The sequence below is a fragment of the Mobula hypostoma genome, chromosome 2, assembly GCF_963921235.1.
Source record: "Mobula hypostoma chromosome 2, sMobHyp1.1, whole genome shotgun sequence".
Taxonomy (NCBI): domain Eukaryota; kingdom Metazoa; phylum Chordata; class Chondrichthyes; order Myliobatiformes; family Myliobatidae; genus Mobula; species Mobula hypostoma.
In genome coordinates this window covers 109,599,667-109,719,164 of record NC_086098.1, presented here as the reverse complement: position 1 = coordinate 109,719,164, position 119,498 = coordinate 109,599,667, and the positions used below count along the sequence as shown (strand labels likewise).

Below are 119,498 nucleotides of genomic sequence, written 5' to 3'. Positions count from 1 at the left end.
GTCATTCAGGCCCGTGGCAGTGGAATGCTTCGGCACTGGCACTCCGGATCTCACTATGAACCTGTGTTGTTGGAGAGCAGCAATGGTTGGTTTATGGAGGATGTTTGTCTCATGTGTGTCGAGTGTTAGGCCCTTGCATGGTTTGGTGAAAGCATTCATGTTGGCTTGGAGCCCAGCCTTTGAACATGCATATGAAGGCACTGATCGATTCCCTTTCCATCACCCACCTAGATAGTGAATGACAGATTATAATAGCTCTTTGAATGTAAAACAGTTCTTTACATCCCCTTTATATTTTTGCCCCAAGTTTTAATTCTGTGTCCTCTTGTTCTTGAACCATCTACAGTTCATCTCCATTTACTCAGCTCAGGTTTACTCTGGCACTGTCTGTAAAGAATGTGCACATTCTCCCCGTAACTTTCTGGGTTTTCTCCCACAGTCTAAAGACTGTCCAAAGTTAGTAGGTTAATTGGTCATTGTAAATGATCCTGTGATTGGGCTACTGCTTAGTAGCTGGGTTGCTGGATGGTGTGGCTCGTTGGACCGGAAGGGCCTGTACTGCACTGTATCTCTACATAACCACAATGAATACTGTACTCTAAATCAGATCTACATAACGACAATGAATACTGTACTCTAAATCAGATCTACATCACTACAATGAATACTGTACTCTAAATCAGATCTACATCACAATGAATACTGTACTCTAAATAAGATCTACATCACTACAATGAATACTGTACTCTAAATCAGATCTACATCACTACAATGAATACTGTACTCTAAATCAGATCTACATCACTACAATGAATACTCTACTCTAAATCAGATCTACATCACTACAATGAATACTCTACACTAAATCAGATCTACATCACTACAATGAATACTCTACACTAAATCAGATCTCTACAATTCTCCTCTCAGCATTCATAGCTCTGAGAAGAATAACATCCAATAATCATTTATTTCATAACCAAGACAAAAGTCCTGGATTTTTTATACCCAATATCATTGTGGGGTCTGCAACATTTTGAGAGTAGCATCTTTCCCCATGACTGAAAGGAGATTTTGTGGTGTGAATACATCACCCCACCTGTCAGCTTCAGCCTGGGTATTGCCTGAGCATTTAGCAACTCTGAGGTCAGAAAGGCAGCAACCAATTCTCAAAAAGCCTAAATGCACCAGGAAATAATACTCTATTAGTTAGTTCCTGTAACAGTAGCAATATGTGAACTGGCGTGTAACAGTAGCACAGGACGGTGAAGATCTGGAATTGTCCATCCCAGAGGTGTGTAGAGGCCGATTATTGGGGATATGTAAAAAAGTTTTTTTTTTGGAAAGATCTGGGAGTTGAAGGCTATGGAGTCATGGCACAGGACAGAAGGCCTGGGGTCTGAACCAGCCAGCTCCTTCACACCCCGTACCACGTTCCTGTAGTCTTAACTTTACCTTGCTTATTTATTTCGCTAACGTTACTTCAGCGTTTCTTTTTGCACTACTTCGGGTTGTGCTACAATCTTTGCACCACTCATTTATTATTGCCATCGTTAGTTTACTCTGTGTGTTTCATGCGATCGAGGATTTCATTGCACCCTGGTGTATGTCAACAAACTAACTTCATCAGCCGCGATCATATTTGAAGACGGGGCAAACTTGAAGGGCAGAATGGCCTCCGCCTGCCCCTATTTTCTTATCTACTTAACCGTCCTAAAAATAAGTACATTATAGGTCAGCGTCGCTCACCTCAACAGCACAAAAATAAAACAAAACTAGCCCCAGTCACTCAAAAACCCCAAACAACAGCAATATCAATAATGCAAAAGATAGCGCACGTTCATCAGCACAAAGAAAAGTTTGTGGGAAAAAGCGTGTCGGTGTTCTCTGAAGTTGTGCAATTCGCCTTTAACATGGAATGAATTGCAAAGTAGTTACTCCAAGCAGTGTAAAAGACTGGATTTTAAATCTAGTAGCCGCACTACAAGCTATCAGCGCGCCCGCAATTATCCGCTCTGAAGTTACTCTCCGTCTCCTCGTCTGTCACCGGATGTTTTCTGGGGGCGAGTTGAAAGTTCGTCATGGTTTCTCACTATCAGGTGACGGTGAAAACCGTTGAGGCAGTCTGCTGATCGAGCCGCTGCTGCCAGAGCTGCGGTAAGATGAGCGAGTGTGCCGGGGAGGCGGAGGACAGCGAATGCGGCTCCATCGGACTCGAGTTCGCCTACGGAGGAGACGCCGAGTGCGGTGGCGAGGAAGGAGCTCTGGAGAACGGAACCTCGCCCGATGAAGGTACGAAGAAAGCAACCGCCCGGCTGACCGGCTGTGTGGAATCCATGCGGGACAGTTACGCATTTAATACACTAGCTCACTTCTTCATCGTTGTCACATGAGTACATTTTGTGACTTTGTGTCTGTCTCGCTGAAGCATTTTTCCCTCTCATTCTATAAACTGCTTTCCAGTCACTGAATCCTTTTCTCTCGAGCTACCTTTGTTTATGCCTGAGCCAGGGTATGGTGTGGTTCGATTTGACTGATCATGACGGTAGATATGATATGGATTCACACTCCCATCTACTTTTAAGCAGGGTGCGAATGACAACTTCCCCTCCCCAAATAAAAATATTCTCGACTATGGAAATTTGGATCCAATTGTAGAGTTTGTAGCTAAAATTAAATGAACTCACAGGGACTTGAGACAAAGTTTATACGCTGTTGGTTTCTCCTTTTGAAACAAGGAATATTAAAGCTGTAGGAGCAGCAGTAGGACAATTGACCTCTTTCCTCTGCCGTTCAATTAGATTATGACTGCTCTAATCTTAGCCTCAAAACACATTCCCGCTCTCTCCCCTACCCTTTGACACCTCTGTAGTTTAAATGTTTGTCAGTTAATGCCTTGAACATGACTCCATCTCCACTACTCACCAGGTTAGAGAATTCCAAAGATTCATACTTCTCTGAGAGAAATTTCTCTTCATCTTTGTCTTAACTGGGCTATGCCTTGTTCTGAATCTGCAATCCCTTGTTCAGATTTCCCCCCCCCCAATTAGGGGAAACTCCCCTCATCACCCCTTTCAACCTGTAACCCTTTGTTCAGATCCCCCATTCGGGGAAACTCCCCTCATCGCCCCTTTCAATCTGTAACCCCTCATTCAGATCCCTCCATTAGGAGAATCTTCTCCTCATTGCCCCTTTCAACCTGTAACCCCTCATTCAGATCCCCCATTCGGGGAAACTCCCCTCATCGCCTCTTTCAATCTGTAACCCCTCATTCAGATCCCTCCATTAGGAGAAACTTCTCATCGTCTCTTTCAATCTGCAACCTCTCGTTCAGATCCCTCCATTAGGAGAAACTTCTCCTCATCGCCCCTTTCAATCTGCAACCCCTCGTTCTGATCCCCCTATTAGTGGAAACTTCCCCTCATCGCCCCTTTCAATCTCCCTCAAAATATTATGTTTCAACAAGATCCCCTCCCTTCTCATTTTTCTAAACTTCAAAGACTATAGACCCTGCCAGCTTAATCTTTCTTCATATGTCAACTCCTTCATCAGCCCAGAGAACTTGTCTGCACTGACTGTAATGAAAGCAAATCTCATATTAAGATGTTATTATGGCAAGACAAAGTTATAAGGAGGTCTCAAAGTGCTCCTTCTTGCAGTATTGACTTCTTTGTTCTTGATACATTCACATCCTCTTTTGGATCTCATTGTAGCAGGGTCTTGGATGTTGTGTGATTGTTGGTGAGCCATAGTTACTCCATGTTAAGAGAAAGATATACTAGGTCATCTCAGAGGTACAGTAATAGTGACCGTTATCAAGAATGAAAACTCCATTTCTGGCAGCTACAGAGGGATCTCTAATGTCTGCCATGGGGAAAGTCATCATCACAGGGTCTTTCTGAACAGCTTCCTCTCAATACCTGAACAGATTTTCTACAATTTGCTGTTTCGATTCCATCCATTTAGAAGAACTATTGATATGGTCTTACTTCATGACCGCTCCTAGAAAATTATAGAGAACAGCACCAGCCACTCTCTGTTGCTTCTTCAACATCACCTGGGAGGAACATTTGGAGAACTCTCCTCAAGTTTGGCAGCCCACAGAGATTTATTCCCATTTTACATTTGCTTCCAAATGCCATGATCCTAATGAAGATCAATGTCCAAAATATTGCTTGTTTTCAATCTTTATCAACGTAGTGCTATATCTTACCTTGAACAAACTTCCTGTAGGATCAGCTAATCTGCAGAACTAATGGGAAATGGTCCATGCTAGTTAGAGCCTAGTGAACCTAAACCCAAAAGGTGAGGCACGGGTTAAGCTCAAAGCTACTGAAGCAAACTAGAGGATGAGCCTTGCCCTCAATGCAAAGCAAAAATCTTCCACCAATTTACCTTTGTTACCCGACGCTGCTTGCTGATGATAAAGGTTCATAGTGAGACGCTGGAAAATGTGAAGCATTTCCTTTATCTTGGGAGCCTTTGTTCAGTCAAGATCTTCAACATTACCAGCATGAGCTTCTGGTTAATTGAGAAAAAGGATGCCTGAAGACCAAGAGTACAGATTTGACAGGAATCTCCTTGTGTATCAAACAGCAGTGATCCCTTTCGTAGAACATTATAGTACATGATGTTGTGCCAGCCTTATAACGTATTATCAATCTAACCATAGAACATTACAGCACAGAAACAGGCCTTTTGGCCCTTCTTGGCTGTGCCGAACCATTTTCTGCCTAGTCCCACTGACCTGCACACAGACTATATCCCTCCATACACCTCCCATCCATGTATCTGTCCAATTTATTCTTAAATGTTGAAAAAGAACCCGCATTTACCACCTCGTCTGGCAGCTCATTCCATACTCCCACCACTCTCTGTGTGAAGAAGCCCCCACTAATGTTCCCTTTAAACTTTTCCCCCTTCACCCTTAACCCATGTCCTCTGGTTTTTTTCTCCCCTTGCCTCAGTGGAAAAAGCCTGCTTGCATTCACTCTATCTATACCCATCATAATTTTATATACCTCTATCAAATCTCCCCTCATTCTTCTACGCTCCAGGGAATAAAGTCCTAACCTCTTCAACCTTTCTCTGTAACTCAGTTTCTCAAGTCCCGGCAACATCCTTGTAAACCTTCTCTGCACTCTTTCAACCTTATTTATATCCTTCCTGTAATTTGGTGACCAAAACTGTACACAATACTCCAAATTCAGCCTCACCAATGCCTTATACAACCTTGCCATAATATTCCAACTCTTACACTCAATACTTTGATTTATAAAGGCCAATGTACCAAAAGCTCTCTTTATGACCCTATCTACCTGTGACGCCACTTTTAGGGAATTTTGTATCTGTATTCCCAGATCCCTCTGTGCCTTACCATTTACCTTGTATGTTCTACCTTCCAAAGTGCAATACCTCACGCTTGTCTGTATTAAACTCCATCTGCCATTTTTCAGCCCATTTTTCCAGCTGGTCCAAATCCCTCTGCAAGCTTTGAAAATCTTCCTCACTGTCCACTACACCTCCAATCTTTGTATCATCAGCAAATTTGCTTATCCATTTTACCACATTATCATCTACATCATTGATATAGATGACAAATAACAATGGACCCAGCACTGATCCCTGTGGCACACCACTAGTCACAGGCCTCCACTCAGAGAAGCAATCCTCCACTACCACTCTCTGGTTTCTTCCATTGAGCCAATGTCTAAACCAATTTACTACCTCTCCATGTATACCTAGGGACTGAATCTTCCTAACTAACCTCCCATGCGGGACCTTATCAAAGGCCTTAATGAAGTCCATGTAGACAACATCCACTGCCTTCCCGTCATCCACTTCCCTGGTAACATCTTCGAAAAACTCTAATAGATTTGTTAAACATGACCTGCCACGCACAAAGCCATGTTGACTCTCCCTAATAAGTCCCTGTCTATCCAAATACTTGTAGATCCTATCTCTTAGTACTCCTTCCAATAATTTACCTACTACCGACGTCAAATTTACCGGCCTATAATTTCCCGGATTACTTCTAGAGCCTTTTTTAAACAACGAAACAACATGAGCTATCCTCCAATCCTCCGGCACCTCACCCGTACATATGACATTTTAAATATATCTGCCAGGGCCCCTGCAATTTCAACACTAGTCTCCTTCAAGGTCCGAGGGGTTCTGGGGATTTATCTACTCTGATTTGTCTCAAGATAACCCTTCCCTCTTACATAGCCCTCCATTTTTCTATCATCCATCTGCTTACCTAAGAGTTTTTAAAGTGGCCCTAATATATTTGCCTGTACCATTGACCTCTGCTGCTATTGTGAACCTTGTAGCCATGCATCAAGAACACACAGAAACAGTAGAAGGAAGGTACACCTCAGAAACAACACACTCACAACCCCTTTCTGCCCTATCCCTGAATGAGTCAGTATTTTCCACTTTGACTGCATTGGTCATCTGAGAAACAACAAACGAAGGGGAAGCATGTTGTCCTTAATTCCAACAGACTGTATAAGAAAGAAGGTTCCTTCATTAAATGCTTAGACCAAAAATGAACATCATACTTTAGTTGTGATCTCATTAGTGGCACGTGAAGCTGGAACAATGTTTTTGTGTTCTATACTTCCAATAAAGGCCACCATTCCATTAGTGCCCTAAACACTCAATATTGTTGTATTCTAACCTTTTATATTTTATGTGCTAGGAACTTTGTAATGTGACATTAACTTGTGGGTTGATTGGGGCACCTCTTTCAAGTCATTAATGTAGATGGTAAATAGTTAAGAAGAGTAAATAGTCAATATTGAATTGAATTGACTTTATTTATTACATCCTTCACATACATGAGGAGTAAAAATCTTTATGTTATGTCTCTGAATGTGCAAAGTGCAATTTTTAGTAATTTGTAATAAATAGTATGTACAACAGGACAGTCAATATAGCATAGAAATACAATTGTGTCAGCATGAATTATTCATTCTGATGGTCTGGTGGAAGAAGCTGTCCCAGAGCCTGTTGGTCCTGGCTTTTATGCTGTGGTACCGTTTCCCAGATGGTAGCAGCTGGAACAGTTTGTGGTTGGGGTGACTCAGGTCCCCAATGATCCTTTGGGCCCTTTTTACACACCTGTCTTTGTAAATGTCCTGAATAGTGGGAAGTTCACATCTACAGATGTGCTGGCTGTCCGCACCACTCTCTACAGAGTCCTGCGATTGAGGGGAGTAAGGGAGGGAGGGACTTTGTGTCATGCCATTTTTTTGTGTAAGAGCACTGACAGCAAACATTTCAGGACCAGTAAAATAAGCGTTTTTCTACTTGGCTAACTGGTCATTGCCTAGATGAACATTGAAAATTAGAATCAGGCCCAGTAATGTTAAGCTGTGGAAAGTTTTGGATTAGTTATGTTGCTTTAAGGCTGTTACCTACTTCAGTATTGTATTATGTGATTAACTGCTCTATGACTTTAGAAAGTTCCAGAAAGGTAGTCCATGGGTCCATTGAATAAAGAAGGAACCCTTTGTTTGCACTGCTGTGTCTTGTGTATATTTCTCTACACAGTTGGACAGTAGAAATCAACAGGTTATCACATACTCCTAGTAGAGAAACCTCAACTAGTTTATGGAATTTTGCAAATTCTGACAGAGAGCCAGATGTCTTACAACCACATGGCCATGGGAAGTAGAGGAGTGGCTACAGGCTTGCTTTGAGGACTGGGCTATGTTCAATGACTCACCAGAGGATCTGAATGAATATGTTACAGTCGTCACAGACTGTCTTTATAAAGACATTCGTAGACAAGTGTGTCCCCACAAAAATCATTCAGAGTCTTCCCTGGATGAACCAAGAGATTCGCAGTCTGCTAAGGGCCAGGTCAGTGGCGTTCAGGTCGGGGGCGATCAAGTAAAATCCAGGTACGGTCTCTGGAAAGCTATCTCACATGTGAAGTGGCAGTTCGGAACCAAACGTGAATCACTGAAGGATACTTGAATGCTGTCAACTCCTACAGAGTGAAACCAAGTGACGTATATGACAACACGTTTTCGCACCCAGATGACAACACGTATATGACAACACGTTTTCGCACCCAGATGAGTTCAATGCCTTTTTTGCTCACTTTGACTGTCAAAACATGGAGGCACCTTCATGAACTCCCAAGCTGCTGATAATCTGGTGATTTCAGTCTCTGAGGGTGACTTCAGAGCATCCTTCAGGAGGGTGAATCCACGGAAAGCATCTGGGGCATCTGGCGGAGTACTGAAGACCTGTGCTACTCAACTGGCTGGTGTGTTCACTGATATCTTTAATCCGAGAGACCCACCTGCTTCAAGCAGGCTGCAATTACACCAGTGCCCAAGAAGAACATGGTAATCTGTTTCGACTATTGCAACACACACAAGATGCTGGAGGAACTCTGCAGGGCGGGCAAAATCTATGGAGATAAATAAATAGTTGATGTTTTGGGCTGAGACCCTTCTTCAGGACTGAGAATGAAGGGGGAAGACACCAGAATAAAAAGGTAGGGGGAGGGAAAGGATGGCTGGAAGGTGATAGGTGAAACCAGATGGGTGGGAAAGATAACGGGCTGGAGAAGAAGGATTCTGCTAGGTTAGGAGAGTGGACCATGGGAGAAAAGGAAGGAGGAAGGGACTCGGGGAAGTCATAAGCAGGTGAGAAGAGGTAAAAGGCTAGAGTGCAGAGTAGATGTCTAGTAACGCCTAGATCCAGTGTGATGAAGTGCTATGAGAGGTTGGTGATGAAACATATCAATTCCTGTCTGAGGAGCACATTGGATCTGCTGAACTTTCCCACATCACAACAGATTAACATCAGATGCCAGTTTATTGGCTCTCCACTCAGCTCTGGAACATCTAGGCAGTGAAGATGCACATATCAGGATACTCCTTATCGACTACAGCTCTGTATTCAATACTATCATCCTCTCAAAGGTAATCAAAAAGCTCAGAGATCTAGACCTCAGTACCTCCTTGTCAACTTAATTCTTGATTTCCTCATTTACAGACTCCATTCAGTACAGATCTGCAACAACGTCTCCTTCACAATCACCATCAACACAGGTGCACCACTGGACTGTCTATTTAGCTCCCTGTTCTACCATAGCTCCCTATGGTTGTGAGGGAGAACAATGCTATATTGAAGTTTGCTGAGGACACCACTGTTATAGGCTGATTCAGAGGTGGTGCCTTATCAACATATAGGAGGGGGATTGAGAATCTGGCTGAGTGGTACCACAACAACAACCTCTCACTCCATGTCAGTAACACCAGGGAGCTGATTATTGACTACAGGAGGAAGAAACAAGAGGTCTATGAGACAGCAACTTTAAATTCCTTGGTGTTATCATTTCCAAGGATCTGTCCCAGGTCCAGCATGTTACTGCCATTACAGAGAAGGCACTGCTGCACTTTTACATTCTTAGAAGTTTGCGCAGATTCAGCATGTCATCTAAAACTTTGGACAAACATCTATAGACGCACTGTGGAGAGTATACTAACTGGTTGCACCACTGCCTGGTATGGGAACACTAATGCTCTTGAACAGAAAAAAAACTATAAAAAGTAGTGCAAACAGCCCAGTCCAGCACAGGTAAAGCCCTTCACATCACGGAGCACATTTACAGGGAGCACTGTCGAAGGAAATCGGCATCCATCATCAAATCATCAAGGACCCCCACCATCCGGGCCATGATCTCTTCTCACTCATTCCATCTGGGAGAAGGTACTGGAGTTGTCAAGTCCCACACTACCAGGTTCACAAACAGTTATTACCACTCAATCATCAGGCTCTTGAACCACAAGGATAATTTCACTTAAGTCCATTTGCCCTAGCACCTAACTGTTCCCACAATCTCTGGTCTCATTTTTAAGGACTTTACAACTCATGTTCTTGATATTTATTGCTTATTTATTTATTTTCTCTTTCTTTTCTTTTTGTATTTGCACAGTCTGGTCTCTCTGTCATGTGGAATTTTTCACTGATCTTGTTTAGTTTCTTTCTATTTACTATGAATGCCCACAAGAAAATGAATTTCAGGGTAGTATATGTATTTTGATAATAAATGTACTTTGAATTTGAACTTTGCTACGTGACTGGATTTCCTCTGTGCTCTGGTTTCCTCCCATATTCCAAAGGCATCCGATTAGGGTTAGTAAGTTGTGGGCATGCTATGTTGGCGCCAGAAATATGGCTACACTTGTGGGCTGACCCCAACACAATCCTCAGTCTGCGTTGGCATACGAAACAAGTCATTTCACTGTATGCTTCTATGTACACATGACAAATAAAGCTATAAAGCTAATCTTTATCTTTTCACATATTAATTTCACACAAGCACTTAGCAGCATTAGTCATAGTTATTAATTAGGAGCAGAAACCCAGGCTAATCTTTCCCTCCCTAGCTCAGACACATAAAGCTCCATCTCCACCCCAACTGAGATCAGCTAACTGAGCATTGACCATGAATCAAGCCTCAGCCATTCCTTATCTATGCAACAAAACCAAAGTGCATTTACCAAAAGAATATCAGGACAAACCAATACTGTACTGTGTACACCGGGTCCTTGGTCTGTGTAGGCTCAGTTTACGTTGACTGCAGAATCTGGTGCATTCTACAATTGACTCCATGCTTCCAATACAGGTAATCAGAATTCATACAAGTTATTGCCCTTGCAGAAATGAAAAAATATCTGCGAATGTGGGCTAAGGATGGAGTTGGCCATGATTACCTTCACTCAGTGCCTCACTCATGAGCTGGGATGTCCACACTGACGTTTAGAATGTTTTGCCAAGTCCAGCCCGAGGTTAAATGTGCATTTCAGAGAAAGAATCTTAAGAACTGGAAGGAATGTTTGGAGCATGCAAGACAAACTAATGGAAAATCAAGATGGGGAAGTTTTAATGGGGGGTGGGGAATTTCCAGAGCTTTGGGGAATTGGTGCTGCCTACAGATAAACACTGAGCTTAACTGAATAGGCCTGGACTCTTTCCATTTTGTGTTTTATATTCCGTGCTTTTCGCTTTTTTTTTGTTGCCAGTTGCGCGATTTGTTTTTCTTATACGTGGAGTGGGTTGATGTTTTTCTTTGAACAGGTTCCATGGTTTTCCTTGTTTCATGGCTATTGATGGGGAAGATCTCAGGGTTGTATACCACATACGTACTTTGATACTAAATGTACTTTGAATCTTTGAGCCTAGGACCTAGTTAGCTGAAAGTGCAATTGTTAATGGAGTAATTAAACGTAGAAACACACAAAGCCAGAAGTTTGATGACTTCGGTTGTTATAGGGCCAAAGCAGGTTCCAGTGATGTAGAAAACTGAAGCAGTGAAGGAATTTTAAAGAAAAAAAACATTTTATATTGGGGCTACCAAGCCTATATGCAATGCAACTATGAGTGAAGGAGGACGCTCCAGTTTAGGATTAAAGTAGCAGAATCTTAGATGATTTCAGGTTTATACAGGTTGTAGACTGGCCAAGAAAGCTTTGAAATATGTATACAGGTTCAGTTCTTAGTAAACAAGAGAAAATCTGCAGATGCTGGAAATCCAATCCATACACGCACAGACCCTTTAGAAGGGTCTCGGCTTGAAACGTTGATTGTACTCTTTTCCATAGACACTGCCTGGCCTGCTGAGTTCCTCCAGCATTTTGTGCGTACTGCTCAGTTCTTGGTCAAATTATTTAGCCATGCAGAAGATAAATGGGTGCCTAAGTGAAGTAGAAGAAGTCAAGCCCTTCAGCAGTATTAAATAGAAAAGAAATTGAATTTGAGTTTATTACTTACATTCTTCATACACATGAGAAGTAAAAATCTTTATGTTACATCTCTGTCTGAATGTGCAATGTGCAATTTATAGTAATTTATAATAAATAGTATGTACAAAGGACAGTCAATATAACATGCAGTAGGATAAAGGAGTTCTGTTGAACTGGAATTTGTAAAGAAAAATCCCTTCTAATTTTAAAACCATCATCAATATCATTCATGTCAGAACAGAAGCTCCCGACATATCTCCCATTTCTAACTGAATAAATCTCTAGGTCCAACTGAAGTCTCCTTTCAGGAGAAAAATACAGCTTTCAAGACAAGCCACTCATTATTATCATTTCAGCTCGTAATAACCAACTTGGGTGTCTTTCACACACATTGGTTGAATACCCAAGTTGGTGCGGTCTTTCATTGATTCTATTATGGTTAATATTCTATTATGGAGTTATTGAGTATGCCCACAAGAAAAATGAATTGCAAGGGTATATATTGTGACATATATGTACTCTGATAATAATTTTACTTTGAACTTTGAGATGTATAGTAGCTAGAAACAAACCCAGTTATTGATTGGAATCTTTAAGTACATTTATTCTGCCCTTCATGTCTAAGATTTGGAAGTGGTCTGATTACTAAACAAATTTTTGATCCATTGGTAATAATTCATGAAAAAATTTGTTTCACCCCCCCCGCCAAATATTTCACCTTTCATCTTTAAAAGGTGCTAAAAATAACCTGCTGCATGATTACACAAGCAATAGATGCTTTCTTAAAACTTCCCCAAGTGGCCATATTGAATGGTTGAGCCTAAATAATATGTATGAGCAGAATACTTTAACATGGGGCCATGGTAGAACCCATTCAATGGCCTCACATGACCACGTATTTTCATTGAGAAATACTGGGGGTTAGAACTGAGCAGCGTGCTCTACGTTACTGGTTCTTGGAGATAATAGCAAAGAGGAGGTTGAAATCCAATTTGCTGTGTTCTTCCAGAATCTCTGTAGGACAGAAACCTTGTGAGAAAGTACATGTTCCTGTGAATGGAAATGCATCAAGCTACAGCACTTAACCATGAGATACACTAAACATGCTGAGCACCTTTACCTGATTTTCATGTTCAAAGTTTCAGATTATTTGTAGAAAGTGGAGGAAGTTCAGAAGGAAGTGTGAGTACAGGGATAAGAATGCTATTGTTTGCTTACTCTCCCCTGCCTCTATGGATGACTTCTTCCCCTTTCTATTCTCAGTTTTGCACTTCAATGATGACTGCTGTATGGAGGTCAAACCCAGGATTCTCCTTATGGGATTAAGAAGAAGTGGCAAATCCTCCATTCAGAAAGTGGTCTTTCACAAAATGTCACCGAACGAGACACTCTTCTTAGAAAGTACCAACAAAATCTGCCGTGACGATATCTCCAATAGCTCTTTTGTCAGTTTTCAAATCTGGGATTTCCCTGGGCAGATCGACTTCTTCGACCCAACTTTTGATTATGAGATGATTTTCCGAGGAACAGGGGCCTTGATATTTGTGATTGACTCACAGGTAAGATACCCTGATCTTCACGCCAATATCAAATCTGATTTTGTTCTAATTTACACATTCCTGCTGAGAATTGTTGGGGTCAGGAAACAGGTACATTAAATACTTTCAGTGCAACAGTGCAGCAAATCTCAAATAGTGTATCAGATGCTGGGAAATTCCAATGAGCTTTTCTTTGTGGTTCTGCCTGAGATGTCTGGAATTGGGGAGGTCACGGGAAAGGGATGGCCTGTGATGAAGATCAGCTGCTAGAATTGCAGGAGGGAGGTAACAGACAGTTAGTAGTGCTTTTGGTTGGGTTGTAAGTTGCATCAACAATCAAAGTGGGTGCTGCATTTGGTGTTTGGGAGGTGGAACATCAATGGCCAGAATTGGTTTGGGGTATTAGGATTGCAGAGTTTGGGATTTGATAGTTTGATTTGCAGATTGGGGGATTGTTTTGGAGCGGATAAAGTAACTGGTTAATACAGGAAATTAAGGGGTGGAAGGAATTGAGAGTCAAAACCTTGGAAATAGTGATGTATTTTTTTTTTCTACTATTGGTGGGGGAAATGCAAGGGGATGTGCAGACAGTAAGTAATGTACAGACCTGAGTCATTTTCTCAGTCCTAGCCTGGGATTTTTTTGGTGAGTTTCCTTTTAAGTTATTCAGAAACACACTTCACAGGCACGTTGGCAAATTGCTTTTGCATGAATGGCTTGTGAACTGCACGGACCATTCACACACATTGGAACTCCTGGGAGAGGTGTCATCTGCAAGCAATGACAGTGAAACATAATGGAGCAATCACATGTAAGATGCAGAACATAAATTGAAGTCTGTGGTCCAAATATTCATTAAGACTGTGTTTTTCATTGCAAATGAATCAACAAGATGTGTAAATACATCATATTAGCTCATCGAATTTTTGGACATTCCAATATCTTAACTATTAAAGTTCAAAGTAAATTTATCATCACAGTACCAATACAGTATGTCACCATATACTACCCTGTGACCCATTTTTTTGCAGGTATTCACAGTAAATACAAAGACACACAATGGAATCCTTGAGACGCCGCACTTGACAGAAACAGATAAACAACCCATATGTAAGATAACAAACTGTGCAAGTACAAAAAGAAAAGGGTGGAGAAAAAGCAATAAATATCGAGAACACTAGTCTTTAAAATTGAGTTCATATATTGTTAAATCACTTCGGTGTTGGAGTGATTGAAGTTATCCCCTCTGGTTCAAGAGCCTGATGGTTGAGGGATAATTACTGTTCCTGAACCTGGTGGTGTGGGACTTGAGAGAGGTCCTTGATGATTGATGCTGCTTTCCTGCAATAGCACCCCTTGTAAATGTGCTTAATGGTGGGGAAGGCTTTAGCTGTGATAGACTGGGCTGCACCACTATGTTTTGCTTCTTTTGGTTCAAGGGTACTGATGTTCCTATACTAGACTGTGATGCAACCGATCAGTATATTCTCCACCATGCATCTGTAGAGGTTTGTCAAGTTTTACATGACGTGCCAAATCTGTGCAAACTTCTAAGAAAGTAGAGGTGCTGCTGTGCTTTCTTTGTAATGGTGGTTACATACTAGATCCAGGACAGATCCTCTGAATAACACCAAGGAAGTTAAAGTTGCTGACTCTCTCCACCACTGATTCCCTGATGAGGACTGGCTCCTGGACCTCCAGTTTCCTCCTCTTGTAGTCAATAATCAGCTGTTTGGTTTTGCTGACATTGAGTGAGAGGTTGTCGCTATGGCACCATTCAGCCAGAATCTCAATCTCCCTCTGTATGCTGATTAGTCACCACTATTGAATCGGCCTACAACAGTGGTGTCATCGGCATTGGAGCTGTGCTTAGCCTCAAAGTCATAAGTATAAAGCGAGCGGAGAGAGTCTCAAAGGAATTTCAGCAGATTTAGTCATAGTTACTAGTTTCTAAATCAGATTAGATTCTTGGGGGATGATTTTGAGCTTAGATGAGGGGATTTCTATGGAACAATGATAGAGTATACCTCACATGAGATTCCTTTTGACTATCTGTGATCAATTGACAAATATGTTCCTTTCTGTGTTTTCCACTTGTAGTCACAATTCGTTAATTTTTTTCACTTTTGATATCTACTAATCTTGTTGCTAATCGCTTAGGATATTAGGTTTTATATCTTTCTAATAAATTATCGACTTGCTTTACATTCCATAAAATATTCCTCCACTGAAAATTTTTTCTTTGTAATTAAACACCCAAATCATCATCACAGCTAAAGTCTTTCACGGAGTCATAGGGTCAAAGAACATTACAGCACAGAAACAGACCCTTTGGCCCATCTAGCCTGGGCAGAACCATTAATCTGCCTAGTCCCATTGACCTGCACACAGACCATGGCCCTCCATACCTATGGTATCCATGTACCTATCCAAATTTCTCTTTAAATGTTGAAATTGACCCTGTATCCAACACTTGTGTTGACAGTTCACCACCCTTAGAGTGAAAAGGTTCCCTCTCATGTTCCCCTTAAACATTTCACCTTTCATCCTTAACCCATGACCTCTAGTTGCAGTCTCACCCAAACTCAGTGGAAAAAGCCTGCTTGCATTTACCCTATCCATACCCCTCATAATTTTGTATACCTCTTTCAAATCTCCCCTCAATCTTCCACACTCTAGGAAATAAAGTCCTAACCTATTCAACCTTTCCGATAACTCAGGTTGTCTTGACTTGGCAACATTCTTGTAAAATTTCTCTGCATTCTTTCAATCTTATTTACATCTTTCCTGTAGGTAGGTGACCAAAATTGGATACAATACTCCAAATTAGGCCTCACCGTACAACTTGAACATAACATATCAACTTCATTGATTTATGAAGGCCAATGTGCCAACAGCTTTCTGTATGACTCTACCTATTGTGCCTCTTTCAAGGAATTATGGATCTGTATTTCCAGATCACTTTATTCTACCGCACTCCTCAGTGCCTTAACATACACTGGATAAGACCTACCCTGGTTGGTCCTGCTGAAGTGCAATACCTCACATTTGTCTGCATTAAATTCCATCTGATATTTTTCAGACCAGTTTTCCAGGCGGTCCACATCCCGCTGCAAGCTTTGATAGTCTTCCTCACTGTTCATTACACTCCCAATCTTGGCGTCATCCGTAAATTTGCTGATCCGGTTTTCCGCATCATCATGCAGATCATTGATATATTTGACAAACAGGTGTAAAACTGAATTAGCCACTTTGTCACGTATGTTCTGGTCATGTTCTTTGTTAAAATCTTTTTGGAAATCTTTATTTTCTACAATTTCTAAAGCTCTGAAAATTAATTTACAACCTAATACACTGACTGTTCTGTTTGGAATAGTTCCACATCATATTGAGGGTATTTTATCTTCAGACCAACATGTAATTGCATTTGTTACATTGTTGGCAAGAAGGGCTATTTTATTGAAATGGAAAGATACCTCTGTCCCTACATTAATTCAATGGTTTTCCCAAGTAATGTTATGTCTTAGTTTGGAAAAAATTAGAAGTAGAACTTTTGATCCTTGATTCGATTTTGAGAGAAGATGGGGCTCTTTTGCCAAATATTATCATTTAATTTGAATTAATTTATATGGTTTTTTTCCATTATCATTATTCTTTTTTGATAAGTTTTTTTTCAGCTTTATTAACTGTATATACAGGTATATCAATTTGTTGAAATCTTGTATCATTTTATAGCTGTAGAAGATTATGCATCAATTAAAAGATTTCAAAAAGGACATATTTGACAAACAACAATAGACCCAGCGCCGACCCCTGTGGCACACCACTAGTCACAGGCCTCCAGTCAGAAGGGCAACCATCTAATACCATTCTCTGGCTTGTGCTGCAAAGCTAATTTCTCAGCTAAGTTACTACCTCATCTTGAATTCCAAACGACTGAACTTTCTTGACCAACTTCTCATGCAGGACCTTGTCAAAGGCCCTGCTAAAGTCCATGTAGACAAAGTCCACAGTTTTGTTTTCATCAACTTTCCCGGTAACTTCCTCAAAAAACTCTAAGATTGTTTAGACATGGCCTATCATACACAAAGCCATATTGACTATCCCTAATCTTTCCCTGCCTATGCAAATACTTATAGATCCGGTCCCTTAGAATACCTTCCAATAACTTCCCACTACTGATGGCAGGCTCACCAGCCTGGCTTATTCTTAAATAATGGAACATTAGCTATCCTCCAATCCTCTGGCACCTCATCCGTGGCTCAGAATTTTTAAACTATCTCTACTAAAATCCCTGAAATTTCTGCACTAGCCTCCCACAATATCCAAGGAAACATCTTGTCAAGCCCTGGGGATTTTTACACACAATTTTCCTCAAGACAGCAAATACCTCCTCCTCTGTAACCTGTATAGGGCCAGTGACCTCGCTGCTGCATTGCCTCACATCTTTAGACCCTCTGTCCATCTCCTGAGTAAATCCATATGCAAAAAATCCATTTAAGATCTCCCCCATCTCTTGGCTCCATGCGTAGATTACCACTCTGATCTTCCAGAGTACCATTTTGTCCCTTGCTATCCTTTTGCTCTTAATATATCTATAGAAGCTCTTTGGATTCCCCTTCACCTTGTCTGCTACTTCATGCCTTCTTTTAGCCTCCCTGATTTTCTTCTTAAGTGTTCTCTTCAATTTCTTATCCTCCTCAAGTCCCTCACGTCGTGTGAGTAAGCCTCAACAGCAGGTTCAGAAACAGTTATTACCCCTCAACCATCAGGCTCTTGAATGAAAGCGGATAACTTCTCTCAAATTCAGGTGCCCCATCGAAATGTTCCCACAACCTATGGATTAACTTTCATGTTCTCTTCACCTCATGTTCTTAATATTTGTTGCTTATTTATTTATTATTATTCTTTCTTTCTTTTTGTATTTGCACAGTTTTGTTGGCTTTTGCACATTGGTTGAATGCCCAAGTTGGTGCAGTCTTTCATTATTATTATTTATTGCATATGTCTGCAAGAAAATGAATCTCAGGGCTGTATATGGTGACATATATGTACTTCGTTCCTACCTGCCTATACCTGCTATGTATCTCCTTTACTTAACCAGGGTTTCAATATCTCTCAAAACCAAGTTCCTTAAACTTATTATTCTTACCTTTTAATCTTCCAGGAACATACAAACACTGTACTCGTAAAGTTTCACTTTCCAAGAGCACCTTAGCCAGAAAACAACCTGTCCCGATCCACACTTGCTAATACCATCAAAATCCTTGCACAAACTTCTGTCACCTGCCCTGTCTCATTCCCTAATAGGAGATCAAATATTGTACACTCTTGTTGGGATCTCTATGCACTGATTAAGGAAACTTCCTTGAACACTTTTGACAAACTTTCTATCCCATATAGTCCTTTTACAGTATGGGAGTCCCAGTCAGAATGTGGACAGTTAAATTCACCTACTATTACAACCTTATGTTTCTTCCAACAGTCTGTGATCTCTCTACAAATTTGCTCCTCTAAATCCTACAGACTGTGGGGTGGTGTATAATATAATCCTGTTAATGTGGTCATACAGTACAGTGAAAAGGACTTAAGCACTATAGCTAAAATATGGGTGTGTGCCTAAGACTTTTGCACAGTACCGTAAACTGTTTTTTCTGTGTGGATTAATTTTGATTTGATTTGAAACACATGGTGGAAAGACATCCATCTCCATCCTCTCTTTATTTTCTCTTGGAACAGCAATATCTGTGAGATGAGTTTTTGTTAATATTGGTAAACATTTAGTATATACAATACTGTGTCAATGTCTCAGGCACCCTATCTATATATATATGTGACTATGACATATGAGACTAAGAGCAAAAGGATAGCAAGGGACAAAATAGTCATCTGAAAGATCAGAGTGGTAATCTGTGCGTGCAGCCAAAAGTTGGGGGAGACCTTAACTGATAAGTTTGTGAAGATTCGCAATGACACCTTAAACTTTGACAAATTCCCATAGATGTGTGGTGGAGAGTATATTGACTGGTTGCATCATAGCCTGATATGGAAAGACCAATGCCCTTGTACGGAAAAGCTGACAAAAAGTAGTGGATACGGCCAGTTCATCATAGGTAAAGCCCACCCCACCATTGAGTACATCTACACACAGCACTGGCACAGGAAAGCAGCGTCCATTATCTAGGACCCCCACCATCCAGACCATGCTCTCTTCTCACTGCGGTCATCAGAAAGAAGGTACAAGAGCCTCAGCACCCACCTCACCACGTTCAGGAACAAGTACTATCCCTCAACCATCAGGCTCTTGAACCAGAGGAGATAACTTCACTCAACATGATACGTCCCATCACTGAACTGTTCCCACAACCTATGGACTCACTTTCAAGGATCTTTCATCTTATGTTCTCAATATTTATTGTTTTTTTTATTATTATTTATTTTTAATATTTGTACAGTTTGTTGTCTTGCACACTGGTTGTTTGTCTATCCTATTGGGTGCTGTATTTCATTGATTCTATTGTGTTTCTAGTATATACTGTGAGTGCCGACAAGAAAATGAATCTCATATGGTGACATGTATGTACTTTGATAACAAATTTACTTTGAACTTTATACAAACATCCAGATGAGGAGGAAATTGGCCTACTGTAGTAATTCTGTTTTATCCTTAAGTACACATTCTGAAATATTTTTTTCTTTGATGAAATTCAGGATGATTATATGGAAGCCTTGGCCAGACTGCATCTTACTGTATCCAGGGCATACAAAGTGAACAAAGAGATCAATTTTGAAGTTTTCATTCATAAAGTAGATGGTTTATCTGATGACCACAAGATAGAAACGCAGAGAGATATCCACCAACGAGCAAATGACGACCTTGCGGATGCTGGTTTGGAAAAAATTCATCTCAGGTGAGAATCCCCTGAAAGTATAATTCCTGCTATGCACTGAATGCCTCTATTCTGGCAATGAACTTCGGTAATGCAAAATGTATCTTGTGTAAAAGTACTGATTTAATCTAGTTCTGTATCATGTATGTATTGTGCAATTTTCAGACCCTACATCGGTTTTCAATCAGATTTGCATTGTCAAACTTTCAGCGATTATACATGGGTGTTCATTGAAAAGTGTGTAAAATAGAAAGGTAAGTATTTTAGGTCAACCACTTTTGTTGCTATTGCAGTACTCTCATAAGAGGAGCCTATTGCTCCTCTATTGCATTTGTTGGTAAATTCAGGAAACAACATTATTCAAATGCCAGAAAATTTCTTCATACGGGAAGCCATTTGAGAATAATTGAATGAATTCCTTGGAATTAAAAGAAATTGGAACTTTTCTGTACCTCACTAAAACATGCATATTTCTGATTCTTCAGAGAAAGCAGAGGATTATTACCATTATCATCACTAAGGAGATGTCCTCCTTCTTCAAAGAAAGGGGCTTCCCTTCTTCCACCATCCTGTTACTTGTTAAAATGCTATCCCCTTCTCTCAGTTCCTCCATCTTCGTCACATCTGCTCTTGAGGTGAGGCTTTTCATTTCAGAACTAAGAAGATGTCCTTCTTCAAAGAAAGGGGCTTTCCTTCCTCCACCATCAACGCCGCCCTCAACCATACCTCTTCCATTTCGCACACATCTGCCCTCAACCCATCCTCCTATCACCCCAACAGGGGTAGGGTTCCTCTTGTCCTAACTTACCACCCCACTTGGTCTCTGAACCCAAATCCATCAAAAACTCAAGCGTGTGCATTCCACCTGAGGAATCGAGAATCAGTTCGGAAACTTGAGATCTTCTGGTGTGGAAAGGAGCTCGAACACCATCCGACTCCAATTTCTGGGCGTGACACTGGATAGGACGCTCTCATTTGCCACCCACATCCAAAAACTCCAAGGGAAAGTTGGCTCTCACAATTCTCTCTTGAAAAAATTAGCAGGCACGAAATGGAGAGCTAATGTTCACACACTTAGATCAACTGCCCTAGCACTCTGCTATGCACCTGCAGAATACTGTGCACCTGTGTGGGGCAGATCAGCCCATGCAAAGAAAATAGACCCATTGCTTAACAAAGCCTGCTGAATAATCACGGGCACACTGCGCCCCACACCCACTAACATCATTTACAGACTTGCGGGCATTGATCCCCCAAAGATCCGGAGACACACTACAACAAAAATTGAAAAAGGTAAATAGAACTTGGATCCACTTCACCCACTACATCATCATGTGCCAGTTTCCAACAGCCTAAGATCGAGGAAAAGGTTTGCTACAGTGGAGGAACTACCGCACGGAACATCCCCCCAAACATACAGGATTGACCTCTGCCATCAAACAGAAGCCAGAACCCCACCAAACAATACAGTGCAAGATCCCACAGAAATGTTGCCAGATGGGGCACTGCTTGACAGAGTGAGAGCGGGAGTTTGTAGGACGGGAGACAATATGGTGAAGTGGGGTTTAAAGAGCAGCGAATCCTGTGAGTGTGGCGAAAGGGTGCAGGACATTGAATACGTTCTGTGCAACTGCCCACCCTCACCTGGTTTAGCTGACACTGACCTGCTCAACATCAACCAAACAACACTAGAGTGGCTGGCTGTCTGGTGTGACAAGCTATGATGATGACCACCCCACCAGCCTCCATGTCCAGCACATAATTCTCCGTAACTTCCCCCATCTCCAATGGGATCCCACCACCAAGCACATCTTCTCCTCCCCCCCCCTTTGCGTTCCACAGGGATTGCTCCCTAAGCAACTCCCTTGTCCGTTTGTCCCTCCCCACTGATCCCCCTCCTGGCACTTATCCTTGCAAGTGGAACAAGTACTACACTTGCCCCTACACCTCCTCCCTCACTTCCATTCAGGGCCCCAAACAATCCTTCCAGGTGAGATGACACTTCACCTGTGAGTCTGTTGGAGTCATCTACTGTATCCTGGTGTGGCCTCCAGTATATCGGTGAGACCCGAAGTAGATTGGGAGACCTCTTTGCCGAGCACCTACGCTCCATCCGTCAGAAAAAGTGGGATATTCCACCCATTTTAATTCTACTTCCCATTCCCATTCTGACATGTCAGTCCATGGTCTTTTCTACAGTCACAATGAGGCCACACTCAGGTTGGAGGAACAACACAACACCTTGTATTCCGCCTGGGTAGACTCCAGCCTGATAGCATGAACATCAATTTCTTGAACTTCCGGTAATGACCAACCCACACCGCCCCCTTCACCATTCCCCATTCCAATTTCCCTCTCACCTTACCTCCTTACCTGCCCATCACCTCCCTCTGGTGCTCCTCCCCCTTTTCTTTCTTCCATGGCTTTCTGTCTTCTCCAATCAGATTCCCCCTTCTCCAGCCCTGTATCCCTTTCACCAATCAACTTCCCAGCTCTTTACTTCATCCCTCCTCCCTCCCGGTTTCTCCAATCACCTTGTGTTTCTTCCTCCCCTCCCCCCCCACCCTGTTCCGCTGACTCCTCGTTTCTTTTCTCCAGTCCTGATGAAGGGTCTCGGCACGAAACATCAACTATTTACTCTCTTCCATGGATGCTGCCTGGCCTGCTGAGTTCCTCCAGAGTTTTGTGTGTGTTGCAGAGGATTATTGCACAGAATTGGAGCGTAGGTCTTTTCACAGATGAATCATGTTAAGGCAGGCAAGGCTAATCTGTTGATTGGAGAGCATGACTTCCTAGTTCTGAGTGATATTTGTGTCATGCTGAAATGCCAGAAGCTTAAAATACATAAAATGCCATTCTGGAACCGAAGGTCTCAAATAGAAGGAAATTGCTAAAGTGTTGTACCAATTCATTGGATATAAGAGAATTTCCTTGAGAGTTCAACCAGGCTAAAAAAGTTTATCATTCGGCTTGCAGTACCAGAATAAAACAGGAAACAAAATGGCGGTTTTCTATCCCTCTCAGGCAAATAACAGGGGAGTAATTGGATATTGTTTACTTAGATTTTCAAAAGGCCTTTGACAAGGTGCCACACATGAGATTACTAAACAAGATAGAGCCCATTGTATTAAGGGAAAGATTAAAAAAATTGGCTGACTGCTGGAGGGAAAGAGTGGGAGTATAGGGGGACTTTTCTGGTTGACTGCCGGTGACTAGTGGCGTTCTGCAAGGGTCGGTGTTGGGGCCATTTCTTTTCATGTTGTATGTCAGTGATTTGGAACACACAACTGATGGCTTTGTGGCCAAGTTTGTGGACAATATGTAGATAGGTGGAGGGACACGAATGTTGAGGATGCAGGGAGTCTGGAGAAGGACTTGGACAGATCAGGAGAATGGGCAAAGAAGCGGAAGATGGAATATCATGTAGGGAAGTGTATGGTCATGCACTTTGGTAGAAGAAATAAAGGTGTAGACAATTTTCTGCACTGGGAGAAAATTCAGAAATCAACAGCTGCAAAGGGACTTGTGAGTCCTTGTGCAGGATCCCTTACGGTTAGCTTGCAGGTTGAGTTGGTGGTAAGGAAGGTAAATGCAATGTTAGCGTTCATTTCAAGAAGAGTAGAATATAAGAGCAACCATGTAATGCTGAGATTTTATAAGATATTGGTTAGATTGCACTTGGGGTATTGTTAGCATTTTTAGGCCCCTTATCTAAGAAAGTATGTGCTGGCGTTGGAGAGGGTCTAGAGGAGGTTCAGTGAAAATAGAAGGTTAATGTATGAGCTCTGGGCCTGTACTCATTGGAGTTTAGAAGAATGCGGGTGGGATCTCATTGAAACTTATCAAATATTGAAAGGCCTGTGGAGAGGATGTTTCCTACATTTGGGGACTCTAGTACCAGAGAGTACAGCCTCAGAATGGAGGGATGTCCATGTAGAACAGAGATGAGGAGGAACCTTTTTAGCTAGAGGGTGGTGAATCTGTGGAATTCATTGCCACAAATATGTGTGGAGGCCAAGTCATTGGGTATATTTAAAGGAGAGGTTGATAGGTTCTGATGAATTAGGGCATCAAAGATTACAGGGAGAAGATAGGAGAATGACTTTGAGAAGGATAATAGTGGAATTTGAATGGCAAATAGCCTAATTCTGTTCCCATGATTTACTGTTCTATGGTCTCACCAGCAGAGGCATATGATTCTTTTTCAATGGGAATACTAGCTCACCAAAAACATTCCTGTGTCCCTGACCCTGTAAGATCCACTGGAGCTGGGGTTAAATGAGAACTCCGTCCTACAACAGGTACAGTAAAATCACAAATATGCCTGCAGGCATATAAACTAACATTTATGCATGCGACGCAATAAATGAAATAAAACTGGAAGGTGTATTTCAATGAAATTTTATAAGCTGGGAAAAGGAAATGAAACAGTTGAAATTTCCATCTGATGCTGTGTAATATACCTACTTTATCCTGGCTGTCTCAAATTATAAATCTGTGGAAAGGATTTGTAAATTAAGATTAAGATTAACATGTTCTCCATAACCCTCAACTACCAGGTCTAGCACTACAATGAGTAATGATGTGAGGGAAATATAAGGAGTATTTCTCCAACAACCTTGTGTAAGAAACCATTTGCTTTGATCCCATTATGATTTTTGGTGTTAAGAAGATTATCAATGATGATACTGCTTCAGATTGACAGTGGGCTCTGAAGGATGTCTTTAAAGTTGAGTGCAGTGGAAGAAATTATCTTGATGTTCCCACGATAAACTGTAAGATTCTCACTGGATTCCATATGTTCATAATAGCATTGATTTTTTTCTCTGCATTCTGCATAACTTAATATGCTTTTTAAAGAGGTTAACAATATCTAGTCATTAACAATAGTTCTTTTATTTCTCACAGTTTCTATTTGACAAGTATTTATGACCATTCAATATTTGAAGCATTTAGCAAAGTGGTGCAGAAACTGATTCCTCAGCTTCCAACCTTAGAGAATCTATTAAACATCTTTATCTCAGTAAGTTCTATTTCTTAACTATTGTAGCTATTAGGCTAGCAAAATCACGTTGGTGTATTTTTAAATAAGCTTGTTTTAGAACATTCCTCTAAGTTTGATTTAATGGTTAAAGCTGCAATTATCTTGTCGAAAACTTCCTACACTTTGAGAATGGCAACATGTAATGATGATATGAAAATTAAAACAAACTACAGATGCTAGAAATCTAAAGTAAAAACAGAAAATTGTGGAATTACTCTGCAGAAGAGTTTGTACCTGTTCAAAGAGAAGCAGGGTTAATGTCTAGATTGAAGATCCTTTGTCAGGATTGGGAAGGAGTGAAAAGAAATTTACTGTACCAAGAGAGCGCAGATGTCTCTGTTAGAGTAAAGCTGAGGTGACCATAGTGATATTGTGAACAAGGCTATTTTGCCAATGAATGAGTGGAAGTAGTTGTAAAGTGCAAACAGAAATTAATAATACAGCCTAGGTGTTGAAGTACGGACCATGAAGGCAAGACCAGCAAATTAGGCTAGCCATGTCCTCCTTCACTTTCACAGGCGGGAAAAGAACAAGCTAAGCCAATATCACAGATGGACAACTGATACAGATGAATCAAGTAACCTGAATTATTGAGTTCAGAAAGCTGCAACGTGCCTTGATAAAGATGAAGGAAGTTCCCCAAGCTTGTGTTGGGCCTCGTGGTAACACTGCAGGAGGCCACAGTCCGATGGATCAGAATGGGCACGGGATACAGAATTAAAGTGAAGGGCAACAGGAAGCTATTTGGTTATTATACTTCACACAACCATACTAAAGTTGATTATTTAGGAAATCAATCTGGAAGATAACTACACTATAAATGTGATTGATTTAATGCACATAATTTTAATGTAACTATTCTCCATTCAAATCTATCCTGAAGAAATGTAAGACTTATTGGGAGAAGTTGCAAGACTCAGCAATCAGAATACATTCAAGTAACACACACAAAATGCTGGAGGAACTCAGCAGGCCAGGCAGCATCTATGAAAAAAAGCCTGGCCTGCTGAGTTCCTCTTCATTTTGTGTGTGTTACTTGGATTTCCAGCATCTGCAGATTTTGCCTTGTTTGTGTTCAGAATACATTCACTTTGTTTGCTGTTCAAGTATCTGTTCAGTGCAAGTTCAGTCATATGTTCTACCCCCTCTGCCTCCAAATGAGCTGTTGTCAATGACAGACTGAGGATATCAAAGAACGGACAAAGCACCTCCACTCCATCTACCTTGTTGCACCACTGCAGAATACACTGCACAACAGAATACTGTAAAAGGAAATGTCATTAGCTAATCTGCTGCAAAGAATCATTCTTTTCGAAAGTTAGGATATACATCTGCTGCTGAGTTTAAATATGTTATTGAAATAATTAAATACTTAAAAAATAAATCTGTTTTTCTTAGTAGACAGGTAACACTCAGTTGATTTTCTAGGCATGATAATGGAAAGTTAATCTTATGTTTTTTCCTTCAGTCCTGTATAACAAGGACATTCAGGTAATGATCTGAATAGATTAAGTTCAAAGTTGCTTTTGGAAAGGAAGACAGCATATTTAAAATTGCAAGAGATTGTTATATTTAATTATAGTCATATCATGTTTTAATTGTTAGAAACAACATATCAGTTCTGCCTCAGTCACATTATAAACCATCTAATTCTAGCCATTTTAAATTAAAATTCACTAGATTATTATTTAGGTCACATTCCATGTGGTCCCTAGGATCTAAACTGCAATGAGTGAAAATGAATATCTGACCAGTTCTAGGGCTAACTGCATAATCAAGGACTGCGCAAATCATAATATGAGTTTATAATCTCAGTTTATTTTACAGTTTGATAGTGACCTAATATGACAAAATTGTTTGAGTTAAAAAGATTTGATAGCATATTGGTGATGTTAAAGCACTAGTAAATTCAAGGCTTTGATGATCCACAGAAATAAAATCAAAGCTCAAAGTAAATTTATTATGCAAGTTCATCTGTGTCACCATATACAACTCTGAGATTCATTTTTTGCAGGCATACTCAGTAAATCCACAATAGAATTGGGGTGGCATGGGAGCACAGTGGTTAGCACAATGCTTTACTGTACAGGCGACCCGGGTTCAATTGCCTATGAGGAGTTTGTCTGTTCTCCCCATGACTGCGTGGGTTTCCTCCCACAATCCAAAGATATACCGGTTGGTAGGTTAATTGGTTATTGTACATTGTCCCATGATTAGGCTAGGATTAAATTGGGGATTGCTGGGGGCATAGCTCAAGGGGCTGGAAGGGCCTACTTCATGCTGTATCTCAACAAATAAATAAATAAAAGAATAGCCGTAACAGAATCAATCCATAAACACGAGGAATTCTGCAGATGCTGGAAATTCAAGCAACACACAGCAAATTTGCTGGTGAACGCAGCAGGCCAGGCAGCATCTCTAGGAAGAGGTACAGTTGACGTTTTGGGCCGAGACCCTTCGTCAGGACTAACTGAAGGAAGAGCTAGTAAGAGATTTGAAAGTGGGAGGGGAAGGGAGAGATCCGAAATGATAGGAGAAGACAGGAGGGGAAGGGATGGAGCCGAGAGCTGGACAGGTGATTGGCAAAAGGGATATGAGAGGATCATGGGACAGGAGGCCCAGGGAGAAGGAAAAGGGGGAGGGGGGGAAACCCAGAGGATGGGCAAGGGGTATAGTCAGAGGGACAGAGGGAGAAAAAGGAGAGAGAGAGAAAGAATGTGTGTATATAAATAAATAACGGATGGGGTACGAGGGGGAGGTGGGGCATTAGCGGAAGTTAGAGAAGTCAATGTTCATGCCATCAGGTTGGAGTCTACCCAGACGGAATATAAGGTGTTGTTCCTTCAACCTGAGTGTGGCTTCATCTTTACAGTAGAGGAGGCCGTGGATAGACATGTCAGAATGGGAATGGGATGTGGAATTAAAATGTGTGGCCACTGGGAGATCCTGCTTTCTCTGGCAGACAGAGCGTAGGTGTTCAGCAAAGCGGTCTCCCAGTCTGCGTCAGGTCTCGCCAATATATAGAAGGCCACATCGGGAGCACCGGGCGCAGTATATCACCCCAGCTGACTCACAGGTGAAGTGTTGCCTCACCAGGAAGGACTGTCTGGGGCCCTGAATAGTGGTAAGGGAAGAAGTGTAAGGGCATGTGCAGCACTTGCTCCGCTTACAAGGATAAGTGCCAGGAGGGAGATCAGTGGGGAGGGATGGGGGGGATGAATGGACAAGGTAGTCACGTAGGGAGCGATCCCTGCGGAAAGCGGGGGGGGGGGAAGGAAAGATGTGCTTAGTGGTGGGATCCCGTTGGAGGTGGCGGAAGTTACGGAGAATAATATGTTGGACCTGGAGGACCAGGGGAACCCTATTCCTAGTGGGGTGATGGGAGGATGGAGTGAGAGCAGATGTGCGTGAAATGGGGGAGATGCGTTTGAGAGCAGAGTTGATGGTGGAGGAAGGGAAGCCCCTTTCTTGAAAAAAGGACATCTCCCTCGTCCTGGAATGAAAAGCCTCATCCTGAGAGCAGATGCGGCAGAGACGGAGGAATTGCGAGAAGGGGATGGCATTTTTGCAAGAGACAGGGTGAGAAGAGGAATAATCCAGATAGCTGTGAGAGTCAGTAGGCTTAGAGTAGACATCAGTAGATAAGCTGTCTCCAGAGATTGAGACAAAGATCTTGAAAGAGGAGATAGGTGTTAGAAATGGACCAGGTAAACTTGAGGGCAGGTTGAAAGTTGGAGGCAAAGTTAATGAAGTCAACAAGCTCAGCATGCGTGCAGGAAGCAGCGCCAATGCAGTCGTCGATGTAGCAACGGAAAAGTGGGGGACAGACACCAGAATAGGTGTGGAACATAGATTGTTCCACAAAGCCAACAAAAAGACAGGCATAGCTAGGACCCATATGGGTGCCCATGGCTACACCTTTAGTTTGGAGGAAGTGGGATCCCTTTGTTTCAAGAGTTGAACCTGATGGTTGAGGGGTAGTAACTGTTTTGAAACATGGTGGTGTGAATCCTGAGGCTTCTGTATCTTCTCCCTGATGGCAGCAATGAGAAGAGAGCACATCTTGGGTGGTAGGGAACCCTGATGATGGATGCTGCCTTCCTGTGACAAGGTTTAATGTGGATGTGCTCAATGGTGAGGAGGACTTTATCGATGATGGAGTGGACCGTATCCACTACTTTCTATAGGACTTTCCATTCAAGAGCACTGGTGCTTCCCTAACAGGCTGTGATACTCTCCACTACACATCTATAGAAGTTTGCTGAAGATTCAGATGTCATGCCAAACAAGTAGAAGCGCTGTTATGCTTTTCTCGTAATTGCGCACGTGCTGGGCATAGGACAGGTCCTCCAAAATTCAAATCCTATCACAGCAGCTGGGAAATATAACTTTGTTTAAAGTAAAAAGCTGATAACAGAAATGAAACCATGAAACTACTAGCTTGTTAATACAATCATTTCAATCACTAAGGTTTTTGTGATACTAGAAAACAGGTTTAACATTTAAAAATCCACAGAAACATTGTTAATTCTTAATTATCCCTTTAAAATGAACCAGTAAACTATTTATAGTTAGAGGGCAATTCAGTATAGTGAATAATAGTCCTAAATGCAGGAAGATTACACTGTGTGCTCACATAATCATGGATTAGTTTTTAGAACACAATATGCATGCAGAAACGATAATGAAATGTCAGGAGCTTTTCATATAGTATTCTCCCTATTTTACTTCTAATTTGAAGGTAGTGGTTGTGTTTTGTCGAATGTGGTACCTCATTCAAGCTTCCCTATGTAAAACAATAAATAGAATAAGGATAGAAAATGCCAGAAAAATCCAGCATTTCGTGTAGTACCAGTAGCAAGAGAAACAGAAACCTTTTAAGTCAATGACTTTGCTTCAGAGCTCAGCATCAGCGGTTATTTTTTGCTTTTTAAGGAATTTGGCAAGCCTATATCACTGTCTTGATTATGTGCTTGTTTTCCAAGATCACAGGTTATCAACTTATGTCAATTCTTGCTGATTACAAAATAGATAAAATTGTTTTCATTGACAGAATTATAACTACTCACTGAACCACTGCAAAATTATCATAATTGTTATAGAAAAAAGAATTCCATTCTATACTGGGTTACATAGAACATAGAATAGTACAGCAAAGTACAGCCCCTTTGGCGCACAATGTTGTGCCAACCCTCAAACCCTGCCTCCCATATAAGCCCCAACCTTAGATTCCTCCATATACCTGTCTAGTAGTCTCTTAAACTTCACTAGTGTATCTGCCTCCACCACTGACTCAGGCAGTGCATTCCACGCACCAACCACTCTCTGAGTAAAAAACCTTCCTCTAATATCCCCCTTGAACTTCCCACCCCTTACCTTAAAGCCATGTCCTCTTGTATTGAGCAGTGTTGCCCTGGAGAAGAGGCGCTGGCTATCCACTCTATCTATTCCTCTTATTATCTTGTACACCTCTATCATGTCTCCTCTCATCCTCCTTCTCTCCAAAGAGTAAAGCCCTAGCTCCCTTAATCTCTGATCATAATGCATGCTCTCTAAACCAGGCAGCATCCTGGTAAATCTCCTCTGTACCCTTTCCAATGCTTCCACATCCTTCCTATAGTGAGGCGACCAGAACTGGACACAGTACTCCAAGTGTGGCCTAACCAGAGTTTTATAGAGCTGCATCATTACATCGCAATGCTTAAACTCTATCCCTCGACTTATGAAAGCTAACACCCCATAAGCTTTCTTAACTACCCTATCCACCTGTGGGGCAACTTTCAGGGATCTGTGGACATGTACCCCCAGATCCCTCTGCTCTTCCACACTACCAAGTATCCTGCCGTTTACTTTGTACTCTGCCTTGGAGTTTGTCCTTCCAAAGTGTACCAGCTCACACTTCTCCGGGTTGAACTCCATCTGCCACTTCTCAGCCCACTTCTGCATCCTATCAATGTCTCTCTGCAATCTTTGACAATCCTCTACACTATCTACAACACCACTAACCTTTGTGTCGTCTGCAAACTTGCCAACCCACCCTTCTACCCCCACATCCAGGTCGTTAATAAAAATCACGAAAAGTAGAGGTCCCAGAACAGATCCTTGTGGGACACCACTAGTCACAATCCTCCAATCTGAATGTACTCCCTCCACCATGACCCTCTGCCTTCTGCAGGCAAGCCAATTCTGAATCTACCTGGCCAAACTTCCCTGGATCCCATGCCTTCTGACTTTCTGAGTAAGACTACCGTGTGGAACCTTGCCAAATGGCTTACTAAAATCCATATAGATCACATCCACTCCACTACCCTCATCTATATGCCTGGTCACCTCCTCAAAGAACTCTTATCAGGCATGTTAGACACGATCTGCCCTTCACAAAGCCATGCTGACTGTCCCTGATCAGACCATGATTCTCTAAATGCCCAGAGACCCTATCTCTAAGAATCTTTTCCAACAGCTTTCCCACCACAGACGTAACACTCAGTCAAAAATGTCAAAGGGTAGCTTCACACCAATAATCAGCATCAGTAAGGAGGTTATGGCCACTCTGATAGTATAAATATTGTCAATTTAATATAAAGGATTAGGCTTCATACCAACCTTCTGTAAATTGCAAAATGCCCTCTGACTTATTTTGTTATCACTAAATTATGTCAACATCTGTATGTTTTATTTTTGACACAATGAAAGTTATGGTTAGCCCTTTCATCAAAGGAACACTTGGAATTTCTGTTTTTTTAAAATTCATTTTTGTGATCTGAGCATTGTTGGTAAGTTCAGTCTTTAATACCACTCATAATTGTCCTAGAGCTAAGTAGTTTGCCAGGCTATTTCATAGGGAAATTAGTCAATCATCTTACAATGGATCTTCATATATAGCCCAGACTGTGTAAGAATGGGAGGCACTCTTTGCCAAAAGGAAATGCAGCACCTTTATGTTTTAACAAAGGAAATTAACTGTTAATACATTTTTATTTTACTTTTTTATGTCAGCCTAATTTAAAGTTTGAGAGTGGTGGGTGCGTGAAATGCACTGCCGGTGATGATGGTGGAAGCAGATACAATAGGGGCTTTTAAGAGACTCTTAGATAGGTACGTGAAGCTTAAAAAAAAAGAGAGCTGTGCAGTTGGGTAATTCTTGGCAGTTTCTCGAGTAAGTTACATGGTCGGCACAACATTGGGGGCTGAAGGGCCTGTAATGTGGTGTAGATTTCTATGTTCTAGTTTAAAGTTTATGAGGTGGCATAGTGGCATTTAAACTTGAACTTCAGACCAAAAGTGCAGGTCTCCAGAATACTAATCCAATATTTTAACTATGCTGGATACTTCTATAATGACAATGAAAGTAATTAACTAATTAAGGACCCGACCTGTATTATTAATTTGCTTGAATCATTTTCAATTTTATGAACACTGATTATCCACATTTTTGGTTTCAAAATTATTTGGCTGTGCATCATTTATAAAATACCACCATTACATAATTGGCTTATTTGTTTTTTTCATTCGATTGTGTTTTGTATTTTGCAGAATTCAGGAATTGAAAAGGCCTTCCTCTTTGATGTAGTCAGCAAAATCTACATTGCAACAGATAGTATGCCAGTGGACATGCAAACTTATGAACTCTGCTGCGACATGATAGATGTTGTGATTGATATTTCCTGCATATATGGGTTAGTACAAGGCTGAACTTGTTGTAAAAAGAATGTAAAGAAAGGTGTACATTGTTTCTCAATCTCTGAGATATGTTCAACAAGCAGAACAATACCTGGATGGAAACTGTGTGCAATTTGGGTATTTTATAGAATAACACGTCTAAAAGATTTTTAAAAATCAAAACAATAACATTTTGGCAGTGAAAATTGTTTATTGATTTATTTGCTGGATATGTGCCAACTTTACAGTGCAATTTCAAGCTGAATATGCTTATTAAAGAGCAAAACACCTGCAGATAATAGAAATCAGAAATATTATTAGCATAACTAGCATATATCCCAAAGCTCTAACTTCACGACACTCCATCCTTCCAGCTACTGGGGAGTGTGGACAAGTAAAGATTAATGGGTAGGGTTTGGAGAGGTGTCCCACAGTGACAAGGGAATGTACACAGACTTCTCAGGAACAGTAGATCCAGGAAGGAGGATTATTATGGCAAGAAAAGCTTATAAGGACTTGAATACCCTAACTGAAACCATGGGATTTTGGGAGCTTTGCAATGCATCTGAAAAACTGATGCTAAAGTTGCATTAAGCAAAAAGTTAAAGTTCTTTACCTTGATAAGTGATTTTTAAAAATTTTGTAATTCAGCAGTGAGCACTGTAGTTTTGTGTGTTATATAAATCAAGAAAGACAGCCTGAAAGGATCTTCAGGCTAGAGATGACTTTGAATTTGAAAGCAGTGAAGACACCTTTGTCAGCTTGTACTTAAAGTTTTCTGAGGTGGCAGGTGGTGCTTAAGGACCATCTTGTGAAAAAGCTGCAATAAATATTCATAGTGAACTCTTTGAGGTTAAGGCTTAAGGAGCCACTACATATAACAAAGAGCATAGGAACAGCCCTTCAACCTCAATGCTTCTGCTGACAATTATGTTTTTCAGGTTTCTGATTCCTATTTCAACTCATTCTCATCTGATGAACTGAGACCCTCTATCTGTTTGCAGAATTTATGCTGACATTTTTTGGCTGCACAAAATTTTGAGAGGAGCGTAGTGGGATCCCACCTAGTGTCAGTTTACTTTGCATTTGTTTTGGGACCGCTGTACTACACTCCGCCTATGACCACAGGAGAAATTTGTGTGGTCATTTGAATGATGCTACTATAGCATCTTCAGCACAAGTAAATCCTGGTACTTCTTTGAGTGGAGAGCAGCAATTGTTATTTGGACCAATGCATTGAACATTTCACTGGAGGTGATTTTTGGGCAATATTGCTTTGGTTGAATTGGATACCATTAAAACAGCAACAGGTTATCCGAAAATCCCTCACCAATGGGATTAGAAAATATTGATGACAGGAGCTAATTCTCCCAAAAATTATTAATTTGAAATTTGCCTTTGCAATCATGTTTTTTTTTCCTGCATTGTGTAGAATCACTTTGTTCCTGCTTTCTGAATCACCTGTTCTCCCATTCCCTCTCTTACTTCTGGCTTTCTATTCACTTGCCTAGAGAAGATTTTTGGATTCTGTTTTCAACCTGTTCTCACATACTCACCTTGCCCACTCCTACCCTGTGTCAGAGTAATTCTTTGATTGGAAGTCATCTTCCTGACTTTTCCCTTCTGTGAAAAAATCCTACTGATAACAATTTGAAGTCCAGATTACATTGGTTAAAGGATCAACAGATTTATTTTTAACTTGACTGTGCTGTGACCACTTCCACTTCCCCTGCAGTTTATCAGGCAAAAGCTCGTTGATACCAGAAATCTGAATTCAATTAAGGTGCAAGCATCTATGCAAGGTAGCATAATACTGCTAGTCATTCCAAGGAAGTCATTCTTTACGTTCTTTTCCCAGGCTTCGAGAATTCGGTGGAGGAAGTACGTATGACAAAGAATCTGTGGCAATCATAAAGCTGAACAACACGACTGTTTTGTATCTCAAAGAAGTAACAAAATTTCTTGGTCTAGTTTGTTTTCTTAGGGAAGAAAGTTTTGAACGCAAAGGTAATTATTGCGTGTTTTCATCACAAAATTTTGAGAGGAGCATAGTAGGATCCCACCTAGGGTCAGTTTACTTTGCATTTGTTATGGGACGGCTGTACTACACTCCGCCTATGACCACAGTAAATGCTTACCTGACAAAATACTTACAAAAAATTACTGTAAAAGAATCCCTTTCCATGAATAGCACATAGACAGGTTCTCATATTTGTTGACTGCTGTTCCTGTAATATGGGATATTACTATGTAACTTAATCTTTGATTTCCTTTGCATTATATTTGGGAAAATACAAGCTTTGCTCTATTTTCTTAATGACACATTCAGCATGGGCACTTACCATTTGTGCATGGCATTTCTGTTGTACCATGGTCATGCAATTCCTGGCTTTAAGGTAATCATTTAAACCTAAACCATGTTGACTCTTTAACTAAAGGAAAATACTGGAAGTCAGGAATATAGACATGAAATGTTGTTAATATTCAGCAGCTCAGGCAGACTTTTTGGAGGGAAAAGCAGACTCCGAACCTTTTAAGAGCAACGAGCTGTCAGGACTTGGGATTTTCTACCCACTGGTTCTGTAGTTGTGTTGTGCAGATCTTTAAACATCAGCTTTATCTTTGAAGCCAGCTTTAACATGGTGGGTGAATTCCAATAATAAATCACATCATTTAGCACAGTTTGAATGAGCCAGAAATAATTTACTAAAAACAGAGTGTAGGAAATACTTTGGTCCATCATGCGTCATTAATGGAGAATTAACACTTGAACCCATTGTGCAGCTGACAAAGCCCTGCTGTTAAACAGTTTGAAGGTTTGTGAATAATGCCTTTTTGGCATTTACTAGTTTACTTTTTGTTTTCTTTTTTTTACACTGCAGGTTTGATTGACTACAATTTTCACTGTTTCCGCAAAGCTATTCATGAGATTTTTGAGGTTCGCACGACCATGCTGAGGTGCCGCAAGCAGCATAGAGGACTGCAGAGAAACAAACTGGTAACCCCCAGTGGCACACCCAGGCATTTGTCATAATGTCTGCCATATACACTGTTTCTAGTAGCACGTTCAGTAGCTAAACTGTGATGCCAATGCACTGACATGAATGAAGATGATGCTCAGGACATTAACTCCAATAGAGTACGCAAGCACTTTGTAAAAGGTATATTTTTCTTTAGCACATGCTAAAATCAGTATTTATCATATTTAACCATATATATTACAAATACATTTCTAATAGCAAACAAATGGAATGGCTATTTTATGCTGAGCTGCTGAAATTGTAGCAACTTACTGGAAAAAATAATTTAATATAATTAAATATATTACAGCTTTCTTTGTTAACTGACTTGGGTTGATAATTTCACATAATATGACAGATTACTCTTAAATCTTCTGCTCTTAGATTCAGTTCTTCATTTCCTTCTCATTTTCTTCTGTTTCTTTCCCAAAGTAACTCTATAGTACATCAGATTTACAAAGCTCGAGCAATAAAACATTTTTATGAACCTCCCAAAGTTTAATTCTGTCGTCAACCATTATGGAAGATACATCTCAACCAATCAATATTTCTATATGTACACATAACAGAGTAGTAGAGTTTGTTGGACAGAAGAAAAGTATTTTGCATGGTATTTTGTATTAAAGTAACAACTCATAAAACAATAAGGAAAGTGGTATGCCATTATGTATGTCCTATACATAGAGTAATTGGAATCACATTCCTCTTCCAAATTCCTTTCCTAAATGCACATTCATGTGTAGCTTCACACTTGCCAGAGAAGTTAAACAATTTAAATTGATTTAATCATCTTCAAAAGTCATGGCCTCCCTTGCTTTTTCCCCTGAATTTTGTTGGTGGAAAAATGTGAAAAACTTGTTTTGTGATGTTGATACTTTATTCTTTGTTTCCCTACATCTGATGTCCCCTTCTCATTACTTTTCTTCCTCTAACATTTCCATTCACTCCCTTTTTACAGTTTTCAAATTTTACTTGCTTGCTTCATCGGTGTTGGCCTCTGCACATGGTTCTTGTAGATAAGATTTCCTGGTGTGTTTTAGTCCCAATGTCACTTTTCAGGCTTTCATGTTTGCTTCCTCTCTCCCTTCAGTAGCTTACATTCTAACATGGCCTAATGTTTCTTTCCTGAAATCCTACATTGCAGAGTACTGAGAAAGCTTCTCTCTCTTGCTTCATTTTGTCATTTATAGAGAAATTTGGACTTCTCTCTGACAAAACACTAAGTATTCATTTTAAATCTGATTCTGTGAGATTTACCTTAATCAAAGCCATTAAGGGAATAAAAAACAAAGTTGGACGTACGAAGTAAGATGACAAACCAGCCAAGTTGTTGTTGAATGGCAGAGCAGGTTCAAGTTGCTACTTGAGCACCTCCTGTTTTCCTTGCTGAATTTCATTTGTATTCCTGATTTCTCTCACATTCTTGCACTTTGCAGTTTTGCTGTTTCAACTTCCCATGCTCCACAGACATTTACTGATTTTAAACATGCTCGTCTTTGAACTGTAAGTAGAACAGAGACATTTGATTCAATTTAAATGGTGATATTTATTTTCCTGACTATCTACATTGCTGCCGCTAGATTGGGCACTATATTTGAAATTGCAGTACTATATTTCATGAAGGCTAACATTGATAATATTAGTAAGAAAATACTGTTTTATATTGTTTTTGAAAAATAAATGTAGATACAATGTCATGATAGAGTGTGCTAGAATTTTAATGGTTTCAATTTATCAATACCATTCTGAGAAGCATTATATGTTGAAAACTTTCTAAATGTACAACCATGGAACTCATACAAATTCAATGTACCAGATCGATATTTAGGTTAAAGACGTCAACCTCTTTCAAGGTGAAAATGTAAAGTCTGATTGAAGTCACAATTGCAAGGCAAGTACGCGAAACACTAAATGAACAAAATCACATTGGATTCTTTTTTGTTTATTTTACCTCCCCCTCCTTAAAGGAAAACAACTTTTTTTCCGATAAGAAGGCTCACAAAATATGATAAAACAGAAGATTATCCTTATGTTAAACACGTTAGATTAAGCCTCGGAGTAGCATAACCCGATAAAATGTTTTTAAAAATATTCATAAGCTTATTACGCGTGTTGTTCCTTGCCAGTTTAATACTAAAATTAGTTCTAAAGTGACCAACGATCTTTTGGGGTTGGATGGTCCCAACGCGACTTTTAGGCAAATTTAAGTTACGGTAATTGTCTATTTCTCGTCATCTGAAAATCTTGTGTGGGTGAATGAAGTAGAGTAATATGTAGCGTAGCACAAATACCAGGAACCCTGCAAGGTGCTGGAAAACCAGGCAACACACACAAAATACTGGAGGAACTCAGCAGACAGGTAGTGTATCTTTTTGAAACGAGGCATCAAAATATATTACCAGTCACTCATTATGACTGACAGTGGCCCTATTGTTGGGTTGACAAGATGCCAGATGATGAGGACGTAACCAAGCCGTACCACTCTGGAACCTGCTGACAGCCCGGGCGTTCGCTCTTTATTGGAGGAAAGCGGCAGGAAGGGGGTGCGGCCTCGGTTAACAGCCAGCTCGTCGTCAGCCACGCCCGAATAGGCCAAGCACTACCCCTCCCGGGGCGGTGTCTTTGGAAGACAGCGTCAGCTCAGTTGATGTGGTGCCCGCCGGCTCCATTTGGATGGGTGGGGTGAAGTGGAGGCGCGATCAATGTGGCTGCCATTTGTCCCCACTAGGGAGCACCGGATTGGTGCGTGAAGCCAGTCGCCCCAGGCCGAGGGCGGGGTTAGGCTGTGTGACGCCATAATCATCTCGCGAGAGCTCGCGGGTGAGGTGCAGACGTCAGCAGCATCAATATGGAGGGTCAGTACAACCTAAGGAACCCGGGTGAGTGAGTGACATCTTTTAAAAAAAACATTGGCTGCAGGGTCCCCGTTTCCCAAAAGAGTAGATTCCGGGTAGGGGCTACTCAACTTCTGGGGATCTGTCCTCCTCTACTCCTGCCATTGAGGTGGCTCAGTGTAATAAGCCGGTCAGGTTCCGATTGGCACCGAGCGAAGTACGGCCACTCCTTCCCCAGGCCGGCTCAGGGAGGCCCGTGGTATCCTCTGTATCATCGGGGTCCATTTCTGCACATGGGCTCTGACTGTACCTTAGCGCTGTCATTGAGCCCTGGTTTCATTCAGTTAAACGTCGATGAGGTCAATCGGTGAGGGAGAGGTGTCAAGTGTTAGCAAGGATGCTGCCACTTGATCTCATCGCACCGGAGTAAACTGTTCACAGGCTAGTGAACTGCATAGTAACATTCTGGATCACCTGTTTGTGCGTCTGTATAATTGGTCTGAGGTTATTTGAGGCGCATGCCATTTGGGGCATTTAATACATAGGGGGAGCTTGCCCCCACTATAACAACCTTAAGGAACTTAAATAGCCTCTGACAACCAAGTCCAGTTCCTGGCCTTTACGTGTGGTTTAGCTACTAAGCCTGGCGGGACCGTTTCTACCGACAGGAGACGGAGCAATGGCGGGTTACAGTCGCTTCGGGCAGATGAGACTCGTCAGGCGTGATTGGCAGTTCATCGAGGAGAAGGAAAACTCTGATCTCAAACCTCCGGGGAGTAAACCCCAAGGGGGAAATCCGGAACTGGAGTTCTTAAGGCAGTCTTACGTTGAGTTCAACGCTGACTGGCGTCTCCTGCAACGCTGCTGGTGAAAGCTGTATTGTTTTCTGCCATTCCTTTGGGTTCATCCGCTGCGAGGAAAGGGGGAACTGCTTACACGGGCAACAGCTTGCTCTCCACACTGTACCTCCCAGGCTTGGAAATCTAGACAGCTAGCTCGCAACATCCATGGTTGACCCTGACCAGCGGGGGCTCGGAAAATTGTTCAGGAGATACAGGACATGAGGTCTTCCCACATACTCTGTTCTTTCTGTCCTTGGTATATTCCATTCATCCATTAGTTTAGTTTGTGTTACAGTTTAAACAATCTTATTATTACCTTTCTTCCAAGAGCACAAGAAGAGGAGCCACCAGGTCCTTCGAGCTTGCCCCGCTATATTCAATCTTTAAAATATTTAGCCATCTCCACCATGAGTCTTGCCAATGATCTGGTCTCCAACACCCACAGGAGACAGAGAGCTCCAGAGATTCACCAGTCTGTGAGAGAGGAAATGTCCATGCATCTGGAGTTTAATGAATTAACACTTCACTGTAGTTATCTCCCCTTGTTCTTGACTCTGTTATATGTGAAAACATACCAACATCTAGTCTGTTGAGACCTCCAGTGATTCTGTATGTTTGAGTAAGGTTACCCTTCATCTTTTCTAAACTCCAAAGAATGTAGAGCCAAACAAACTGTCTAGCCTTTTTTGATAGGACAATCCATACTGTTTGGCTTCTTAACCTGTTGACTTTTTAAAAAAAATTCAGATTTAGAATAATGAATTCCCTCTGAACATCAGTCATCAGCATTCTTTCTCCTTCTTGATAATAATCCACCTTTTGCTTCCATTTACCAAAGTGCATTACCTCATGCTTTCTCATGTTAAAGTCTATTTACTGTCACTCAATCTGTATCCTGTTTCAGAATCACAATGATCTCAGCACAGCACACCTTTCCTCCTGTTTTCATAATTCCCTCTTGAACTGTGCCAATTGCCTATCCAAAATTCAAATTTGTTCATAATATTTCCACTTTCTACTAACTGGTAGTTCCTTCACATTACTGAAGTAACTTATTAATGCAGCAGTGAAAGGATAAACTATATTAAAAATTTTGTTTAAAAAAACTTTACTGTATTTCTGCATAAGTTTTAATTTCAGATTCAACTTTTTTGCAGCCAAAAAGTTCTATTCAAAAAATTCAGAGGAACATCTAAACAAGCTTGATGCATTTTGGAAACAAGTCCTGTGGACTGATGAAGTTAAAATAGAACTTTTTGGCCGCAATGCACAAAGGTATGTTTGGAGAAAAAAGGGTGCAGAATTTCATGAAAAGAACACCACTCCAACTGTTAAGCACGGGGGTGGATCAATCATGCTTTGGGCTTGTGTTGCAGCCAGTGGCACAGGGAACATTTACTGTTAGAGGGAAGAATGAATTCAATTAAATACCAGCAAATTCTGGAAGCAAACATCACACCGTCTGTAAAGAAGCCGAAGATGAAAAGAGGATGGCTTTTAAAACAGGATAATGATCATAAACACACTTCAAAATCCACAATGGACTACCTCAAGAGGCACAAACTGAAGGTTTTGCCACAGTCCCCCGACCTAAACATCATCAAAAATCTGTGGATAGACCTCAAAAGAGCAGTGCATACAAGACGGCCCAAGAATCTCACAGAAATAGAAGCCTTTTGCAAGGAAGAATGGGCGAAAATCCCACAAACAAGAATTGAAAGACTCTTAGCTGGCTACAGAAAGCGTTTACAAGCTGTGATACTTGCCAAAGGGGATGTTACTAAGTACTACCATGCAGGGTGCCCAAACTTTTGCTTCAGGCCCTTTTCCTTTTTTGTTCTTTTGAAACTGTAAAAGATGGAAATAAAAGTTTTCTTGCTTAAAATAGTAAAGAAATGTGTTCATCTTTAACTTTATGCCTTTTGGAAATCAGTTCACCTTTTACTTGCTTAGCTATTCACAGTAACAGAAATTTTGACCAGGGGTGCCTAAACCTTTGCATGCCACTGTAGATACAGATGAAACACAAGCTGTAGTTACTTGTGTAAATATTCCTACATTAGAATAAATGTGATAATGGTAAATGTAATGGGCAAATAGCTTGTATTATCTAGGAGACTTTGGAGATCCTGTGCATGGTATCCAATGCATCGTGTTCACTTATTCCCTTTCAGTTGATTACAGCTAATTTATGAAATTAAATTAATAAATAATATAAAACACAATGGAAATGAGGACATGTCCAAATAGAATTACTTCCTATTGTGTAAAATGTTGTGTAAAACTTCTCAAGTGGAGCTTGAATTAAAGTGTCTAGGAATCTGGGAAACGGATTCTTAACACATACATCGAGTCATAGAGTATTACAGTACATAAACAGTCCCTTCAGCTCATCTAGTCCATACTAGCCTGGTCTTCAGCCTCGTCCCATCTACCTACATCAGGACCACAGCTTCTCTCATGTACCTTTCCAAACAAACATCTTCCTTCCCCAGCAGCTCATTCTACATTTGCACCACAATCTTAGTGAAGAACTCTCCCCTCAGCTTCCCTTAAATATCTTACCTTTCACCCTAAAACTCTGAACTAGTACTAGTCTTATCCAACCCGAGGGGAAAAAGCCTGCAAACATTCACCCTATCTACACACCTCATAATTTTGTATATCTGTTAATGATCTCCCCTCATTCCCTTGTGCTCCAATGAATAAAGTATGAACTATTCAGCCTGTTCCTATATCTCATCCTTGTAAATTTTCTCTGTACTCTTTCAAACCTCGCCCATGTCTTATACAACTTCAATATAACATCCCAAAATCTGTTCACAGTTCAACTTCAAGGTATTCAGTGCCTTGATTTATGAAAGCCCATGTGTCAATGACTCTCCTTATGAACCTATATATCTATCTGCGATGTCACTTTCAAGGAATTATGCATCTGTATTCCCAGGTCCCTTTGTTCTACCATACTTCACAGCGCCCTGCCATTCACTGGTTTGTCCTTCCAAAATCCTTCACTTCACAGTTGTGTCCATTAAATTCCATGTGCCATTTTTCACACCATTTTCCCAGCTGGTCCATATCCCACTGCAAGCTTAGAAAGCCTTCCTTGCTGTCCACTATGTCCCCAAACTTGGTGTCATCCACAGATTTGATGATTCAGTTTATGATATTGCCATTTAAATCATTAATATAGATAGACCCAGCACCAATCCGCATAGCACACCACTACACAGGCCTTCAGTCAGAGAAACAACCAACTGCTGCCACTCTTTGGCTTCTCCCTGGAAGCCAATGTTGAATCTAATTAATTTCCTTTGAAGAGAAACTAAAAATACTGGAAATCATTAGAATGCATCATCCAAACATCAGAATTTTTGTGTGTACTCTTGCTGTACCTTGGCACTCCTTAGCAATTATGATCATTTGGAATCGTTCAGAGTTTTAAAGAAGAAACCTTGTGTATTTGACAGCAGCTCGTATGATTTGTCAAACACTTATCATTACGGGGGCTGCTGATGGGATAGCTGAACTGTTCATTTTAAGATGAATCGATAAATAGTATTAAATGATTTTTGTTCTTTGATTCAATGGCATATTTCATAATATGAAAATTGCACACACACACAACAATTCTCTGCATTTGCCAGCTATTTAAGGCAAGTAAGGAGCTTTTATATCGTAATATGTACTATTTCTGATAGAGTCCCAGGTGTGCTGACTGGTTTGAGAAATCTGTGGTCAGTTACAGCTGGGGCTAAGCAGCTTAATATAAAATCGATAACCAACCAAGGCTATTTTTGTCTAAGTAGTAACTCTATCTTTGTCAAGTTTTTTTTCTAGTTTCATTGTTATTGAACATTTTAAAGAAAATAATAGATAATTTTGCATTGAAGTTACACCACCACGTTCAGCTGTAATACGGATACAAAGAAATGCAAATTCTGTTCATACACTTAAAGAGAAATTGTATTTTCTCAATATCCATTATGGAGCTTCAGTGTTCCATTGAAAATTTTTTTTCTGGACTGATTATGCTCACACTTTTTAAATGAAAAATCTTTTATATTAGCCTTAAATTTCTCTACTAATGATCTTGTTCCTGTATTAATTAGTTTAGAATTGAAAATGTATCACAAATTAAACTTTCCAGCATTTTTGAAAGTTGCAAACAGTGGGTTCAGATCTTGTATCGAGCAGCATGCTGTCCAGGTTTGCATTTCACCTCCCCCTTAAGCTAGTTCCTATCTCCAGCTGAATTTCAGTTGATTGATTACCTCTTGAACAGAGCACAGCTTTGCTATTTGCAAGTTACAAAGTCTTCAAAATTGCCTCAAGTACTATGTTCACAGTAATCCCAGTTTTGAGAAACTTTAGAGATGAATGTTTGTGAATGCTTCAGACATATCCAAAGACTATTAAACATTGAAATCATATACTTAAACACTCATACACTCAGTAGACACTTTAGTAGGTACCTCTTGTATCTAATAAAAAGGGCCTCAGTGTATGTTTGTGGTCTTCTGCTGCTGTAGCCCATCCACTTTAAGGTTTGATGTGTTGTGCATTCAGAGATGCTCTTATGCATACCACTGCTGTAACACTTGGTTATTTGGGTTCTTGTCACCTTCCTGTCAGCTTGAACCAGTCTGATCTCACATTAACAAGGCATTTTCACCCACAGCATTGCCATTCAATGGGTATCTTTTGTTTTTCACACCATTCACTGTAAGCTGTCAACACTACATGAAAATCCTAGGAGATCAGCTGTTTCTGAGATACTCAAATCATCCTGTCTGGCAACAACTATCATTCCATGATGAAAGTCACCTAGATTATATTTCTTCCCCCTTCTGATGTTTGTTCTGAGCAACTGAGCCTTTTGATTATGAATGCATTGAGTTGTTGCCACGTGACTGGCTGATTGGGTATTTGCATTAATGAGCAGGTGTACCCAATAAAGTGGCCATTGAGTGTAAATTGAATATGCCTGTCTCCTTCACATTCTTCATATGGATAGGATTAATAAACATGTACCAGATCTAAACTGGTGCAAATTCAATAGCTATTGAGGATAACTGGAAGTTTGTGCCAACAAAAGAAGGCATTTGGTAATTCCCAGCAATCAACTTTGAGGAAGTTGCACTTTTAGTTTCACCCAAATGTTCTAAGTGTCCACACTTGCAAATGTAAATGTCTGGCCAGTAGCTTTGCAAAATTGTTGGGATTTCTGTGGGAGATCTGGGAGAATGTTTCTCTCAAAATGTGTTGAAGTGTTTCTTTGTAAATCTCAAGTCATGTGGCTTCTCAGCACTGCTTTATTTCTAAACAGCCAGTTTGTGATTTCTGTTTACTGCACCCCTACTGGTCAACATTCAAATTTCTTTGATAGTGGTTGTAGGTAATGATTTCTCAGTTTTACAAAGCAATGTCTGTGTATTCCACTGATGAGATGAACTGCAGTTTAGATCCTTACTCTGCAACTTCCTAGGTACCTACTTTCTGCTGTTTCGCTTAAAGCAGATCTGGATCCACAAGAGTTAATGTTATCTAATTAATAAAAAATGTAATAGAGGATAAATTATGTTAAAAGAAAATTGTACTTAAGGCTAAAACAAATTATGTGGTAAAATATTCTATGACAAATTGCAGATATGAATTTTTGTTTTAATTTTATAGTATTAGTTAAAACTCCTCAGAGAGGCCTTTGAGAAGGTTCCACATGATTGGCTGTCCTGATCACATGGGATCTTGGGTGAGCTGGCTAATTGGATACACAGCAGAGCATGATGGTAGAAGGTTGTTTCTAAGAATGGAGACCCATGACTAGTGGTGTGCCTCAGGGGTTGGTGTGTGGCTCATTGGTCGTTGCCATCTATGTCAATGATTTGGATAAGAATATACAAGTCATGGTTACTAAGCTTGCAGATGACACCTGAAATAGGTAGTATAGTGGGTAATGAAGAAGGTTATCAGAAATTACAGGGGCTGTTGGTCAGCCGAGAATGGCAGATGGCGTTTAATTTGGATATGTGTGAGGGGTTGTATTTTGGAGTGTCAAATCTAGAGAGGACTGTGACAATGAATGATACAGCCCTGGGGAGTATTGTCATGGGTAGATGGGGTGGTGAAGAAGACTCTGTGCATGCTAGCCTTTATAAGCTAGGGCATTGAATGTAAAAATGAGCTTATGGTGCATGAGGCTACACTTGGAGTACTGTGTTCAACTTTGCTTACCTGCAAAAGATGTTAATAAACTGGAAGGAATGCAGAGAAGATTTACAAGGATGATGCTAGGACTTGAGGAGCTAAGCTATAGGGAGAGGTTGGACAGGCTAAGACTTTATTCCTTAGAGTGTAGAAAGATTGAGAGGTAATTTTTATAGAGGTATGTAAAATCATGCGGGGAATCCAGAACTAGAAGGAAGTTGAAAGGCCACCCTTTTACATAGAGTGTGTAATCTATGTGAAATTAGATGCTAAAGGAAGTGGTTGAGGCAGATACTGTAACAACATTTAAAAAACAGTAAGACAGATACATGGATTATTAGAGTTTAGGTTATTGGCGGATGCTTGAGTGGGACATCTTGGTCAGCATGAATCAATGGGGCAAAAGGGCCTTTTACAAACAATACCTCTTGTATCTGTCTATGACTCCAACCAATTTGGATTTAGTTGAAGATCGTACATTTTAAATTATAATATGCTGGAAATATGACTAATGTAGAAAAAAATGAATCATGACTGGTAATTTGTTTATTCATTTACAAAGTTGAAGTTAATTGTATCAAAAGATAGGGAAACTTGTGTGGTGTGAAATTTTGTTTCTAAGCTTTTAGTTGTAGCATATATTTGATGGATCTTTAGTTAATACTGCTGTCTGCAAAACACTATTTTTGTGGTGTACATAAAGTATAATATAAGAAAACATTTAGCTACTTCAAATATAGAAAATTGGTACTGCACACATACTTTGCAAATCATACATTCAAAGCTGAATAAGTCTGTTTTTTCAGCCATATTTTATTGATAATTTTAAAATATTTTATTTCAGTGGGTTTGTAACAATGAAAATGTAATGAACATGTTGGAGTTAATAGTTTATGATTTTAAAATATTTAAACTGATGTAAATGTTTAATACGACAATTCTCAACCCAGTTGTCTCTGTGAACCATACTGTATTTCTTTTATAAGGTTTTCCTGGATTTACTCAATATTCTCTCTCCAAAGATTTGGATTGACCCGCAGGGCATTTGCAGCATTCTCTTTGATTTCCATCAACCTGCTGTGTTCTACACTTTATTATTTCAATAATGTTACTTACTCTCTGAAATTTTTAATTCTCTTCCTCTATTTACACAACCTTCAGACAAATCAGTGTTAAGGGACAGAATCTGCTGTGCCAATAAAACTGTCATCCATCTTTTCCTGGAATGTGTGATAGGATGTAGGTCCTTTGTTCCCTACTTTCGCCTTTGCAACATTAAATGTTTCCTTTTCTTACCTTGCATAATTCCAATAAAAAGTCATATCAATCTGAAATATTAACTTTCCCTCCTGTTGCTGCCGACCTGCTGAGTATTTCGTGTTTTTTTTAAATTTCAGACTTCTTTTTTGCCATATGTTCTTAATATATATTATTTCGTCAGAATGATTTATTTCCTGTTCTTTTTTCTTGCATTAATTTATTGTAGCCAGGCCTCTGGGTTTGTATGAAAATGTGTATGGTTCCATTTGATATGGTGGGTATTCAGAGGTTGTGTAGACATATTTGTCATGGAGGCATGACTCACTTGAGTTCTACCAGCAATTTGTTTTTATCTTCATGTTGTCCTTGCCTGTTTTTAGATGTTGTGATTGTGCATTTGTTGTGGTTAATTGCTTCAAACTTGGTAGCTTGCAGAAACAGCTAAATTCTATTCTGGATTGTTAAAATTAATTCCAGGTATTTAACTAGTGCCAGGAACACTATTATTTAATGACCATGCTTAATTGCCCTTGAGAAAGCTGTTCCATTCTGTCTGGTGTTACTATTTCCCCCAGTACTGGTGGGCAACAGTGCTGAAAGCAATACAACAGGTGGCTGACATAATGGAAAGTCCCTTCCCATGCCACTTGCTGGAAGAGGTGACCTTTTAAAGCTTCCTTCAGGAAGTTTCTCAGAATTGTGTCATTGGCCAGTTTGTGATTTGTATCATGCACTTTTCGGTTATCATGGATTTCAGTCTGTTCTAGCAAGTATGGGATGTAAAACTCACATGTTCCTTTTGTTTTCTAGTTTTTCACCTTTACTATTCAACACTGTAATCAGTTTCTCTATCATTATTAAAGTCTTTCATCCATTCACGCAGCAAATTCCTTTGTCACTGCATGTGCTGAAGCTCCTCCACCTTTGAGATTCCTGTACTTGTATGACTGGTACAGGTTTCCCCCGTTTTTCGAACGTTCGCTTTACGAAACCTCACTGTTACGAAAGACCTACATTAGTACTCTGTTTTCGCTTTCAGAAGGTATTTTCACTCTTACAAAAAAAAAATCAGCGCGCGATAAAAAATTCAGCGCACGAAAAAAATCAGCGACCGATAAAAGGCAGCACGCGCCCCAAGCAGCCGCTCTCCCCCGGGTTCAGAGCGACATTCTCGCCGGCATTGCTTAAACACATGTCTGTGAGCAGCCGTTTGCAAGATGAGTTCTATGGTATCGGAAAACTGTTACACTTGGCGTAAAACTAGACATAATTAAGTGTTTCAATCGTGGTGAACGAAGTAAGGACTAAGTGAGTTTGGCTTGTGGAAGCTGACGAAAATGATGTTGAAAAGGTTTTGGCATCCCATGACCAAGAACTGATAGATGAAGAGCTGATGCAATTGGAAGAGGAAAGGATAACAATCGAAACCGAATGCAGTAGTGAAAGTGAAGCAACTACATGAGATTTTCACTGCAATGATAAAGTACGACTCTAATTTTGAAAGGGTATGTAGGTTTAGGAGATATTTGCAAGATGGTTTGAGTCCTTACAAAGAACTGTGTGATAGAAAAAATGCGCGAGGCTCAGCAGTCAAGCAAGCCTTCCACATCAGGCACAGCAGACGACAAACCTTGACCTTCAACATCGAGGCGGGCAGTCATAGGAGAAGATGACCTGCCTGCCCTAAAGGAAAGGGACGATGAGGTGACACCCCAGTGTCCCACCACCCCAACACCCAGGCCGCGGACAGATACTGTGCCGATTTACGGAGAATGCAGCGGAAGCCGGGAGGCACACAGCACATCTTTAAAAAAAAAAGCCGAAATAAACATGCTAATTAATTAGGTGCCGCCCGACACGTAATTGTCGGCCCAGATCATAGACGACACAGTCGGAAATTGGCACTGATCTGGGCTGACAATTACGTGCCAGGCGGCACCTAATTAATTAGCATGTTTATTTCGGCTTTTTTCTTAAAGATGTGCTGTGTGCCCCCTGACTACTGCTGGACTCCTGCGTGCCTCGCTGCAGTGTATCAGTCGGTGGCCTGGAGGGTGGGGGCCATTGCACCAGCCAACCTGCGACGACTCAGTCTAACACACCATCATCAGTGTGCTCTGCGCTGCCTTCCCGATTCCAGTAAGTGATACTACACTGTACATACATTATTTCTACTTTATATCGGCTGTGTATTTTTATGTGTTATTTGGTATGATTTGGCAGCTTCATAGCTTAAAGGTTACTGGAGAGTGCTTGCGCCGTGTTTTTGCCAACAGTGCTTGTGTGAGATTTTCTGCCGACGGCACTTGAGTGAGATTTTCTGCCGATGGCGCTTGCGTCAGATTTTTGCTACGGAGAACAGTGCAGTAATAATTGTGGAAAAGTATTTCTACTTTATATAGGTTGTGTATTTATCATATCATTCCTGCTTTTACTATATGTTACTGTTATTTTAGGTTTTATGTGTTATTTGACATGATTTGGTAGGTTATTTCTGGGTCTGCGAACGCTCACAAGATTTTCCCATATAAATAAATGGTAATTGCTTCTTCGCTTTACGACGTTTCGGCTTAGGAACCGTTTCATAGGAACTCTCTACCTTCGGATGGCGGGGGAGACCTGTACCTGTGTTCATTAACCAAATGTAAAGCACAATTTAATCTAATGAATGCAGCCACCTCATGGGTCAAAATCTCTAAATAAATCTTCTCCCTGTTGTTTTGCTATCACTGTATCACATAGTTGCTTGAGTTGAAGTTTTTTTTAAGATTTGTCTGTTTGAGAAGTTGACATACATGGTGGCTACAGGTCATGGCCTAAACTGTCCATTTATGGGATCTGAAGTTGGGCAGGCTGAACAACTATCTGATGGGTGAGCTGGAAGCATTGTAAATATACTGCATTATCTAACAAAGAAACATTGTTGATTGATATCAGCAGTAGAAACTGCCACAGCAACAGCTTGCATTCCTTTAATCTAGCAGGGCAGTTTAAGGTGCTTCACAGGAGTTATCAAAGTAGTTATGATGCCAAGCCACAAAAGGACTTTTTAGAAAATGTGACTGAAGGTTTAGTTAAAGGAATACTGTAAAGATTATCCGGAACGAAAGTGCTGGAGAGGTTTCCGTCACCATTATGAGATGAAATAAAATTTGAGAATAAGCAGAATATCAGAAGTAGAACAGTACAGATAGCTCTTGGGAATGAAGGGAGTTGTAGTTAGAATTAAAAAAGACAATAAATTTAAAACAAATGTTTTCTGACTCAGTCAGCTTAGATGTATGCTGGGACCTTGTGTGAGGTAAGGTGCAGGCTGCAGAACTTTTGATGAGCTCAAGAAGTGATTAGATGGGAAGACACCAGGATGATCTGGAGGTAAAACATACATAGGCCGGTGGTGTAGTGGCATCCTCACTGGACTTTGAGGCACGTGGTCCGGGGTTGGAATCCAGCCGGCTCCTTACACGCTTTCTGTCCGTGCTGGGTTGAACATTCAGCTAGCAACTCGGCCTTATATTAAAAAAAAAAGACAAAAATACTAAAGAAACAGCTGAGTTTCACCCGATGGGCCACAAGCCACGGAAAGGAACAACAAAACATACATGAACAGAGGTTTCAGCAGTGGATTAGCTGATAGTTACAGGCCAGGCAAGCAATGAAGGAGATTTCTAGTTCTTTGAAAATATTTGCAGGGCATCATTTTATCCACATCAATGCCATTGTGGGAGATGGTATAATTTTGCCTTTGTTAATAAGGCTGGTTAACTCGAGCTGCCCTTGTTGGATTTGAACTCGCGCTGCAAATGGCAATGTGCTATTCAGATAGTCCCTTGTAATCCTATCATTTTATTTGCTACAAACCTAACTATTTGGGTAGGCCCATTGTGTCTGCCTGCTCGTATCCTCATATCTCGACTCCATTATATCCCTCTTGTTTCAATTCCTTTCCACCTTCATCCGCAACACTTCTCATGCTATCTCCTCACTAAGTTTCAATTTCCTGGCCCTGACTGCCTCATTTTCTCCATGGATGTCCTGTCCCTATATACTTCTATTCTCCAAAAAGAAGGCCTTAAAGCTCCTCGCTTCTTTCTCAATAAAAGAACCAACCAGTTCCCCTCCACTACCACCCTCCTTCTTCTGGCAGAACTGGTCCTTGCCCTCAACAATTTTTCCTTCGGCTCCTCCCACTTTCTCCAGACTTGAGGGGTAGCCATGGGCCCCAACTATGCCTGCCTTTTCGTTGGCTACATAGAACAGTCTTATGTTCTAAGCCTTTCCCGCAGTGCTCCCCAACTCTTCCTGCATTACATTGACAACTATATTGGTGGTGCTTCATGCTGAGCTCGTCAATTTCATCAACTTTGGCTCCAACTTCTACCCTGCCCTTAAATTCACTTGGTCCATTTTTGACATCTCCATCCCCTTTCTCAATCTCTGTCTCCATATCTGGAGCCAAGCAGTCTACTGACATATTTTATAAACCTACCAATTCCCATGGTTATCTCGACTATACTTCTTCCCACTCTGTCTCATGTAACAAAGTGCTATACCCTTTTCTCAGTTCCTTTGTCTCCACCACTTCTGTTTATAGGATGAGGTTTTCCTTTCCAGGACATCAGAGATATCCTGCTTCTTCAAAGAATGGAGTTTCCTCTGCCATTGATGCTGCCCTCTCTCGCAGCTCCTCAATTTCCTGGACATCCTCCCTCAACCCATCTTCCCACCGTCTTAACAGTGATAGAGTTCCTCATGTTCTTATCTACCATGTCATAAGCCTCTGCATCCAACACATTATTCCACCTTCTCCAAAGTGATCCTACCACCAAACACATCTTTACCTTCCCCTGCTTTCCACAGGAATTGCTCCCTCCGTGATTCCTTTGTCCATTTGTCCCTTCCCATTAATCTCCATCCTGTAAGCGGCCAAAGTGCTATGCCTGCCTATTTACCTCCTTCCTCAACTCCACTCAGGGCCCCAAACAGTCCTTTAGGTGAGGCAACACTTCACCTGTGAATCCACTAGGGTCGCCTATTATGTTTGATGCTGCCATTGGGGCCTCCTCTACACTGGTAAACCCGTTGTAAATTGCAGGACCACTTTGTCAAGTATTGTTATCCATCGTTCCACATCCATATGTGCCTATGACCCCAGTAAAGTGTGAGTTGTTATTTCCAACTTTGGCATTTGGATCATGTCATGACACAGGTCTATCTCTGATTGCAGCTGTTTGTAGAAGATGTCCTTTTCTTCAGTGTCACAATGTTGGAGCATAGCACTGGATCACAGTCATGTTCATTTGCTTCCCTTTCAGCCTGACTCTGATCAGCCTACTGTTGATTGGTTTCTACTCCAGCAAGCGCTTCTCAATGCCCCTCTTCAAAATGACAGCTATACCATCATGATGCTGACCATCTTTCCTTCCTGAGTATAAAACTGTTTCAACAGTTGCTGCCTTTATTCTGCCATACCCTGTCCATCTGCTTTTGCTGACGCCCAGTATATGTAGGTTGTAACAGATGCATTTCTGCATTTATTTGTGCTAGCTTGCCAGTGTCATACATGGTTCGTACATTCCAAAAAAACAATTTTGGTCTTGGTGGTGTTCAGGGCTTCTTTCATTGTGCTGGTAGCTACCCCTCAGTTTTCACTATTGTCAGTCTTGCAAATACCTTGTGGACACAAAGGATTCTTCATTACTGTTTCTGTAACAATTTTTTTTGACAAGTCAGGGTTGTTTCCTCTGAGCTGAAACCTCGAACCTGGAGGACCGGTGGACCACTCTCAGTCTGACCTCTACCCTTTGACCTGTTTGGCATGGGTGACGCTACCAAGAGTCAAAGCACAAGGCCCTGACTCCATCCAACATAGCTCTCTGGGTCATTGAGCCACACAAGCCACCAAACCCTACGACAAGGGTTTGGGCCTGAAGAAGGGTCTCGTCCTGAAACATTGACCACTTGTTCATTTCCATGAATGCTGCCTGACCTGTTGAGTTCTTTCAGCATTTTGTGTGTGTTGATTTTAATTGCTTTAATTGATTTCTACATTTGAATAAAATGATTAAGTTATAAACATATCCCTTTGCTCCAGATTTAGCATTTTTAAAATAATGCAAAATAGTCTTCAAAATATGATGTTCAGTGATCTAAAACTCTCAGTTGCTTGTTTACACCATTATAGAGGTTTTGTATTTGATGTTGAATTATCTTTTTTTTTAAATTTTAAAGCTGTCAAGCGTTTAATGAAAGAAGCACAAGAACTAAAAGACCCCACAGAGCAGTACCATGCTCAGCCTTTGGAGGTGAGACTTTTAAAACTCAAAAGAATTATCTGAAGTGTGGTTTTGCTCATGGTATGGAGAAATGGTACTCTTTTCCTAACATACCATTCCTACACTGTCCAATATGTAAAGCTTTTCATTTTCTGGGTGCTGCCTAAGAGAGCAGGCTTTTAAGTGTCTATCCTTTTTCTACATTTTTGAAAGTGCACCTGAATTTTAATATTGTTATTTTAAAACTATTTTAAAATTTAGATTGATTGGTTTGAGTAAATTGTAATGAATGACTGAATTACAGGCTTTGTCTTTCTTGGAAGTTTTTTTTTAAATAGTTGGATCATAAGTGATGGATTTTTGTTGTTTTTATTAAGGACCCCATAGAACTGAGTACCTAGTGGCTTAAAGAAAAGTGTCCAGTAGCAGCTTACCTATACTTTTTTTGTTCCTGTGGTTCCATGAGGCAATTGTTCAACAAGATCACTTTATCTGTAGTTCAGTGTGTTATGATTTGTAATTTCACTAACAACATGCAATTTGTTTTTTTAAAATATGATTGAACAGTGTATTACAGTGGAATTCATTAAAAGTGTATAGGCTGAGATTTTAGAGCTGTTGTGGAATACAAAATTAATTCAAATACTCAGCTTGGGTACATCATACTGGAAATACCGTTAAATTAGTGGAAGTCTCTGCTGACAGGCTTGTAAAGTGAACCACGAGCTGCAATAAGAAGCTGTCTTATACTACAGAGAACAAATTTCAAGCCATAGATATAGTGGATTCTTCCAGTGACTGGTGATCTTGGCTCGCAATTGCACATCATTAAGAGTACATTGTGCCTGGGAGCACACTGGAAAAAAACAAAGTACTCCCATGGGGGCATCACCGGCCTTAGTTCTTGTCTAGTTAAAAAGAGGAATAAGCAGCCAAGGATTCTACTAATTACTGGCCTCTGGCTTTGGCTCTGGTCTTTGGTGATAAACTGGATTTTGGATACTGGGTAAGTGAAATTTGTCCAGATATAGGGTCACTCTGGCTAATCTAGGGGCTGGGGAGGGACGATGAATATCTAGGGGCTAGAGAGTTGGAAGCTTATATCTTTTGGAGCAAATAGCTCTGTGAAGAGTTTGGTGTATTTAAAAAGTGCAGCATAATGACTTTGTATAAATTCAAGTGAATGCTGCTTATCTTCCCATGGGGATGAACACTTGCGTACTTATAGCAAACATATTGTACCTTTTGTGACTTTCCTGTAGCTTCTTATGACTTAATATGAATAAAAACATGCTCATGTTGCCATTTGTAATTGCATTGTTTTGTTCTTCATTTTTAGGATAATTTATTTGAATGGCATTTCACTGTCAGAGGTCCTCCAGATTCTGACTTTGATGGTGGTGTATACCATGGCCGAATTGTGCTTCCACCTGAATATCCCATGAAACCACCCAGCATTATTCTTTTAACAGTAAGGTCATTTTACGTTTCTTAAAATGTTATTTATGTCCCATCAATGTACTGTATTAAAAGCAGTTGAATGCTTAAACCCTTGCCTGGTTTCATCAGACATGGCAGTTTTGATTTTAGCTGGTTGTAAGATTGATGTTGGTTGGTACATTTCACAGACTCCCTTTCCACCATGTTGTATCCTTTGCATTCATTTAGACATTGACTTTCATTAATTTTTCATCCAAAATATGCCACCTTATAGAAACATTGAAACTATGAGGCAATGTTGAACTCTACTGTATGCATAGTTGTCTACATTAGACTTGGTTCCCTGTACCACTGATATGGATGTTGAGGTGCCAACTGAACTAAGCCAATTGTTTTTAAATCAAAACGTAACTATTTTGGGAGGGTACAGTGGAATTTTTTCCACTTGCAAAAATTGTTGAGTTGTCTAGTTGCTAAGTAGTGAAGAATTGTTTTCATCGGAAGATGTTGAACTACTAGTATACAATATGGTGTGTATTCTAAGATCAGTATGATTCATGATCTGGTTTGTCACAGAGAGCTGATATTGAATTTAGTTAGCAGGCATTCATTTGTATTATGTGCCATGGTTTAGCCTGTAATTGTAAGCCATGTAATGTTGTAGACCCCTATGCTGCTGTTTATATAAAAGTGTTTTACATTTAATGCTGAAGGTTTATTGGCAGCTCAGCAACAGATAATCAACACTCGTGCTCATTAACACACTTGTAATTTGTTTTTTTTTGTCTTTTTGCCCTATCATTTAAAAATCAAAGAAATCTATCTTTAGCTCTTCTGTGGGTTTTTTTCTGGCGATATCAGAGCATGAACTAATCACAAAACTGGTTCCTAATCTAAGCTAAAAGTGCGAAAATTGTTTTTCCCCTTATCAAAGATGTACAATAGTTGACTAAGTTTCTGGAAAATTGGAATGAACAGTTGAATTAGTTACATTTCTAAATGCAATCAATTATTTTGATATTTTGATTTAGAAATGTTAAGACCAACAGGAAATGTCAGAAGTTTCACTAACAGCCATCATGGATTATTAATTATTTGCTACTGCAACTTGACCAGATTTTTTTTTTGTTTTAGCCTAATGGAAGGTTTGAAGTAGGAAAGAAGATTTGTCTGAGCATTTCTGGACACCATCCGGAAACCTGGCAACCATCCTGGAGTAGTGAGTATCACTTAAAAATCTAGGTTCTGCATGTAATGGATTACTTCCAAAGCTTTTGTACCATGAGCCACTAATATGGTTAATACTGGTGCTATATAATTGAAGCTTTATGCACCAAATTACATGTGTTTTTTTTTTGGTTTATCCAATTTTTTCTGTTTCAGTCTTGCAGCACGGGGTGTTTCTCCCTTCGAGTTCTCGAATGATTGGCTGCAGGAAATGTGCCAATCCAAACTTGAGTGTGTCTGTATCTTAATAGACCTGTCAATCTCTAAATTGTTTAACTTGTAGCCATATGTTTTATGATACAGACTTAGAATAAAAAAAGAAAATGATTTACATTAAATATAATTAAGTAACTGCTTTAAACGTGTATTTTTTCCTAGTACGGACTGCATTATTGGCTATCATTGGTTTCATGCCAACAAAAGGAGAAGGAGCTATTGGTTCTCTGGATTACACACCTGATGAGAGAAAAACACTAGCCAAAAAGTAAGATTTTGGTGTATGTGTTTTAAACAAATATTCAATTTCTAGGAAATGTTTTGGTTATTTGAATCAAATTGTTCCAGTCACCCCAATTATCTTCTAACCAAAGCTAATAATATTCTCTGAAGAAAATGTATAATTTGTTTTTAAAGCCTTTAACTATTATTGAATACTAAAAACTTCATAAGACACAAAATGTATTGGGTTTGAAAATCCTCTATCATGGTAGTTGAATATCAAGGAAATTGATGAACTGCAGTGTAGAACTGCAATATTGAATAAACTGAAGAACTTGTGTCCCAGAGCTGATGGTTTCAAATACTGTTGCATTAATTAGCTCTTGTTATTTTCTTTCTTTATGGTGAAAGTAATTGGCTACTTATTATCAATTTACAATTTAAATTTATTTAGGCACTAGTATTTAGAGTTAGAGTCATAGAGCACTACAGCACAGAAACAGGCTCTTTGGCTCATGCCAGCCTGGTCTTCTGCCGAGTCCCAACCATTGGCATCTTAACCATGGCTCTCCATACCTCTCATCCATGTACCTATCCAAACTTCTCTTAAAATAGAATAGGACCAATCAAGTGTGACAGTGGAAAAGTGTGTATGGAACCGGAGGAGATGGCAGAGGTACTTAATGAATACGTTGCTTCACTATTCACTACGGAAAAGGATCTTAGCGATTGTAGGGATGACGTAGTGGACTGAAAAGCTTGAGCATGTGGATATTAAGGTAGAAGATGTGCTGGGGCTTTTGGAAAGCATCAAGTTGGATAAGTCACTGGGACTGGATGGGATGTACCCCAGGCTACTGTGGGAAGCGAGAGAGGAGATTGCTGAGCCTCTGGTGATGATCTTGCATCATCAATGAGGACGGGAGAGGTTCCGGAGGATTGGAGAGTTGCAGATGTTGTTCCCTTATTCAAGAAGGGGAATAGAGATAGCCCAGGAAATTATAGACCAGTGAGTCTTGCTTCAGTGGTTGGTAAGTTGATGGAGAAGACCCTGAGAGGCAGGATTTATGAAGATTTAGAGAGGCATAATATGATTAGGAATAGTCAGCATGGCTTTGTCAAAGGCAGGTCGTGCCTTACGAGCCTGATTGAATTTTTTGAGGATGTGACTAAACACATTGATGAAAGTAGAGGGGTCTATGTAGTGTATATGGATTTCAGCAAGGCATTTGATAAGGTACCCCATGCAAGGCTTATTGAGAAAGTAAGGAGGCATGGGATCCAAGGGGACATTGCTTTGTGGATCCAGAACTGGCTTGCCCACCGAAGGCAAAGAGTGGTTGTAGACGGGTCATATTCTGCATGGAGGTCGGTGACCAGTGGTGTGCCTCAGGGATCTGTTCTAGGACCCCTACTCTTTGTGATTTTTATAAATGACCTGGATGAGGAAGTGGAGGGATGGGTTAGTAGATTTGCTGATGACCCAAAGGTTGGGTGTGTTGTGGATAGTGTGGAAGGCTGTCAGAGGTTACAGCGGGGCATTGATAGGATGCAAAACTGGGCTAAGAAGTGGCAGATGGAGTTCAACCCAGATAAGTGTGAGGTGGTTCATTTTGGTAGGTCAAATATGATGGCAGAATATAGCATTAATGGCAAGACTCTTGGCAGTGTGGAGGATCAAGGGGATCTTGGGGTCCGAATCCATAAGACACTTAAAGCTGCTATGCAGGTTGATTCTGTGGTTAAGAAGGCATACGGTGCATTGGCCTTCATCATTTGTGGGTTGGAGTTTAAGACCCGAGAGGTAATGTTGCAGCTATACAGGACCCTGGTCAGACCCCACTTGGAGTACTGTGCTCAATTCTGGTCGCCTCACTACAGGGAGGACGTAGAAACCATAGAAAGGGTACAGAGGAGATTTACTTTATACTTACTTTATACTTTATTGTCGTCAAACAATTGATACTAGAGCGTACAATCATCACAGCGATATTTGATTCTGCGCTTCGTGCTCCCTGGAGTACAAATCGATAGTAAGTATTATAAGTTTAAATTATGTCATAAATAGAAAATAGAAAAGGGAAAGTAAGGTAGTGCAAAAAAACCGAGATGCAGGTCCGGATATTTGGAGGGTACGGCCCAGATCCGGGTCAGGATTCGTTCAGCAGTCTTATCACAGTTGGAAAGACGCTGTTCCCAAATCTGGCCGTTAAGAGCCTTCAAGCTCCTGAGCCTTCTCCCAGAGGGAAGAGGGACGAAAAGTGTGTTGGCTGGGTGGGTTGTGTCCTTGATTATCCTGGCAGTTCTGCACCGACAGCGTGTGGTGTAAAGTGAGTCCAAGGACAGAAGGTTGGTTTGTGTGATGTGCTGCGCCGTGTTCATGATCTTCTGCAGCTTCTTCTGGTCTTGGACAGGACAACTTCCATTCCAGGTTGTGATGCACCCTAAAATAATGCTTTCTATGGTGCATCTATAAAAATTAGTGAGGGTTTTATGGACAGGCCAAATCTCTTTAGCTTTCTCAGGAAGTAAAGACACTGGTGGGCCTTCTTGGCAGTGGATTCTGCTTGGTTGGACCAAATCAGGTGATTTGTGATATTGACCCCGAGAAACTTAAAGCTTTTGACCTGTTCCACTTGCGCACTACCGATGTAAATGGTATCGTGCGGTCCACTACTCCTTCTGAAGTCAACAACCAATTCCTTTGTCTTGCTAACGTTGAGGGATAGGTTATTGTCTTCGCACCATGCCACCAGGTTCTTAATTTCCTCTCTGTACTCAAACTCATCATTACCCGAGATATGGCCTACAATTGTGGTGTCATCAGCAAACTTATATATTGAGTTTGATGGAAATTTGGCTACACAATCATAGGTTTACCGTGAGTACAGCAGGGGGCTGAGTACACAGCCTTGTGGGGCACCGGTGCTCAGAGTGATTGTAGATGAGAGCTTGTCCCCTATTTTTACAGCCTGGGTCCTGTCTGTGAGGAAGTTGAAGATCCAGCCACAGATCTGCGTGCTAAGGCCCAGGTTCTGGAGCTTAGGAATCAGTTTATTTGGAATGATGGTATTAAAGGCAGAGCTGTAGTCAATGAAAAGGAGCCTTACATATGCGTCTTTATTCTCCAGGTGTTCTAAGGAGGAATGTAGGGCCAAAGAGATGGCGTCTGCCATTGACATGTTGCTCCGGTTGGCAAATTGCAAAGCGTCGAGGTTGACCGGTAGGCTGTGGTTGATGTGTGCCATATCCAATCGCTCGAAGCTCTTCATAGCAATTGATGTCAGAGCCATAGGTCGATAGTCATTCAGGCATGCCACCTTGCTCTTCTTCGGCACCGGAATTATCGTTGCCTTCTTAAAACACGAGGGGATCTTAGACTGAAGCAAGGAGCAGTTGAAGATGTCAGCAAACACTCCAGCTAGCTCGCTTGCACAGGCCCGGAGAACCCATCCCGGGATGCCATCTGGGCCTGTCGCCTTCCTTGGATTTATCTTCAGGAAGGCCCTTCTAACGTCCTCCTTGGTGACGATGAATCTCAATGCCACCAGGTCCGGTTCATCCGGATGGAGCGGGACTAATCTTGCGTAGAACATGCTAAGTTCGTCAGGAAGAGAAGCGCCACAATTAGTGATATTCTCAGCCTTTTCTTTGCGCCCAGTTATCTCATTTAGACCCTGCCATTGTCTACCGGCATCCCTCTGGTTAGCCTGGGCTTCCAACTTGGCTCGATATTGCCTCTTGGCGCCATTAATGGCCTTCCGGAGTTCACGCCTGGATTCCGTGTAGCGACTGGTATCCCCGGACCTAATAGCCACAGCTCTAGCCTTCAAAAGGGACTTGGCTTCATAATTCATCCAAGGTTTCCGGTTAGGGAATACCTGGATCGTCTTGCGAGATTTAAAAGGATGTTGCCTGGATTGGGGATCAGGCCTTATGAGTGGACTCAGCCTTTTCTCCTTGGAGTGACGGAGGATGAGAGGTGATCTGATAGATGAGAAGCATTGATCGTGTGGATAGTCAGAGGCTTTTCCCCAGGCTGAAATGGCTAGCATGAGAGGGCATAGTTTTAAGGTGCTTGGAAGTAGGTACAGAGGAGATGTCAGTAAGTTTTTTTACGTAGAGAGTGGTGAGTGCGTGGAATGGGCTGCTGGCGGCAGTGGTGGAGGTGGAAATGATAGGGCCTAGGTAGTTCTAAGGTAAGGACATGTTCGGCACAGCTTTGTGGGCCGAAGGGCCTGTATTGTGCTGTAGTTTTCTATGTTTCTAAAATGTTATAGTTGAACTCTCATATAAGCACTTCCACATGCAGCTTATTCCACACACACCATTCCTCTGAGTGAAAAAGTTCCCACTTAGCTTCCCCTTAAACATTTCACCTTTGTCTCTAAACCTATGACGTGTCGTTCCAGTCTCACCTGTTCTGAGGGGAAAAATGTAAGCATTCACCCTATTTATACCTCTCAAGAGTTGTATATACCTCTATAATCTCCCTCATTCTCCTGCTGACCAGTGAATAAAATCCTAATCTTTTCAACCTTTCCCTCAAGTCCTGGTAGCATTCTTGTAAATTTTCTCTGCACTCTTTTTAAGCTTAGTGATACCTGTCCTGTGGATAGATGACAGAACTGTACACAATATTCCAAATTTGGCCTCACCAACGTCTTGTACAACTTCAGCGTAACATCCCAACTTCTGTATTCATTGCCTTGATCTATGAAGGCCAGTGTGCCTTTATGACCCTATCCATCTGTGATGTCACCTTCAAATATCATGGATCTGTATTCCAGATCATTGTTCTTCTGCACATCTCAATGCCATACTATTCACTGTGTAAGTCTTGCCCTAGTTTTCCCACCCAAAGTGCAATAGGTCACACTTGTCTGCATTAAATTCTATCTATCATTTTTCAGCCTTTTTCCATTGGTCTGGATCACTTTGCAAGCTTCATCGCTGTCCACTACGTCCCCAATCTTGGTGGCAACCATAAATTTGTTGATTCAGTTTATCACATTATTATCTAAATGATTAATATAGATGACAAACAACAATGGATCTCGCACCAATCCCTGTGACACACCACTAGTAAGAGGCCTCCAGTCAGAGTGATAACCATCTGACTTCTTCCACTAAACCAGTGTCAAAGCCAGTTGACTATATCATCCTGAATGCTAAGCGACTTAACATTCTGAACCAGCCTCCCATGCGGGACTTTATCAAAGGCCTTGTTAACATCCATGTTGTCCACACTTTTCCATTCTGGTAACTTTCTCAAAAATGTCTAAGATTGGTTAGCCATGACCTGCCATGCACAAAGCCATGTTGAATATCCCCCATCCGGCCCTGTCTGTCCATATACTTACATATATATCTGGTCCCTTAGAATAACTTCCATTAAGTTACCCATGATTGATGTCAGGCTCACCTGCCTGTAAATTTCCCAGTTTGTCCTTACGGTCTTTCTTAAACAACTGAACAACAGTAGAAATCCTCCAGCCCTCCAGCACTTCACCATTGTCTATGGGTACTTTAAATATCTCTGCTAGGGTCCCTGCAATTCTGTTTTAGCCTTCCACAAGGTATGAGGAGACACCTAGTCAGGTCCTCGGGATTTATGCACCCCTAATTTGCCTCAGGACAGCAAGTACCTTCTCTTCTGTAATCCGGATACTGGGCATGACTTCACTACTCTTCTGCCTCTGTGTCTGACTCCTAAGTAAATACAGGTTCCAAAATTTCTTTTAAGATCTTCCAACATCCCATCCCTTTTGGCTTCATGTGTAGATGACCACACAGATTTTCAAGAGGACAAATTTTGTCCCTTGCTAAACTTTTGTTCTTAATAGTGCTACTGTATATAAGCCCTTGGGATTCTCTTTCACCTTGTAAGCCAGAGCAACATCATGTTCTCTTTTAGCCCTCCTGAATTCTCTTCTAATGTTCTGTTGCATTTTTTTTTTATGTCACAAGTATCTCATTTGATTCTAAGTGCCTATACCTAATATGGACTTCCTTTTTAACCTTTACCAGGACCTCAAAATCCCTCAATAATCAAGGTTCCCTAAATCTGTTAGCCTTTCATTTTGGTCTCACAGGGACATACTAATTCTGTACTTTCAATATTTCACTTGTGAAGGTTACCTACTTAACATAGAAAACATAGAAAATAGGTGCAGGAGTAGGCCATTCGGCCGTTCGAGCCTGCACCGCCATTCAGTATGATCATGGCTGATCATCCAACTCAGAACCCTGTACCAGCCTTCCCCCTATACCCCCTGATCCCTTTAGCCACAAGGGCCACAATAAACTTCTCTTTGCTGAAAATCAACCCAATCGACACCTGCCAGATTCAGGTCTTTACCCAATTTTGAATCTTAACCCTAGGACAGTCCTATCCTTCTCCATAATTATTTTGGAACTAAAGGAATTAGGGCCACTAGATCCAAAGTATTCCTCTACACATACTTCTGTCACATTCCCTAAGAGGAGATCCAGTATCACACTGTCTCGAGTTGGGACCTCTACATATTGATTAAAGCAACTTTTCAGAACTTTCTCGCATTTGTTATATCATAGCTTGGGCATGGCAGGTTATCATGTCCTTTTATTGATTATGGCCTATTGCATTTAATGTTGAAATTATGGGGTGGCTTAAAAAGTCCACTGAACTGTGTGCAGTCTCCAGGACAGAGTTTGTAGCTTTGTTCACACTTAAAGTCAGAACTCCCATCTAAAGAAATTTCTGTTATAGCTTGTTCCTCCTCAACTTTTGTATTTCCAAATTAAATTTTTCTGATAAAACTGAAAATGTGGCAAGTACTCAGTTCTCTGGCATCTTCCAATATCTTCTGTGTTGTTAAATTTTGGATATTCAACGTCTGCAGTTTTTTTTTCTGTTCATCTATTCCAAAGCACTCTCAGGTGGCTTCACATTCTCTGTCCTGCGTCAACTCCAACCCGTATAAATTCTGCTGCCCTTGTTGCAAAATCTTGACAGCCACCGCCACCACCACCACCACATCCTTGCTGCTTTGTATAGAATCATAGTCTAATGTTGCAAATTTAAATATTTCCTCATTTTAATTTTGGTTCAGTTGTAAAAGGTTTTTGTTCTTTGTTATTGATGCAATATAGATAGAAGCTACTTTCATTTCCCCAAATGCAAAATTTTTTAATATAGAGTTTATAGAATCATACTGCTTGGAAACAGGCCCAACTGGTCTATGCCAACCAAAGTGTTTCATCCAAGTTAGTACCATTTCTCAGTGTATGGTCAATAACCTTCTAGATCTTTCCAATCCATGTACCTGTCCACCTACCTTTTAAAATGTGTTACTGTACTTGGTTCAACCATTTTTTTCTGGCAGCTCATTCCACATACATATTGTCCTTTGTATTTATTAAAAACAAAGTTTCTGTTAAATCTTTTCCTAATCAGCTTAAGCCTCTGTCATCTAGTTCTTGTTTTCCTAACCTGGGAAAAAGTCTGACCATATTCCCCTATCTATGTTCCTCATGATTTAATGCAGTTCTATAAAATCACCTCTCTGTCTTCTGCACCTCAAGGAATAAAGTCCAAGCCTCTCCCTGTAATTCAGTCCCTCAAATCCTGGCATCTTATAAACTTTTTCTGAACCTTTTTCAAGATTAATAATAACTTTGCTATAGTAGGGAGACTAAAATTGAACACAATACTCCAAGTACGGTCTCACCAGCATCCTAAACTACACCATGACTTCCCAACTTTTATACTCGGTGCTCTGACTTTTGAAAGCCAACCTTGCTAAATTCTTCTTCACTATCCTGTCTACCTATGACTTCACTTTCAGGAGACTATGTATTTGAACTCTAAAGTCCCCCTGTTCTGCAGCACTCTCCAGGGCCCTGTGAAAGCTCTGCCTGAATTTGACTTTCTAAAATGCAATACCTTGTAGTTATCCAAATCAACCTCTATTTGCCATTCTTCAGCTCACTTACTCAACTGATCAAGATTACCCCTGTAAATTTTTTTAAATTATCATCTTCATTCTCCATTATACTACATATTTTTAGTGTTATTTGCTAGATTATTAACTATGACTTATAGATTCTTATCCAAACCATCAACATAAATGGCAAACAAAAATGGGCCTAACACTAAACAGTAAGGCACACCACTGGTCCCTGGCCTCCAGTATGAGAAACAACTTTCTGTCCTCAACCTTCGCTTTCTAATGTCAAGACAATATTGTATCCAGTTAGTCAGATCTAACCAAGAGCAACCTACCATATAGATTCTTATCAAAGGCCTTATTGAAGTCCATATGAACCATTTCTACCACTCGGCTCTCTTTTTGGTCACATCATCAAAGAAACTCAAGTTCATGAGACATGATCTCCCATGCACAAAGCCACGCTGACTGCCCCTAATCAACCTGTCTTGCCAGAATCATGCATATCTTATTCCTTAAAATCTTCTCCAATAGTGTCCCTATCAAAGATGGTAGATTTACTGGTCTATGGTTCCCAGATTTTTCTTTGCTATCCTTAAATAAAGATACAGCATTTGATACCCTCCAGTTTACTGGTATCTCACGATGCAAATATTTCAGCCAAAACTCCCTCAGTTTCTTACTTTACTTTAGCCTTTCACAGTGTTCTTGGAAACACATGGTCAGAGTATGGGGATTCAACAAATTCCATAGCTTTTAAGGCATGCAGCACCTCCCCAGGTCCACCCCATTTACTTTTCCTAGTTCTGGTCTTCAGGTCTTTCTCCACAATAAAAGCAAGGGAAGAATTTTTGTTAAGGACCTTGTCCATCTCCTGCAGCTCCAGGGGCCCTATTCTCTCTGGATATACTTTCCTGCTCAGAATACATAAAAATACTTGGGATTCTCCTCTATCTTCTCTGCCAAGGCTATCTCGTGTCTCCTTTTTGCCTTCTCTTTTGAGCTTTGCCTTTCACTCATAACAGGAACATGCAGACCTTGTTCTCACTGTTCTCATTTTTAAAAGCCTCTCACTCAATATGGTCCGATTGTTCACAAACAACCTATTCCGGTCAAACCTCGCAAGCTCCTATCTCATACTGTCAAAATTCACCTTTCCCAATTTAGAATGTGAGCCTGTGGACCAGTTGTGTTCCTTTACCTAACTAGTTTAAAACTAATAGAACTATAGTCACTGCTCCCAAACTCCCCCACTGTCATTTAACTCTCCACCCTGCAATATTACCCAAGAGTAGGTTGAGCTTTGCCCTCTCCCTAGTAGGGCCTTCTATATATTGCTCAAGGAAACTTTTCTGAATACCTTTGATAAAGGCTTAGATGGAATAGAATTTAACAGTAAGACAATCCTTGTCAATACTAGAAAAGTTGAAATCCACCTTCTGTAACAGTCTACAATACAAGTCTGTTTATAGGATTGTTCACCATTGAGAGTGTTGGTTCCTTGGGTGTTCCGTGGGACCAATGCTCACAACAACTGATAACCAGGAATACAGGCCAGTGGAGATCACTCAGCTATTCTGGTGGACAGGGCCCAGTGGAGACTAGCGGCCAATGCGACAGCCAGCCAATCAGAACACTGAGTTAGACCTATATAAACACAAGTATTTGGCAGAAACAACACTTAGTTACACAGTGATGTCACCTTAACTGGAGACAAAACATTTACGACCTAATCTCCAGGCTCGGCGAATAGCCTTACAAGCAAGCAGCCAACCCAAGCTTCTCTTCCATTTGAAGCAACTGTATTGTTCTCACAATTCTCCACAATCCCCCTGCGTATTTATTCTACCAATTCCCATTGACTATTTGGGTGTCCATAGTACAATTCCAGCAATCTGAATCATTCACTTATTTTTGTTCCATCCATAAAGTCTCACTGGATGATCCTTCAGTAATTTCATCTCTGACTGGTGCTGTGACATTCCCCGTAAATCAATAAAGCAACCCCATCCCAACCTCTGCCTATGTCCCTCCGAAAGCACCTGCACCAGAAACATTAAATTGCCAGTCTGATATTTTTCTCTATTAAAATTTTGCTAGATCATTTGTTGACAAGTGTGGGTTGTAGTGCTCACTGCAAATCAGTGCATTTAATATTGTGATAGCACTGTGTCAAATTATACTCAAATGTGTGGACAATCGGAATATTTAAATTCTATAACCTTTGCCTAATTGGTGTAAGGTCCTGCTCTGAGAAAAGAAATCTACTAAGGGACCACTTGTTTAAGAATATTTAGGTTAATTATAACTGCTGTTGTAATAGACATTGTAGCAAGTCAGAAGTTTTCCTGATATAAAAGTTCTGCTAAAAGGCAATACTTAATATTATTTATTTAGGTCACAGGACTTCAGCTGTGAAATTTGTGGCTCTCGTATGAGGACAGCCCTGCTTGCATCCACAGAGAGTAGCATTCTAAGTCTGGCCGATGTCGAGGCGAAGGAATTAGCAAAACAAATTAATTTCAAGGTATGTTGCATTTTATGAATTGGGCAATGAATGTTAAAGCATACATCCCACAAACAAAGCAAAATCAAGTTGGAAAAATCACTTTGATTAACATCTGCACTGTGTTGTATAATTGTGTGCCAGTTTTTTAATGCCTTAAGATAAGCCAATGGAGCCATGGGTACACAAGTCAGAGGTAACTTAGGAAGCAATTCCAGAGTTTAAGCCCTTGCTAGTTTAAGGTTCTATAGCCAATGGTAGAGCTATTAAAGCTGGAAGTATTTAGGAGCCCAAAGTTGGAAGGCTTAAAAAGATTGAAGATTGGCTTTATTTGTCATGTGTACATCAAAATATACAGTGAAATGCATTGTCTGTGTCAAATAAAATCAGTGAGTATTGTGCTGAGCAGCTTGCAAGTGTTGCCATGCTTCTGGCACCAACATGGCATGCCCAAAACTCACTAACCTTAAACATACAACATGCACAAAATGCTGGAGGAACTCAGCAGGCCAGGCTGTATCTAGTTTGTGTGTGTTGCTTGGATTTCCAGCATCTACAGAATCTCTTGTTTGTGGTTGACCCTTAAACATACATCTTTTTTGGCATATGGGTGGAAAACAAAGCACCTGGAGGAAGCCCACAGTGCCATGGGGACATCGTACAAACACCTTGCAAACGCTGAGGCAATTAAACTCAATCTTACAGCCAGTGCTGTAAAGCTTTGTGGTAACCACTATGGTACTGGCTGCCCATAAAATACACTAGCATTTACAAAGGTGAAGTTGAAGATTTCAGCAGCAAATGGAATTGGAGATGGAAGTAAATAACTCTGGTGAGCCTTCAGGGTTGGTGAACCACAACTGATTTATATATCACACCAGTAATGAAAACAGGCTTTTTAAGTCCTGTGCAAGCACCAGGGAGAAAGATAAAATCAAGAATTTGGGGCTTCATCTGAAGATTGCAGCTTTGGGCTTCCTTTATATGTGTGAAATTTCTACTTATTCTGTACTGAATATGTAACTACGAAGAATAGAGAAGTCCAGTGATGTAGGCAGAAGTGTGTTTTGGCATACCTACTGCACTTGACTGTTTAATTCAAATGGTTGCCAAAAGGTGGGATACAGGTTTCCCCCGCTATCCGAAGGTAGAGCATTCCTGTGAAACCGTTCGTAAGCCGAAATGGCGTAAAGTGAAGAAGCAGTTACCATTAATTTATATGGGAAAAATTTTTGAGTGTTCCCAGACCCAAAAAATTATCTACCAAATCATACCAAATAGCATATAAAACCTAAAATAACACTAACATATAGTAAAAGCAGGAATTATATGATAAATACACAGCCTATATAAAGTAGAAATAATGTATGTACAGTGTAGTTTCATTTAATAGAATCAGGAAGTTTGAGCCAAAATCGATTTGTCGAAAAAATGTGCACGTCACGCATGCGCACACACCTGCCCACACAAGACTTCATGGTCATGGTAGTTTTTCTTGGGGTAAGCACAAGTTTAAAGCGAGTATCTTTCAGTTAACGAAAACAGGTACTAATGTAGGTCTTTCGTAAAAGTGAAATGTCGTAAAGAGAACATTCGGAAAGCGGGCGACACGTGTATAAGAAAAGGGAGAGGATTAGAGATATATCCTTCATTGCAGGATGTAATCATATAATTTTGGGTGAATATTGTCAAGGGATCTAATAGTGGGTGTTCTGAATAAAGTCATGAGGGGAGACAAAGATGACCTGAAGTAAAATGTATGTTCAAAGTTGTCTGATGGATGCTTTGGAGGTTGTTTAGCCTAATGGACCAAATGAAATGAGGAAAGTGCTTAAAGCAGCTCCTGGTCTAACAATTAGTGAAGATCTATAAGTTCTTCTAATTCGTTGGAAGCAATGTTTAAGGTTGAAGTGAAGCACATAATGCCTGCTTTTGCATTTTAGGTTTAAATTGATATCATGAGTAGTTTGTTAGGAAGTCAGCAATTTATGTATCACATTTTGCATTAAATCTGCAAGCAATTTTTCTACAATATGTGCATTTTAGTTCCTGTAGGAAATAGTAGTGAGGACTACAGGGGAGAGAGAAGGTTTAGGATGAGGGAGTGGATTGGATGGCATCACAAGTGTGATAGAAGTAGCACACTTCTGTTGTTGTAGAAGTACCTATGGTAATGGAGAGCCAAACAGAAGACAGTGATAGTTTGATCATACAAATATAAACAAGGGATAACAAGGGACAAGGGATTTTCTGGCGTGGATGTAGAAAGAAGTTGCATTGGGAATGAGAGATGCATTTTGTGGGGAAAGGGATAAGTGGCATGTCCAATGTGAGATTGTATCATTGGAAGTAGCATGTGAGGTAACATAGTCAAAGGGGTGACCTTGAATATCAGGGATCATGTATGGAAAGATACTGAGTATGCAACCTGCTATGCTACTTTGAGAGAGAAGTTAAATGTTGCAGAGGCAATCAGCAACATTATCTTGATGGGAACCCTTTTGTAGTGTTAAGATGATCAGTAGAGAACTTGAAATGAGGTAAAACAAGGAGAAATATTCAAAACAAGGTAAATCCCAGTTTAGAAGAGTGAAACTGTAATGAGAATCAGGCTTTTACTGTAAAATTGTTGATGGGGCAAGTAACAGGAAATAAAGCCAGGGACGATGAGCCTTTCCTTCCACCATCTTTATAAGGAAGAGAATTCTAGAATCTGACTATTTTTAATCTAGAGTTAGATCCTTGTTGAACAAGGAAATGAAATGTTCTCAAGGGTAAGTGAGAATGTGGACTTGGGATTACTAGACATCCCACCTCTCCCGGAAGTTCCAGGAGTCTCCCGCAACTTAATAGTGGCTCCCTGATGCCCGCAAATTATATACAATGTCCCAGAAATTGATTTTTTTGAGAGCGAGCGTGAGAGAGTGAGCGAGTGAGCGCTAGAGCAAGAAAGCAAGCGCGAGAGAGTAAGCGCGTGTGGGAGCAACCACGAGAGAGAGAGCGAGAAAGCAAGTGAGAGAGCAAGAGCGAGAGAGTTCCAAAAAAAAGTCAGAGTGGCAGAGTGTTCCAAAAGAAAATATAAAACATACGTCACCCCAGACTACCCTAAAGTGTACCCCTGCCTAATAGGGTCAAAAATAATGACAGTGTTGCTCGCTGCGCTGTTTGCAACAGTGACTTTTCTATTGCCCATGATGGGTTAAGACTGTAAAAGACATGTTGAGGTGAGTTTAACGGGTGTCATTCGTTCATTAGCATAGCTAACGTTATTTAAACTAGCTGGCTAGCTGCTAAGGAGCTACTCTATTGCAGACATCCCACCTGTCCCGGAAGTCTCCCGCAAATTGATGGTGCTACCTCCCTGAAATGAGTTTTTGCAGGGTGGGATGTCTGGATTACAGTTAGATTAGCATGATTTTATGGCAGAGCACACTTGAGGAACCAATTCCTCCTCTGTGCTTGTATGTTACTTGTGCAATGCCAGTACTGAAGTGTTAGCCTGTAATGCAAATGAAACCCCAATCCCTAAATAATATTTTAATACACGGCTATGCCAAGCTAAGATAACTGTTTGAAGTTTGTAAATGTGTTACTTATCTTTCAATAGGCTGAGACAAATATCTCCTCCAATACAGAATCTGCTCCTGCTCCTGCTCCTGCTCCTGTACCAATAATAAATGAAACCCAAGATAGTCAAGTTTCCCTGCAACATCCATCCACTGGCACCAATCTGGAAACAGAAGATACACCAGAGGTATGTCAACCAATTTGTTCCATTTCTTTGGTCTCTACTGTACAAGTTTGCTGCAGGTATATATTCATGGGGTCCAGTAAATCTTATAATATTGTTTTTATTTAAGTGATCTGTGGAAAAGGGCAAACAGAATTTTTTTGTATTAACCTGGCCCACGGATATTAAATATTTCAAGATATGTGCAATAGGTTTCATAATTAAACAAAAACTCCATTATTATCTGTAAATTTGACTGTTTTCACCAGTTGTGGTGTTCATTTTTTGGTCATTGATATCAATTTTGCACTTACTGAGGAGAATAATACTGTCAAGATAAGGATTGTCCCTGTGTCTCTTTTATAGTTTTATGTAGCACTTTTGTTCTAATGCTAATCAGCATCATATTTTTAGCAACACACATCAAAGTTGCTGGTGAACGCAGCAGGCCAAGCAGCATCTATAGGAAGAGGCGCAGTCGACGTTTCAGGCCGAGTTAGTCCTGACGAAGGGTCTCGGCCTGCTGCGTTCACCAGCAACTTTGATGTGTGTTGCTTGAATTTCCAGCATCTGCAGAATTCCTGTTGTTTGAGCATCATATTTTTGCTGCATTGACTGTCATATTGATGCCAGTGTTATTTATCAGAATCTGAACATTTTGTTCTTCATGAGTTAACCCAGTGCAGTTGCAGAGTTACCTTTTATTAAGTAATTTTCAGCTATCACTCCTAAATTCGACAACAAAGGTTCTCAATAAAACCTTCATGACAGCTTGACTCGTTGAACTTTTGAACCGTTTGGTCTGGAAGCATCCTTAATACAGTGGCATCTGGTTAATTGGTCCTTTAGTTAATTGGGGCAGTCGCTTGTTATAAATTGGGGATAATTCTAACAGAACAAAAGCAAATTAAGAAAATAGCCGGGATTCCCTTTGTTTATTTGGAGCACTATGCTGCTTAATTGGGGCAGGAGACTGTTGCTGAACATTTTCTAACTAGCAGCAGTCGTGTGCATGTCATGTGGCTGTTATAGATACTATACCATGCTTAGACCGAACAGTTTTTAAATAGCGTCATTTGCGTGTTTGTGTTCAAAAAGTAGTGATTTTTTAAAAAAATAATTGACGAGTAATAAACAGTAAGACCATTCAGAAATTTGCTCACTGCAGTTTCAAACATTTAGGCTGGGAGATGCCAGAAATGGCTGGGAGTGAAAGTGAAATAATTTTACTACTTCAACGAGTTAGAAACTATGAAGAATTTGAAGGTATCGACAATCATCCTAAATGTTACACTGAAAATGAAGATTTGGAGGATGCAATTGTCAAAAGAACTGTTTGAAGGAAGTCCACTATCTGCACTTGTCTGCGCTGATTTTGTTCATTTATAGTCATCAAAAGAACATGGCAGCATACACTATATGAATTCCTCCATCATATAACTATTAAGAACTAAAACACAGTTTTATAGTACTGTAGTAGTTTTGGTAGTGTTCTAATTTATTCTGTATTTCATTTAAATTTGTTACTCGGTTGTCTTTTTGTTTTACTTTTTTAATGATTTTCATGGAAAAGGACCTAGAGCTTTCCCAGCGTATATGATGAATAAACTCTTCTCGGGCTTCAAGCTGGGTACAGGTGTTGATTATAACCGATGTTTCGATGACAAGCTCTGCTAGAGTTTGTCATCGAAACATCGGTTATGATCAACACCTGTACCCAGCTTGAAGCCCAGGAAGAGTTTATTCATTGTATTTTCATGAAACTTAGGCTGATTAAGGCAACCGCTTAATTGGGCCAAAATGTTCTGGTCCCGATCTGTCCCAATTAGCCGGCATCCTCTGTATATCCGTTAGTTTGAAATTACCACAGGCTTGTTTGCGGTTCAGTTAGTAAAACTGACATCCAGAACAACTGTAATTTAAATGAAATCCTGGATCTTAACTGCCAAGAGAGATCCCAGTAAACTTCCTTCATTTATTGTTCTGATTTGATCATTTTAAATCCTTGAAAGAATTTGAATGCTCTTTGGGATTTAACAACAGAAACTCATTCAAATTAGTTTGCGAATATACAAATTTCCTAGCTATTAAGATGCTCTGTTGTAATTATTTTGCGTGGATTGAATGTTTATGTAACACTCATCTGATATGAAATGCTGTAGCTTGGAATATAGCCAAAATGGTCTGGGTGGTAGGGAGCTTCAGCTTGAATTTGCAGATAAATTGTAGTCAAAATCCAGGATAAGCTGTAGTTCAGGAATGACGAAGACTGGAGATTGTTTTAATAAAAGCAAATCTAATGACATGGATCCATCTGCTCATGTTCAGTGAAAGAAAAGCTAAAATGCATCAACATCTTAAGTTAGGAAATTCTGCATATTTTATTTAGTATCTGATTAATTAGTTTGGTCTAGTTTGTGCTTACAATCGGGTCACCTCCACTAACAAAAAGCATTATTCCATAATGTTGCATGGGATGCTTCTGTCAAAAGCAATTATAATTAAAGCTTATGAAGAATATATTATTCCTAAATGATGTAGTTTAATAATGGTTCTAATAGTGTCTTTGAAATGCATTGTGTTCTCTATCCCACCATATTTGTGTTGTTTGAGAGTCTACTGAAACTGTGTGTGATGGATTCATTCTATCACTATTCGCAGTTGTTGTTCAGACCAAATATTAGAATAAGGAAGAAATGTGATCTAAGTGACTTTGACCATTGAATGGATGTTGATGCCTGAGAGAGTGTTTGAGTATCTCAGAAACTGCTGATCTCCTGGTATTTTCTTGCACAACAGTCTCTGTAAACTGTGAAAAGCAAAGAGCATCCAGTGAGAGGCAGTTCTGTGGGCAAAAACACCTTGTTAATGAGAGAGGTCAGAAGAGAATGACCAGAGTGGTTCAAGTTGACAGGAAAGCGATAGTACTGCTGCTCACTGCATGTTTTTTTTTTGTTTATCAAGTAACCACACATTACTACAGTGGTGTTCAGAAGAGCACTTGTGAATGCACCTTGAAGCTGAATGGGCTACAGTATCTGATGAACACGAGCATACACTCTGGCCACTTTATTAGGTACAGAAGGTACCTAATAAAGTAGCCACTGAGTGTACAGGCCGAATGTACTGAATTTCTCATATAACCATCTTGTTATGCCAGGAACCAGTCTGGCAATTTTTCATTAAATGCCCTCAAATATGTCTGTATGTAAGGTGACCAAAAACCATACACAATACTCCAGGTGTAATCCGTCCAAGGCCTTACATAATTAGGGATGTCTTTATTCCTGTTTTTAAATCCTCTAATAATAATAATAGGCAATATACTACTTGCCCTCCTAAATGAATGGGATTGGCAAAGCAATAAGTATCATGGAGCAAAACATTTATACTTGGTCAATAATTAGGGTAACAAGCAGCCCTAATTGTGTGGGCCACGGCAGTCAAAGCTCAAACTGGGCATGGCACCTGATGATGATGAACAAGCATCCTGTTAGGAATAGTGGTGAGGCAGTAATATCTATGATATTTAAATGTGAGCTGGATAAGGAAGAAATTTATAGGAAAGCAGGTAAGGAAATAGGAAAAGCTAGAATGTTCTTTCCAGAACCAAGCATGAAACTTGATTGACTAAATGCCATCTTCCTTACTGTCACCATTTAAGATACTGAGATGCATCTACTACCATGGTACATCCACTTGAAAATTTTGAGGAAGTGATGGAAGAAACAGTTTCCAAAAGAAAAGGGTTGGCTTATTTTCTTTTCAATGGTTGACCTGATTCTTTTTGATAGAGGCCACAAAACTTTCAAGATGTCTTTTTTTTTTCTCTCATTCAGCTTATTGGAGATGACGCTCGTGCTGAGAATCAGGAGAGTACACAAAGTGTGCCTAATACAACGTCTCTGAGCCCTCGACAGCGGCGTACTCAGCAGCAACAGCAGGCAAGACGAACAACTTCATCATACTCTCAAGTTCGCCAGCCACCTAATACTAATCAAATGGGATCCACTATCCTAATTGTTCTTTTGACATTAGCATTAGCTGCCCTTATTTTCCGAAGGATTTACATGGCTAATGAATACCGACTTGACTATGAATTGTAATGATCAGTTGTTTTCATATCACCATAGACTGGGTAAATTGCTGATCTTGTATATTCCAGCATGCTCGGTCACCATATTAAACAAAATATGTGGGACATTGTAGGACCTATGCAAAGAGGATATAAAAAGTTATAGTATGCAAAAGTTGTGCATAATTATCCTAGGCGATAATAAAAAGGCATTTTCCAAAACTTTACACTGCAGGGAAGCTCATTAAAACTAATTTTGGGTCATAACTTGTTCAAATTATTTTAGAGTTAATAGAATTAAGTTTCTTTCATGAAGGCTATGCTTTTCAATATGTTTTGTTCTGAATGTTTTACTGAACTTTTTTAGCTGAAAAGTTCTTTGGATGTTAACCTGGTACAAATCAGTTTTCTCTCTTTGAAGTGAATCCTGTTTCAACCCTGTCAATTAGAGTGCAAATTTCCAGCTCTTAAGTTAATTTAAGCACCTTATTAAGAGTTTAAGTACTTAGCAAATTTGAAATTCTTTTTGAATTCTTTACACTGCTCAGTGGTGTAGTTATTGGCACAGATTAACAAAGAAACAAACTAAATGTTAATATATCTTATAAAAAGGATCTATCAGAAGCATGATATAAAAGCTAAAAACTAATTCTAAAATTAGTGGGCATCATATGTATAATATCTCCTCCTTTTGGGATCTAGTACTTTAACAGAAGTTATTTTTCAGGAGCAACAGATCGTTTAGATTTAAAAAGCTTTCTAATGATACAAGATAGCACAGAATAGGTAGTTGAAAGAAGAATTATTTAGCCCTTACCCAAGAAGCAATTCTGGCTTCCTTTTATTTTTGGGTAGCCTAGTCTGAAGGAATGTTACAATTATTATGATTATCTTTGCAGCACATAAAATACTTGTAATTACCAATAGGCATACAAGATAGCGGATTTGGGAATAGTGTTTGGCAAGTTATTTGCAGAAAACTCTTCCATCACCCCGAGGTAACCAACAAAAGCATAAAATATTGCATATTCCAGCAAGCAATTTAAAAGAATATCCTTTCTCAATTATGGCAATTTCTTTCCTTGAGGTATGAATGCAGTGGTGGTCAGAATTGGAAATTGTAATGTATGTATATTGAATTTTCTGTTGAAAGTTAAAACACCATTTTTTTGAATGTGATGCTATACAGGTTTTTGATTTGACATTCTTAGTAAATATTGTAATAATGAGAGCTTGATTTTCAATTGCTGAAAATCTTTAGAACAAATATTTTTGCTCTTGTTAATTTTTCTATTTTAAAACAATGTAAGTGTTTTAACGCTGTATTTCCAACTAAGGAATTCATTTTTGTGGGACCTGAATACTTCATGAAACCGTCATCACAGCACTTTACAGTTGAAGGGAACAACATGTTTACTCTGATTTTCTTATGCATTATTGTAACCAGGCTCAAGGTAGATGTTTGAGGCAAAAGTTTTTTTTAAATAACTTTTTGTGAGTTTGGAAGAATAAATGGCCATGCATGTTTGGTAGCCTTGCCTGTCATCCATTCCAGAAGTTTCTTTGGAGAGTTTTGTATCAAAGTTCATTTGGTGTGATACGACTTCTGTTGCAAGCACAATTCTGAAGTTCACTAAAACAATGCTGGTACAACAGTTAATTATATTGAATAAATATAATTCCAAATTTATTGATTGAGCTTTTTCTCCTCCGGTTTTTCTTGCATTAATCTAGTAATTAGTTCTTTAAATACTAAAACTGCTTTCAGCCATGGCTTATATAGCTGAAAAGAAACACAGCTAGAAATGTATAATATAAATTTAGTGGCACAACTAGGTATCTTTTAATAGAGATATTAAATAATATTTATGTAACCCCTGAAAGTTATTTTGTACATGATATGTACTACTTTACTGCAATAGGCATAATAATAGACAGTGGACTAAATGATCTCATCCTGTACATGTCTCCCTCCTGTAGATTTAATTTCAGTTATGCTCTGTTGGTTTTGCTTATTTTATGTCCATAGCTAGAAGATAACATGCTAGAAATAATTGCATTAAGCATAAGTCCTATTATATCCAATCTGGTTAATATGCCTGTATATTTCTGGTATTTTATTACCTTTTCACTATGTACATTTTTACTTTGTAGGGGTCTGTTTATCGACTTTCCAAAAGACAAAAAATATATATTTTATTAATAAAATTGTATTTATTCTTAAATTATAGTTAGCAGTTAATGTGTGTAACAGAATGTAATGGATGCTTTTTTTGAAGAGAAAAGATAATTTAATGGAGTGATCATTTGTGGGAATTATTTTTCATAATTTTCTGAGGCTTTTTAATCCAAGTTTGGAAGCTGATTTCTTGATTACTTTTGGGCTGAAATCTTTAATATTATTGGACCAGATCGAAGAGGAAGTTGAAAAGCCATCTGCTAGAATATCAATAATAGGTGAGGTTGGAAAATATTGTTACATTTCTAGCATCTCCCCATTGTAAGCAAAACCATTGGTGTGCAGACACCAGCCAAGCTCTTGAAGATCAGTTTTCTGCAGCTTCCATGGATTTCTTTCTTTCCACCTGACCAGGTTCTTGGATTGAACCAGACTAGTTTCCAGGAGTTTCAGGAGCCACATACTTTTACTTTTGTATACTCTACTGGATAATCATTGTCAAAATGTTTTTCTGTCATACTGCTTTATCACCTTTCATATTCTAGTCTTGCATTGATAGGTCCCCAAAGTGAGCTCACAGAAAACTAAATACTGCAGATGCTGGGAATATAAACAAAATCCCATGTTTACAGCATTTGCAGTATATTTCATTTCCTCCTAGAAACTACACTCCTCATTTTATTTGTACCAAGTCCTGCTTTGCACATGGTTCTTTTTCATGCAGTGCAGAGGTTCATTCTTTATGCCCTTTGTAACGGCCTAGCTAAAAATCCATTGGGTACCATGTTCCACTAGGGATGCCAACAAATGCTGATCTTACATGCCCTCATTAAATAAATGGATTAGTGAAAAAATGTGCGTGTTCATGTCTAAATACATCTACAGGAGCTGTAATATCAATCTCTGAAGTTAGATGTCCTTTGTTCAAACATGCCTGTAAAAACTGGCTTTTGTACTACTCCTAGCATTCCTTTTTTGAATCTTGATTAAGCCTCTTTGTCACCCTGGATTACATTCTTCATCAGACTCTATAATCAATTAAATCAATGTATTCTTGAGCTGCACTCAGACATTAAACAGATTGTCATAGAGCTGTTCAGCATGGAAGTAAGTCTAAGTGAGCTAGTACCATTTGACCCATATCCCCCTAAACCTTTTCTATCCTTGTCTACCTGCCTCTGAACCTTCAATAAACTCATCAAAATAAGCAGTCAGAGGAAGTTGGCAGAGGGCAGGTGTCACTCAGAACTGTTTGAGTCTTGCGATGATGTCTACAGCATCTGGATTTGTGCTTGTGTTTTTAATTAAGCAGGCTTAGTTTTCATTACCAGTATGCATATAGTACAACATATAGGATTGAAATAAATAATTTTATAAAGTTCCAGATATGGCATTTGTCTGCATTGTTAGCTCTATGCAACACAATAATGCTTTTTTTTAAAAAAATGGCTAATAACATTAATAGCCTTTGGTGGTTGTCCATCATGTCCGACAGTAGCAGGAAACCTGTGCAGAAGGGTTTTTAAAGTGAAAAGACAGTTGCACTGGGGCAGTTCTACTCTCCCAACCTCAGAAATCTGGATCTAGTGCTACAAACAAGCATCACAACTGAGACACACATAAAAGTTGCTGGTGAATGCAGCAGGCCAGGCAGCATCTTCCTTGGTTGCAGTGGATGACCATGACTTCTGTGCCTCCTCATGCCCTTCGCCCCCCATGGAGCATTGCAAAGCCATCTTCCCGGCCATTGGATCTCACTGTAGATCTCATCCTCCCAGTCAGCCGGAGTTGATTTTGCATGGTAGGACAGGCATGACCCGATTCCTATCTCACTGGTTATTAGGCCATCAGCTACCCTCACCAAGTTTAGCCCACCTGTCAAAGCAGTGTACATGGATATAGCATGCAAACAGTACCACTTGGAAGCACAACTGAGAACTCTGCGTCTGCTGAGTGAGCTGCACTGGAATGGACACGACCAGCCCTTTCAACAGAGGTGCTACCCTCTCTGGACACCCCAACTAGGATAACATAACCTTTCTGCATATCAAAATATGGCAAGACCTTTGACTCCAATCAGAGGCGCTGCAGAAAGAGCTTTCTTACAGCGCTAGTTTTTGTATTTTTTTAAAAAATCATGTGATCCAAATTTCAAAATTTTCTGATGCCTAAGGATAATAAATCATTTTGTTTAAAGACAACAAATGATTTATTCATATTACTTTATACTTTATTGATCCCGAGGGAAATTGGTTTTTGTTACAGTTGCACCATAAATAATAAATAGTAATAGAACCATAAATAGTTAAATAGTAATATGTAAATTATGCCAGTAAATTATGAAATAAGTCCAGGACCAGTCCAGGTGTCTGACTCTTCAAAGGAGGAGTTGTAAAGTTTGATGGCCACAGGCAGGAATGACTTCCTATGACGCTCTGTGTTGCATCTCGGTGGAATGAGTCTCTGGCTGAATGTACTCCTGTGCTCACCCGGTACATTATGTAGTGGATGAGAGACATTGACCAAGATGGCATGCAACTTAGACAGCATCCTCTTTTCAGACACCACCGTCAGAGAGTCCAGTTCCATCCCCACAACATCACTGGCCTTGCGAATAAGTTTATTGATTCTGTTGGTGTCTGCTACCCTCAGCCTGCTGCCCCAGCACACAACAGCAAACATGATAGCACTGGCCACCACAGACTCGTAGAACATCCTCAGCATCGTCCGGCAGATGTTAAAGGACCTCAGTCTCCTCAGGAAATAGAGGCGGCTCTGACCCTTCTTGTAGACAGCCTCAGTGTTCTTTGACCAGTCCAGTTTATTGTCAATTCGTATCCCCAGGTATTTGTAATCCTCCACCATGTCCACGCTGACCCCCTGGATGGAAACAGGGGTCACCGGTACCTTAGCTCTCCTCAGGTCTACCATCAGCTCCTTAGTCTTTTTCACATTAAGCTGCAGATAATTCTGCTCACACCATGTGACAAAGTTTCCTACCGTAGCCCTGTACTCAGCCTCATCTCCCTTGCTGATGCATCCAACTATGGCAGAATCATCTGAAAACTTCTGAAGATGACAAGACTCTGTGCAGTAGTTGAAGTCCAGGGTGTAAATGGTGAAGAGAAAGGGAGACAAGACAGTCCCCTGTGGAGCCTCCGTGCTGCTGATCACTCTGTCGGACACACAGTGTTACAAGCACACGTACTGTGGTCTGCCAGTCAGGTAATCAAGAATCCATGATACCAGGGAAGCATCCACCTGCATCGTTGTCAGCTTCTCCCCCAGCAGAGCAGGGCGGATGGTATTGAACGCACTGGAGGTCAAAAAACATGACCCTCACAGTGCTCGCTGGCTTGTCCAGGTGGGCGTAGACATGGTTCAGCAGGTAGACGATGGCATCCTCAACTCCTAGTCGGGGCTGGTAGGCGAACTGGAGGGGATCTAAGTGTGGCCTGACCATAGGCTGGAGCAGCTCCAGGACAAGTCTCTCCAGGGTCTTCATGATGTGGGAGGTCAATGCCACCGGTCTGTATTCATTGAGGCCGCTGGGGCGCGGCGTCTTCGGCACAGGGACGAGGCAGGACGTCTTCCACAGTACAGGCATCCTCCAGAGCCTCAGGCTCAGGTTGAATACATGGCGAAGTACTCCACATAGCTGAGGGGCACAGGCTTTGAACACCCTGGTACTGACACCATCCGGTCCTGCAGCCTTGCTTGGGTTGAGATGTTTCAGCTGTCTTCTCACCTGTTCAGCTGTGAAACCCACCATGGTGTTTTCGTGTGGGGAAGGGGTATAGTCATGAGAGCAGGGTGGGGGACTGTGAGGAGGGGTAGTAGGGGAGAGTGGAATATGTGTTGGTTGGGGGCCGACAACAGATGGCTCATGTGGGGGATGGGCAGGGGCCACAATGTCAAATCTGTTAAAGAACAGGTTAAGTTCATTGGCCCTGTCCACACTGCCTTCAGCTCCTCTGTTGCTAGTTTGCCGGAACCCAGTGATGGTCCTCATCCCCCTCCAGACCTCTCTCATGTTGTTCTGCTGGAGTTTCCACTCAAGCTTCCTCCTGTACCTGTCTTTAGCTTCCCTGTTCCTGGCTTTCAGGTCCCTCTGTATTGCCCTCAGCTCCTCCCTATTTCCATCTCTAAACGCCCTCCTTTTAGCGTTCAGGATGTCCTTAATGTCTTTTGTCACCCATGGCTTGTTATTTGAATAACAAAGGACAGTTCTTGTCGGAACATTGCAGTCCACACAGAAGTTGATGTAATCAGTGATGCACTCTGTGAGTCCATCAATATCCTCTCCATGTGGCCCACAGAGTGCCTGCCAGTCTGTCACCTCAAAACAACCCTGGAGCGCCTCATAAGCCTCCTCCGACCATTTCCTCACTGTCCTCGAGGTTGCTGGTTTACTCTTCACCAGAAGCACGTAGTAGGGTTTTAGATGCACCAGGTTGTGATCTGACCTTCCCAGTGGGGGGAAGGGAGAGGAGCTGTAGGCATCCTTAACGTTAGCGTACATCAAATCCAGAGTCCTCTCCCCTCTGGTTGTACAGCTCACATACTGCGTGAAGTTGGGCAGTGTTCTAGCCGTGGTAACCTGGTTGAAGTCACCCGAGATGGTAATGAGGGCACTCGGGTGCTGGGTTTGTAATCTGGCTATGACGGTGTAGCTGATGTTACACGCTGACGTCGGGTTGGCAGAGGGAGGGATGTACACAACAATCACAATTCTAAAGGTTGAACATACCTTGAGTGAGTTGAATAGCTGGCAATGTCTTCGATGATGATGCATTTTACCACTAGATTAACCATTGTCTCTATATGAATATTTCTAGAACTACATAGGAGCAACAAATTCAATGTTTATAGCTGGATAAGAAATCCACGATGTGATCATGTCTTTTAAATGATCATTCTCGATCAATAATAAGTCATTTTCCTATCACGTGCACGTGATAGGAAAGGTTTACGAAGTTACGGGCCAAATGGGACTAGTTTTGATAGACTACCTGATGGGAGTGGACGACTTGGGCCGAAGGGCCTCTTTCCTTGTGCTATTATCTATGGAAAGTCTCCTCGATGTTTGATAACATCCGCCTTTACTCAAGAAGCCTGTCAGTTAAGGATCAAGTGGAATCCGCATTAAATCCAATTTTAATCTCTCACGTCAAATTTTGCAGTCGGGCCAGGTGCAGGTGAAATACCATCCAGAAAAAAATAATGCAAACCATAGCAGCTTGTATTTATGTATATTCTACACCTGAAAGATATTTGCAATGATAAAGTAGGTACAAATTCCAGACAACAGATTCAAGTTGGGTTTAAGGTGGTACCGAAAATAAAAAGCTCGAACATTCTTCTAGCATAAATTGCTGTTTATTTAGCATTTATTAGTGAAGACGAAATGGACTGTATATCAGTTCTGTAAATATTCGCGTTGTTTTTCGTAAGATATTCAAAGTTTTCTCTCACATCATTATACGATTATAATATGACCAACGTGTACCCCTATGTGTGGTGAGGAAGGTTTTCTGTCATTTGTTTTGTGATTTGATCTCCAGCGAAGGTGCTTTTTGCTCTCCCGATGACGCGCTGCCTGGGATTTCTGGCTGTGCTGAAGGATTAGATGTCAATCACGAAGCCGCACAGATACTGAAGTTGCTCCAGCGGGTTGGAGAACAAATAAGTTGGAATTGTGACAGGCCGGGATCACTCCAAACACTGACCTTGGAGGAGAAACAGCCGCAGCGTCAACCGGCGTGTGGAGCTAGAGTAAAAATCGATTCAATGTTAAAATCAGAAGTGAATCCCACTGTAGGGTTGCACAGGACTATTGCTGGGACTGTTTCAATTTTGCAAAGTATGCACTATTTTTTAAAAACAATTTTAATAATCTGCTGCCTGACAATTGCTGCTGAGAGCAGAAAACACAGGAAGAAAAGATGGACATCTCGGGTTGAACACCCCAAAAAGGGAAGGTAAGGAGTCTTGAAGGGGCTGTAGCACCCGTGTGGCAACACCAGACGATCAGTGCTGTCAATGTAAAGGTTAATAAGATCAATTAAAATAAGTTCCTTCTAAACAAGATAAAAATATTGAATTAATTCTTCACTGCTAGGGACTGAAAGCTGGAAACATCTGATTTTTTAAAATGCGATAATTAACGCCTTAGGTTTTCTGAGGAGCACCTCAGATCTGGCTCGTAAATCACCTTGTTTGTACAGCACAGGAAAACCTAAATGTCGATGTAATTGTATAGAGATAGGTTCGTTCGTTTTGGAGGAACAGGTTGATCCCAACTTTTTAAAAAAAAAGGTCTGCTTGATGCTTATTCATTGTGGGAAAATAATATTTTATGAATGATCATTGCGCCCATTTTAAAACTTGTTTTCCTGTTCCTTAAGTACCTATCAGTCAACGCAAAATATTCACAAAAGGCAGTCTCGGATTTTTCCCTAGAGAGATTGGAGCCGATACCTAGTTAGGAATGGTTAGCGCAACGAATGAGCAAATCAGCTTTAAAGGATATTGTCTTTTCAGTCTGTTATTTCTAGTTTAAGACCATCAGGCATAGCAGTAAAATTAGGCTGTTCGACCCATCGAGTTTACTCCAGCATTCAAGGTCAAAGTCAATTTATTATCAAACTACCAAAATATCACTATATACTACCTTGAAATACTTTTTTTTGCAGGCATTTACATGAAAATAACGAAAAACAATAGAATTTATGAAAAACTATACAGAAACAAGCATATAACTGGAAAGTGGTTGTGAATTAGCACAACAGAAAGCACATTCAAATAGGACTAAGTTTAACATGTCTTTGTACTACTTCTGTGGCTGGATGAAACAGAAAAGGGTGCTCTATATAGAGAGGTCTTCCTATAGTCAAAATGCATGCAATCATAACCAAGAATGGTAGAGAAAGAACCAAAAGTATTCAAAGTGCTGAAGTATCAGAGTACACATGGGTCTTCAAAAATAAGCGTTGTTTACAATATATATTAATGACTTGGATGAGGGAATTAAATGCAGCTTCTCCAAGTTTGCGGATGACACGAAGCTGGGTGGCAGTGTTAGCAGTGAGGAGGATGCTAAGAGGATGCAGGGTGACTTGGATAGGTTGGGTGAGTGGGCAAACTCATGGCAGATGCAATTTAATGTGGATAAATGTGAAGTTATCCACTTTGGTGGCAAAAATAGGAAAACAGATTATTATCTGAATGGTGGCCGATTAGGAAAAGGGGAGGTGCAACGAGACCTGGGTGTCATTATACACCAGTCATTGAAAGTGGGCATGCAGGTACAGCAGGCGGTGAAAAAGGCAAATGGTATGCTGGCATTTATAGCGAGAGGATTCGAGTACAGGAGCAGGGAGGTACTACTGCAGTTGTACAAGGCCTTGGTGAGACCACACCTGGAGTATTGTGTGCAGTTTTGGTCCCCTAATCTGAGGAAAGACATCTTTGCCATAGAGGGAGTACAAAGAAGGTTCACCAGATTGATTCCTGGGATGGCAGGTCTTTCATATGAAGAAAGACTGGATGAACTGGGCTTGTACTCGTTGGAATTTAGAAGATTGAGGGGGGATCTGATTGAAACGTATAAGATCCTAAAGGGATTGGACAGGCTAGATGCGGGAAGATTGTTCCCGATGTTGGGGAGGTCCAGAACGAGGGGTCACAGTTTGAGGATAGAGGGGAAGCCTTTTAGGACCGAGATTAGGAAAAACTTCTTCACATAGAGAGTGGTGAATCTGTGGAATTCTCTGCCACAGCAAACTGTTGAGGCCAGTTCATTAGCTATGTTTAAAAGGAAGTTAGATATGGCCCTTGTGGCTACAGGGGTCAGGGGGTATGGAGGGAAGGCTGGGTTCTGAGTTGGATGATCAGCCATGATCATAATGAATGGCGGTGCAGGCTCGAAGGGCCGAATGGCCTACTCCTGCACCTATTTTCTATGTTTCTATGTTTCTATGTAATGTCCAAGTTGGACAACACCATCAGCAGTATGTGAAAATTAAGACTCAAGAATAATATTTTGTATACCAAGTATTGTCTTTTAAATGGATTGTTAGTTAATTTGTGAATAAGGACTTTGGAACTGGGATAGATTGTTATGGAAAAGAAATGCCAGAGATATGGTTAATTTATTGATCACAGGAAACTTTACTCGAGTTGGAAAATACCAGACTTAATTATTGCTAAATTTCTGACTTTTTGAAAAAAATTGAAAAGATAGTCTATTGCTCAAAATTAATGTCAATTTCTGTGCCAAGATTTCAAATCCTCTAAAAACTTGAAGTAGCAATAATCTTAAACACCTGTGAGAATATCATGAATTACTTTACAAAGTCTTAAAACCAGCAAGCCTGGAACACTATTGATTACTCTCTAGCGCAGAGGAATATGATGTTTCTACTGAATTTTCTTGAATAAAGCATTTTACAGGATTTGATTTGAACTGCTGATATTCATGAAGCACGCCATCCTTTTCTAAAGTTTCTACCCTAGTTATTCCTTGACATGATTAAAATATGAAGCAATTTCACTGGTGTTTTTAGATAAATAAATTCTTGATAACTCATTTTTATTTATTTAAGAAAGACATTTAAAGATTTTATCATGAGATCAAAATTCTTAAATTTTGCAAGCATTTCTAGATTCATTTTGATTTATTTAAGAAAGATACCCCATATTTAAAGAAAGTTGGTAATAAGAGTGCAAAATTCTTTAATTTGTATTTCCACTTGCAGCAGGTTTAGAAAAGAAACCATTTTGGAAATCCCAAAGGTTTCTCTTTTATAATTGTTTTTTTTCTGCATGCATCTGAATTATTTTATGATACCATGATACAGCAATACTTCAAATGAGCATCTTATGTTCTTTATTTAGCATCATTGTGACAATAATAATACATAATTCTCCAGAAATAGTTAACCCAGTTTGAAATATATCTCAAATATTCAAGCAGGAAGGTAAGAAAGTTAAACTTATTGTATATGTACAGGATACTTCAGGATGATTATTTGCTACTGTCATTTCTGAAGTCTGTCTATTGTGTTGTGTATCAAGTCAGCTGGCACACAGCAAAGTTCAAAAATTATTTTCATAACTTTAGTTTAATCAGGGGTTTTGGTTGAGGGATAAACTTTGGCCAGGTACTTTTGCCAGCTGTTTGTTTTAAATGGTATGATGGAAGACTTCATATCCACTTGGAGAGAATCCCAGTTCAACATCTCAGTCAAAAGTGTCTGCTAGAAATTAATCCCAGAGTAGAAAGATGGAATTATTATGGCACATGGGTCTGTGTTAACTGCTAAAAGAACAAACCTAACAAAGTCATTACCCCACTCTTCAGTTATACCTCTTTAAATTTCTCTCTCTCTCAACTGCACATTCAATTAACTTTTGAGAATCCTGATTATCTTCAGGAAATGGGTTCTGGGTCACAGCCTCCAGATCACCCTCCAGGTAAACAACATTTTCCTTGCATCTCCCTGTAACTTCTGTCCCAAAATTTAAATCTCTGAATTGAATTGAATTGACTTTATTCCTTACATCCTTCACATACATGAGGAGTAAAAAATCTTTACATTACGTCTCCATCTAGATGTGCAATCATAGTAATTTATAATAAATAGAACAGTCAATGTAATGTAGAGTACACACAAATCAGCGTGAGTTCATCAGTCTGATGGCCTGGTGGAAGAGGCTGTCCCAGAACCTGTTGGCCCTGGCTTTTGTGCTGCAGTACTGTTTCCCGGATGGTAGCAGCTGGAATAGATTGTGGTTGGGGTGACTCGGGTCCCCAGTGATCCTATGGGCCCTTTTTACACACCTGTCCTTGTAAATGTCCTGAATCATGGGAAGTTCACAAATGCAGATGCGTTGGGCTGTCCACACCACTCTCTGCAGAGTTCTGCGATTAAGGGAGGTACAGTTCCCATACCAGGCAGTGAGGCAGCCTGTCAGGATGGTCCTTAAAGAATTTCCTATTTAGAAAATCTCTCCAGTCAGTATTACTAAATACCAGGGGCAGCATGATAGTCAAGTGGTTGGCATGATGCTTTACAGTACCTGTGAACCAGGATCAATTCCCACTGCATCCTGTAAGGAGTTTGCATGGGTGACCACGTGGGTTTCCTCTGCATGCACCAGATTCCACCCACATTCCAAAGACATATCGGTTGGTAGGTTAATTGTAAATTGTCCTGTGTTTAGGATTGGGTTAATCAGTGGTTGCTGGACAATGTAGCTTGAGGGGCTGGAAGGACCTTCTCTGCACTGTTTCTCAATAAATAAAAAAATGTACTATCCAGTATCAGCTGCACATCAGACTCTGGCCTCAAAATTCAGTTCCCTGTTGACTTCCAGTGAATTAACTTTATCAATGTTCTCATCAAGCGAGGTTTCTGAAAAGCACTTACTCAACTTCCCACATCAATGTGTGTGGCACCGACTTCTTTCTGGAAATTCAGATTGAAATTGTTCCTCAAAGGTTCATTTATTATCAAAGTATACAACTCTGAAATACTTCTCCAGATAGCCACAAAACCAAGAACGAAAAGAACAGCAGCACAATCATCAACCCCCAATTCCTTCCAACCCGCACAAAAAAATGAACAAAAATGGAACAGGCATATTGACCCCCAAATCCTCTCCCCTGCACACGAAAAAATGAGAAAGATTGGGTGAAAAACACAGATTATAAAAAAATTAGAAGACTGTGTGCGTAAAAAAAAAGTCTGTAGTCCAAGTCCATATCCAAAACGCAGAAAGTCTGAGTAACATTCTCTGGGCACAGAGGCAGGCCTTTCCCACTGCAGGAGCAGAGTGATCCCACCAGCAATCTAAAGACAGTCTCTCCTCTCCGGCAGCAGAGCAATCTCACCTGTGATCAAAAGACAGGCAGCCTGCACTCACCTTCTGTATTTGCCACAAAATTTCAATCCTCCTCATCACTTTAATTGACAAACAATGGGAGCTTTAATTGGTGAAATGTGCCCTGGCCCACAGCCTTCTCACCCCAAGGTTCGCTATGTTGCCTCTGCCTCCTGCACTTCTCTCAGATACTGCAGAGCACTGAAGCACCCAAACAATCTCCAAACTGCAAATCACAGGCTCCAGTGCTTCCAGAATCACATTCAAGATGGAAAAACAAACGTAAAAGATATAAAAGAAGTAAAATACATGGTTTCATGCACTTTCTAGAGGAAGGCAACCGAAAGAGCATTGTATGCAGGCGCCATCTTGAGCGGAAGTATTTACCATCTTTGAAAGCATTTAAATCTGATAGCTTTATAGGAAGAGCTTTTAACACCAAGCTCTTCCACAGAAAATCAGAAGAAAGATTACAGTAAGTTAAATGAACAGTTTTCAAAGCCCAGAGTTTAAACACAAATATACCCAAGAGATTTAGAAATTCAATTTAGTGTAGGGTGGGGTGGGAGAAGCCTATTGAGCTGCAAACAACCCAGTGAAGATATTTCCTATTTATCACATCAGCCGTCCATTGTTTGTCTTCTGGATCAGGAAAGTGAAAGTCCAATTATCATATTCTCTAGCTCTTCGAGCAGGCATCACACAGGAACAGGAGTAGTTTATTGACTGGAATTCCATCAAAATTAATGCTCTGAGTTCTCAGGATACTTTCAGCATTTTTTTTGTAGAAGGTTTAAAGAATCTTTGCATACTGTCTAATTGTACAGGTTGGGAGCAATGTGCAGGTAAAATGAAAGGTAATTGCATTCAAGCAAAAATGATAATGTCTCACAATATAACATCATAAAGCAAGTGTTTTAAAGTAGAGTTGAAAACATCCATTTGATAAGAATCATTGATCTTAAAAGCCACAGTGTTAAGAAATAATTCTCTCTAATCTATATTGGTTAGAATATCAGGGTTGTATATTATGACATGTATGTACATGGATAATAAATTTACTCTGGACGTTATTGTACTGTTTCAAGTGACTCATAGTTCTTTAATCTTACTGCACTCTAGAATAAACATCATTGGTCAAAACGCTGTAAATGTTATTCTAATTTCTTTTCTTGTTGTCCTTATCATTAATTAACACATCGTTGTTCAAAAATGGAAAGCAAAAGGCAGGCAGTGACGTGTCATGACATGGGATAGTTAAAGCCATAAAGAATCACAGATTGGGAGATCTCTGACACATCATTGCTAATTCTCTAACCACTAATCCCAGGCCACAGCTAAAGGCTTTGGGTGTATATTGGTGTTCCCTGTCTTGTAGAAGAAGTCAGTAACAGGATCATCATCAGACTTCTTTTTATTGATACCTCCTTTGAAATGGCAAGGCACATCTGTTCTCTTGGCCAAGATTGAAATGTAGCCAGGGATGAGCAGGGGAAAAAAAGAGAATACAATTGAACCACAGGGGTATTCTGGGTTCAAAGATATTGCAAGCTGATTGTCATGCTTCAGTCACCTTTTTGTACTGGTAATGATGCATTTCTGCCAGAAGAAATATACTTTATACTTTATTGTCGCCAAACGATTGATATTAGACGTACAATCATCACAGTGATATTTGGTTTTGTGCTTCTCACTCCCTGGATTACAAATCAATAGCAAATATTAAAAATTTAGATTATAAATCATAAATAGAAAATAGAAAAATGGAAAGTAAGGTAGTGCAAAAAAACTGAGCGGCAGGTCTGGATATTTGGAGGGTACGGCCCAGATCTGGGTCAGGATCTGATCAGCAGTCTTATCACAGTTGGAAAGAAGCTGTTCCTAAATCTGGCCATATGAGTCTTCAAGTTCCTGAGCCTTCTCCCAGAGGGAAGGGGGACGAACAGTGTGTTGGCTGGATGGGTCGTGTCCTTGATTATCCTGGCAGCACTGCTCCGACAGCTTGCGGTGTAAAGTGAGTCCAAGGACAGAAAATAACTGGATGTTTTACTCTTTGCAGTCCCCTAATAAAGAGAATTCCGGATTCAACCAAAATTCGACCATCAAAATCAGAACATCTTCTCAGAGTGGATGATCATGATTTCACAATGAGACCTGCATTTGGTGGTAGGAGCTTGTTTTATTTATTCAATCATTAAACTTTTAATAACTTTTAATGTTTTCATGGTGGTCTCTCAAAAATAGTTCTGTAAATATTTTGTAGTTCTGATTATACTCCAAAAATGGAGCTAAATAACTTAAAAAGTTACTAAGTTTACTGATAAATATACTCTAATTGATGTCATCAACATGAACTTCAGTAAAGCCTTTGACAAGTCTCATATGGGGCTGAAGGTTAGACCAGAGTTTCCCAACCTTTTTTAGGCTAATGCCCCCCAAAGAACCTTCATACTTACCAAAACCCCTTTAAAGCACCTTCATACTTGCCAATGCCCCTCTTAGGCAGAGTAAACTTTCCGGTGCCCCCATAGTGTAAAAACATGTCTACTATATGCTAACATGAGAAAAATTATGCTGCTTTAATTTTTTTATTTGTCTTTAAACCTAGTTTACAGAATACCTGTGCGTTGCACAGCAGCTTCAATATCAATGTGGTTTTTAGCAAGAGTTGAAATATCTGGTTTAAGTTGTGACAGCAAAAGTCTTAAGTTTGCATGCGTAACAATGTCTAAGCAGTTTCAGTTTTCTGTTTTTTCTGAGTGTGTGTTTCACTGCACTGAAGCCTCTTTCAATAAGGTAGGAAGATGGAAATACAATGAAGAGCAGTTTGGCTCTTCTCCAAAGATCAGGAAATTATGTATGACAGTGTAGCCACATACCACAAAAGTCGGCATTTTTGCTTCTTCATCATTCTGAATTTTGATCATTTCTTCTTGCAAACTTTCTTCCTGTTCTTCCATCTTGCAAAGAAATGAGTTAATTAGCCAGTCCGGATTTCCAGATCGTTCAAATCCTTGAATTGATTCTCAATGCCACTGCAGCAGCGTGGTGACCTGTCATAGATGGTGTTCCATCTGTTGCACAAGAAATCACGTTCCTAATCGGAGTACTTTTATCCTCAATATACATTTTAAGCTCGTTGTAGATTGATTCTCCATTGATATTTGTTTTTAACTTTTTACAAAGGAAAATCTCTTCATAAACTTTTCCATTTTTGATAAACCGTACATATCCCATTAGCAATGGCTCATTGGTCATACAGTTGACTCATCCAGTTTAATCCCAAATTCTGTATTTTGTAGATCTGTGTGTAGTTGATACTCAATGCCTTCACTTACTTCATCAACACAATGAGCTACAGAGTTATTACTCAGAGGAAGTGATTTTAAAATACTGATATCCATTTTGAGAATAGTGGTGAGTACTTCTAATATAGCTGGCATTATTAATCTTTCACCAATTGTGTAAGATTTCTCACACTTTGCTTTCATTTTGGAAGTATGTTTGGAGGTATGAAACATTATCTTGACGCACTTTTTGTAGATTCTGTTTCTTAGCAGGATTAGAATTAAAGGCTTCACCGCCTTCAGACTCATAGAGATTGTGCTGTACATGTTTACCCATCATTAATGGGGCTAAATTAAAATTTTAAAAATAACACAAACTGGAATGCCTATTGGATGTTGAAGACGGCATTGAGTTGACACGGACAGAACGATGGTAACGGCGCGCAAAGGAACGTCGAGGCGAAGATGAAGACAATCACAACTGCTAAAATTAGGTTGACCAGGATTCAAATTAGAATCTGAACATTAGTTGTGATAGAGCTGGTGCTCATCGAGCTACCTTTATACAACTCCAGTTAGAGTGATTGACCAATCACGCAAGGTCTCATAATCCCCATAGATGGTTCTTGTCAGCACATATGAAGCTGAGGTTGCTTTGAACACCTCAAGAGGAATCCTCGGAGTTGGTAGGTTCACTGATTTCACCATTTGGTTCTGCCCAGCGCTGTATCGCTGTATGTGTTTTCCGTAGATCTGTAGAGAAAGTGGAGAGGGTGTACTTGACTTACCAACAGTTAAATTGCATGAACTCGTTCCATGCCGCAAGTCAAGGGGAACTGTTGGGCACCCTGGTTGCTAATTTATGCATCCCCAATAGTGTCTGTTTAGTTGGTAAGGTCGGATGAGATTGCCGAGTTTCAGACACGATGTGATGACAAGTGCTCACCTCCTGTAGAGCTATGGTTCTCCCTTTGTTCCAGTGCTTCATCCTTTTTGGAAGTGCATTCTCTACCATAGGTTGGTCAGGTCTCGTGCGTCAACTTAGGCCGCCGCTTACCACCCCACCCCCAAGAATCTTGAACGCCCCACCATGACTTGTATTTCCCCTAATGTCTCTTTAGGACACGTAACCGCCCCCGTTGGTATTCACTAAGTTAGAGTATTTGGGATTCAGAGCAAGTCCAACTTGGATCCAAAATTGGTTTGGTAATATGAGGCCGAGGGTGATGGTGAATGGTTGTTTTTATGATGGGAAACTAATAGCGGGTAGTGTACAGCAGAAATCGGTGCTGGGCCGCTTGCTGTTTGTTATATACTTCAATGGTTTGGATATGAATATTAAGTTTGCATATGACATGAAAACTAGATAGTGAAGTTGATAGTGAGGAGAGTCATAATAGGCTCATGGAAAATACTGATGGTTTGATAAGATGGACAAAGCAATGACATATTGAATTTAATCCTTACAAATGTAATTTGATGCATTTTGGGAGGTCAAACATGGCTAGGATATACATAATGATTAATAGAACCTTAGAGTGTGGAATAACAGGAGCTTTGTGTCTAAATGAAGACAGCAGCTCAGCTTGATGTAATGGTGAAGAAGGCTTGCCTCCAAAAGCCAGAACATTGAATATAATAGCAGTGTACTGTATAACACAGTGGTTGAGTTAGATTTGAAGTCTGGTCCTGGTCATGCACGTTAGGAAGGACATGATTGCAATGTAGAGGGTGCAGTGAAGCTTCGCAAGTATCTTGTCTGGGATGGAGAATTTTGGTTATATGCAGAACATGGAATAGCTGGGTTTGTTTTCACTCAAAACAGGCAGCTTTTGAGGATCTGATTGAGGTATACAAGAAATAAGATCATTCTACATATAGGCTGTATAGCAAGAAAATTTTCTCCATAGCAGCGTCCAAACCAAAGGGCATAGGTTTAAGTTAAGGGATGTTAAGAAGGCATCTGAAGAAGAATTTTATCACTCAGAGAATGGTTGAGTCTGGACCATACTGCCTGGTGGGGTAGTAGAGGCTGATACTTCCGTAACATTTAAGAAGTATCTTGACAGGTTCTTGAATCACCAAGGCGTAGAATGTTCCTATCCAAAAATGTGATTAATAAAGATGGGTGCTTGATGTCAGTATGGGCAAGTGGACAGAGGGCCTGATTCTGTGCTATATGACTGGATAAAGCCGCACATGTCACTGCCCCAATGTCTACACTTCAGCTTAACATAGTAGTATCCGCCCTTTGCTGCCTGTGCATCACAAGACACTTTGCCGTGAGATTTTGTAAAATTGCTGCACAATATCTTGCACTTGATATCTAAATGAGCAACAAGCCACGTGACCTTTGACCTGCCTCTGACTGTAACTCACACAAAATTGTGTGCAGGGCATATCTTGGATTGATTCATATCGTAATTACTCTAAGTCCCAATTTTGAAAGTATTTTAAAATTTTGGTTATTGTACACTCCATTACAATGTTCAGTGCCTTTAAATATGCCTTTTCTATTGATTTTTGCCTGAGAGTTGATTATAAGCTAGAAAAAGTTGAAAAAGTTATTTTGAAAATATCATTATTGCAAAAGCTTAAAGCCAAAATTTTGAAGCATATTGATTCTCTTACCACGAAATATAATAAATGGAAATATATTTTAAATTAGAAAGCTGAAGATCTTTCCCATCCCCTGGAACTTTTGACTATAATACCAGCTCTTGGGAATAGAATCCTCTCTCATTGAAAGCATTCTTTTTTAGGGTAGGAACAGTAGTTTATTATCCTGAAATGTAGATTACTTTCCCCTTGAGGTTACTGTAGCTTTAAAGCTCACTGTTCCGCCCACACAGTGTGCAGATGCATGAATGTGGAATTAACACTGCAAATCGGTTTTTGGATTTTGTTTCTTTCCTGCTTAGTGCAAACCCCATTGGCTGTGGAATTTGACTAACCATCTGGAAGCTAGTGAATGTACAAGTGAGGATTAACTATCTCACTGATGACCATGTGGATTAGAGGAAGAAGCAATTTATGCTGTATGTGTGTGTGTGTGCTGTCTCTATAACAACTCTGTACCAACCTACATTGAAAAGAAAGGAACTTAAATATAGACATACAAAAATGATCACTATAAATGTGATATCTAGCTAACAAACAATTCCTCTTTCTTCAGGAAATACAAACTGCTCAAATTCTGAAAGCACAATGTGTAACTAAAACAAAACTTATAATTCACAGTTATATGATTATTTTACAGTTTTGTGATTTCATAGTGGCATACAGAACCAATAACTCAATGTATTTGTGAATTATTTTTTCAACAAATGATGTCATATCTGGTGGTATTTCACAAACAAGAGAAAACCTGCAGTTGCTGTAAATCTAAAGTAACACACACAAAATGCTGGAGGAACTCAGCAGGCCAGGCAGCACCTATAGAATAGAGTAAGCAGTCGACGTTTTGGGCCGAGACCCTTTTCATCAGGGTGAAGGGTCTCTGCCCAAAGCATCAACTGTTTACTCTTTTCCATAGATGCTGCCTGGCCTGCTGAGTTCCGACAGCATTCTGTGTGTGTTGCCTCATATCTGATGTGCTCATTCATCCATTGGGAGAGGATGTGATCAATATTATTGTAGAGAATAAATTCATTAGTTCATATGGAAGTGTTCAAAAGAAAACTTGTCAGCAGGCTTGTTTGCATGTAAGTTTCAGTAAATGAGGACAGTTACATGGAGGGAGAGAAAATTTACCCTTCTTATGATTCTATAGCAAGACAACATTTTGAATTTTCTTAATTAAAGGTTTCTTTAAATGAATTATTTTTCTCCCTACGTCAGAAGGGAGTTCCTTAAGTTCAATTATTTATATCTTAGTTGTCCTCACAGTGTAATTCTATAACCCCTGTGAAGAACACATTAATAAAGGCTGTTTCATGAGCTTGAGCTATCCTGGAGTCGTTCACTGTCATTAAACTACTTACTGATAATTATACTGATTGTGATGATGTTGGTGCATTGAGATGGAAGTCTAGTGTACATTTGTTGTTTTGGTTGAAGCTCTCTTTGAAGCCACCTGGTAAGAATGCCGAGGGGATTCTTCTGCTACATCTGGCAAAGTTAAAATGTTCACAAGGACGTAATTCTCTTCAAACCAGCCTGGTGTTTTCTGATAAAGATACCACGTCTCGTCACAGGTGCTAATTACAGCTGTTTCAGGGCCGTCCAGGAACTAAGGATACTTAATGGCTGTAATTGTTTAGTCTAAAAGTCATCCCTGTCTGCTCTCCTGTAGATAATGTGCATATCCTTGCAGCTTCTTGTTCAGACAATGATCTAATGTAACAAATTGCAGTGCCTGGATTGGAGCTTTAGCCATGAGACCTAATGCTTGTCTCTTTGGAAAAGTAAGGGGTCAGTTATGGTGACAGTGCCTCATGAAGTTTGTTAGGAGGAGGTCTCCCAGAGCTTTCCCTCTTGCTATCGTGCTAGGTGATCAGCGAGATGTCAAGAGGGAATGCTCTTGGTGTTGAAGGTCGGGTCAAGATGGTGCTGAGCAGAGATGTCTGTTGAGGTTGTTGCTCGGTGTTGTTTTTAGGTTTGGGGCAATGGTTTGTGGGCAGTGTAGGGAGTTATTGGACAGGTTAGGGTTTAGGAACAGGGATAAGTGGAGTTAGGGGTCGGGGCAGTAAATGAAGAGTCAGAAGCAGGAGCTGGTGCTGAGATGACCTGCAATCCCCAGACAATAGTTGGCCCCATTGATGAGGGCTGGTTACTGCCGTGGTAGTGTAGCTGTTAACATGACACTATTACAGCTCAGGGCGCTGAGGTGCGGAACTGATTCCCAGCAACTTCTGTAAGGTGTCTTGCACCTTCTCTGTGGAATGCAATGGCCTCCTCCTTACATTTGCGAATTCATGGCATGCGTTGTGATCCTGGCCGATAGGTCTATGACAAATCCAACCTTGGTGGAAAGATGGTGTCAAACAAGGCTTGCTGTTACCCCAATTATCTTCTCAGCCTGTCTTTAGCAGTGCTGTGTTTTACCCTCAGTACTTGGAGTGGAGCTAATGTATCAGACAAATGCATAACCATTGACACACATCTTCTACACCAGAACCAAGAGCACTCAAATTCGGCCAACAAGTCACAATAAGCTTAGGACACTTGATTTGTACAGATTTGCAGACCTAGCTCTTTCATTGAGGCATATAGAATAGTACAGCACAGTACAGGCCCTTCGGCCCACAATGTTGTGCCGACCCTCAAACCCTGCCTCCCATATAAGCCCCCAACTTAGATTCCTCCATATACCTGTCTGGTAGTCTCTTAAACTTCACTAGTGTATCTGCCTCCACCACTGACTCAGGCAGTGCATTCCATGCACCAACCACTCTCTGAGTAAAAAACCTTCCTCTAATATCCCCCTTGAACTTCCCACCCCTTACCTTAAAGCCATGTCCTCTTGTATTGAGCAGTGGTGCCCTGGGGAAGAGGCGCTGGCTGTCCACTCTATCTATTCCTCTTAATATCTTGTATACCTCTATCATGTCTCCTCTCATCCTCCTTCTCTCCAAAGAGTAAAGCCCTAGCTCCCTTAATCTCTGATCATAATGCATACCTTCTAAACCAGGCAGCATCCTGGTACATCTCCTCTGGACCATTTCCAATGCTTCCACATCCTTCCTATAGTGAGGTGACCAGAACTGGACACAATACTCCAAGTGTGACCTAACTAGAGTTTTATAGAGCTGCATCATTACATCGCGACTCTTAAACTCTATCCCTCGACTTATGAAAGCTAACACCCCATAAGCTTTCTTAACTACCCTATCCACCTGTGAGGCAACTTTCAGGGATCTGTGGACATGTACCCCGAGATCCCTCTGCTCCTCCACACTACCAAGTATCCTGCCATTTACTTTGTACTCTGCCTTGGAGTTTGTCCTTCCAAAGTGTACTACCTCACACTTCTCCGGGTTGAACTCCATCTGCCACTTCTCAGCCCACTTCTGCATCCTATCAATGTCTGTCTGCAATCTTTGACAATCCTCTACACTATCTACAACACCACCAACCTTTGTGTCATCTGCAAACTTGCCAACCCACCCTTCTACCCCCACATCCAGGTTGTTAATAAAAATCACGAAAAGTAGAGGTCCCAGAACAGATCCTTGTGGGACACCACTAGTCATAATCCTCCAATCTGAATGTACTCCCTCCACCACCACCCTCTGCCTTCTGCAGGCAAGCCAATTCTGAATCCACCTGGCCAAACTTCCCTGGATCCCATGCCTTCTAATTTTCTGAATAAGCCTACCGTGTGGAACCTTGTCAAATGCCTTACTAAAATCCATATAGATCACATCCACTGCACTACCCTCATCTATATGCCTGGTCACCTCCTCAAAGAACTCTATCAGGCTTGTTAGACACGATCTGCCCTTCACAAAACTATGCTGACTGTCCCTGATCAGACCATGATTCTCTAAATGCCTATAGATCCTATCTCTAAGAATCTTTTGCAACAGCTTTCCCACCACAGACGTAAGGCTCACTGGTCTATAATTACCCGGACTATCCCTACTAACTTTTTTGAACAAGGGGACAACATTCGCCTCCCTTCAATCCTCAGGTACCATTCCCGTGGACAACGAGGCTCAGCAGTCTCTTCTCTCGCCTCGTGGAGCAGCCGGGGGAATATTCTGTCAGGCCTCGAGGACTTATCTGTCCTAATGTATTTTAACAACTCCAACACCTCCTCTCCCTTAATATCAGCATACTCCAGAACATCATAAGGGAGTTAGTAGGGCACTCAGAATCTGCAACACGGAAGTCCTCTCACTACCTGTCCCTGATGCTCAGCACTCCCTTTTGACAATATATTTCTGAAATAGTTCTGGAAAGCTTTGACCATATCATGCATCTGGGAAGGATGAAATAATCAATTGGATTCAACATTGGCTTAGTGGAAGAAGCCAGAGAGTGGTAGTAGATGGTTGTCTTTCAGATTAGATGTTTGTGACATGTCATGTGCCACAGGGATTGGCGCTGGGTCCATTGTTGTTTGTCATCAATATTAGTGATCAAAATGATAATGTGGTAAACTGGATAAGCAAATTTGTGAACGATACCAGGACTGGGGGGTGTAATGGATAGTGGGACAATTTATCAAAGCTTGCCAAGTGATCTGGACCAAGCTGAAAAATGGAAGATGAATTTAATGCAAGCAGATGTGAGGTGTTGCATTTTGAGTGTACAAACCGGGGTAAGACTTATACACTTCATTTTATTGCCAAAGTATGCACGTACAATACAACTCTGACATTCGTCTTCTCCAGGTAGCCATGAAATACAAAAAAAACACGAAGTAATCGAAAGGAAAGACATCAACCACCCCCATGAAAAAGAAAAAGAAACAAAACTCGCAAACCCCAGACCCACCACCCCCATCCTCGCACAAAAAAAACTAAGATTGCCCACACAGAAAATGGCAGCTAGAACACCAAACCCCCAACAGCCTCACTCGCAAAAAAACAGCAACAACATCAAACCCCCAATCCTCTCTCCCACACACAAAAAGCAACAGATCGCCCATACAGAAAAACTAACAAAAACATCAGACCCTAAATCCCCAACCCTTCCTATGGCACAAAAACCAACATGTTGCCCATCCAGAACCCCAACTGCCAATCAGCAATAAGAAAGAAATCACAGCAAACTGAAGGAGAATAATATAAACTACAGTCCAATAATCAAATAAATCTCAGACTTTCAAAAACATCCTCCCTCCAGAACCGAGAAGAGTGGCACTTGAATTCAGTCCTTCCGCAAAGAGTGACCACCGCTCTACCGCCCTGCGGCTTTCCGACCAATTCCGACCCGGCTACAAACCACTGTCAGCCCATGGCCCCCATGCAGAACAACCACTGACCTCCATATTTGCCGCAATGCTTCAATCTTCCTTGGCGTTTTGAAATGGAGTTGATCATAGCCCTGTGCCCTGTCTCTGGTCTTCTTCATGAGGTAGCTTGTGCTTGTGCTCTCGTGTTCTCTCCGTGGACAGCAGAATGCCAGATCACTCCAAACTGCATGTCACAGGCTCCAACAGACTCCAAAACACAAGCAAGACAAAAAGAACAAGCAGAAGGTGTAGAAAAAGTGAAATACTTGAAGAGGTTAGCTACCTGGAATCAGTGTTTGCTGGCACCATTTTGACCGAAAGGACAGTTTAATATGGTAGGGCACTTAAGTGTGTGCTAGAACAAGGGGATCGGGGAATATAGATCCATAATTTTGGTCCCCTAATCTGAGGAAAGACATCCTTGCCATAGAGGGAGTACAAAGAAGGTTCACCAGATTGATTCCTGGGATGGCAGGACTTTCATATTATGAAAGACTGGATAGACTAGGCTTATAGTCATTGAAATTTAGAAGATTGAGGGGGGATCTGATTGAAACGTATAAAATTCTAAAGGGACTGGACAGGCTAGATGCAGGAAGATTGTTCCCGATGTTGGGGAAGTCCAGAACGAGGGGTCACAGTTTGAGGATAAAGGGGAAGCCTTTTAGGACTGAGATGAGGAAAAACTTCTTCACACAGAGAGTGGTGAATCTGAGGAATTCTCTGCCACAGGAAACAGTTGAGGCCAGTTCATTGGCTATATTTAAGAGGGAGTTAGATATGGCCCTTGTGGCTAAAGGGATCAGGGGGTATGGAGGAAAGGCTGGTACAGGGTTCTGAGTTGGGTGATCAGCCATGATCGTACTGAATGGCGGTGCAGGCTCGAAGGGCTGAATGGCCTACTCCTGCACCTATTTTCTATGTTTCTATAATTCCTTTAAACTGGCATCACAGATGGATAGAATCGTAAAAAGGGCTTTTGGCACATTGGCCTTAATAAATCAAAATATTGAGTACAGGAGTTGGGATGTTATGTTGACGTTGTATATTACATTGGTGAGGATGAATTTGGAGTATTGTGTGCAATTCTGGTCAAGTACCTACAGGAAATATATTAAGCTTGAAATAATACATAGAAAATTTAAATGGATGAGGGGGAAAGGTTGAATAACCTACCTGGAACATGGCAGAATGAAGGGACATCTTATAGGATATGCAAAATTATGTGGGGTATAGATAGGGTGAATGCATGCAGGCTTTTTCCTCTCGGGCTGGGTGAGACTGGAACTAGAAGTCATAGGTTTAGAGTGAAAGGGAAACCTGAGGAGAAACTTCTCAGTGTGGTACGAATGTGGGAAAGCTGCCAGCAGAAGACGTAGAGGCAGACTGAATTGTAACCTCTAAGAGAAGATTGGATAGGTACGTGGATGAGAGGGTTATGGCAGGCTATGGACCAGGTACAGGCAGATGGGACTAGGCAGAAAAGCAGGCTAGCATGGACAAGATGGGCCAAAGGGTCTGTTCTGTGCTATAGTGCTAATAGAATACATCCTTCCAATTTCTTAGTATCCTTGTTATATTATACACCTCTGTTAAATCTCACTTTAGCCTTCTCTGCGCTAAATAATCTTTACTTTTTCAAATACTCCCTCTACTTGCAAAAAACCTGCTTACCAACAAATATTGCGATCATTTTTGTTCCTGCGGTCATTTTCTGTTTAGCCTGTGAGCTGTAAACTGATTATATTGTCCTCCAGCCCATGAATCATCCACATATTACATAATGCACTGCAAACCATGTTTGCTTTATTGCTCTGTGGAAAGAGATTTAACTTGCTGATGGGCTCAGCCTCATTTCTACTGTTCAAATAGGAGGGATCAGCCAGAAATGATGGCACATTGCCCGGGAGCCCAGGGGTGACCGATTACATCTTCTCAACCTGAATTAATGATGAACTGCCTCGGCCCAGTTCCTGTTGGGCTTAGGCTTATTGTCAGCACCAAATGCTATTAAAATGCTGGTCCTGGGATATAGGCAGCACAGTGACGTGGCCAGTGGAGCTGCGTAGATAATCCAGCTTCAATCCTGACCTACTACACTGTCTATGTGGAGTGTCTGTGTTCTTTCTGTGACCATGTGGGTTTCCGTCAGTTTCTCTGGTTTGTTTCTGCATCCCAGAAGCATGCAGGGCAATGGATTTTCGGCCCAGTGTGAATTCACGCTAAGCCGGCTGGGTGTAGCAGCATCTGCACCAGACTTTGAGGCAAGTCTTCCTGGGTTTGAATCCGGCCGGCTCTTGCCCCCTTTCCATCTGTGCTGGGTTGAGCATTGAGCTAGCAACTTGGCCTTATAAAAAACAGACAGTAATGCTAAAGACATGGCAAGGTTGCCACCTGATGCCCCACAAGGCGTGGAAAGAAACAACAACAAATTCATGTTCGGACAGGGTTGGTGAACCTTTCTGAGAGCGTGTGCTGAAGTTGTCGATAATCTTCTAAAAGATTTTCTTGCATGCTGTGGTAACTTTGAGCAGAGATTATCATTGATTACTAAATTAGTAGCAATAATTATTGATTTTTAAAGTAAAAATTATGAGTCCTGTTGCTTATTTATGTGTATTTGTTACTTCACTATTAATGAATGCTATTAATGTGTGGGCATGTGGCCAAGTGGTTAAGGCATTGGACTAGTGATCTGAAGTTCAAAACCCAGCCGAGGCAGCGTGTTGTGTCCCTGAGCAAGGCACTTAACCACACAGTGCTCTGCAATGACAATGGTGCCAAGCTGTATTGGCCCTTGCCCTTCCCTTGGACAACATTGGTGTCGTGGAGAGGCGAGACTTGCAGCATGGGCAACTGCCGATCTTCCGTACAACCTTGCCCAGGCCTGCGCCCTGGAGAGTGAAGACTTTCCAGGCGCAGATCCATGGTCTCACAAGACTAACGGATGCCTTTATTATTAATGAATGTATAACAATATTAATAGAAATTTGGGTGGTACAGAAGTGTAGCTGTTAGCGTAATGCTAATTCAATAAGATCAATAGGTACAGAGAAATGTATACAATATACATCATGAAATTCTTCTTTGCAAACATCCATGAAAACAGAGGAGTGCCCCAAAGGATGAATAACTTTTAAACGTCAGAACCCCAAAGCCCCCCCTGCTGCCCCCACCTACACATAAGCAGCAGCAAAGCAACGACTCCCCCCTCCCCCACCAGCAAAAAAGTACCGGCACCCCCACCCAGCACTCAAGCATGCAGCAAAGCATCAATAAAGACATAGACTTGCAGTACCCCAAAGACTACTTGTTCACCTGGTAATTCGGCATACCACAGGCTCTCTCTCTCCCTGATAAGGGAAAAAGAGGCATCCCTGTTTCACAGCGAGAGGGGAGGCATAACAAACAACTCGCTGGTTTATGGTGTTAATTCAGCACCGGCATCCCAGATTCAGTTCTGCTCCTATCCATAAGGAGTTTGTATGTCCTCTCTGTGACTGTGTGGATTTCCTCCAGGTACTCTGGTTTCTTCCCACATTATAAAGACATACTGGTTAGTAGGTCACATGGGTGTAATTGGGCAGCGTGGGCTCGTTGGGCCGCAAGGGACCGTTACGCGCTGTATCATGAAATAAGAAATAAAGTAACAGCAGCAGACTGAATTAAATGAAACATATAGAAAACCTGTTCAAAATTTATTAATATTAATCTTTTAAAAAGAAAATTGAAAATTAAAATTTCTAAATAGCGTTATTAATGTACATCACAGAAACATAAGCAATGTGAATGTGAAATTATAAGCTTTGGTTCATATTCATAAAAGATCAAGGAAAAGAAAATAAACACATTTTAGTCTCAGTGAAACATTTGTTGCTGCATTAAAAATGACAAATATTTTATATCCAGCTTGGATTTGCTTGTTTTGAGAGCTCTGCATGTAGCACGAGTTTCATCGGTTTTATTATGGGTGGTGAACCTCGTTGGATCAATTGTGAGAATGTGGTAAGTGTACATGCGGTGCAGTGAATCAACTGGGCCTCCTACAGGCGGAAGGCCCTCTCCTTTGTAGAAGGCTTTCTGAGTGCACTCTTTATTTTTCTCTCAGCGGGTCCGGTTTGTCAGTCCGGCGCTGTAATTGCCCAGTGTGTATTGTGGCCAAAGTGACTCATCCTGCTGTTCTGTTGTCATTCTTGCTCCGCTCCGTGCATGCGTAACAGATGGGGTTTAAAGAACCGAGAGGCAGCACTGCCTGCCAACAAAATGTTTCTATATGCCATCTTGGGCATGCATGGCAGAGGTACACCACCCCTGCACTGGTATGTAGGTAAGTGGAATGATGGAAACGTGAGAAGAACAACATGTAATTTTGTGAAAATGAGTTGGCATGATTTAGCTTGTTCCTGTTCTCTGTCTTTTCCATATATATCTATCTTTATACCTCTCTCTGTCTCTCTGCTGTGGGGAAATAAGCCAAGTCATTTGGCAGAGTGGCAGAAGCATAGTGGCAGTGGCAGAATCTTAGAGATGGTATATATAATTATCTGGATAGACAGGGTCTGATTAGGAACAGTCAACATGGATTTGTGCGTGGAAGGTCATGTTTGACAAATCTTATTGAATTTTTTGATGAGGTTACTAGGAAAGTTGACGAGGGTAAAGCGATGGATGTTGTCTATGTGGACTTCAGTAAGGCCTTTGACAAGGTTCCACATGGAAGGTTGGTTAGGAAGGTTCAATCGTTAGGTATTAATATTGAAGTAGTAAAATGGATTCAGCAGTGGCTGGATGGGAGACGCCAGAGAGTAGTGGTGGATAACTTTGTCAGATTGGAGGCCGGTGACTGGTGGTGTGCCTCAGGGATCTGTACTGGGTCCAATGTTATTTGTCATATACATTAATGATCTGGATGATGGGGTGGTAAATTGGATGAGTAAATATGCAGATGACACTAAGATAGGTGGAATTGTGGATAATGAAGTAGGTTTTCAAAGCTTGCAGAGAGATTTAGGCCAATTAGAAGAGTGGGTTGAAAGACCGCAGACAGAGTTTAATGCTGATAAATGTGAGGTGCTACATTTTGGTAAGACTAATCAAAATAGGACATACATGGTAATTGGTAGGGCATTGAAGAATGCAGTAGAACAGAGTGATCTAGGAATAATGGTGCATAGTTCCCTGAAGGTGGAACCTAATGTGGATAGGGTGGTGAAGAAAGCTTTTGGTATGCTGGCCTTTATAAACCAGAGCATTGAGTATAGGAGTTGGGATGTAACGTTGAAATTGTACAAGGCATTGGTGAGGCCTAATTTGGAGTATTGTGTACAGGTTTGGTCACCGAATTATAGGAAAGATGTCAACAAAATAGAGAGAGGACAGAGAAGATTTACTAGATTGTTACCTGGGTTTCATCACCTAAGTTACAGAGAAAGATTGAACAAGTTGGGTCTTTATTCTTTGGAACGTCGAAGGTTGACAGGGGACTTGATAGAGGTACTTAAAATTATGAGGGGGAGAGATAGAGTTGATGTGGATGGGCTTTTTCCATTGAGAATGGGGGAGATTCAAACAAGAGGACATGAGTTGAGAGTTAAAGGGCAAAAGTTTAGGGGTAACATGAGGGGGAACTTCTTTACTCAGAGAGTGGTAACTGTGTGGAACGAGCTTCCAGCAGAAGTGGTTGAGGCAGGTTCGATGTTGTTGTTTAGAGTTAAATTGGGCAGCTATATGGACAGGAAAGGAATGGAGGGTTATGGGCTGAGTGCAGGTCGGTGGGACTAGGTGAGTGTAAGAGTTCGGCACGGACTAGAAGGGCCGAGATGGCCTGTTTCCGTGCTGTAATGGTTACATGGTTATATGCAATACCCATGACAGAGACTCTGGTTTCCGAGCACAAACATCTCATCTTGATCAGTAAATCTTCCTTCAAGGTAAGTGGGAACATTGCTTTTCCTTGTAAACATGCCATTTTTTAAAGGTCTGGGAAGTATTTCTAGAAATACCCAATTATTGGAAAGGTTAGATGTGTGATGCTGGATCCAAAGGTTTAGTTTTAGTTGTCTTTAGTTGATCTGGGAATGTTGCGGACTCAAGATTAATCCTGTGAACACTGTGGTCAGAATGGTTCTGTTCCTTCCGGCACAATGAGGCCAGTTTTATGTCCCTGCATCTGAGTTAGTTACCATCTTCTTAATAACGTTGCTCTAATATCACCCCCTTGGATCAGCTGTGCAGAGATCCTGGAGGAGCAGGGCTCCCATGTTCGGACTCAAATAAGTTCTGGCTTGTTTTCCAACTTATTTGGTTCGTCACCTCCTTGCCCTGAGAATGTTCTATCTTCATCCCACCCTGTTGCTTGATGGCTGAATACTGAAGCGTCCTGATCCCCCAGCCATGCATCTCAGTGTTGGCAGCTCCAACATGAAGCCCAGCAACAACAAGTAAATGAGTGTCACTCTCGTTTCCCAATCACCTGCATCACAAGTATTAAAACCTGCCCTGGTGTATTTGCACTATCACATTTTCATTTTCTTTAGAGCCATATTGAAGAATTACTTTGCAGAGTTGCTGAGCAGAAATGACGCATTATGCCTCTGTTTTCTGCGAATAGTGGAATATGTGGGTTCTGAGTGCTGGAATCAAAGATTTTCATACCAGATTCTACAAGAACTAGCCTTCTCCAATGTTAGTGTTAGTGCCATGGTCAGCAGTAGACAGAGAGTGGGCAGATTCTGTGAATAGACTGAAGGATCTGGGTCGTGTTAATAAATACACTTGATCAATGCATGGAGAAAGTGAGTGGGAGGGTTTATTTCTGCACACTTGCAGTGGTAAATACTTTCATTTCACAAGAGATTTATTTTATTGCATTACATGCCATGTCCACATGCAGAAATTGACTCTGTTTTGTTCTATCAGGCCCAGCAATACCTGTTGGCGTTGATGTGGTGGTGGAAAGCCTGGACAGTATCTCTGAGGTGGATATGGTAAGGCGACATACTGAGTTATAACCCCATTGGAATTTAGCAAACAGTGAGATTTATTTGCCTATCAATAGCTCAGACACAAACATTAGAAACCATAGAAAAACTGCAGCACAGAAACAGGCCCTTTGGCCCTTCTTGGCTGTGCCGAACCATTTTCTGCCGAGTCCCACTGACCTGCACACGGACTATATCCCTCCATACACCTCCCATCCATGTATCTGTCCAATTTATTCTTAAATGTTAAAAAAGAACCTGCACTTACCACCTCGTCTGGCAGCTCATTCCACACTCCCATCACTCTCTGTGTGAAGAAGCCCCCCCAATGTTCCCTTTAAACTTTTCCCCCTTCACCCTTAATCCATGTCCTCTGGTTTTTTTCTCCCCTTGCCTCAGTGAAAAAAGTCTGCTTGCATTCACTCTATCTATACCCATCATAATTTTACATACCTCTATCAAATCTCCCCTCATTCTTCTACGCTCCAGGGAATAAAGTCCTAACCTATTCAACCTTTCTCTGTAACTCAGTTTCTCAAGTCCCGGCAACATCCTTGTAAACCTTCTCTGCACTCTTTCAACCTTATTTATATCCTTCCTGTAATTTAGTGACCAAAACTGAACACAATACTCCAGATTCGGCCTCACCAATGCCTTATACAAACTCTTCATAACATTCCAGCTCTTATACTCAATACTGTGATTAATAAAGGCCAATGTACCAAAAGCTCTCTTTACGACCCTATCTACCTGTGACGCCACTTTTAGGGAATTTTGTATCTGTATTCCCAGATCCCTCTGTTCCACTGCACTCCTCAGTGCCTTACCATTAACCCTGTATGTTCTACCTTGGTTTTTCTGGAGGAAAAAAAAATCTTTTGTTCTCCTTACACTTGTGTACATTAAACAATCCTGAATCTTGAATATTGTTACCATTTGTACACCTAAGCCTTTTGGCCAGCATTTTTGTGCTGAAACATAAAACCCTCAGTAGTGCACTTGGCTCTCGAATAGAAGCCCATGTTCTAGAATAGGCTTGAACTCCCAACCAAGTCTCTTTTCAGATCCTGAATCTTCCCATATGAAGAGTCAGTCTGAAAAATGTAAACATATACTGAATGGTCTTTTCTAAAGTAAGTATAATTCCCTTGTAGTTAATTCTTTAGTTGTGACTGAGGACAGAGTTAGTCAGGAAAATAAACTGCTCAACAAACTTGTACCTGCAGGTGTTCTATTTACTTTTTGGAAAGATTGTTTTTCTAAGACGCTGCTCCCATATAACACGTCATCACTAATATATTCCAAAGAGTGAAAAGCAGGAATCCAGGTCCAGCAAATGTTCTTCAGTCATTAAATAGAAAATCTCAGAGCTACAGGCATATTTTTCTCTGTGGACAGGAGGTTAAAGTTATTATCATGATTAAAGTAATGTCACTGTGATTGCTTTTAGTTGTACTGTATATTGAGCTTCCATTCAATAATGTTCTATGAAATATTAATGCAGATGTACCAAGTGGTTTCATTAAAGTTCTCTAAAACAACTAAAACACAGACTAGATGCAAACTGCATCTACCACTGCTTGATTCTCCAAAATGCCTTGCGTCACCTGAAGCCAACCCAAGACTGCACGCCCATATGGCCAAAAGGGGAAGAGTCTTTCAGTCAGAAAGATGAAATCTATTAAGTTCTAACATTTGAAAGGTACAAGATAACTCATGATTTTACTTCATATTTCCAACAAATAAAGTACAGCTTTGTGGGGCTCAAGGCACCAATTAAAATTCAAAATCTAAGGATATTAATTTTCATTCCTAATGACATTCCCTCCTTGAACCATATTTTAAGAGTTCAGATGCAGTGTTCAAATTTTTGAGAAATGATTAGTGACACATGAGACTGCCAAACAATAAACAATTAGATTTATAAAGGAACTTACAAAGTGCAATTAATTTAGAATACTGAATTATATAGATACACAGGACCAAGTGTTATAGAGAGGGCAATAGGTAGTTTTGATTTTCTTCACAGGAGTTAGGAAAGGATCTTCGTTTCTAGAGGGAGTGAGTGTGGTGTATGATACATGGATAGAATGGAGTGTATTGAAATGGTTGCATAGTCTTTTCTCATTTTTGGCATTTTTATTTCTTGTGCAACATATCTGGAGCTCTGTAGTTTTCAAAAATATTTTTAATAACAAAAGAATCAAGTGTTTGTTTCAAAGTAAGAAATCCAGATGAACTGTTAAAACCATCATGGTAAAAGAGCACAAAGATCAAACTGAGCAAGCACAAACGGAAAAATACAAAGACTGGTCAGGATGCTAATCTTAGTTTGTAAATGCCTGTAGGCTGTGGCAATAGATTCATCTCAATATTGTGTTGCAAAAGGGCTGTGCCTTCTGTGGGGGTTTTACCCTTGTAATGTGCCCAACATAATTATACTGTATATTCTACATTGTCTGCACTATCTTCCCATCAACCACTGGAGCAGAATTTAGGCCATTCAGCCCATCATGTCTGCTCTGCCATTCGATCATTGCTGATTTATTTTCTCTCTCAACCCCATTCTCTTGTTTTTTTCTCTATAACTTTTAACACCCTTACTAATCAAGAGCCTGTGAACTCCCATTTTAAATATACCCAGTGACAGCCTCCACACCCGTCCGTGGCGATGAATTCCACAGATTCACCATCTTCCGTCTCAAGTAATTCCTCCTCATCTCTTTTCTAAAGGGTCGTCTTTCTATTCTGAGGCTGTGCCCACTATTGGGAACATCCTCTCCACATCCACTCTATCTAGGCCCACCACCAACTTGCGGTTATAAGTTCCTGATGAATGATATTGCTGTCTGCAGGACTTCACGATGACCTTGTACCTGCGCAATTACTGGAAAGATGAGCGGCTCTCATTTCGCAGCAGAACCAACAGAAGCATGACATTCGATGGCAGGCTTGTCAAACGGATCTGGGCCCCTGACATGTTCTTTGTTCACTCTAAACGGTCATTCATCCATGACACAACCACGGATAATGTGATGCTGCGCATCTTTCCTGATGGAAATGTGCTGTACAGCTTAAGGTAAGGAGTGCTTCGGAACCTTACTGGGGTTCCCACCATACAACAGCAACCTCTAGGCATCAGGGCCTACTGTGTTTGCAGTATCACTCGTGCTCTCAATCTCTTTGAATGAGATTGGCAACGCTTTCTCAGTTATAAACAGCTTTATACTGCACCTAAATTTAAAAAAAAACTTTAGCTCTCTTGCGGTGAGCACAGGGGATTTTCAGTACACAGCTTTGTATCAGTTAGATCTGATGAGGAAGAGCATTGCCTCATGCACCACATTTTCCAACCAAGATACCTCCTGGTTTATTTCTCTCTGAACTCTGATGACTTGATTTTGTGTAACTCCGTTGAGAACGAGTTTCACTGGCCGCAGGTGAACCCAGAGACCTTTGGTGTGTCTAAGACCGGTCACTGTATCATTCAGGTGAGCTCACCTGATGACTAATGATTGTGAAGGAGCATGTGTGACTGCCATAGTGCGGAGTGCCTGGCAGCTTCTTTGCATTTGGACCATTTTTTTTAAGGGTATTTTATGATTTGCTTTTAATTACCCTGTAATTGATGTCCCTGCTTCTTGACTCTAGCTTTTAAATTCCTCCTCTGCCACCACAAATTTTTCTTTGGATGAATGGGCCTCTCTTTATCAGAAGGAAACAAAACTGCATCGAATTGCTGAATTACTAGATACACTTCGTATTCACTGTGCAACATTGTCACGCTGCAGATGTTAAGCATGTTATAAACAACCTATCTGATTTGTAGGGTTACAGTGACGGCGATGTGTAGCATGGATTTCAGCCGCTTCCCTCTCGACACACAGACCTGCTCCCTGGAGATAGAGAGCTGTAAGTTATACGCACTTCGCATTTTCCCGGTTACCTGTTGTTTTGTTCTCATCTGGGGTTCTCTGAAGAACTACTTAAAACCTTCCTGATTTCAGTTTCCAGGTTGCAGGTGAACTATGTGCAGAAAAGAAAACCTCTATGCTTCTAGAAAATGTCTTAATGTTGTTCAATATCACATAATTGACAGCTTTAAATATATAAAAAAGAAAGAAATGGATCTTGTTTTGAATAAATCAAAACAAATCTTTCCATGAGAAATCCAATTTTCTTCTTGCAGCAAGAAAAATGCTGACACCCATAAATTTGCCATCTAACTGGCTTATTGCATCAAAAGATTTGCTGGTCACTTACTATGCTGATTGTTCAGAGTGCGTTTCTTGCTCTATGGACTGTATCCATACTGATCCTGGGTTGCAATAACAGAACAGTTAGCTGTTCCACAGTTTTAAAAGTGTGAGCCAGCCATAAAAATACAGGCAAAAGAGAGGTCAAGGAAGAAGCTAAAGATTCAGATGTTCGGATTTCATTATACCTGTATTTAAAAGTAGCTTCCTCTTCTGTGTCTGGGTGAAACATAAGTCACATGTATTGGTGTCACAATGGAATAAAAGAAGTTACAAAGGCATGAGAGAGGAGCTTACCCAGGTGCATTGGAGGAGGATTCTGGCTAGGATGATGGCAGAGCAGAGATGGCTGAAGTTTCTGGGGAAAGTTCACTCAGTGCAGGGTAGATATGTCTCACAGAGGAATAAAGGAAGTTAAGGACTGCATAAAAACCAAGGAAAGGGCATAAAAGGTAGCAAAAGTGAGTGGGAAATTGGATGATTGGGAAGTTTTTAAAATCCAACAAAAGGTAACTAAAAAAGCTATCAGAAGGGAAAAGATGACATATGAGGCCAAACTAGCCAATAATATAAAGCAGGATACCAACGTTTTTTCAGTTATTTCAAGAGTAAAAATGAAGCGAGAGTTGATACTGGACAACTGGAAAATGATGCTGGTGAGGTAGTATGGGGGACAAAGAAATGGCAAATGAACTTAATGAGGACTTTGCATCTGTCTTCACTGTGGAAGACACTAGCAGTGTGCCAGAGGCCCATGAGTGTCAGGGAAAGTGTAAGTGCCATTGCTATTACAAAGGAAAAAGTGCCAGGCAAACTGAAAGGTCTTAAGGTGGATAAATCAGCTGGACCAAATGGACTACATCCCAGAGTCCTGAGAGAGGATGTTGAAGAGATAACGGATATATTGGTCATGATCATTCAAGAATCACTTGATCCTGGCATGGTCCCAGAGGACTGGAAAATTGCAAATGTCACTCCAGTCTTTAAGAAGGGAGGAAGGGAAAAGAGAAAATTATAGGTCAGTTAGCCTAACCTCAGTGGTTGGGAAACTGTGGGAGTCTATTATTAAGTATGAGGTTTCAGGGCATTTGGAGACTAATGATAAAATAAGTTAAAGTCAGCATGGTTTCTGTAAAGGGAAATCTTGCCTGAGAAATCTGTTAGGGTTCTTTGCAGAAGTAACAAGCAGGTGGACAAAGGAGAGGCAGTGGATGTCATTTACTTGGATTTTCAAAAGACGTTCGATAATGTGCCACACTTGAGGCTGCTTAACAAGATAAAATCTTCTGGCGTTACAGGAAAGATACTGGCATGGATAGAGGAATGGCTGACAGGAAGGAGGCAGTGAGTGGGAATAAAAGAGGCTTTTTCTGATTGGCTGCCAGTGGTGTTCCTCAGGGGGTCAGTATTGGGACTGCTATTTTTCACACTGTTTGTCAATGATTTAGATAATGGAATTGATGTCTTTGTGGCAAAGTTTGCAGATGATATGAAGATAAGTGGAGTGGTAGGTAGCACTGTGGAAGCAATGCGATTACGGCAGGACTGAGACAAATTGGAAGAATGGGCAAAAATATGGCTGATGGAATACGGTGTTGGGAAATGTATGATCATGCATTTTGGTAAAAGGAACAATAGTGCAGACTATTATTCAAATGGGATGAAGGTTCAACCATCAAGAGTGCAGAGGGAGTGAGGAATCCTCGTGCAAGACTCCCAGAAAGTTAATTTACAGGTTGAGTCTGCGGTAAAGAAGGCAAATACAATGTTGGCATTTATTTCAAGGCGAATAAAATATAAAAGCAAGGAGATAATGCTGAGCCTTTATAAGACACTAGTCAGGCCACACTTGGAGTATTGTCAACAATTTTGGGCCCCTTATCTCAGAAAGGATGTGTTGTCATTGGACAGAGTCCAGAGGAGGTTCATGAGGATGATTCTGGGAATGAAGGGGTTAACACATGAGGAGTTTTTGGCAGCTTTGGGCCTGTGCTCACCAGAATTTAAAAGAATGCAGGGTGTGGGGGGATCTCGTTGAAACCCAACAAATGTTGAAAGGACTAGATGGGGTGGATGTGGAGAGGATGTTTCCTATGGTGGGAGTATCCAGAACTAGAGGGCACAGCCTCAAAATTGAGGAGGACCTCCATTTTAGAATAGCAGTAAGGAGGAATTTTTTTAGCTAGAGAATAATGAATCTGTGGAATGCTCTGCACAGACTGCGGTGGAGGCCAACTCAGTGGGTATATTTAAGGCATAAGTTGATTGTTTCTTGATTGGTCAGGGCATCAAAGGATGTAGTTAGAAGGCAGGTGTATGGGGTTAAGTGAGTTCTGGGATCGGCCATGATGGAATGGTGGAGCAGACTAGATGGACTGAATGGCCTAATTCAGCTCCTATGTTTTACGGTCTCTGGTATTATTCCATAGCTTTATTCTGGACTGTACATTGAGGGCCCAGTGAATACAAAGCTGTGTGGTGACTTATAGTGTTAGCAAAGCCTTGTCTGCTTCAACTTTCAAGTTTCAATCTGTCACAAAGAGACACCTTGAAGTCTTTTCTCTCCTGATAGATGCTTACACTGAAGATGACCTAATGCTGTATTGGAAGAATGGAGAAGAAGCATTGAAAACAGATGAGAAAGTGTCCTTGTCTCAATTTCTCATACAGAAATTTCACACTACTTCCAAACTGGCTTTCTATAGTAGTACAGGTGTGTATTCTTGTCTGAGACATAAACTAAATTTCATCTAGTTTATTTGATGTTTGTGCAGAGGGATTTGAATATTGCTGAGCAATTGACCAGTCCTGGTATAGTCATTCTCCAGGTAGTAAGAATACTGTACTCCATCAAGAGAGGAACCAACTGAATAATAACTTACGATGCTATTAGGGATTTCTGCAGAAATATTTTATCACCTAAATATTGACAGATCACAGTAGCAATTGTACATACGATACATTTTGCAAAATAATTTAACTTGTTCCATTATTAAATTGGTACAATGTACATAATAGCAAAACATTCTCCTTGCAAATGATTGGAAAAATCTTATAGATATAATTTATAGGTCTCATAACTCTCCTTGATGACCTGCTGAGATCTGTAATTCACTAAGGAAAAATAGATAAAAACCTAAATCTTAACTTGTCACGACAGAGTGCATCTGACTGAGGCCGAGTACTCTGCTTTACTCTGCTGGAGATTATGTCAGTAAAAGAAATACTGTTCACACAGGATATAGCCAAAGCATGCTGAATGTGAAACCCTGTTTGCAAGATATAGATGAAGTTGAATGAAAAAAAAGAAGGATCAATTCATGTCAAGCATCAAGAGAAGAACCAACTGAATAATAACTTATGATGCTATTATGGATTTCCACAAAAATATTTTATCACCCTAGATATTGACAACACATAGTTTCAATCATACATACTGTATGATACAGATTGCAAAATAATTTAACTTATTCAGTTATTAAATCGGTACATTGCACGAAATGGTAAAATGTACTCTTTGTCAATTATTGAAAATATCCTATGGGTACTATTTAGATGTTACCACTTTGGTATGAATATCTATAAAATCATGTAAATTAAATGTACTCTGAGTTGACTTACACTGGAGTATTTTGAAGTGTGCTTCTAATCAACAGTGATTCTCTTATTATGTCTTATCTATTACAACCCTATAGCCTAAAGTAATAAAATATATATGACGGATTTTGACAGGTTGTTTGTGGACCAACAAAAATCTCTTCCTTAATCTTGGCATTAGTTCTTCTGACTTGAATTATAAATTGAAATAACAAATACAGGCGATTTCAAAAACTGGTGCGTGAGAGGGAAATTTCACGGTGATTTTTATGATCAGCAGCCCAAAATCCATAAGATATACCCAAAAGTATTCAGGAAGCAAAATCTTTGTTGACCAGTGTAATTGAAATGGTCATTTCAAAAGTTGCGCATTCAGGTGTGGTAGTGAGGGGAGAATGAGCATTCATGAAGAGAAAAACTGGATGTCCTTCAGAGCCAAAGTTGTTTTTCATTTTCATATCAAATGTAACTTGTCAGGAGGTCAGGCATCATATGGCACCAGGTTCTCAAAATTTTATTTTCTTAATAGAGCACTGTGCAAATGTGCTAGACATGTAAAAAAATCTGTAAAGCGAAGATGCTTTCAAAAATAATAAAAAAGTCTATGTATCAAAAAAAAACTCTCAAGAGCAGTAAACGCTAAAAACTAAATCAACTCAATATTTGGTGTGAGCCTGCTTTACCTCTGAAATGGCATCAGTTCTCTTGCCCTCACTGTGGCACTATTTATTAAAAAAATCAGCTGGTAGGTTGTTCCAAGCATCTTTAAGAACTTGCCACAGTTCTTCTGCAGACTTTGGGCTGTCTTGCTTCTTTCTCTCCAGGTAATCCCAGACAGACTTGATGATGATGAGATCAGGGCTCCAAGGAGGTCATACCATCTGAAACCATATTAAAAAAGATCTAGGGTAGCACAGTACTGTATATTATCCCATTCCAGTGTGCTGCTTAGAATAGATTTAAATGGCATAGTGACACAGGAGTAGCATTGTAGGTTGGTTTAAAATGGTTGTATATGATTGGACCAGCATAGATTCTTTAATAATATAAGTTTAATAATATTATTCTTTCCAAGCCCCACAATGCAATTACTTGTGTATGATTACAAACTGGTGAGCATCTGTTCTTACAAACAGGTTGGTACAATCGTCTGTATATTAACTTCACCTTGCGCAGGCACATATTCTTCTTTCTGCTGCAAACCTACTTCCCAGCGACTCTGATGGTCATGTTGTCCTGGGTGTCGTTCTGGATCGACCGGCGAGCTGTGCCAGCCAGAGTTTCATTAGGTAAGCAAGTATGGCATTCTTTGTAAAGATATCACTCATTAATTTAGTATCAGATTGCAAGCAAACTTGTGGGCTCGGTTATAACAGCAGTCCTCATGGGTGAATGTAAAAGGAGCCGTTCGTCATCCTGCTGGTACGTGCTTTCAGGCTTTTGCATCTTCTGCCCGATGAGTGAGTGGAAAGGAGAGTGTGTCCATGGTGGGTGGGATCTTTGATTTATGCTGGCTGCTTTACTGAGGCAGTGAAAAGTATAGACAGAGTCAATAGAAGGGAGGCTGCTTCCTATGATGTGCTGAGCTGTGTCCACAAACCTCTCAGGTTTCTTGTAGTCACGTACAGAGGAGTTTCTATACCAGGCTGTAATGATCCAGGCAGAATGCTTTCTATGGCGCATCAATAACAATTGGTAAGCATCAATGGGGGCATGTTGCATTACTTTTCCAATTCCCCAGTCCCAACCACTACATTTTAACTATGGATGTCCAATCCTTATACACCTCCATTCCCTATCAAGAAGGCCTCAAAGCCCGCCGCTACTTCCTGGATAATAGACCTCACCAGTTCCCCACCACCACTACCCTCCTCCGGTTGGCAGAACTGGTTCTCACATTTAATAACTTCTCTTTTGGCTCTTCCCACTTCCTTCAGACTAAAGGTGTAGCTATGGGAACTCACATGGGACCCAGCTACGCCTGCCTCTTCGTTGGGTATGTGGAACAGTCTGTACTCCAGACCTATTCTGGTACTGCTCCCCAACTTTTCCTTCGGTACATTGACGACTACATTGGTGCTGCTTCCTGCACCCATGCTGAGCTTGTCAATTTCATCGACTTTACTTCAAACTTCCGCCCAGCCCTCGAATTCACTTGGTGTATCTCTGATACTTCTCTCCCCTTTCTCGATGTCTCGGTCTCCATCCCTGGAGACAGACTGTCCACTGACATCTTCTACAAGCCCACTGACTCTCATAACTACCTCGACTATACCTCTTCCCACCTAGCCACATGCAAAAATGCCATTCCCTATTCCCAGTTCCTCCGTCTCAGCCGCATCTGCTCCGAGGATGAGGCTTTCCGTTCCAAGACATCTCAAATGTCGTCTTTCTTTAAGGATCGTGGTTTCCCTTCTACCGTCATCAATGATGCCCTCACCCACATCTCCTCCATTTCCCGCACTTCAGCTCTCACCCCATCCTCCCGCCACCACAACAGCGACAGAGTTCCCCTTGTCCTCACCTACCACCCCACCAGCCTCTGGATCCAGCACATTATCTTCCGCATCTTCCGTCACCTTCAACAAGACCCCACCACTAAGCACATCTTTCCTTCTCCACCCCTCTCCGCTTTCTGCAGGGATCGGTCCCTCCGCGACTCCCTTATCCGCACGTCCCTCCCCACTGATCTCCCAGCTGGCACTTATCCCTGTAAGCGTAAGTGCTACACCTGTCCCTACACCTCCTCTCTTGCCACCATTCAGGGCCCCAAACAGTCCTTCCAAGTGAGCCAACACTTCACTTGTGAGTCTGTTGGGGTCATCTATTGCATCCGGTGCTCCCGGTGCGGCCTCCTCTACATCAGTGAGACCCGACACAGACTGGGGGACCGCTTCGTCGAGCACCTCCACTCTGTCCGCCACAACAGACAGGATCTCCTGGTAGCCACCCACTTCAACTCTGCTTCCCATTCCTATTCAGATATGTCCATACATGGCCTCCTCTACTGCCATGATGAGGCTAAACTCAGGTTGGAGGAGCAACACCTCATACACCGTCTAGGTAGTCTCCAGCCCCTTGGTATGAACATAGAATTCTCCAACTTCTGGTAATTCCCTCCCCCTCCCTTCCTCTATCCCTATTTCACTCCGCCCTCACCCCCAGCTCCCTCATGGTTCCGCCGCCTCCTTCTACTACCCATTGTTTTCAGGGCTATGACGTCATTGCTTCCCCTCCCCCACCCCGTTGTCTTTCAAATTACTGGTCTTTCAACAGAAGCTACAAGCATTCTTCCAATCCTTCCCCATCTTTCATTCTTCAGTCCTGACGAAGGGTTCCAGCCCAAAACATTGACTCATCGTTTCTGACTGATGCTGCCTGACCTGCTGAGTTCATCCAGCGTACTGAAAGTGTTGCTTTGATCTTTTACAGCATCTGCAGATTATTTTGTGTTTGCATTACTTTATCCTCCCAAGGAAGTAGAGGCGTTGGTGAGCTTTCTTGGTCGTAATATCAATGTGATTGGACTCAGGGCAGGCTATTGGTGATGTGTTATTGATAGAGATCTGCAGCTTATGTCCTTTTAAAAGTCTTTTTAAAAATTAAGCTAAAAATGGTCTGAAGTTTGTTTTAAGCAGAATGAGACAATATTTTTTCACATTTTCCCTGTTTCCAGGTATAACAACAGTTCTGACCATGTCTACAATTATAACAGGCGTGAATGCATCCATGCCGAGAGTGTCCTATATTAAAGCTGTGGACATCTACTTGTGGGTTAGTTTTGTGTTCGTCTTTCTCTCAGTGCTGGAATATGCTGCTGTGAATTACCTGACTACAGTGCAAGAGAGGAAAGAGAGAAAACTCCACCAAAAGGTGAGGCCAAGCAACGCAATTCTCCAATCGCAGGAATTTACATTATAGCAGGAGGCCAATGACCCCAGCGTATCAATATCAACATCAATTGGTATTGTTCATCTTCATTGATCAGAGATTTTTGTTATTTTCAATGTCAGTTTGTTAACCTATGTGTTTTCCTCCTATATCACATCCTGGAGTAGGATCCACTAATATATCACTGCCAACTATCACCAACTCTCTACCCTTTGGTTAACTGAATTCAAATTCAACATCAATGCTTACAAGTTTCCTTCTGTGGCTTGTTCAAGTTTATTTCTATCATTATCATGGTATGGGGATAGACGCATGATTTCTGTGCTAAAAATCTGAAGGACAGTGTGAAGTTACAATGAGGAGCAGATTTTTCTGTCACTTTTCTTGGCCTGTGTTGAATTCCAGTCTGGATTTAATTTAGAAAATGGAAAAATATGAGATAGCTGGTTCATAAGACCATTACAGCAGAATTAGGCCATTCAGCCCATTGAGTCTGCTCTGCCATTCCATCATGGCTGATCCCGGATCCCGGTCAACCCCATACCCTGCCTTCTTGCCATATCCTTTGATGCCCTGACTGATCAGGAAACAGTCAACTTCCACCTTAAATATATGCATGGACCTGGCCTCCACTGTATCTTATAAAGGCTCAGCATTATCTCCTTGCTTTTATATTCTATTCCCCTTGAAATAAATGCCAACATTGCATTTGCCTTCTTTACCAAGCACTCAACCTTCAGGGAGTCTTGTACGAGGACTCTTAAGTCCCTCTGCTATCTTCATATCGTCCACAAATGTTGCCACAAAGCCATCATCAGAGTGCTGCTATGGAAGGACTGAGGGAAAAACAGCTGGTAAAGATTGTTATAACTGCTTTCTCTTCAGTCATCTAGACAATGCTATGGCAGTGCATTATGGAGGCTATTCAAGAACTGCAAAGCATCCATAAATGAAGTGACCACAGGCTTGGGCTAAATACTATATTTCTAAAAGAAGCTTAAAGCAATGGAGCAAAGTGTGGGTTTTTGGAGCAATCCAGAGAGCAGTTCAGGTTATTAATGTAATTTCTGAATGTTTCATTGTTTAGGCACTGGAATTTTTTTTTCTTTCTCCAGTTCCCCTGCACATGTGGAATTACCGGCACTAAGGCCATGCTTTTAGATGGTACCTATAGTGATGCTGATGTCAACAGCCTGGCTGGATTTACTGGAACTCCAATAATAACTCAGAATAGAGGTGAGCGGGACAGGCTGGTTGTTCACTTATCCATTGATGGAGCATCCAAGCTACAAAAGAAGAGGCGCCTCAGGGATTTTGTTGGCAAGCGAATCATCAATAATACCCACTCGATTGATAAATATTCCAGAATGGTATTTCCAGCATCTTATATATTTTTCAACTTGGTGTATTGGTCTGTATATGTATAGATAGTAATTTTGAATGAGCTTATTCCTCTGTTAAAACCAAAACATGAACGATGCAGCGTCTGTACAGTATACAGAACGTACACGTAAAGAAAACAAAGATGAATGGGTGGAATAGTAATGCATTTATTAAAGAGTTTGTTGTGGCTTTTTCCTTGCTTTTGAACTTCTGCCTTGATGTCCTACATACATCCAACAGCCTGAACATTAAGATTTATTTTTCTGCACAATAAAGTCTGTTCAGATCTAATGTTAAGGGGGATTGGTTTGCTCATCGACCTTTCAGCTTTGGAACTCGCAATCAAATTAGCCCAGAATTATCCGATGGAAGTCTCTCCTGTCTGCTTGGTGGTCATGATCCTATGTGAAGTGATCTTGAGAGAGATCAGCTTTATTTGTCACAGGTA

General features: G+C 40.7%; 3 protein-coding genes across 3 annotated transcripts; all 3 read left to right on the top strand.

Annotated features, from left to right (window-relative positions):
• Positions 1 to 1,986: 1,986 nt before the first annotated feature.
• On the top strand, positions 1,987 to 36,236 carry LOC134342355 (ras-related GTP-binding protein D-like). Its single transcript, XM_063040369.1, has 7 exons — positions 1,987 to 2,292; positions 13,035 to 13,330; positions 20,021 to 20,220; positions 25,108 to 25,222; positions 32,777 to 32,919; positions 34,761 to 34,909; positions 35,785 to 36,236. The coding sequence occupies exons 1-7, from the start codon at positions 2,163 to 2,165 to the stop codon at positions 35,934 to 35,936; spliced, it is 1,185 nt and encodes a 394-aa protein (XP_062896439.1). The 5' UTR covers positions 1,987 to 2,162; the 3' UTR covers positions 35,937 to 36,236.
• A 2,402-nt stretch (positions 36,237 to 38,638) lies between these two features.
• Positions 38,639 to 76,913, top strand: ube2j1 (ubiquitin-conjugating enzyme E2, J1). The gene is made up of 8 exons (XM_063040371.1): positions 38,639 to 38,801; positions 53,297 to 53,370; positions 54,680 to 54,811; positions 55,915 to 55,999; positions 56,386 to 56,491; positions 66,774 to 66,903; positions 70,490 to 70,636; positions 74,452 to 76,913. The coding sequence occupies exons 1-8, from the start codon at positions 38,771 to 38,773 to the stop codon at positions 74,716 to 74,718; spliced, it is 972 nt and encodes a 323-aa protein (XP_062896441.1). The 5' UTR covers positions 38,639 to 38,770; the 3' UTR covers positions 74,719 to 76,913.
• A 5,641-nt stretch (positions 76,914 to 82,554) lies between these two features.
• LOC134359198 (gamma-aminobutyric acid receptor subunit rho-2-like) lies at positions 82,555 to 119,195 on the top strand. The gene is made up of 9 exons (XM_063072157.1): positions 82,555 to 82,847; positions 89,813 to 89,919; positions 105,862 to 105,929; positions 108,779 to 109,002; positions 109,753 to 109,835; positions 112,752 to 112,892; positions 114,913 to 115,065; positions 117,453 to 117,649; positions 118,783 to 119,195. The coding sequence occupies exons 1-9, from the start codon at positions 82,657 to 82,659 to the stop codon at positions 119,092 to 119,094; spliced, it is 1,476 nt and encodes a 491-aa protein (XP_062928227.1). The 5' UTR covers positions 82,555 to 82,656; the 3' UTR covers positions 119,095 to 119,195.
• The last annotated feature ends 303 nt before the right edge of the window (positions 119,196 to 119,498 follow it).

Excerpts from the sequence above, each read along its gene's own strand:
- LOC134342355 (XM_063040369.1), top strand. The coding sequence starts at position 2,163 with ATGAGCGAGTGTGCCGGGGAGGCGGAGGACAGCGAATGCGGCTCCATC. Across the intron at positions 13,331-20,020 it reads TATTTGTGATTGACTCACAG|GATGATTATATGGAAGCCTT; the intron begins GTAAGATACCCT and ends GATGAAATTCAG. Across the intron at positions 32,920-34,760 it reads GATATTTCCTGCATATATGG|GCTTCGAGAATTCGGTGGAG; the intron begins GTTAGTACAAGG and ends TTCTTTTCCCAG.
- ube2j1 (XM_063040371.1), top strand. The coding sequence starts at position 38,771 with ATGGAGGGTCAGTACAACCTAAGGAACCCGG. Across the intron at positions 53,371-54,679 it reads ACCATGCTCAGCCTTTGGAG|GATAATTTATTTGAATGGCA; the intron begins GTGAGACTTTTA and ends CTTCATTTTTAG. Across the intron at positions 54,812-55,914 it reads CCAGCATTATTCTTTTAACA|CCTAATGGAAGGTTTGAAGT; the intron begins GTAAGGTCATTT and ends TTTTTGTTTTAG.
- LOC134359198 (XM_063072157.1), top strand. The coding sequence starts at position 82,657 with ATGTTAAAATCAGAAGTGAATCCCACTGTAGGGTTGCACAGGACTATT. Across the intron at positions 89,920-105,861 it reads AATGAGACCTGCATTTGGTG|GCCCAGCAATACCTGTTGGC; the intron begins GTAGGAGCTTGT and ends TTGTTCTATCAG. Across the intron at positions 112,893-114,912 it reads GGCTTTCTATAGTAGTACAG|GTTGGTACAATCGTCTGTAT; the intron begins GTGTGTATTCTT and ends TCTTACAAACAG.